Source organism: Rosa chinensis, chromosome 3 (genome assembly GCF_002994745.2).
Source record: "Rosa chinensis cultivar Old Blush chromosome 3, RchiOBHm-V2, whole genome shotgun sequence".
Classification (NCBI taxonomy): domain Eukaryota; kingdom Viridiplantae; phylum Streptophyta; class Magnoliopsida; order Rosales; family Rosaceae; genus Rosa; species Rosa chinensis.
In genome coordinates this window covers 535,799-670,407 of record NC_037090.1, presented here as the reverse complement: position 1 = coordinate 670,407, position 134,609 = coordinate 535,799, and the positions used below count along the sequence as shown (strand labels likewise).

Below are 134,609 nucleotides of genomic sequence, written 5' to 3'. Positions count from 1 at the left end.
TAAAACGAGTGGCAACAGTTACGGATAACGGGACTGTGCAATTCGACGTTCCGGGAGATGTTAAACCGCATTTACTGGATTTTGGAACCGGAGTTGTTTATGATGAAGAGAGTTCCGGTGCATCGGAAAATGTGCCTGATATACCTCCACTGCAAATTGTAATGCTGATTGTTGGTACGCGAGGAGATGTTCAGCCATTTGTTGCTATTGGAAAAAAATTGCAGGTTATTTAGGCTTTCTCAGTTAAATTTTATATGATTTTGTGTCTACTTTCTTTAGGAATTGTTGACTTCCGTGGTAATATGTTGGTGGTCTCGTGCTGGCTACTCTTGATTAGGTTGAGTAATGACATGCAGATTCAATTGGAATTAGCTACTGTTTGTGTTTTTGAAGTTCAGTAGCTTTTCTGAATTATTGCTAGGATTGTGTCTGTACATTATTGTAATAACTGTTGGATGACATTGAACATCCTGAAAGCAAAATCTAACTTCAATATCCTGGAGGATCCTCTTTAAAGAACACTGCATGCGCCCATCCAACCGATATGGCAACATGTGTTTTTTAATTTTATCTCTTTGTAGAAAAAAGTGAATTTATATAACTGGATAATTAATTACAAAAATTGTATAGGATACCTCGCAAAAGATTCCGGAGGACGACTGTTTTCTGAATGATTGATGCTTGATTACCATGAGTGCTCTGTCTTTCATCTCTCTAATTTGCTCTAAATCTCTCTCTTTCTTTCTCTCTCTCTACCTTATCTCCTTATCTTTGTTCATTCTCTTCCTGTGCATTGCAGTTTTTAAACCATCTGATGGTTTTGGTACTTAGCTGTTGCTTAGGTGATATAATTACGCCCCTGAATCGTTAAACTTGGGTGTTCACTATTAAAAAAGGCTGTTTTGGAAATTGATTACATGATTTATTAGTTATTTTCAATTCATCTTTATGTCAACTGTATAAATGTGAGTACTTGAGAAATTTTATTTATATGGAATTGAATTTCACAGGCCAGGAATGAGAATATATAAAGAGAGCTGTCTTGGTCGTGATATCTGAGAATCTTATCTGTGAAATGATGGTATGTTGCTCAACTTTGCAGGAATATGGCCATAGGGTTAGGCTAGCAACTCATGCAAATTTCAAAGATTTTGTCCTTACTGCTGGGTTGGAGTTCTTTCCTTTAGGTGGAGATCCGAAAGTTCTTGCTGAATGTAAGTGAATATTTTTTGAACTTTTTTCTTTTTGGATATCCTGCTTACATGATGAGTCTTTTTTTTTTTTTTTCCGGTAATTTTGGTGATTGATAGATTCTTATTTTCTTTTTAATGAGGGACAAGGTATTTACCAACTACCTCGTTTGATCTATCAGACTTATTCATAGCATATCAAGTATTAACTTTTGCATTTCTTGTTCTGCTTTATTGAGTAATTCTGGATGTATTTTGGTGCCGGAAAATACACTTGGATATGTTAGAATTGAAGATTCATGCTTATTTGCCTGTATGTTCCTTCAAGAACACACAAATGTGCACCTAACTGTCTCAAAAGGTTTCAATCAATAGAGTCAGCGATGGGGGTGTTCATGCTAGAATTGGTTGTGAGATTGAACCACATATGTATAGAAGAATCTCAGTTTGCACCTTTTGTAAGTTTCTCGTTGAAGTATTTTTTTACTAATCACCTTCCTTCCTGCTCACCTCTGAAATGGATATGCTCACCTCTGAAATGGATATCTACTTCACTATCCAAATTCCAAGAGCTGTCTTGGTAGTCTCTAACATAATTCTGAAAATTGCTGAGGATGACAAGCTTCACACATATGAATCTGTTAATGAAATATCCAATGATGGCATTCCTGGGATTTTGAATTCTCCAGTGAGCCACATGATACGAATTCTTGATAAATAAAACTCAATGTTACAAATCTACTGGGATTTTGGGAATATGTCATTCTTTATTGGATGCTTAAAGTTTTTGTACTTAAAAAATTGCATTGGCTTGATGCTTGTCCTTCTGTATCAATATTGAAAGGTTCTTTGTTCAGCTCCTTACACTTGTTTTTGGTAAATATAAGCTTTAACAATAGCTTTATATTATATATTTACAGATATGGTCAAGAACAAAGGTTTCTTGCCATCGGGACCTTCGGAAGTATCTATTCAGCGACAGCAAATGAAAGAAATAATATTTTCTTTACTTCCTGCGTGCAAGGAACCTGATCCTGATACCAAAGTCCCGTTTAAAGCAGATGCAATAATTGCCAACCCACCAGCATATGGTTAGATTTCGTCATCTTATTTATTTATTTAATTACTTCTTGTTTTTTCAAGAAAAGTAAGAGCTAATGCTATTTGTGGTTACTATAACCACTGAAATAATTGACCTTTTCTTCACATATTGGTATTTTGCAAGTCAATTTGACATATTGGTTCCCTGGAAATGAACTAAAACCTTCTTAGTGTGAGATCTGAGTAATATACAGTGGATCAAGGGAAAAAGATGGTAACAAACTGGAATTTAAATCAAAATTTGTACGTATATCTATGAACTATACTCTGCCAGAAATTATAGTGCTTTTGTTCTCTTCAAGTTACGACCTTTCCTTTGGAACCAAACTCCCTTGCTTGGCTAATTAGCTGATGTCTTGAGCTTCTTTAAAAGGCTTCATGCTTATGTTCTATTGGAAAATAATAATAACCAAAAGATCTGTTATTTTTATTTTATGTGGTTTGAAATTATTTTGTGGACTCTTAACCTTTGCAACTGGTGGTCCAGGGCACTCTCATGTTGCTGAGGCACTAAAAGTACCGATTCATATCTTTTTTACAATGCCATGGACGTAAGTATTTCTAATTAATTTTTATCTTGTTATTGCTTTAGACTTTCTGTGTCCATTGTTTGTTTTGGTGCTATGTGTTTCTCAAAAACACATAATGGATACCAGTATAGGGAATGTTCATCACATATATAGCTTTTCTAAAGTTTGGTAAATTTTTTAAATTTTATTCTTTATCCCTTCTCATTTTCAACGGGACGTTTTAGGATTAAATACTCAAATAAGTGCCTCATCCTAAAAAAGGATCATTTTCCTGATTCTTTCATGACTCCATGTTCGTTTGTAGCTTCCTATCTTCCATATCAAAGTTGTATATTATATTTCTTGATAGTATGCTTACTCTTTCTTAGGCCTACCAGTGAATTCCCTCATCCTCTATCCCGTGTCAAGCAACATATTGGATATAGAGTGAGTCTCATATCAAACTTAAATATCTTACTGATTTTGATTTGCATTGGTGCCTTTGTTGGCCAGTTCTTTATTTTGCTGTTGAACAATTTTTTCTTTTCTTTCCAGCTATCATATCAAATAGTCGATGCATTAATTTGGCTAGGAATTCGAGACATGATAAATGAGTTTAGGAAGAAAATGCTGAAGCTGAGACGTACCACATATTTAAGTGGATACTATAGTACTCCTCCTGACGTTCCCTATGGGTATATATGGAGTCCTCATCTTGTTCCCAAACCTAAAGGTCATATTTAAATCTCTTTCATTCAGATGAAAACTTTATATGAATTGACATGATATAAGGTCATGGGGTTACTGGTACAATAAGTTGACTGATAAATGGCATACAGAGATTAAGTTTGAGGTTTTGTTTTCATATAGCGTCACAGTTTTCTTCAATGCATTGCCCAGTAGATACTGAGGGACTAACAATTGCTAATATCTATTGAATTGTCAATGTTTTGTTCCTCATCATTCCATGAGTTAAAGATCAGCCCGACTGTTCATATGTTCTGTTTTCCTTTTGGTAACCTAATTTGGCCATTATGAGTAGACTCCATAATCAGTGTCTACTAGATCTCTCCTCTAGCTTCTGAATGTACAAGCTAACGTCATTATATTGAAAATATCAAAGAGAGTCATAATTTGATGTAATATTGAGAAAGAGTGCAATAATATATCTTCTGCCATTGCTCAGATTCTTGGTTAGACTTTAAATCTGAAGATACATGACTTTCTAGGGTAGATATATGCCACCTTGACCAACTAAGAAGACCCTCGGTTAGAGGGAGCAGGGAGGATAGAAGTATGACTGGACTTAAACATACAAATACAACGCAAGAAACAGGATAGAAAACGACTGTAGTTTCTGGTGAAATGAACACTATCACTATCCTAATATCTTGAGCGGTTGTTATCTTTCTTGCTTATGAAAGAAATACTAAATAGAGTGCATTATCTTTCTTGCTGATGATTTTCTAACGTTTTCTAGTTTTTACTTGATTGGCAGATTGGGGTCCTAAGATTGATGTCGTTGGGTTTTGTTTTCTTGACCTTGCTTCAAATTATGAACCTCCTGATTCACTTGTGAAGTGGCTTGGAGCTGGTGAACAGCCTGTCTATGTTGGATTCGGTAGCCTTGTATGTTTCCTCGCAGCTTTTTCACACACACACGCACGCGCACACACACGCACACCAATTCCAGTTATATTCCAAGCAGCTACCTTTTGTCCTCCTTATCCTCAAATAAGTACTTGTTCCTTCTCAACCAAACAATTAACATAAAAGCCTCACCTCTTCAGAGTGACTGCCTTCATGTTTGTACTACTTACAGGTTTTGGGGGTCTATTCATAATAACTGACAAACACACACCAATTCCAGTTATATTCCAAGTGGCTACCTTTTGTCCTCCTTATCCCCAAATAAGTACTTGTTCCTTCTCAACCAAACAATTAACATAAAAGCCTCACTTCTTCAGAGTGACTGCCTTCATGTTTGTACTACTGACAGGTTTTGGGGGTCTATTCATAATAACTGACAAATTGACCCTCTGTTTAATTTTTAAATATCTATTTTATTTAACTGAGGTGTGTCTGATGAGTATGCTTGTGTATTGCATACTAAAGGTTACTAAGCTGAACATTTCATTGGAGTGGTAAATTGGCTCGCTACATGCTAATGTTTTTTCTTTTATTGTGCATTGTATCAGCCTCTTCAAGAACCAGAGAAGATGACCAATATTATTCTTCAAGCTCTGGAAATTACTGGACAGAGAGGCATTATCAACAAAGGCTGGGGTGGCCTTGGTAATTGTAAGTCTTGATTCTTAAGATTACTTTCGAGCATAGTGTATATGCATGCTTATCTGGACATGAAACAATTTATTTTTCTCTTCTCAGCGGTAGAACCAAATGATTCTGTGTACTTAGTGGACAATTGCCCCCATGATTGGCTCTTCCTACGATGCTCTGCCGTGGTAAATTCTTTATGTTATTAGTTCATTTTGGTTTAGTTCAGATTTTGCTGCCCTCGTGCTTACTAAATTCATGACAGCTCCGTGGTATATTTGTTTCAGTGACATGATCTTTAATTCAAATCTGACAATAGAAAAAGTCTTGAACATTTCATTTGAAGCATGTAGCAGCAGGTGCATGTTGTAATGATAAATTGATGTAGTAATAATAAATTCATGTGGGCCATAGCAGTCTACTTGTTTTATAGCAATATACTTGTTCCTAAAGTGTTATAGTTTTGTCGCTTTGGATATATTAGTGCCAATAATAAAAAAACGTGAACCATATCAGCTACTGGTGAAAAACAATAAGTGGAATTGTAATAAGAAATATCTGAAGGAATCTTATTGTGGTAGACACCAAATCAAAAAATGCTAAATTGTAGTTGAATAAAAAGTGGTTTGTGTTGGAGGTACTGTTATGAGCACCAAAGAGTCAAAAGTCAAGAGGATCCGAGTTCTTGCTTCAACATCTCTTGAGCAAATATCAGGTTTCTCACTGGATATATGGAATTCTTTCCAGGTACATCATGGAGGTGCTGGGACAACTGCTGCCGGTTTGAAAGCTGCGGTAACGTAACTGCTTATGCCATTCTTTGCAATCTGACATTTTTTGAATGATTCAGCGGCTTACTTTGGTCATCTTCTGTCTTCTTTTAGTGTCCAACTACGATTGTGCCATTCTTTGGAGACCAGCCATTTTGGGGTGAGAGGGTGCATGCGAGAGGAGTAGGTCCTGCACCAATCCCAGCTGATGAGTTCTCACTTGAAAAATTGGTTGATGCCATACGGTTCATGTTAGATCCAAAGGTATTTGCCATTTTCTTTACAATCCATCCTATAGACTTTATCATTTCCGACGGGTGTGAGTTTCACATACGCAGCACATTGATTAAACTGAAATTTGATGTTTATTTGCATTATTGCATATCATTTTAACATGCAAATTCTTACATCTGTGGTGGCAAAAACTCAAAACTTGCAATCTTTTGGAAACACTACTGACCATTGTGAACATTTAATGCCCGGTGTTATAGCAAACGTGAATTACTTTTTCTAATGCAAGTACTGTTCCCATACATTAGATAATCATTTATTGTTAGTAAATTATCAAAAGAAAGTAATAGTCTCAAATACTCTAGTTTTTTTTTCTGTCTTTAGACGCCTACTCTGAATACATTTGAATTTCATGCAGGTTAAAGAGCGTGCTGTTGAAATTGCCAAAGCAATGGAGAATGAGGATGGGGTCGCCGGAGCAGTGAAGGCTTTTCATAAGCACTTTCCTCGCAATAAAGCTCAATATGAGTCATTGCCGGCTCGAAAAGGGCATTTTTCTATCAGGCGGTGTTTTGGCTACTCCTATTCATGATCTTATGCATCAATAATTTGGCTGGTCTTGATTCCATTCGCCGATTCCTTGGCCGCGCAAAATTCCTCATTGTGTTCTTCCCGTCATGGCGTGGTATGCAGTGAAATCATCAAAATCAACACTTAAGTGTAGTCTCTTAAGTCAAATCATTATTATTTTTTTGGGTCAAATTGTGAGTTTCCTTATCCGAATTGAGGGTTCCATGCACAGTACTCTCGTGTCCCGAATATGTAATCTATGAAAAGCATTGGTTGTTGAATGTAATCCAACTTCGAATTGGCATGAAGAGGAACCATTTAAATGGATTAGCTGATTAGAAATTAAACTCTTGTCTATACGATATTAGTTTATACCCAACCCAACAATAGGAAACCTATTTACATTCCCATTCTGAATCAAATATTATTCACAACTCAATAATTAGTGTACGACCGTTATCAATATGAACTTGTACTGCAGTACCCTGCTCTTCGGCCTCTGCAGAAGCCCCCAAAAGAATCAAAACCAACACTACAGCCAATATAACCAAGTGGAACTCCAGTAAACAAAGAAAAACAAAATGGAAGTATAGCTCAACATCAAAGTGATCTTCATAGCACATGGCAGATCGAGCTCCTCTGTTATTCTTGTAACCACTGATCAAGGGAACTACCAAGTAACATGTCATCTTGGACTTATCTTCCCAACTCGGCCGAATCAACCTAGCCATAGCTGACGCAGTGGCTTGGTACTTGTTTTGACGATAGAGCTCATCAACAATATCGTAATCAGCTCCATCGTCGCGATGCTTAAGCTTGCAAAGATCCTCAATCCCATCAAAAATCATCACTTGTTGTCCTTTCAACGGCAGTGTCATTTCAGTTATGTTCCTCTTCCCTTGGTAAAAAGAGCTCAAATTCGCCATGCCAAACCTCTGCTTCTTATAATAAGCCAGCATTTGAACTTTGTCGTGGTAGATGCCGTAGTTTTCGTTTGGGTTTCCGACTGCGATGTTGAGATTAAGCTTGTAGTGAAGAATATTGGCACTGAAATTGTTGGTGGCGGTCGGGGTACTGAAGTTGAACTCGGCAAGCGAAGCATGAGTAATGTCAGAATTAGCAATGTAGGGTCGTGTGAAGAGGATAATCATGAGAGCAGCAAAAACACAGAGAACGATGAGCGTGAGGAGGCTGAGGATGCCCTCGAGTTCAAGAAGGAAGCCATTCGCATTGTTACAGTCGGCGTCCTTAGCCATGGCTGAGATAATGACAATGCTTGAGAAAAGAGAAAATGGAGATTAATCGAAGAATAATTCAAAACTACTTGGCCAACAGAATGGGCCTAGCTATATATAAACAGAACAACCCGCTCACACTAGGAAGAACAGTCCTAGCTTAGCTATAGGTAGTCTTTATAGAAACAAATGCTTACCTAGAGCCAGTGGGAAAGAAGGTGATCACTGAGCTTAATTCCCTTCAGAAAAAAGGAAAAGACTTTCCTATTTCAATCGGGAAACCTACTAATTCCCATCAGAAATGGGAATAATCGAGAAGTATCATAAGTGCATACAAACCCACCAATCTCCTCAATCCATTTCATCGATATGGCGTCTACCAAGACCGTCACTCTGAAAACTACTTCAAAATCGAGAACCCAAAACAACCAACGGCGGCAACTCTCCAAAACCGCCTGAAGCATCGACACCAAGTGCATCTGCAACCCCAAAACGACGCCGGAACACCGGCCACTTTCGCGGTGGTGGCCGAGATTGAAGTCACAAAGATACAGGGACTGGCGGGTGGGTTAATCGCAAAAGGTGATGTTTGTGATCGTAGAAGGACGTGTAGTTTGGTGGCTGCTTTGGACAGAAAAAAGAGTGTGTGATGAGCTGAAGAATAGTAGGAATTCTTCTTTTGTAATTAAGCTTCATGAACCGTGAATGAAAAAAGTATATATTGCTGCTACATTTTTTCCTCATTTTCAAGTTTAGTTTCAATGAACCCTTAATGGATCAATCTTTCGGTCTAGGAAGTTTTTGGAATATCGTAAACAATTTGAAAGAATGTGAGTGTAAGACAAAAGTCAAACATATATTTGAAAAGATAGATAGCTAGTGATACATATATTCAATAATATCCGGTGAAACATATTATAAAAATAAACGGAACTCTCTAATCCAGAATTTAAAAACCTCCAAGGATGTTCATGGAGCTTATATGTACCATGGTTTGAAGTTTGAACCAAGCTATTTCTTGTGGTATTGATATGCTGGAAATTGAATTTGACTCGGCTCTTTTGGTCAAACTTGTTCTTGACAGTGATATTAAGTAGCACCTTTGGGGCTCTCTGCTTTCGTCTTGCAGAACCTTGCTTGGAAGATTTAATTATTATATACGTTTCTTTTAAGCATATACGTACAGAGAGTGCCATATGGCGGTTGACTGCTTAGCCAAAAACAGTATCAACCACGCTATGGAGTGATTGAATTTGCTGACCTTCATTCCCATGCTTTGCAGCCTTACTTGGAAGATTTGAATTCTGTTGGTAGATTTCGGAAGATTTTTTAATGGTTCTGGTTTTCTCTCTCTTTTTGTTGGCCTTTTAGGTCTTTTTTTTAAATTTTTTAATTTTTTATTTTTAAAATAAAGGTTCATTGCATTAGATGACCAGCTAAAATGCCAGAGTCTGCATACACTTAAAGATAGAAAAAAATGGCAGGATAACAACCAATCTCCTATCTAAGGACTAGTTTGGGATTGCTGTGACTTAAAAAAAAAACAGTTACTGCTATATTGTGAGAATAATCAGCTATGAATTAAAACAGTTTTGTGTTTGGTAAATAATATTTTTAAAAGTGCTGTCAGTACATAAAACAAATGCAGAGCGTGTTTTGATCCACAACAGCTTCTAAAAGCAACCTCTTGGCTGCTTCTAAAATCTACTGCCAGTGAAGTATAACTTTCAATTAAAGCTGTTTTTTATTTATTTACCAAACACAATAAAATCTAAAATTTTGAATAGAAGCTGCTTTTCTTTTTTTTTAAAGCAAAGCAATCCCAAACATGGCCTAAGTACTGTAAACTCATTACAAGTCAATTTAAGCCCCCTTGTTCACCCAAAAAAAAAAAAAACTCCAAAAGTGTAAGAATAATGCATCATACATTCTCCAAACCGTAGTATTCTTTTTTATTGATACAGTTCCATAAAATGGGGTTGTTCCGGGGTACTATCTAACAGGCACCAGAACCATTAAAAAATCTTCCAAAATCTACTAACAGAATTCAAATCTTCCAAGTAAGGCTGCAAACAACAAATTCAATCACTCCATAGAGTGATTGATACTGTTTTTGGTTAAGAAGTCAACCACCATATGGCAATCTCTGTATGTGTGTGTGTGTGTGCGAGCACGCGCTTAAAAGAAACATATATAATAATTAAATCTTCCAAGTAAGGTTCTCCAACAAGAAAGTAGAGAGCCCCAAAAGGTGCAAATTAGTATCACCGCCAAGAACAAGTTTGACCAAAAGAGTCCAGTTAGATTCAATTTCCAACATATCAATACCACAAAAAATAGCTTGGTTCAAACTGTTTGAACCCAAAATAAATATTTTTCCCGACAAGGGAGACTCGAAGAAAACCGGGCCAATTTCCGTGGCCCAACCTATTTATTTCCTATAAGTTCGGAATATATTATTTAAAGTATACAAAAAGCCTACTTGGAGGCTAAGCAATCTTGAGGCGAATCATGATATTTCTTGATTTACTATTAATTATCATATATTTGGTAATTAATGGTGGCTTATGTAGCCCATGCAATTAATGTGCAATGGCACATATAGGAACATGCAATCAAGGAAGGTATATATATAATCTTATTATATGTATGTATAGTTGCCCTTGCATGTTAGGTCCAACGGTGGGCCAATTGAGGAAGAAGCCAAGATTCCCATGCAATTAAGGGAGACGTGCAAGAGTGGACTCCTATTGATTTGGGGATGTATATATCATGCATGGTGAGACAATTAAGGACTATATATATAGTGGGCCACCATCATTTGCTACCAATCATATGCAAGCGAGCAGGTCTGCTATGCGATTAAGGTTTCATGAAGGTGGAGCAGATGGAAGGATATAATTATCTTTAATTATGTCATTCCTTATTCCTTCAGTACCATATAACGTGCATATCCAAGAGTCAATCTTTGAGGCAATTACGTTGTCTGGAAGAAGATCGCATCCAAGATGTTGGTTCAAGAGGCAATTAATCCTTGCCTACATTCTAGCGGCGATAGAGGCAGATAATTATTAAGAGCAACTCCAACAGCTTCCCTATAATTTCTGTATAATAAGGAAGCAAAAGTCAAAGCTTTAGCATCTTTTTCTTCTCCAACTCCAACAGATTCTCTATTTTACAGCAATCTCTAAAATCTCTATATTCTTCCTTAAATTTTAGAGTTTGCTGTAAATATAGGGAATTTGGTTTTCTCTTTCCTCACTTTCTCTAAAATAGAGATAATTATAGGGAATCTGTTGGAGCAAAATAGGCTAATTTTTCCCTAAAGTAGAGAAAAATCAAAATATGGAGAAGCTGTTGGAGTTGCTCTAATTATCGCCTACGATAATATCAAAACTATTAAGAGTTTTGATTTGATTCAAGGCCAATAACTGTGGCCTAAAATATAGTATTTCATTCATATTTGGAAAGAGAATCTGCAGCAGCCTATATATAGAGGCTAAAGACGATACAGAAAAGGACCTCTCTCGAATCAATCAATCCCAGCGATTACAAAGCCTCCCCGGAGCAAACTCTCAACCTTGTTGAAACCCGGTGACCGCCAGCCAGTCCTAGTCTCCTCGCGAGCCGACTGTCAGCCTCACCAGATCAACCCGGCGACCGTACTTCCAGTCCCAGTCTCCCCAGGAGCCGACTGCTAGCACAACCGCCACTGTTACTTCCAGCGAAGCAAGGGTAACGCCCTCGCAACCCAGCGAAGCTAAAGTCACGCTTTAGCAAACCCGTGCTTCTCTCAACTTCCCAGTGATTGCTCTGCTCAACCTACAACGTTGAGTATCGATTCGGTGAACGCAAGAGACCACAACCAAAGCCCTTACCCAGTAAGGCAAAAAAGTCCTTTCCCGAAAGGCAAGAAAAGAACCCTGTGACGAGGTTGGTGCTCTCCTCGTCCACAACGCTTGAAGAAGAAGTCAGGTCACGGGACTACCCCAACGACTGCACCCCGCGGTGCTGGCACGCCTGCGCAACCACTCGCTCAAAAGAGACTGTTTGCACACCAGTTGGTTTTGGAGCCAAACACAAACTTCAAACCATAGTATGTATAAGCTCCACGAACATCTTTGGAGGTTTTTAACTTATATAATTTGTTCTAGAGGTTTTTCATTCCAAGTTCATTTTGTTATAAAAAAATTACATACAGTCCGCACATATTTTCTTATTAATTACTGTCAAATTGCTTTAGTAATCCATTCTACCCCTAAAATCAAATAACATAAATAATTCAGATAAGCACTGACTAGAGTTATCATATATAATGATATAAACAGTTCGGCCATAAACTTGGAAGATGCCTATATAGTTGACGAAGATTGATAAAAAAAAAAACAAATAAAGCAATTTTAGCTACCTAGCTGGGTTCATATAAAGATCCAGCATGACTATTATCTCTGCAATACATAATCCGGACTTTTCTTTCTTCCAAACAAAATTAACTAAAGCTTCATCTGCGATGTCTATCGATGAAAAAAAAAAAAAAAACAAAAAAGGATTGAGCACTTCTTGCCACCCTGAATATGAATTTAATGCTCGATCCATTATATCACCAGGTCATTTAAGCACCTACACTAACTTACGCCAGCTATAGCGAAAACCAAAATCAACGGTTCTTGGCGCGCACTCGGTAGTATTGAAAGCATCAACAGATTTTGATCCATTGTTCAAAGGAACCTTCAATTCACATGTGTACATATGTATACTGCTTTGCCAATTGTCCCTCTTCTTGGAGATGGACTTGTACCACTTTGGAAGATAGAGCTTGACGACAATGTCGTAGTAATTCCCTTTTCCCGACCCAGTTGCATCGTCAGTACTATCACCCCGATGCATTTTCAACGACGGCGTCAGAAGAGTCGTATTATTTTCGAGTTGGTGAAAGTCGGCGACACTCGCTATAGCAGAGGTTTTGTTGCTGTAACCAGCGATGACTATAGAGTCGTCGTAATAGATGTGGAAATACTTGTTGGGGTTTTCAAGGGTGATATTGAGGGCCAGATCAAGGGTGGTGTAGTTGAGGGAGGCATCAGTTACGTGTATCTTTAAGGGACCTGGTGGGGTGCGGAGTTGTTCAGCCCTTACAATCGAGTATGTAGTGCAAGCGATGATCAGCGCGGTTACGGTTATTACAAAGCATGAGATCGAACTGCAGATGCACATGCCTGATGGACCCATTTATCAATGAACTTAGAACTCTTAGCTAGCTTCTTCTCTGATCAATCTAGAGGATGCAGTCACTCTATGAGACAGTGAATCTGACTTATTGCTTGTGGTAATTGATGGAGCAGAGAGCTTAAGTCCCTTGTATATATACACAAACACGAACTATGAACCTCCCATAAAGTATTCCTAACCTTAATCCTAATCCTAATCCAACAATTTCAAAAGCTTCCCGATTCATGTTTCAATAGGAAAGGTTTATTCCTTAATGCAATAGGCCTGCAATTGTGAACATGTGTGATTCCTATATGTTGTAGGCATTTAAACAGAACTTACCATACTCTCTCGATTCCACAAACGTATGACAAGTTGTTGAACCAAAGAATTAACACTGACAAGTCCCAATATTTCTTATAAGAACTAGAGCTAAATCTTTCTATTCTCGATCTGATTACTTATTCTACAAGTAATATGACTAATTAGTGTTAGAGACGAAAAATCGCACATTAATTGGAAAAGTGACAAATAAAATATAACTTATAAGTGGGTGGCTTTTACCCAATTGTACTGAGGCATTTTGTGATTAAAACCCAACACCTAACAGGTGGTTAAGTTGGGACAGTATCGGTATAATGGTGGGCCACGGGCCACGCTTGTCCTGTTTAATATGGTATCAGAGCGGGTCTCTCTCCAATTGCGTCTCCAATGGAATACCAATCCCATGACTCACGCTAACAATTAGTGGTTGTAATGGATACAAGAATTAACCCACGCTCTTCGACCTCATCAAGAGCAAATTTTCTGCAAGGGTGTTCATGATGGGTCTTCGAATCAGTTGACGTTAAGAAGTTAGTCCTCCAGGACTCTGGTAAGAGCGAGCTCTGGTAAGAGCGAGGTTCTCATGGAGAAAAGAATGGCGTTTCTTTTGGATCATCTTTCTACCGAATTGCTATGCACGAATTTAGTATTATAGTTGCAAAACGTATACTGCTATTCATAACGAACTATGCACACCTCAAGCCTATGGCGACAAAGAATGGCAGGGAGGGCTGCAACCTCTATATCTCTCTATAGTTGGCTGTGCCGAACCGGCTTTCTCTTTCTATTATTATGACTTGTGAGGAAGCGGCCGGATTACCTTTCTCACGAGTCACGGCTACAACTTTAGGTGTCCGTTACTATATCAAGTTATCAACCACAATCTTGCCTGCGAATTGTGGCCTGTTTGGTGTTCTAAATTAAATAACTAACATTGTGTTGACTGTTGAGGTCATGGTCAAGAATAAGAAAAAAGTCAAAAACAATCATATGTCTAAAACTTAATTTCTTAAAGCATGCGACACATTTCAAATCTAATGGAATATTCGAAGCTGGAGAACATGTTTACAAACTTAAAAACTATATAAAATGTTTAAAGCGACCGGCCATAAACTCAGAGATACTTGTGAATTGCATGAAGATTGGAAATTGGAAAAAAAGAAAGAAGCAATTCCAGGTACGATAGAGAGACCGGGGGTGTAGCCGAGATTGAAGTTACAAAGATATAGAGACCGGAGGGTGATACGGATCCATCTCTGGTTCTCTCATCCAGAATTCAAAAACCTCCAAAGATGTAAGAATTGTTGGAGAGGAAAGATCCCACATTGGAAAAGTGACAAATAAAATATAACTTATAAGTGGGTGGATCTCACCCAATTGTACCGAGACCTTTTGTGATTAAAACCCAACACTTATCGGGTGGTTAAGTTGGGACAGTATATGTACAATGGTGGACCACAGGCCACGCTTGTCGCTGTTTAACAAGAATAATGCATCATAAATTCTCCAAACAATAGTATTCTCTTTTATTGATACAGTTACATAATGGTTTTTTGGGGTTTACTTATATATATATATATATATATATATATAATTTGTTACAATCTGAAAGCACTGATCTAGAGTTATCACATATAATGATATACACGTATAGTTTGGCCAAAAACTTGGGAGGTACAGATTGAAAAAAAAAAAATATATATATATATATATATAAAATAATGCATTTCTAGCTAGGTTTAAATAAAGATCGAGAATGACTATTATGTCTGCAATACAAAATCCGAAATTTTTTTCTTTTTCTTCCAAACTGTTGTAGAGAATTGGATAAAAATGTATTGTATTCATCTCACCATGAGGTTTATATAGGGTTACATCATGTATACAAAAGGTAATACATAATAACTATACCAATCAATCGCACATTACAAGTATGTCAATCGCATACATTACGAGTCTGTCAATCGCATACATTAAGCAATACATATTGCATGAATAGTCATTATCATTCACAACACTCCCCCTTGGATATTTCATGTCAATAGTGTTGCCTTTGCTATGCGCTTCTAAGTTGCCTTGTCAAAAACCTTGACAAGTAATAAAAACCTTGTGGGAAAAAACAACCTTGGTCGAAAGAGAAAAAAGAGCACAACACGTGTGAATGTGGAGTAGCGACATCCTTCCACACTCCCCTTGTGCCGCTCAAACTTGGTGATGACGTTTTGATCGTTACCTCACTAAAAACTTTGCCAGGTAACAAAAACCCTGTGGGACAAAAATAACCCTAGTCGAAGGGCAAAAAAAGCACAACACGTCCTTCACTCTTTGAGATCGAACATGTAGACATCATAGCCCCCCTGATGTCAAGGTCTCCCCCAGATTTCTACAATTATGGGAGTTCAGATAACTTTCTTAATCTGATGCTCTTCATATGTTTCTCGAAGGTGGATTTAGGTAACGACTTGGTAAACAAGTCCGCTACATTATCCTCTGAACGGATTTGATTCACTTCAATATTTAGAAGTGTTTGTTGTTACTGATTGTAAAAGAACTTAGGCGATATATGCTTGGTGTTGTCGCCCTTGATGAAACCTAATTTCATTTGCTCAATACAAGCTGCATTTTCTTCATAAATGCATGTACGTTCATCTGTGGTAGACTTCAAACCACAAGTTCCTCGAATGTGTCTAACTACAGACCTTAGCCATATGCATTCTTGCACGGCTTCATGTAGAGCAATAATCTCTGTATGATTTGAGGAAGTAGCAACAAGGGTCTTCTTTGTAGACCTCCAAGATATTGCAGTGCTTCCCATGGTAAATATATAACCCGTTTGGGAGCGACCTTTGTGAGGGTCAGAGAGATACCTGCATCAGCAAAATCCATCAAGACATCGTTGTCATTTTGATGGAAGGGAGGAGGAGCACGGAAGGTGGCATTTTTCCTTGTGGAGTCTGATCCCACACTTCCGTTATTTCTTTTCTCTTTGTAGGGATAGAACAGGCCCATATCAATCGTACCTCTCAAGTATCGAAAAATTGTCTTTATGCCAATCCAATGGCGACGTGTTGGAGCAGAACTGTGTCAAGCTAACAAGTTCACTGCAAATGAGATGTCCGGTCTTGTGCATTGAGTTAAGTACAATAATGAGCCTATTGCACTTAGATAGGGCACTTCAGCTTCTAATAAGTCTTCGTCCTTATCCCTTGGATGAAACTGATCTTTTTCAGGCTGAAGACTACGACCGATCATGGGAGTACTCACAGGTTTTGCTTTATCTTCATTAAAGCGCCTTAATAATTTTTTAGTACATGCTGACTGCCAAACTGACAAGGTAATGGAACATTATAACGTCTATTACAGGAGAATATGTCTCATCGTAGTCGATTCCAGAGTGTTGTGAGAAACCTTGCGCCACAAGGCCGACTTTGTATCCAACAACCTCATTTTTCTCATTACGCTTTCTAACAAAGACCCATTTATGGTCAACAAGCTTTATACTTGGGGTTGTCAGCGTTATAGGCCCAAATACATGTCTCTTTGTTAGTGAATCCAATTCAACCTGGATCGCATCTTTCCATTTAGGCCAGTCTGCTCTTCGTTGACATTCTTCTACGGAGCGAGGTTCAATATCATCCTGTTCTATAATTCCTTGAGCAATACAATATGCAAACACACCATCAAGAATAATAGAATCTCGATTCAACGTCTCATGTACACTAGTGTAAATAGGGCTGGGTTCGGTACGGTATCGGGCCTTCAAGTCTAAAACCACCTATCGTACCAGAGCTTATTGGTACACAAAATGAAGTACCATTACCGGTACCAAGACTTCGGTTACCAACTTCTCGGTATCGGTTGGTTGGGCCTCCAACTGAGTTTAAGATTGGGCCACGATCTGGCCAGCGCCCAAGAATTGAGCCTGCTAGGCAAGGCAAGCCCAGATCTTGTAGAGTCAACCTCAACCCGACACCACCACCACCACTGCCATCCCTCCACCACCACCCAGATTGCGCCGACTCCACTGCCATCCCTCCACCACCGCCCAGATCGCCCCGACTCCCCCAAACTGAAGGTCGAGATCCGTTTCAATCTCCTCTGACCCCAAACCAGCAACCAAGTTCCAAATCCCAACCCCTCTAGGTCTGCAAGATCCGAAACCCCACCCCTCAGCGCCCCTAAACTCTCCTTCCTCCTCCCATCTACCATTGTCGCCACGGCCAGAGCCAGTCAGACGACAGCGGGAGTGACATCAACAAAGTTTGAGGGCTGATGAGCTTGGATTCGAGAGAGAGACTGAGGTGAAAGAAGCACTTTACAAGTTGCTATTTGTCAAGAAGAAAAAGATAAGAATCAGAAGGGATGGCAAAGAAGAAGAAGAAGAGACAAAAGAGACGGGAAAAGAAAGAAAAAGAAGAAAGAAGAAAGAAGAAAGAAGAAAGAAGAAAGAAGAAAGAAGAAAGAAGAAAGAAGAAAGAGAAGAGAGAAGAGAGAAGAGAGAAGAGAGAAGAGTCGTCCAAAAAGAAGAGAGAAGAATAAAAAACTAAAAAGAAGAAGATAAGAAGAGAGACAGAAGAGACGGGGAAAGAAAGAAAAAGAAGAAAGAAGAAAGAAGAAAGAGAAGAGAGAAGAAGAGTCCAAAAGAAGAAGACCGAAGAATAAAAAATTAAAAAAATATGAGTATGATACATGTATTCGGTACGGTACGGTATACCATGTATATGTGAAAATTGAAACCATTACCGTACCGTGTATGTGGAGTCGGTACGGTTGTACCGTATCAAGACTTTGGTTACCAAGTTTTCGGCTACCAATTCACTTGGCTCGGCTCGGATGACGTTGGTACGGTTTGGTTCGGGAGATTTGCCAGCCCTAAGTGTAATTCATGGAGATCTCCCTATTATCTGGAATTGGTTCTAACATTGGAGAGTCCCCCAATGATGTCTCTTGGACATAAGCATAATCCGGAATATCTTCATGAGACGGGTTATTTATGTCGATGATTAATGAATCTTTCTGTGCCAAACTCGCTTTCTTTCTCGGGCGAGAATCCATCGAACCTTTGGGCCTCCCACGTTTCCTTGCTGGGAGCCCGGCCTGAGCTACATTGCCATCACCATTAGTGGTGGAGGCACCATGCCCAATACCCCTAGGGGTGGCGCCATGTCTATGATTTTTAGGGACATCAATCCTTGCAGGCACGTTTGCAGCAGGTATATGTGATCTTGCCACTTTAACGATATCAGAAAACGCATCAAGCATAGGGTCTGCTACGTTATGAAGATCGAGAATTCTCCGCACTTCAATTTCGGACTGTGCGGTTCGGGAATCAAGATAAGACAAAGTGGGGACAGACCACGACAATTCCTGTCATTCCTGTTGAACATTATTGTACCTATCTCCCCCTAACGACGGGAAGACTGTCTCATCAAAGTGACAATCCGCAAATCTAGCGGTAAATAGATCGTCTGTCAAGGGTTCTAAGTAGCAGATAATGGTTGGAGAGTCATATCCAACATAAATGCCTAATCGTCTTTGATGACTCATTTTGGTACGCTGTGGCGGCGCAATTGGCACATAAACTGTACACCAAAATATGCGTAAGTGTGAGACATTAGGATCATATCCAGTAACCATTTGGGACGCAGAAAATGGTTGAGTGGCATTAGGCCTCAGACGAATGAACATAGCCCCAAGCAGAAACTGGGAGATTGGTGCGCATAATCAATGCTCTAGCGACCATTTGAAGTCTTTTAATGGCAGCTTCTGCGAGACCATTTTGGGGTGAACATGAGGAACATGGTGTTCAACCTCAATCCCAATGGACATACAATAGTCATCAAACGTTTTTGATGTAAACTCTCTAGCATTGTCAGGACGAATTGACTTAATGAGATGATCAGGGTGGTGAGCCCTTAATTTAATGATTTGTGCTAGGAGTTTAGCAAATGCAGCGTTTCATGTGGACAATAGCATGACATATAACCATCGTGTCGATGCATCAACCAACACCATAAAATATCTAAATGGTCCGCAAGTTGGTTGAATAGGTCCACAAATATCACCTTGGATTCTTTGTAAGAATGGAACATTTTCTTTAGTGTCCTTTGCATAGGATGGTCTCGATCCTAATTTTGCTAAAGAGCAAGCTTTGCAAAACAAAAGATGGCCTTTAAAAGCAACCAGGGAAGTATCCGGTTGAGCCACGAAGTCACAATTGACTTTAGAAGTAGAAAAAGGAACCAAGGAGGTATTGGTGGCGTCAATACCACTTTTGAGCCGCAGGGGTAGGGGCGCCAGCCCTACCTTGGATTGAATTTTAGTTATGACTTCTTTTCGTTTTGAAAAATGGATGTCCGTGTGAAGTTTTTAATATATGGATCATCATATCACGACCTGGGTGTCCCAAACGGTTATGCCAAAACCTATATATGTCAGAATCCCATAAGTCATCTCTCATGACATGGTTGGATTCAATAATTCGAATAGTGGTTGCATACAACCCACTAGAGCGACACATAAGTTTCTCTAATACTCGTTTATGTCCGTAGTTATTAGAGGTGATGCAAAGGAACTATTGTCCATTCTCACAATGTGTTTCCACATGAAAACCATTGACTCTTATATCTTTAAAACTCAATAGGGTCCTTCCAGCCCTAGGAGCATATAGATCTTCGGTGACATTAATACTTGTGCCATTTGGCAACATAAATTCAGCTGGTCCTCGACCATGAATCAATTTTGATGGTCTAGCCATCGTAGTCACAGAAGATCGACTAGGTGACATCCATAGAAATAGTTGCCTATGTCGTAATATAGTATGTGTTGTGCCACTATCAATAAGGCATTCCAACTCTCCAGGAAACATATTGAAAAATAATAAAGTTCGGAATTAAAACATGTCAATGACATCGAATAATAATACGATACTTTATTAATAAAGATAGCCAATGATTACATCAAAGGTCCCAAAAAGTCTAATCTAAAATAAAATCAAAATAAGACACATTGCAGTCCAATCGAATATGACCAGGAAAGTAGAGAGAGATGTTGGTGGAGTGAGGCTCTCTTAAGTACCATTAATCTCAATGACTTTCCGAGACATCATATATCATTGGGTGCACCACATAAGAAAGAGTTTAATACAATTGTCATTTATTGACTAAGGCATATTGCCATTAAAAAAATTCTTGGAAAATAAAAGGACTATTCTAATCAAAGTCTGCAGTATCCTTATGCACTTCATCTTCAGCTTTGAAGTCCTCTATGGTGAGATGGATGTCTCCACCATTTTCTTCTTCTTCTTTTGCAAGGTACACTTCTTGCTCCCTCAGGTCCCTGTATGCCCTGTATCCTGAGCTAGTTGCTCACTTACCTTGCATTGCTTGAACCAATACTCACTTGATCCACATCGATGACACATGTCATTGTGGTTGCCTCTCTTTAATTGAGGTGCACGTTGTGGGCGTTTCCTAGGAGGGTTGGCGCCACCACCACGACCCATGGCGCTTCCACCATGAGCCATGACGCCACCACCACCACCACATCTCCCACGTGTGGCATTGCCACCATGTGTATTCGCACCAAACCTGCGGTTTCCTTCCTTGTTAAGGTGGTTATATGGACCCATACGTCCCTCATATCCCTTATTATTAGGGTTCCGCTCCTTGTGCCCTCTTTTGGGTGCATTATAATTCGCCTCATGAACGCTCTTAGTTCTAATGGGCCTTGAATTATAATTCCTCACGAGTATGTTATCATGTTTCTCAACTACAGATATGAGATTGATAAGCTGATGAAACCTCGTGATCCATCTAGCATTGACTTCAGTGCCGTATTGCTTTGATACCACAATGGCTGAAACGGGGAAGGTGGAGAGAGTTTTCTCAATTAGCTCTTGCTCTGTGACAGGTTGTCCACAAAACCTCAACATGGACTGTAGGCGAAGAGCTTCTGAATTATGTTCAGCAACAGACTTGAAATCAGCAAAGCGCAGATTGTTCCATTGAAGCTTCAAGTCAGGGAAGAGGGAATCGTGGACATTGCCAAAGCGCTCTTCTAGCGCTACCCATAGCTCTCTTACATCCTTGATCGACATATACTCCAATCTGAGTGCCTTGTCCATATGGCGTCGCATTAAGATAACTGCTTGAGCATGTTTTGTAGATGTTCGCACGAACACACGATCCGGGTTAGGTGCCTGGATTATGGGTAATATTCCCCTTGAAGTGAGGTGGTTCTCAACATCAGTTACCCAACTGTGGTAATCCGAGCATGTTGAGTCAAGCATGGGAAAGTCGAGTCTAGGTTCATTCGACATCCTGAAAATAAGTGTTTGGCTCCAATTTTGTTGCAGCTGGTCAACAGTCTATTTTCTGCGCGGGCGTGCCAACACCGTTCGGGTGCGGTCGTCGGGGGTGTCCCTTGACCTGACTTCTTTCAAGTTGTGGACGAGGAGAGCACCAACCTCGTCGTGGGATTCTTTGTGCCTCGTGGCGAGGACTTTTGCTGATCTTCTTGCGTCACCAAATCGATACTCGATGTTGTAGATCGAGCAGAGCGAGAACCACTGGGAAATGAGGAGAACTTGCTAAAGCGTGACTTTAGCTTGGCTGGGTTGCTAGGGCGTTACCCTTGCTTGGCTGGTTCTGTAACCGTTGTGGTCGCGGTACTACCGTCGGCTCCCGAGGAGACTAGGACCGAAGTACGTTGACAGAGCATTTGGTGGCACTGAAAGTCGGCTTCTGGGAAGACTAGGACTAAAAGTGTGATCACCGGTAAGAGAAAGAGAAGGAGAGGAGTTGCTCTTAGAGAGGTTTGCTCTAGAGAGAACTTAGATCATCTTAGAGATGTTTTGATGTTGTGAATGTGTTGGTGTTTTTTTGTCGTGGTACTACAATCGACTCCCGAGGAGACTAGGATCGAAGCACGTTGACAGAGGGTTTGGTGGCACTGAAAGTCGGCTTCTAAGAAGACTAGGACTTAGAGTGTGATCACCGATAAGAGAAAGAGAATGAGAGGAGTTTCTCTTAAAGAGGTTGCTCTAGAGAGAACTTAGATCATCTTAGAGATGTTTGTTGTTGAATGAATTGGTTGATTTTCTTTGTTCTCTTAGCCTCTATATATAGGCTAACAAGCAACACTATTTGGCCTTTAAACAAATCATGATGGGTTAGGTTTGAGCACTTAAAACACTAATGGAATGTTAGGTTTAAGCACTTAAACACTAATGGAATGTTAGGTTTAAGCACTTAAACACTAATGGATTTGTTAGGTGAGAGCGCTTTCTGCTCCTTTTTTGCTGCAACTATATCTCTACCAAGAAATCAAAATGGGCTTTTGACTTCTTCATATCAAATGATCCAAAATGAGTGTAGATCATTGTGACAAATTTTCAGAGCTTTCTTCCATGTGGTTGGGCCGGAAATGCTGCTGGACCTCTTACAGGTCCAGTTTTCCAGTTTTGCTTATGCAGAAAATTGGACTGATTGTTTGAAGGCTTTCCACTAAAATCTAGCTCTGGCACTCTTCATAAGAAATGATCCTTAGGATGTCTAGAATGAATCTGGAAATTTCAGCTCATTTCGATTTCATTTGGTTAGTCTGCCACCCCTCCTTCCTTGTCTAGCTCGGTTTCTCCTAGCCGAAGTAGGAAAATGTGCTAAAGTCCAATTTTCATACTTCCATAGTAGGCTTTATTTAGCCTCTAAATATATATTTCAAGCTTGTCGACAATATATAGCTTGAGCCACTGATATTGGCTCAATTTCTCCAACACGTGCCTTGTCAGGCCAAAATGTTTATTTTGGGTCCAAACAATAAGAAAAGAAGATATATTAGTTTCAGAGCTAAACTTAAACGAAAACTAAAATAATAAGATTTCCGAGCTATGCTACCAAGAAAACAATTTCTAAGAATCTCTTTTGGATTATACCAAATAATAATGTTTTAATATGGTCACAATTTAATGTTTACGGATGCTTTTAGTCCGAGCATTATGAACATTCTTAGTTCATACGAACACTCTTAGTTCTTTAAGCGTGAATCCCCATAATTTCGCTTTATTAAATAATCGAATCCATGTTTATGTATTGAAAATCCTGCAGAAAATAAAGGAATTTAAAAGACAAGAAAGCATGAATTTTAATCTTTAAAACTTACTTGTTGAAATTCGGAGCAGATTCGCTTCTGAACAACTCTGATCCCAATTTGAATGGTGTACAGATCTCAAAACGACTCAAATAGGGCTGAAATTTGGAGGATTTTGATCTGAGGTCTCGATCAAGATGTTTCGGGGCGTGCAAACAGGCTGATGAATGAAGAACAACTTTGATGAATGAAGGATTTTGATCTGAGGTCTCGATCAAGATGTTTCGGGGCGTGCAAACAGGCTGATCTGCACAGGAACGAGCGTGCTGCTGTGCTGCAGGGGCAGTAGGCGTGTGACGATGCTGCAGGGGCATTAGGAGGCACACGGGTGCTCAAGGGCTGCAGGAGCAACACACGGTATGGCTAGCAAGGGTTAGGAGCTTGTGGCAGTTTTTGGTGAAAGAAATTTCGGGCTATGGCTTGATTTAGAGTATCGTGCTGATAACGTGTTATAGAGAATTGGATAAAAATGTATTGTATTCATCTCACCATGAGGTTTATATAGAGTTACATCATGTATACAAAAGGCAATACATAATAGCTATACTAATCAATCGCACATTACAAGTATGTCAATCGCATACATTACGAGTCTGTCAATCGCATACATTAAGCAATACCTATTGCATGAATAGTCATTATCATTTACAACACAAACAAAATTAACTAAAGAGGAGACTAAACTTCATACCGATGGGAAAAAACAAACACAAAAAAATAAGAGTGCTCAAAAAATAATTAACCTTCAATTAGGATTGAACTTGATTAAACCAAAAACCAACGGTGGTAATCATTATTTGGCGCGCAGTGGGTAGTATTGAAAGCATCGACTGATTTTGATCCATTGTTCAAAGGAACCTTCAAGTCACATGCGTAGAGTTGTATACTGCTTAGCCAATCGTTCTTCCACCAGGTGACGGACTTGTACGTACTTCTTTGGAAGATAGAGGGTAACGACAATGTCGTAGTAATTCCCTTTCCCTGACGCAGCTGCATCGCCAGTAATATTATCCCGCTGCAGTTTAAACGACGGCGTCAGAAGAGTCGTATTCTTTGCTGGTTGGTGAAAGTTAGCAATGCTGGCCATAGCAGACGTCTTGCGGTAGTCTGCGACGACTAGAGCCTTGTACCGGTAGTAGATTCCAAAATCCTTGTTGGGATTTCGAAGGGTGATGTTGAGGTCGAGATTGTAGTTGTTGGAGCTGGTTATGTTGAACTCGGTGAGGGAGGCATCAGTTACAGTGATCTTTATGTCATCTGGTGGCCCGCTTCTGATTATGCTCTCGACGAAATAAAACACCAGTAAAAGGAAAAGGAACACCACGAGTAAGATAATCCAACAGCGGCAGTGCTCGGTTTCCCGATCGGAATCTGTACATATATAGAAACTCATAATTAGTCATAACAAAGAACACGCTAGAGATACACACTAATTTACATATGCATGCATAATGAAGAACATGAGATGAACATTTATTTACTAACCTTGAGCAGCCGTGGTAGATCTTCTCTGGCATCCACTCGTGCGTGCCATTCTTATGAAGCTAACATAGTGATTGGTAGAGCAGGGACCTAGGGGTATATCTTTATGGACAGTCAAGGACCAATAGCACCTCGATTAGCCATGGTAAATCCTAATCATAATGTACCTTGGAAAACATTAATCCATATAATGTACGATTGTATATTATGGCAATAGATCACGCTCCCTAAGTCACAATTATTGAATGTGATTTGGGCTTAAACTAGAAGTAATCGATCTATTCCAATTCCCTGTTCGACAAGAAGTATGAATAAGTTGTTGTAATGAAGATGAACAGTTCTGATATATTCTCCCACTTGAACCGACAGTGTTTATACAACAAGAATGCCAGTAAAATCATCTTCTCTAGTCAATGAATGAGAGAAATTGACCATGCCCAATTTGACGAAAGTTGAATGAAGACCGAGAATTTGAACTAGGATTGTAGTCGTTGACCCTAGAAATGTTAGCACAGGTAACACACACTTCTCTTGAAATGCTTTAGTAGGGCGCCAAGAATTTAACAAATTTCAAAGATTGCTGTATTATGCTCTCATTATTCACGGGATTTTACCAACTATGAAATCAAACTATATTGATAACTTGAGATGGCCTCAAGTACAGTCACTGTTGCTCTATAGAAGTTACAAACATAATTTCTTTTGTAGTTTTGCAACCACATTCTTTTTGGCGAGATTCCATCTACGCACTTTCATCTGGCCATAGCTCTTCAATTTACAGATTACTTTATATACCTGGCATCATCAAACAGCTTATCTCTCTAGTAACATAAATCTCAGCTCATGTACAAAATATATGTAGCTTTTGATACATTAATCAAGCATAAGAAGAAACTCACCTTTTTGACCAACTAAAGAATCCCCTTTCGAAACACCAACAGATGTATCCACTTCAAATGAAGGCATCTCCAATGTGGGAACAATGGGAGGTTTTATTCTTCTTGTGACTGTCATCTTCAATCCTTCTGTGGTGTGAATTGTTGCTCCTGTAGTCATCTTCACCTGCACGGAGAACCACTCTCGTCAATTCTTATCTTCTGTAATTACTAGAAAGGTTATCGAATGAAAATTTAAGTTTCTGCAGCCATCCTCCTGGCAACCCATAGGATCTCTGCTGCATCCTCTGTTTTAACAGAGTTCATCTTCGGCTAGGTTAAAATTAGCTTCTAGGACTAACATTATCAAGGATAGCAAGGTAGAATCCTTTTTCTAAAAGTTCTAGCTAGGCTGCAAATAATACATGCCAGATATGACACACGGCTACTTACCTCAGGAGCACCAAGTGCCATTTGAAAGTTAAATCTCCGAACAAGCATTGTAAGTGCTACCACATTCTGTAAATCATCAGACTAAATGTTACAAATACTCTTCTTTGGTAAAGGAGAAGCTGTCAATATGTAAAAAGTCATATCGAGAAGCATGCACACATTTCACTGATCTGTTTTGTGACTTATAAATTACAGAAGTTAACCTCTCACAAGTTCATACCTCGTACGTGGCAAACATGTCGCCTACACATTTCCGTGGTCCTCCACCAAAGGGTAAGTAACTGAAACAATAAAGTGACGTACCACTTGTGATTAATTGTGTAATATAAAAGAAGGATTAAGAAGGTCATACTAACTACTACAAAAATGCATTATAATTCTCGAAATTGATAGCATAGACAGTGTTATGTGTGACCCTAATAAGTGCTTACTGACTTACACTCACATCCCATGTGTATATTAGAACGGGGATATATCCAAAAGTGAAAAACAAGTGAATTCCACGAAATGTGCTGTAATTACCCAAGTAATGGATAGGTTTTGTTAGAACTGTAGTTTTAAAAGATCGGTACATCCATCTAGAGACATGTACATGATATGGGAATGCTGCAAAGGCATACAGAAAAGTCCCACTTCTCAAACTACAACAGATATTAAGAATTTAGATGTTAACTTCTACACTTATTTACAATTCTGCAGCATGCTGTTTTCGTTTTCTTTTTCTTTTTGTTACAAAATCCTTTCAGTGACATCCTCCAAAGTCCAAACACCATCAGATATTCCATAGTTTTACTTTTCAATTTTCACATTGTTGTGTGGAAAAGTCTGCAATGAGAAGCTTAATAGCTTATATGCCTACCACATAGTATCTGCCACCTTCCTATATTACAACACTTTTCATAATAAACATTTTCCACCAAGGATGATAACATTCAGAACTTCATTAACTAAACAGATTAGTTGTAAAGTCGCATAAGAAAAACTTAGTGGTTTAAAGGAAACACCCATACAAGATTTCGTAACATGAATCTGAGTAGCCAAATAATAAGAGAGATAAAATACCTAAAGTTTTGGTTCGTCTCATTTGGATTGGGTCCATCTAATGGCCATCTTTCAGGATTAAACTTATCTGCGTCATCCCACAGTGTTGGACTGCGATGCAGATTCCAGACACAAATAAAAATATCCTCATTCCTGTAGAATTTAATGGTAACAGTAGGCATTAGTATCTTGCATAACATACTCTTTTTCTTTTTTTCACATTGCACGCTTTAATCAAATCATCTATACATGGACAAAACTGTTCACATCATAAGTTAAAAGGCACTTGGGAAACACAGACTAAACTATGAGCACCCATTACTTGAACATATGATCGAGGAAGAACCTATGAAGTAAAAATTTGCTAGAAGATAATCATGCAGTAGGATCTAGAGAACTGAAGTGGTGACAGGACCTCATATACCACTATGCAGAAGCAAAATAAACATTGAAAGGGTCAAATACTGAAAAGTTGGTCTTAACTCGTGTGTGGGGGAGGAGCAGAGCATGCTGATATTGAAAGTAACTATCTAACTCATTGCCAGAGTCTCATAAGAGAGGTCAGTGAGTAATCCTATTTAGATGCAAACACTCTAGAATTCAGGGGACAGGACTTAACTAAAGCCAGCATTTAGACTTCAAAGTCATCAGTTCAAATATTTTCACTTTGGATTGTCCAAATTTTTTTTTTTTTTCACTTCGGAAGAAAATTGTGCTACTATTTCCAATTGAGAATTATTTACTTCCAATTTTGTTACTTCACTATATTAAAAAAAGTTAGTCACTTTATAGACAGAACTTCACTTCATGCACGTAAAGAACCATATCTGACGGATTCCATTGCTAAGGACTCCCGGTGTGAAAAGCACCAGAGCCACAGACAGTAGAAAAAAACAGAATATAAAAGAGAAAAGTAGGAATTTATTAACTTATTTTTTTCCTTTGAAAAGATCATAGGATTGGAAAGAAACAGATTAGAAGAGATAATATAAATTACGTCTATAGATAGCATTGCTGAGAGATTTTCTATGCATAACCTTTTTATCGGGTATTCTCCAAGCATGTCATCCTCAAGAGAACGACGGATTAACACAGGTGGTTGTGGGTAAAGCCTCAAGGACTGCCAGAGGAGGAAAAGAGCGACAGATAAACCAAAATATCAAAACTAATACAAGATTCAATTTTTATTCATTCTGATAAATCTGATCTGCTTACTTCGTTGATCACTCGAGTTGCATACTTGAGTTTTTTCATGTCTTCAATGGTTGGAATTCTATCCCCTAGAATTAAATCAACCTAACAAATAAAGTAATATAATTTGAATAAAACACCATATCATATAGATCGATGAATTCATGATTCCAACTGATTGTGTTGGTATAACGACAGATACATAGCTATTGAAAGTAATGATGTACCTCCTCTTGGAGCTTTGACATGACCCTAGGCTCCTGCAAGTCAAAAGGTTAACTCGTGATGACTTCTAGTTTCAAGGCATGTATTGTTGTCCTCAAATTTCTAATCTACTTTACAAAATGAATTACTTATTTGGGTTTGCAAGATAATCATGTGCTGTAACTTAATCACACCCTGCTCAGGATTTACAAGTTGTAGTTCACCTTAAGTAAAATCTATTTCTATGTTCTAATGATGAAAAAAGTGAGAAATGATTCCCTTTACTACGAGTCTAAGTCTCAAATGTGTTTACCTTGGAAAGAAGAAAAAAGGTCCATGTTAAAACTGCAGCTGATGTTTCATGCCCAGCTATAAGCATTGTCATCAAGTCATCACGGAGTTGCTTGCTAGAAACCTACAAAAAGTTGTGTAAAACGTCTAATATTTGAGCTTGTAATAATCATGTATGGTAAACTGCAGTTACTTACATCATCCCCTGATGCCAAAAGGAAATGGAGAATACTAGGATCTTGTTCATTGATGTACTCCTCATGAAACTGTAGTTCTTCTTCATCTACCATCCTCTGCAGATGTACAAAGAAAGAGAAAAATAAAGCAAAATCTCATCAGCTTAGCAGCCATCTAGTTGTCAATACAGTTATTTCAATTTGACTTCATAATTCTACAAAAGAAATTGAGTTTCCATATTCTTATCTGTTTTAAGGGATTTGCACTCCTTGAAAAACTAGTATTAGTTGCAACAAATGACTTTATTATCCAAAATAGTAAGTTGGGAATTGGGAGTTAGTTATGTTATTGGAATGTAGAAGCCATGTAATACTGTATAAGCATATACATATTGGAAAATATATCCACAGAAGAAAAGGCAAAAAACATTGTGGAATACAGCTCTGTGTTGCCCAACACTTGATGGCTTACCTTGCAAATTGCAATTAGATCATCCAACGTAACATTGATTAATTTGAGGGCTTTTGCCACCTTTCTCTGTCGTGGTGAAATGTCTTTCCATATTGGAATCTCCCAGACTGGAATTGGTGCAACACTGCGATCTTCTGCTTCTCTCAAGACAGTGTAAACAGCCTATTCCAGCCAAATTAGAAAGACATGAATATGTGAAGTATTTCTGTGAAATTAAATCCCAAAGAAAATCAATGAGGATATTTGGAAGGTAAAAAAGAAGTGTCTCAACTACTGAAGCTATGAACAAATGAATTATAGAAATACCTCAACTATCCCAGTGTCATTGGTTAATGAATCAAAGTCATAATTAAAAAGTGCCTTGCCAATGATGTCCAGTGTCAAACGAGAGAAAAGTGACTCCATCTCTACATCTTCCCCATCAGTTGCAGCAGTGTCGAGCTTTTGACAAAGCCTCTCTGTAGCTTGTCCGAAGAGGTTAATCATAGCTGTTACATACTACATATCAAAGCAAGTACAGAAATCAACACAAAAAAGGGTCCATAATAAATGGTCAACAAAAGATATTAACAAATAGTTTCAACGAGTGGGTAATTACCTTCAGATGCAATGCAGGGACTATAGCACGTCGTCGAACACGCCATATTTCACCATCTGCTGGGATGAGTCCTTTACCCATGACAAATTCTAGAATTTCAGCCAAGATTCCCTGTTAAAAAAGTAAAAGAGTAGCTATCAATTGAGAGAGATTGGTTTTTTTTTTTTTAATTTTTTTTTGAAAGAGAGAGATTAGTTAATTGGCTTACCTTTGAATAAGCCTTTGAATTATCTCTTAATATATGTTTGGCAATGGCAGGATCAGATACTATCAAAAAGGACTGCAAAAAGAATTAACTAAAACTTCAGGCCAAAAAGAGAATGACTAAGTAATTCAACAAAGCCAGTGGCCTTTTTGTCATGACAATCCAGTAAGTTGAGAGAACATTAATATGCCAAAACATTCATACTACAAAATACCAACCTTTGGTCCAAAGGTCAGCCGGAAAATTCCACCATATGTGAGGTAGAGCTCATATAGGGGAATGAAAAAGGCCTCACTCTGAACAGCACTAATTGATCCTTTTGCCTCTGGAATTTTCGGACAGGGTTGTTGCGTATCTCCCCAATTGAAAAAAAAGTCTAGAACCTCCCTAGGAACACCCAACTTCAACAAACCGTTCCTCAATTCAGATGGAAAACTAGTTACCACATTCAGAGAAACTCAGAGTTATGAACAGATCAACTAGAACAGTGCAACTATATTAACACAAACTAACAATGTTGGCCCTAATATAGCATCTATCACACAACTTTAAGCACACCCACAATCATTTTCACCACCAGAAAAAAATAAAAATAAATACAATTAAAACAAATTTGTGCTTATACAATTAAAGTTGCTATGATCAAGCATGTCCGAAATCCAGTGATTGATTTTCCTCAAACAAATTGAATCAATTATAGCTGAAACTAAATTATCAGTTCATACCCAGATTTATTCACAGTGAACTCTCCTGACGAAATCCGAGCAGACAACTCAGCTCGCCTTTTCTCTTCAGCCAACTGTTCCACTTCATTCTTCACTGAATCAGGCCCTCTTCCATTAGAAGAGCACGTAATCACTGAGAAACCAATGTTTCCTGCAAAACCCAACAAAATGATCAATCAAACCAATCAATCCAAACCAAATGTAGCTCAAAGATTGAAACTTTTTTTTTTTTTTTTTACTGGTAGAACCCAAAGATTGAAACTTCAGTGAAATCAGACCTCTCTGCTTTGTGGGTCTGAGTAGCCTATTGGTTTGGAGCTTGGTTTGGAAGGTTTTGGTGGGGACGAACTGAAGCAGAGGAATGGTGGCAGCCATTGGTTACAGGAATGCCACAGAGGAATTAGGAGATTGATGGGTTCAGTTGGGCACACTGAGAATAAGTGACCAACTGAAATAGCGAGGAAGATGATAATGCAGCAAATTAAAGGCCAAATGTGGCGGTTTTCTAGCGCTCACAGCAAGTGTGTTGGAAGTTTGGTATCTTTTTCAAGCCGCCTAGTGTTAGATACCCGCCAGTAAAGTCCAATTATAAATTTTGGTCACTACATTTTCACGACAGGTTATCACTACAGTTCGGTTTCTGCAGTCAACGTGTACTTATAAGGCACATATATGATGCTAGGTAGTAAGATAGGAACGGGTTCATTTATCTTATTCTATGGTTGGAGTTGTTATACGCAGGTCAGTTGATTCCCTCTGATTACAGTAGGATGAGGTTGAAGATGGGAATCTTGGATCAAGGAAAGTGCTTATTGGTCCAAATGATTAAACAGGTGTAACTGGCCCAATTAAATTGCAACGAACGCGACGGCAACATTGTTCTTTTCTATCTTCTTTTTTTTTTTTTTTTTTGGCAATTGGCGACATGAAACGAAAGATTCTTGTTATTGAGCGTTTTCACGGGTTTTGTGGAATTCCGTGGAGATTAAAGGCGGTCATTCGAGATAAATAAAGAACTAAAGACTACGGAATTTCAAAGAAATTGTCAGAGTTAAAAGAACAAGGGTACTAAACCCTACTTATTGTTCTAACCGCCACACACAAATTTTAAGACCAAATTTGCGATAGTACTATTCTTTGGTCTTTTTGCATAAATTCATAATCCCTTGCTCTCATCCAGATGGTATTCCCTGCTTGTCTATTTTCCTCACTGGTTCATATAAAATCTCCAAGATAATAGAGAGCATAATGATCCACGACACGTTGCTCCATAGTCCATACTTGTCTGTACCTCCCATTAGAGACTTAACTTTCTCGATGAATCTTAAGAGGGAAGGAGGGACCATTTGGGAGTTGGGACCAAATGAAGTTGATGAACGGCTCTTAGATCCTCACCACGTGAAGGTTGTAATATGCATTTGCCTCTAGCTCTCTCTATTATTCAGGCACCCGCAAAAGGAAAATGGGACCTGCAAACAGAGATACAGATGCAATGGATCAACTTATGGCGAACGTGACTATTACATATGATAATTGAGGCGAATCACCAAAAGAGTTTGCTCAACCTTGCAATGAGAATCAAGGTTCCTCGATTAAAGATTGCAGCTGTTGTTGGAATGTAGAGACCTTGTCTGCTTTTACAGCCATGACTAACCCCGTTTGCTGATAGTTTCTTAGCTGCAGAATAAATAATGAAAACACCACGAATTGTTATAGTCACAAAGGCAATGATATGACTAGCGCAAAAGAGGACGCCATTCAAGTGAAATTTTTTGTCCAACTTGGTATTGCCATGATCTTGAGTAACTGTCCCGGTAAAAGCTTTACCTATTTGACTAATGCTGGTGATGTGTGTGTATTACAAATATTCCGTGTAACCTCCCAATCAATGTTTGTGGGTCCACTAGATGAATCAAATCAAACAGTAAATTCAAGAAGAGATTAAAATTTTTCCCTCCTGTATTTCTTTGAAGATGAACTATTCATAGCATAATGGATTAGAGATCTATACTGAGAAATCAGGACAGGCGGCCATATGACTACTTGCCTCATGAGGTGCAATCTGCGGAGAGTTCAAAGAAAATTCAAAGGACCAGGAGCTGAGCTGAAATACATTTGAAAATATGATTAGTAAATGATGTGAAAAACAAAAAATGATATTTCATATCAAATAAACAGTACCTTGTGAAATATTTCATCTTCTGGCTTTACGTATATTATTGCCTCTTCATTAACATTCTGCTTCCTTTTCTGGTCAGCAGTTTTGTGCTGTATTTTTGCATCAAGAAACAAAATAAATGGAAGGCATAGAGAGAGAGAGAATGAGAGGGAGAGTTCAAAGAGCAGAGAAATGCTTGAATGGCTTACCCTGTAAAATTTAGTGATTATTATATAAAACTTAAATCGAAAAGAATTCTTGAGCTCCTCTGTTGGCTGCCGCGAGTGAAACAACAAATATAAATCAAGTAGAGGAATTCATTTCCAGAAGTATCTTCACAAGCTCATAATCCTATATTATCAGTCTAGTGATTCTAACCTCATCTTCTGTAGCCCAAGAGACTTCGTTAAAGAGGCCGTCATAAAGAGGTGGCAAGAGCTGTGGAGGTAAATTTGTCACACGTTGAGAAACCAACAGACCAACACTATGTGCTTCCTTTCCCAAAAGTGATCTCAGGTCATCTATTACATCCTTCTGAGAAACTTTCAGGAGAAACTCATTAATCTCTGTCATACATTTCTGGTCCTGTTCAGAATGAAAGAAGTTCCGTCAAAAGTCCAATAACTTGCAAACCTACAGGTATATAGCAGAAAGATGTGACTGTGATTTATTGGAATGCAGAAGTATAGGTTACTTGCCTTGTATCTCCCCAAGTTAAGGGTGGTAACAAGAGAAAAAATTCCATTATCTTCGTCATCCTCTATTTTAACAACAGACCCTACAGTGGTCTGTTCCAATATTAAGCCTACAAAACCACTCAAATCCCACTCTTTATCATCAAGGTAGGTCTGCAGCAAGGTCTTCACTCCATGAAAGTCATCGGCTTTTGGATCAAAGAATGCAAAATCTACTTGAACATTTCCCTTTACAGATTAGAACCAAAATCTCATAAAAATCCAAGTATGAATGAAGAATTACTAAATACTGTCGAAATTTCAGCAATTCTAACAAAGAACTGTAATTTTAGGGAGAATGAATAGTTACACCAGAAGTATTTGCTTACATCGAACTCTTCTTCTTCAGAAGATTCCAACTGTTCATTCTTGGCTTTCAACTTATTCTTTACTGTTTTATTACCTGAAAAGCATGGAGAGGCCCAAAAAGAGTTAACAGACAGAGAGAATAAAATTACAAGGCAAGATTCATATTAAACCAAAAGGAGTCATTAGGATGACAATCATGCCTGCGGAGTTTGGTGGTGATTTTTGAAGGACTTCTGCGATGTGCATTTGACGCTTGGCGGTATAAACCGAGGCAACCCTAGCGGCTGATTGACGAGCAAATTGGGAAAAGGTCAGAGGACGCGATATCACCAGTCCACGATGCCTCATCGGCCTACGGGGCATCTTCACTATCTAATGCTACTAAATCACTGTGCAATTTCATTGAGTTTGAAGGTGGGGTCAGCATACAGTTAAGAATAAACTCAAGTCTAAAGAGTGTTTATTCTCACTTCTATTAACTAAGATGGCATACCCCCCCCCCCCCCCCCAATTTTTTAATTTTTTTGGTCTTCTCACTTCTATTAACTAAGATGGCATAATGACATGAAATAAGCTTAACTGAAGCAATTGAACCCTCCCATATTCATATGATTTGTTTGATTATGCCACCAACGACTAAAAATTCTTTTGATAGAAAGTAGTAATGTGAATTATAGTAATAAACAAAGGATTTTGTATTAGGATTTGAAGAAAACAGTATGGGAAGTTTTGAATTTTTTTAAACTTTACTTCTAAATTTTAATAGTGTGATTAAGTATGATAATTTTTCATATCTTGAACCCCCAAGGTTTAGAATTAAATCACAATTCTATGAAACTTAGGAGAAATTAACTCACAGAGTCAGCTGCACAATTAGGCAACTTGATTTGAGTGCTGCAGGATCAAAATAAACAAAGCAGTTCTCAACTTTTAGTCACAACAGTAAACCAAGTTTCTTGCTCAAAACAATCACCTGCAAATAAAAATAATTACACATTAATAACTGACACCAATGATAAATGAGATGAAGCTTAAAAGTCAATCTTTCAACAGCAATTACCCGATTCTTCTTCCTTCCAACACGGTGACTAAACTTGCAATTCCCCGGAGCATTTCAAAACAACAACCTAGTATCAGACAAAAAAAAAAAAAAAGAACAGATACGTGAGCAATCCAAAATTACCTGCTATCAACCGATGTCCTCTCTTCAATGTTCGAAGCCTCTTCTCCAACAATATTAAGAGTCTCTCTGTCTCTGCAATCAAACATACCAAAATAAAGATTTCACTTTTTTTCTTTTTGTTCCCAATCACTAAAAAAAAAAAAAAAATTAGATCCAATCTAACATAGAAACTCATAAACACAAAATATGAAACACTCATTAGTCTCTGAATTACCCAGGCCTAGGGAATCATCAACCACACACACAGATATATATAAAGGAATCACAAAATTGTTGACATTGGATACGTTTCCCATATTGAAATTGTCATTATAGCATGCTGCAGTCTGCTATAGGCTTACTTGTTGACATTCTTGGACTGAAATTTCTTTTCTCAGTAAATAAGAGCTTTTACACTAAACAAAACAGCAAGGAAGACTAAGAATAAAATCACAGACCCAAATTGAAATCAAAACATAAAAAAGCAAGACAGCAAGAAAGAAGAAGAATAAAATCTCAGACCCAAATTGAAATCAAAATGTAAAAAAACAATGTTTACAAATTGAGGTACTAAGCCCTTCTCTGACTCTAGCTCTAGCTCAATCAAGGCAATTGGAGAATACCCAAAGTGGCTACTATAATAACAATTTGAAAATCACAAATTGACAATCATAAAGCTAATCTACATCTACAAATCAACCAAATTGAATAAATCAATACCAACTAATCTGATTGAACATGACAAAGTAATTCTACGAAATCAAGGGAGCCACCATCCAATGAAAATATTGAAATTACCAAACATCAGAAACAAAGCTTGAAACTTTTCCAATCAATCACCCAAATCCCAAATCCGAAGACAAACAAAAGCCCTAAAACATAAAAAACCATAACAATTCGAAACCAACAACAAGTAAAAACGCAACTAACAAAAACAAAAGTAGAAGAAAATGGCCAAACCTGCGATCCTCACTCTAGCCAAACCCACCAAAGCCACAAATCAGAACACCACGGTCCCTTCTATTGCATATAACACAAAGGTTAATCTAACCAGGAACCAAAAGAAAATTTCCACATGCCTTAATCAAGCCAAAGAAAAACTCAGCAAGAAAAATTTCCAAACCTTCGATCTCTGAATAATATCCGAACCAAACGCAGACCAATTGCTCTTCTTCTCCCTTTTTTTTCTAAAGCCAAACCAAATCCAAGTTCACAAATCAAAACCAAAAAATCGACATCAAACACAGGGAAAACAAAAAAACAAAAACTCGCTCTCTCAATCCTCCTTACACGATTGCAGACAAAAGAAGCACTCCATTGATTATAGAAATCCAGATCACACTCTCACAATTTAGATTAGACGGCTCTAGATTTGTCTGCATTCACTTTTGTCAAGTACCCATTTTGACCCACTCCCAGAATGATTACTACTCGTAGAAGATCCACTATACTATAACAAAATTTCAGATTGAATATCCTTGTGATACCTTAGAGATAATTTGTTCCTATTCTGGTTCTTGTATTTGAGAATAACGCTGCCAAATAAACAACAGCTAGCAATAGCACCGAAAACTTCCCAGATAATACTCCCTTTAAAGATTTTCTTAAGGTCAATAACAAAACCATAATTAGTTTAGTTTATGGGCATGATATTTTGGAGAAAAGCACTGTATTTGGGGATGAATGGACCTCTATGTGCAATGAATCAAATACAAATTCCTCAGAAGAACCAAACTTTCGAATCAAATTCATTAAGAAACTTTGCTGCTGGTTGCGTTTCAAACACTAATTGGTTTGGAGCTCCCCATATGCCTAGAATTTCATCAAAAATCAACCACCATCTAACAAAAAGCATACCCTTCCACTCGAATTCCAAAGCTAAACCTCTAAAACGTAAAAAAACTGATATCAGTTCAAGACCAAAAACCCAATCAAACAATAGCAATACCAACCAAAAAGCCATACCTTAAAAACCTTTCGAATCAATCACCAAGGTCCTAAAGCCAAACCCACCAAAACCACAAATCTGGGTGTTCGAGCAGCACGGGATTCTCCAAACCAAACCCAGTCCCTTCTTACAGCGTCAAACAAAAACAGAGAGAGAGGGAACGACCAGTGTCTTATGGCAAACTCACAGTGGCATCCGGTAATTTCCCAAAAAATAGAAGGGCAAAATGGTCATTTAGCATCCTTACGGGCAGTCATCTTCTCCTGATGCCAAAAGGAAATGGAGAATATATGTATACTAGGATCTTGTTCATTCGTGTACTCCTCATGAAACTGTAGTTCTTCTTCGTCTACCATCCTCTGCAGAAGTACGTACTACAGACCAAGAGCAAAAATAAAAGCAAAACGTACGTCATCAGCTTAATTAGTAGCCATATCTATCAGCTTGATTAATTTGAGGGCTTTTGTCACCTTCCTCTGTCGTGGTGAAGTGTCTTTAATTCCATATTGGAATCTCGAGCTCCCAGACTGGTACGGCATTGGTGCAACACTGCGCGCGCGCTCGATCTTCTGCTTCTCTCAAGACTCGATCTGTAAACAGCCTGCAGGTCGAGCCATGCAAAATAAAAATGACCTGATGATGAATATCTTAAGTGTATCTGTGGAATTGACTTCCAGATAGATAGAATCTACTATTATACGATGAGAAGTGGAGGGTATAAAAGAAAGAGCCTCACTACTGAAATAACGAAAATAATTCAAAATTAAAAATACCTCAACGTACTATCCCAGTGTCATTGCTTAATGATGTCCAGTGTTAAATGAGAGAAAAGTGACTCCATCTCTACATCTTCCCCATTTGATGCAGCAGTATCAAGCTTTTCGCAAAGCCTCACTGTAGCTTGTCTGAAGAGTTTAATCATAGCTGCTACATACTACAGATTAATGGTCAGCAAAAGATAGTTACAAATAGTTTAGATGACCTCTCATTACTTTCCATAAGAAAAGGAAGCATGTAAAACAAGTGGCCAGGTAAAATACCTTCAGATGCAATGCAGGGACTATAGCAGGTTCTCGAACACACCATGTTTCATAATCTGCTGGAATGAGTCCTTTACCCATGACAAAGTCTAGAACTTCAGCCAAAATTCCCTGTTAATAAAGTAGCAATCAATTGAGAGCGAGAGAGCAATCTGGTGGGAGATTAGTTAACTAGTTTACCTTTGAATAAGCCTTTGAATTATCCCTTAATATATGTTTGGCAATGGCAGGATCAGATACTATCAAAAAGGACTACAGCAAAGATTATCTAAAGTTGAGTCCAAAAAGAGAATGACCAAGCAATTCAACAAAACCAGTAGCATATTTGTCATGAAAATCAAGTAAGTTAATAGGCTAAAAGAAACATATTAGAAACTACCAACCTTTGGTGCAAGGGTCAGCCTGAAAACTCCCCCATATGTGTGGTAAAGCTTATATAGGGGAACAAAAAAGGCCTCATTCTGAACTACACTAGTAATGATCCTTTTGCCTGTGGAATTCTTGGACCTTGTTGATATGTATCTACCCAATTGAATAAAAAGTCTAGAATCTCCTTCCGAACACCCAACTTCGACAAACCATTCTTCAGTGGACATGGATAACTAGTTACCACATTCAAATGAACCCAGAGTTATGAATAAAGACAAAAATTAAACAGTGCAAGTATATTAGCACAAATTCACAATGCCGGCCGTAATATTAGCATTTCCATCACAAAACAAATAACATTAAAACAGATTTGAGGCTTATCCCATCAGCTTAAATATGCTCAAAATCCAGTGGACTAGTTTAATTTACTCGGCAAATGAAATCAATCATAGCTGAAACCAAACACATAGCTCATACCCAGATTTGTTCACATCAGTGTCCACTGAATGAGGTCCTCTTCCATTTGAAGAGGAAGAGCATGTAATGACCGAGAAACCAATATTTTCTGCAAAACCCACCAAAATGATAAAAAAGAAGTAGAGAATCCAAAACAAAAGAAACTCAAGATTGAAAACACAAAAGGTTGAAACTTTACTACTTTAGTGGAATTGGACCTCTCTGCTTTGTGGGTCTGAGTAGTCTATTCGTTTGGAGGTTGGTTTGGATGGTTTTGGCGCGGACGAACTGAAGCAGAGGAATAGTGGCAGCCATTGGTTACAGGACTGCCACAAAATTGAATGATGCAGTTGAGAGTAAGTGACCAACTGAAAAGAGAGGAAGATGATCATGCAGCAAAGGCCAAACCCAAATGTGGCGGTTTTCTAGTGCACAAGGTAAGTGTTGGAAATTTGAAAAATTTAGGAAGTGGTAGTCCAATTGCATCAACAATGTTAATTCGGTTTGCGTAACAGAAAATCATATTATTAAAATTTCATGAAATGTTATCACTACAGTTTGGTTTAATGAACATTTTATAACACACATATGTGGTTGGTAGTAAGATAAAATGGGGTTCATTTATCTCTATGGTTTAGGGTTTTACAGTTGATTCCCTCCAATTATAGTTGGCCAAGTTTGGGTATTGAACTCCAACCATTCAGGAGATGTGCTTGAATCACCGTGCTTTTTGGATACTTTAGTTTCATTTGATAATTTTTTATATATCGATTACCTAAAACTAATCAGAAGAAAATTAGTATATTAAAGTGTTGACATAATTCGGTCTTATGCTATGAATCTATTAACTAAATTCAATCTGAATGGTCAGTTGTTTCTTGGAGAGAGTAAAGATATTGAAGAAACAAGAACTTTCATGTAGAAATGAAAGAAAAACTCACATATGCTTTATACAAAGTACATGGGGATCAAAAGATTTGAGAAAAACAAAAAACAAAAAACAAAAAATAATAAATAATAAAACTAAAATAAATAAATAAACAACAACGTACAACAACTACACTTGTTTTTTTTTTTTTGAAAGAAACAACTCTATTTTTCTTCCAACAGAAACGAAGCCGAATCTCGCCCAAAGTGTAGGACCATTTGTAATGCTATATGCTGATATTGCTGAGAGAGCTGATCACAACTTCTTCACTAAGAGATTGACTCCCTGCTCAGGCTCAATGACCAACCTTATTGCTGGTTTGTGGCAGTACTTGGAAGATAGGGAGAAAGAAAATTTAGAGAGAATAAGAGCTACTAGTATTTTGAGCTCAATCATGGCCAAGTTTTGCCCAAGACACACTCTTGGTCCAACCCCAAATGGCATGTACAAGTGAGGAAGCTTACAAGCCCCAGTAATTCCATTTGCAAATCTTTCTGGGTTGAACTTGTAGGCATCTGGTCCCCATACTTCAGGGTCCGTGTGCAATGTCAGTACCATAACCCATAGGTTCACACCCTTGGGAACAAATATGCCCCCAAATTTCATATCCTTGAAGGCCTCCCTTGATACCACAGACACCGGTGGATAGAGACGCAACGATTCGTGAATTACCATTGTTAGCTGCAAAAACAAACCAAATATTTTTCATTGTGTGAAAGAAAAGTGGAAGTACATATTTTATGCCAGTACGTACCACTATATATTAGTACCTGTTTCATCTTACGGAGCATGTCAGCATCTGGAATCTGGCCACCACAAACTTGAAGAACCTCGGCGCGGACGCGTTCTTGCCATTCTTGATTTGAAGCCAACAACATGAGCAACCATGTGGCAGAGACTGCAGTGGTCTCATAACCAGCCAAGTAGATGTTCTTGCAGTTATCAACAATGAACCGATCAGTTTCCGCTTGGCTTAGGTCACTGTTTTTGGCACCCTCAAGAACCATTTGCAACAGATCATTCTCATATGCACCTTCCGCTCTCTGCTTCACAACTTGGAGTATCAAATTGTGAACCTCTTTTTCTAGTCTCCATGCTTCTCTTCTGTTCTTTGTAGGAAGATGCCTATAGCGCACATTTTTTAGAAATTAAGGTACGACCTCCCCTAAATAAGGCTCTGCTACAATGTTAAGACAATTATTGTGCCCTAAAAGCTAAATAAATAAGCAAATAATATATCAATCTATCATATTTAGTAATTAACATAACATCGTTACCTCATTCCAGGAATCCCTGTGGCCAAGCATTTCCTAGACATGGCTTCTTGGAGATCTCTTAGTTTGTGAAAGATCACTTGCCCACTGGCAAAGTTGCTTCCAAAACAAGCTCTTGAGATAACATCTCCCGAGAAGCTTCTCATGTCCTCATCAATATTGATATCTGCCACCCCACCCTCTTCATCAATCCTACTTTTCCATGACTCTTGCAATGTAATCGCAGATTCTGTGATAAGATTTATCATCCCCTACAAGTTTAAGAACATATGAATTTTCAGAAAAACATAAACTAACCGGTTTTTAATTTTCACTGGTATTAGTCACTACTATTATACCTTAACCTTGTCCATGTATAATTGTGGAGCAAGGACTTTTCTCTGATGTGCCCAAACAGCACCATTTGAAGTTAGAATGCCTTGGCCAAGCAAAGGGCCACGCTCTTTGAACTGATAGGTAGGCTTCCCCAAGTCCAAAGATGTGCATGTGGTTATTTCTCTCACAGCTTCAGATTCATTCACATACAATATTTGTGTGTTGCCAAGGGAGAAGTTGAACACTTGACCTGCATATGATATTATGATCAGCTAGCCCCACATCAATCAGAATGTACAAGATGTAAATTATCTGACAACAGAAGTCCAAAAGTGTTAACTGAAGTTACTTAATTTCGACTAAGTATCCTAGATAGATATCTTCCATGCTGATTAAAATGGAATTACGTACCATATTTGTTTCTCCATTCTTCAAAGAAGGGAAAGAGAGTAGCGGCAAGGTTGTGGGAGGCTAGGAGTTGAGTTATGGTAGCGTCTTGGGTTGGGGACTTTTGAGCCTTCTTGATCTCCTTGATATTTCCGAGCAAGAAGGTAGGAGGCGGTCCAACAATGCCTTGCTTCCTCAGGATTGATCTTAGCTTCTCCGGCTTCATCACCAAGGCATTGTATAGACAAGCAAACAAACCCAGGAAAGCAAGCAACGCAAAGGACATGAACATCTTTTCAGGCTCCATGACTATGCTATATTTGGACGGCCCTCTCTGTACTCGCAGCTTAATTATTTGAGGTAGTAGTGTGACCCCGTACTGAACTAGTATATATATATAGTATAGGCCGGATCAAAGAATTGGTCGGCCAGAATTGGAGTCTCGGACCATTAATAATTTATTTGTGAATTGTGAACATGATGTGATTAGATGGTGACAAATTAAGAAACTCAGCCGGCAATTTCATAAAAATGTAGACTTCTTATTATTATTATTATTATTATTTTTTAAACAAAATTTGATACCCAGTCTAACTGGAAGGCTCATCCCATGTCCAGACATTTTATTGAAAGTAGAATAATGGAACATAGTGCCTAATTCTATGCATGAAGTAGTACAACGATCCTCTGAGGGTTGCTGTGTTATATAATGTATTGTAGAATATAGAGTTCCCAACACACATCATTGATAATTAATTTGGAATCAATACTATACGTATGTATTTTGCTAATGAAAGTCACATTCTTCTCCATGGAGCAAAACTATTAAGAGTTTAAGCGTATTCTTGCATAGTACCTACATGGTAGTATGCATATATACTTTTTATTTTGATTTTTGGGGATACTTACGAATCTTTTGACTTCGGCCATAATTACTTTGTATGATCAATCATATAAGATTTAAAACTTTTTCCAGCATTAACTACTAACAAAATTAACGAGAGATAATTGCCTTATCATATATATATATATATAGATACACACACACACTAAAGAAAAATACTACCCTTCAAAAAAAAAATACTATGATGCTTATATATATATATATATATATATATATATATATATATATATAGATCCTATCCAGAGCGAGGCATCGCTTTGAAATTTCAGAGCGAGGTCAGGGTTTAGGGTCACTTTTCGGTCGCATATCCACATCTCAACCGTTCAGTTTATAGGTACTAATGTATAGATCATCTCTGCAAAATTTCAACGAAATTGATGGTCTTTAAGGTATCTAACTCGCTTAAACCAATGGACGAACTGAATCTGTCCAACCTGAACCGTACTAGCTTTAAGGCAGTTATCAATGCCTTAACGACCATCAATTTGGCTGAAATTTTGTAGAGATGATCTATACATTAGTACCTAGAAACTGAACGGTTGAGATGTGGATATGCGACCGAAAAGTGACCCTAAACCCTGACCTCGCTCTGAAATTTCAAAGCGATGCCTCGCTCTGGATAGGATCTGATATATAGATCCTATCCAGAGCGAGGCATCGCTTTGAAATTTCAGAGCGAGGTCAGGGTTTAGGGTCACTTTTCGGTCGCATATCCACATCTCGACTAAACTCTAATCTCGCTCTGAAATTTCAAAGCGAGGCATCGCTCTGGATAGGATATATATATATATATATATATATATATGTTTAAGGTACGTGACTTACGTATGTTTAAGGTAGGTTGATCCTAGGTTCCGATCCATACGTTTAAGGTAAGTCACGTACGTATCCATGGACCATGGTTCAATTAGTGGTCCTCAATCAACGACGACGCCAAGTCAAGACCAGTGGCCGGCGTAGAATAGAAGGGAGACGGGGAGTTTTTTCTAATACAGTATCTCATTGCGTGACTGAACCAAACTCTTCTTAGACTTTGAGTACCGGCCTCATCAAGGCAGAACACCGGTTTTGACTAACTGACTAAGATTACCGGCCTCATCAAGGCCTTCAATACTCAGCGCAACGATAAAACTTTCTTTACAAATGCGAGATAGTTAGAGATAGAACTCCTCCACATATACTTCTATGAATGTTTGTTACTTTGCTAGCTCAGTACGTTGTTTATAGTTTAGTTTCACCAAAGTTGAAGGTAATTCGTCGAAAAAGTTGTTACTTTGAATTCTCTCACTCTAATCTTGAGAGAATTTTAACAAATATCTTACTCTTACGATACATGAACCCACTATATGTATTAGAGTTGACAATATTGGTGCCTACAGTTGGACCCGGATATCGTTGTCTTCGTGTTCTTTTTATTTTATTGGTTTGCTTGATGTTGAATTTATGCTTATGTCCACAACAAGCTCAATCAGTCTTCATGTGAAAAATGGTTGCTGACTCTTTTGGAACATATATTTCTTCCGCTGTTCGTACTCAAATTGACCGCTAGCTATAACCAAAACTCAGCTACCACATACGTACGCATTGGCCAACTTGTAAAGTCTCTCTATGATTTTATTTTCATTCGACTTAGGCATACTTATAATTCCCCACTTTTTAATAGAGGAAGTGCATATTTGACTTGATGCATATTCTCTCGCAAGCGTACGAATCGTGTCAAGAGAAGTACATAGATCTTAGTTTATCGTACTTTGGGGATTAGATGTTTGACCTAATTGAGGTAATTGGCTCTAGGACAACCCAAATGCATATAATAAAAATATAAAATAAAATAAAAACTAGAAACAATCAAGGCACCAAGTCTTGACAATGCTCGGCTTAGTTCACACCAAGCCTATTCAAAGCCACCAACTTGTAGCTAGCCTCAAGATAGATATACACAAATGAGTCGATGAATTTAATGGATGAGAGTTGATTTGAACTTAACAAAAAGTAATAAAATGTAAAGCAATTACTAAAAATGCAAAGAAAGTGTAAGCAATATAAATGAGAATGTTGGGTGTTAAGGAGGTTCCTTCACCCAAATCTCATGTGTCGGAAGCTAATATAATGTAGATGCATGCAAATTTCCTAATTAGGCGGTAGTCGTATCCAAGGAGGTTCAAGACTCAAGGACCGAAATTCATTTTCATACTATTCACACTCCGATTCAAGGGTCGTAGGAACTCACTTGACATGAATTAGAGCAGGTTGAAGGTCACTAAGTCACATCAAGAGGCCTAGAGCCTTGATTTATGACTCCCCCACTTTTACCCAAATTTAATTGTGATAAATCTATTGATGCTTGGGCTTCCCCTTTGAATTCTTGAGAAATTGATGAAGTTGGTGGTGGAGTAAGTGAAAAGAAAAGAAAACTTTCATCAACTGGTACTGGGCAATGCATGAACTTAAATATGTAATCAGATAAACTTTACCTATAAACAGGACATATATATATATATATATATATATATATATATATATATGCGTGTGTGTGTGTGTGTATTTCTTGCTATGTTCATACTCATGCAATTAGCCGCTAACTATAACCAAAACCAGGGGCGGACCGATGTTACGGTTTGAAGGGGTCCGGACCCTTGATTGTTGTAGATGTCATGTTTTGCAGCTAAAGAGTGTATAATTAACATATGAAAGTGTTTAATTCAACTGCTGGACCCCCCCCCCCCCAATTCTCAACCCAATCATATTAAACAACTTTAACTTGGCTATAATAAATAAATAACATAATAGAACAGCAAACAATTTTGTTTTTTGAGAAATAATGAAGTTAAGGAGTTAATTACTTTCTTCATTATCTGGTGAGTGATATATATTGATTTTTTTCCTTTCTTTTGGTTACATATATTTGATCTCTTTCTTTTTGTAAGCTAGGTTAATAAAAAAAATTAATGATTTGTGCATGGAGATATTGTTTTTGATACATATTTTCTCTATTTTCTAAATAATAATACTATCCTATCAAAAATAAAAAGTTAAAATTGTCATGTCAAAAACTTATATTCAAGTCTGGACCCTCCCAAGTTTCAAATCCTGGTTTCGTCACTGACCAAAACCCAGCTATGACGTACGTACCGGGCAACATGTATAAGTCTCTCTATATGACTTTATTTCCTAATGTACTCATAATTAGGCATAGAAATAATTTTCCACTTTTCTAACAGAGGAAGTGCATATTCTATGACCAAAATGAAAGTTGACAAGCCAATTTTTTCAATACAGTGCATCACGAAATTAACCCAACATAGAGATTCAAAGATGAAAACAGCAAACTCTGCGATACCAAAGTCTGAAGCAACAACCCTGACACAGGGTTTTTATTATTATTGATACTTTAAATTCTAGCTAGAATGAAAATCAAACAAACTGAGATTTATTTAATGTATATATTAGTCTGCCGGTAGCTCCAACGTACAGACGGTAATTTCTCTGACGACTAGTGCCAAGTACAGACTCATTTTCCACCACCATTGTCCGATGCTACACCTAAAGTATGAAATCAATTCGAGTAGAATATGTATGTGGTTGATCAGGAACTTAGGTGAATACAAGTTCAGCTGCATATGCAGCGAATCTGTTAATTAATGAGATAATAAATTACTTATAACAACCACATACCGTTGGGTTTTGCGAGGAAGACTCGCAGATGAGGGTCCAAAGGTAATCCCATGACTTCAAACATGGGATCATAGCATCCGTTTACAATAAGGGGCCTGCAGGCAATTAGGGGTTCATTAGTTTCAAGGCAGCTGTTAGACTTACTAAGCCTTAAACCCTTGAGTTGAAGTAATTAGTGGTCAATCAGCTAATTACTTGGGGTTTGGAGCAGGATTGTTAATGCTAGAGTTCTGCACTAGTTGGCTGGAACCTTGAGCTTGATTTGGAGAGAACCAACTAGATTGTTGAGGATTGGGTGGTGGTGGTAGGTAATCCCCATGCCAACTCGAGTCTGTTATCTATATAAATGTATTGAATGTTTCATAAATCAAAACAAAAGGCAAACAATATGAGTCAGCAACAAAAAGCAAAATAGAGAATAATTTAGATCATCTCTAACAATAATATATAGTCATTCTTTAAACTAAAAATTAGCCTTAAAAGATGAAACATACATATTTACGGCATCAAGTCACATGGTTACCGGGTTACCTTTTATTCTCGATACGATTGTGAATCTAATTATGCTTTATTGTTTTTTCTTCATTACAGATGCGTTTGTGCATCTTGTTATGTTTTATTGCTTTCTTTTGATGTTTTATGCATCACTCCATGTAATCCTCAATTTTCACTTAATATAGTTTGTCGTCTTCCTTTCAAAAAAAAAAACAATTCTATTCTAGAAGTGCTTGTAAAAAAATTAAAATATTTTATTTAACTTTGTAGAGGTTTACATGGTGTATGTTTCAAAAATATCAGACAGAGAAAGACACAAAAGATATTTAGCTACCATTATTCTTTAGCTAAATATAGCTTCCTATTTAACAAAAAAAATAAAATTTCAATTTATTTTGGACACATTCTCTCTATCTTGGCTCATTAGTTATTTTGGAGAGCATATCCTTTAGCAACTACATCAATCTCATAAGTGGCTATTTGTTTTAACTTTTAGCTATCTGTCTCCTAAATATAGAGAGCGAGATGATGGTCTCTATTTATTTTTGTTAATTCAAAAGATTTAATTTAAGTTGTTAAACATATTCATTTAAAACCATTTTATTTTTTCATTCAATAGATTATTTAAATTCAAAACTAGATAAACAGAGAGAAATTGATGCACACGTCTTTAAAAAGTGGCTAGCCAAAATAGCATTTTAGCGAACATTTATAGCATCTTTAGCAGACTCTCTATTTTTGCTTCTTAGCTATTTTAGAGACCATGTTTAGTTTTTTATATATTTTAACTGCTGCACCAGACTCCTAAGTGACTCTCTATTATAACTTTTAGCTATCTCGCTCCTAAATATAGAGAGCGAGATGAGGCTCTCTATAATTTAAAACATTCATATTGAGTTATTTTATATAACATATAAATATATTTAAACTATTTAATCTTCATTTAAAAAATAATATAAATTCAAAACTAGTTAAAATAGAGAGCACTGATGCAGACGTATTTCTAAAATAGCTAACTAAAATGACTTTTTAACTACTTTAGCTGAAATTTAACTCAAAAATAGCTAGCATTGTTAAAGATGATCTAAATTACTTTGCTAAAGTTAATTTTGGGTAATAATTGACTAATAAATACCTAGCATTGCTAAATATGTTCTAAAATACTATGTTAAAGTTAATTTTTGATGCAAACTTAGCTACAATATATTAATTTAGTAACTTTTTCGGAGATGCTCTTAGAATATATGAAAGACTAGTAGTAATACTAGTACATACCCTTGGAGGCCTCAATGGCGTGTGATCTTGATCAGTTGGTTCTCCATATGGATTTCTATTCATTGGGAAGCCAAACATTCCCTGCTGAAAATGGCTTTTTAGATATCTACTTAATTGAGTTTTATAAAAATTATGAAAAATAAAGAGCAGATATTTGTTTTAGCTAGATCAATGAGACACATCAAAGGTGCTACTTCTACCGTCACATACTCAATTCAAATCATCAGTATTAGTTAAGTTTAGGGCAAACTATTGTTTAGTCCCTGAAGTACGCCTTCGTTCTCGTTTCAGTCCCTACCTTTCTAATTTAATCCCAAAAGTCCCTGAACTCACAATTTTCAGTCCAACCGGTCCATTCCATCCATTTCCTCCAGTTGCTCGCTGACGTGTCAATTATGTACTTGTCAACTCAGTGCCACGTAAGACAAAGAGTGTGTTAAATGACGAGAATGCCCCTGCTTCAGTTTTGGCAATTTTTTCCTTCAAAATGGTCAGTTTTTGGTAGTCATCACGAACATGAAATCGAAATACCAAGCTTCAATTGAAACATCAAAATCAAAGCATGCCCATTTGCCTCATTAGCCCAGATTTTCCACACCTTTACTCTTTCCCTACGCCATTGCCACAAACCCACACAGCAAAACCCATAAACCCTTATTCTTATCCACACCTTTACTCTTGCTCGACGCCAAATTCGGAAACTTCTCCTAGTCTTCGGCACTCCAGCAACTCGCCAAAAACATCGACATAAGCGATATCCCATCTCCTAATGCATGTTGGATTCAGAAAATCCCAACATTGTGAGCAATCAGAATATGAAACTCCCAAAAGGGTTTGTCGGTAGAGAGCCCCGAGTTGGTGGAGAGGTCGGCCAAGTAGTCGTTGACGGCGGTCTCGTCGTCAACGCCGGAGGAGACGGGGTGGTGATCAAGGACGATGACATGGCGGTCAGGGTCGATTTGGGTGGTTTTGTGCCAACGTTCTCGGTCGTGGGAGTCATGCATCATGCGGCTAGAGAATCTTGGGTGGGTGAGCATGACGGAGGACTTGACCTGGGATTTGATGGAGTCAATGTCTATTGGGTTTTTTGAAGCCGATGACGCAGTGGATTATTTGGTTCATTTGGGGCTGCAGGAAGAGACGGCAGGCCGGGGTCATCACAGGCTCATCAGAGTTGGTTGTTGCAGCTATCGCCGATGAACCCATACTGGATTCTCTACTGGCAGCAATGAGCACGGGGTGTGCTCGTTAGAGGCAGAGGACTTGGGTGGCTAGTTTGACTCGTCGGAGGTCGCGTGGGCTACTTACGGGCATCGCTAGATGATGAAAAAGTTGCCGGTGGATCATCGGAGGCCGCTCAGCACAATGGTGGTGGAGGTGAGGCAACATGGTGCCTAGATATCCACTGGTGGAGGAGAGAGAGAAACCCATATCTATTTTCTCTCTCCTGGAGCTCTCACACACTATGTCTAAAACTACTGAAACTGAAGCAAAGGCATTCTCATCACTTTACACAATCCATGTCTTACGTGGCGCTGAGTTGGCAAATACATAACCGACACGTCAGCAAGCAACCGGAGGAAATGGAGGGAATGGACCGGTTGGACTGAAAATTGTGAGTTCAGGGACTTTTGGGATTAAATTAGAAAGGTATGGACTGAAACGAGAACAAATGCATACTTCAGGGACTAAACAGTAGTTTGCCCTTAAGTTTATAAGGTTTATGATTAAATTTCAATAACCCTCAAATGTCCAATTGCTACGTTAAATTAAAAAATTAGAAAGTATAATATATGGAGGATAAAACAGTAACTTAAGTACATAGAAAATAAAAAGAAAATGCAACGATAAAAGAAAAATAATGTGGGTTTAGTTTCAAATTAAAGTAACTCCACTTAAGTTTTTAGATGCCTTGTAGTTTGAGAAAAAAATAAAACTTAATAAAAGTAGTTACCAATTGTACAGAGCTGCCCATCTAAATGACATATTTTAGAGACAGAGTAAGGGACAAGTGCATCTGATGGTGAGGATAAGCACACATATTTAAATTGTTATAATTTCAGCATTTAAATTTAATACATGTGGTTGAGATCCACTTGTCCCTCACAGTCCATAAATTGTCCATCATGTGAACAAGACTAACCAATTGTATATATGAAAAATAAATTAAGAAAAAAGCCAATGAACACGTGCGCACGAGCACATGTGAAGAGGCTAGTATTCAATTAAATCCAAAATATGTCAATATAGATTGATTAGAGTCGAATGAGCTAGACATACGTGTTGGTTTGATGTATAACCATAAATGGGGTTGTTTAATTAGTCACAAAAAAGAAAAGAAAGAACAAAAAGAAGCATTACAATGTCGAGATTGAATCATCAATCTTCCAATTACTTTTTTTAATATTATCACTTCATTCCTTTTATCTTTTGGCCGGTTTAAACTGACACATTTGTTGCTCTACATGGTGATCAATTGGCATGTTTTGGGAATTGCTTGATGTACGGATACGCAAGACATGAAGCTACAGATAACACTAATTAAAAAGAGTTACAATGTTTTTCAAAAGATAAAAATAGATATCTTTCTCGAATTTTCACTAAAAAGTTTCAGTGTCTTTCAACGAATTAGAATCTTCCAAATAAACACCACTGGATATGTAATTGATGATCAAACTTGTAATGATCATATGGAGAAACTATTAACGTCCAATAGCATTTTCTAAACACGAAACTAAGTTTAAAACCCTAGCTATCATCCACTCAAAAAACATAATATATATATATATATATATAATGGCAGACAAGCAATGTTAACACAACAAGATATGATTTCAAAAGTTATAGACAGATCGAGAGAAAAAACTTATATGTTGGGAAGAACAATACATACTTGTTGATCACTAGACATATTTGCGACTGGAGTTTGATTTAGATCCACATCCAATGCCTGATTTTTCTGCAATCCTTGAGACTGGATTGCTTGCGGCGACCTATATGTGATTAATCAAATATGGAGTTGGTGAATTGTACTAATTTCCATATTAAGTTTCTTCCTTTTAAAATTAGGGGGAAACAACAAGTAGAATGCATTTAAATTTTAACTTGGAAATTACAAGGTACAATGTATCGTTTGAAATCCATATAGGTGTTATCCTTGATTCCGTATGAATACAAATATCTATATATGAAAAGGATATATTCAAGCAAATTTACTATAGACATACCAACAGGGTGGAACTACCCTGGAGTTGCCAAACACTCATATGAGTTTTAAATGTGAAATAAAGGTACAATGTAACATTTGATAAAGTCCATATATAAATAGTATGCGCATGTTTTTTTCCCCTTTCATTCCATGTAAATACTACATAGTGAAACATTCTATTCAAAAAAGTTTACTAGAAATCTGCAAATATCCACCAACCTCCACCACAAAAAAAAAGAAAAAAAAAAGACATACATTCATCCAATCTATTAAATGCTGCACCAATTTTTTTTTAATCGAAAGAGGTACCCTGGAGTTGCCAAACACTCATATGAGTTTTAAATGTGAAATAAAGGTACAATGTAACATTTGATAAAGTCCATATATAAATAGTATGCGCATGTTTTTTCCCCTTTCATTCCATGTAAATACTACATAGTGAAACATTCTATTCAAAAAAAGTTTACTAGAAATCTGCAAATATCCACCAACCTCCACCACAAAAAAAGAAAAAAAGAAAAAAAAAAAAGACCTACATTCATCCAATCTATTAAATGCTGCATCAATTTTTTTTTGAATCGAAAGAGGTCAATCAAATATTATAATTCAGCAAGCAGTATCAGAAACGACACACCCCAGAAGGGCCGAGAGAAAGAGTCGTCCTTTAGGACATACAAAGAACCTATTCCAACCAACCAGAACCTCACACTCTTGGGCACATCCACCTTTTAGAAAGTTCACGTACCATTATTCTAACAAAAACCAAGATAGTCAGAAGCAGATTAAATAAAATTAACAACCGAGCAACTAATCTTTGCACTCTTCCAACTCTCAAAAAAAGAAAAAATTGGTCATAACTTCCTTCAAAAAAGAAGGAAGAGTGACTAAAACAAAAATACAAAATAAAACAACCGGAGAAGCCTTAAGCGCCTTTTGGACCCGAATTCTAGTTCCACAACCCATAAACCAGGAACAGGCCTAAGAAGCCCAAATCATGGAAATTGCTATAGGCACCCCACAGCTACTTCCCATAACTTTCAGGCCACCGGCACCGTGAGTCTGCGCTGCCACTGCATGACATCCTCCACCGAGAGCTCGTACAACCGCCAAAAATCTTCCACCACCGTACCTCGCGCCGCCGCTGAAAAGCTTCGGCGTCTCAAGGCTTTAGATTCTATTAAGATAGACTATCCACTTACAAAGTTGAGGTTTACTTCTTGGAACCCTCATTGTTTGCTTGTGAATATTTTTTTATTTTATTTTAGAGGACGACAATAAATAAAGAGCTATCATAATACACACACAGAGATATATATCCAACACATACCAGGCCTAAATATTATGTGTCAAAAAGTCAAATACCATTACTTCAGAAGGGTAGCATGTAATGCATGAATTTAAATACATAGTCAGATAAACTTTATCTATAAACGGCACATATCATGTTTTATATTTTACGCGTGTTTTATATTTTTTCCGTTGATGTAATTTGGATTATTATCAACTAGCCTTTTAACATGTGCTCCGCACATGTCAATTGACTTTTATTTTTATTTTTTTAATTTTAAAAAGTTATCTCTCCTAATATTGGGGAAGTTTAATATTGTAAATTTTTGAAATATGATATAGTCAATTGACTATCTTATCCTCATATAGAAATAATTTATTTATTAATATCTATATTATGTGAGGACAAATATGGTAGTTCAAAAATTTAACCATTCATTTGAGAATTGGCTTAATTATATAAGATTTATTAATATCTATATTATGTGAGGACAAATATGGTAGTTCAAAAATTTAACCATTCATTTGAGAATTGGCTTAATTATATAAGATAAAGGTTTTTTATTTTCAAAAAAAAAAAAAAAATCTTTACACTATTGTCTGAGAAGGTTAACATGCAATGGATGAATGTTCCAAGTGTCATAAAGATCCTAATGACTTTGTGCCTTCTATTTCAATTACTAATTTCAATTTATATCATTATTATTAACAATGTTAATTAGACAAATCGCTCAACCGATATATTGCATTTTCTTTTTATAAGCGTATTATGGACTAACTTTTTTTTAAAGATTTAGTTTGGCGGGGTTTTGTGCTGCTTCTATCATCGATTACTATAATATAGATCAATTAGTAGTAACCAATTTTCATTCTCATAAGTTATAAGGTTCCTAGAGAGAATTTGGTCTGCTGACCTTCATATTTCCGGTATCAAAATATCTTCATACCACTTTGACTAAAAAAAGAACTAAAAAAATACTCTACATAATGAGGGAACAATTCTCATTGAACCTACTTCTTCACTCGCTCACGTGAATAACATATTTCAACATTTTTGATCTTCATTATCCAAACCCTCTACTTAGAACATAGAGGTAGTAGGTGGCTATAAAATATTCAGACAATAACATAATTATAAAAATTGAAATTATTTTGTTTCTCTTTTGGTTGCTTTGGACGATGAAGCCCAAATGAAAGCCGAAACGAAAAAGAAGGCCCACAGACATATCATCGTGGGCCAGTGGAGAAGTCCAATAAACCCAGTCCAAATCATGGAGGGAAAAAATCACGTCGGTTCATGATTCTGCGAAAGGCAGTTAGCGCAGACCGAGAGCTCTACAAATAGAGGTAGCGAGTCACTGGGAGTAAGAGTTTCGCTCGTGAGAAGTTCAACCCGGACGACGACGTTTCGAGGAGGTACATTCTGGTTTCATATACCTGTTAAGTCTTTTTTGGAATCAAAAACCTGAGTTCTTGCTGAAACCCTAGGCTCCGTTCTTTGTTTTCGTTTTTTAGGGTTTTTTGAGTAATGTCGCAGCCCAACTTGGGGGGCGGTACGGAGGCGCACGCCCGGGGCAAGCAGTATGAGTATCGGGCCAACTCGAGCCTGGTACTGACCACGGACTCTAGATCACGTGACATGCACGAGCCAACCGGCGAGCCGGAGTCTCTGTGAGAGCTTCGGCGACAGAGCATACAGGGGAAGACCAGCGGAGATGGACGACGAGATTAGCAAGTCGTCGAAGAGGAAGAAGAAGCGTGATGCTGAAGCTGAAGCCGAGCCTGGTTCACTTCGCCGGAAACGACGTCGGATTAAGGAGCAGAGCGTACTGAATGATGAAGAGGAAGGTGTGCATCAGCCTAAGACGAGGGAGACGCAGGCGGCGTATGAGGCTTTGCTTGGTGTGATTCAGGAACAGTTGGGTGGTCAGCCGCCGAGTACAGTCGGTGGCGCGGCGGATGAGGTTTTGGCTGTGTTGAAGAATGAGAATTTGAAGAATTCGGAGAAGAAATCGGAGATTGAGAAGTTGTTGAATGCTATACCGGATTCGGTGTTTGATCTTTTTGTGAGGATTGGGGCTAGGATTACTGATTACCAAGATGGGAGTAATGCTAGTGGGGCTAATGGGGATGAAGGGCTTGATGATGTGGGCGTTTTGGTTTGAGTTTGAAGAGAATGAAGACAATGAGGAGGGAAGTGATGTTGATTTGGTGCAGGAGGATGAGGAAGAGGAGGATTCTGATGTGGAGGAGAGAGCCGGGTTTGGGGCTATGCAAGTGGGTAAGGAGGGGATTGATGATGTCGAAATGCAGGAAGCCAATGAGGGTGTGAGGCTTAATGTGCAGGACATTGATGCTTATTGGCTTCAGAGGAAGGTTTCGGAAGCTTTCGACAAACAGATGGATGCAGAGCAGTGCCAGAAGCTTGCTGAAGAGGTTCTGGGGATACTACCTCAAGGTAACGATATTAATGTCGAAAATAAGCTGATGCAGTACCTTGGTATTCAATAACGTTATTAGGAAGTTGTTCTGCACCATTTTATTAGATAACATTAGTCTATATGGGTTTGCCGCTTTGATGATTTTCGCTTCTTAATACATTTTTGCTACTTAGATGTTTTAGTACTCCTGATATTCTCAATTTGATATCAGTAGAAGTTTATTGATTTATGTGATACTGGTCACTGTTAATTATCCTAAATGTATGACATTTGCAGTATTTGTTTTTTGTGTTCTGTATCTCTTGTGGATTCTCATGTAGTTGACCTTTACTTTTCACAGATCCATTCTGCTGCAACCATCTTGGAGAAGAACAATTTGATCAAGTATGACAGAAAAAGTGGATATTTCCAGGTCACAGACTTGGGTCGCATTGCTAGCCATTACTACATAACTCATGGGACAATATCGACATATAATGAGCATCTGAAGCCAACAATGGGGGATATTGAGCTTTATCGATTGTTCTCGCTCAGTGAAGAATTTAAGTATGTCACTGTGCGGCAGGATGAAAAGATGGAACTAGTAAAACTACTGGAACGTGTTCCCATTCCGGTCAAGGAGAGCCTGGAAGATCCCGGTTGCAAGATCAATGTTTTGCTGCAAGCATTTATTGCACAGCTGAAGTTTGAAGGGTTTTCGTTGACACAAGATATGGTTTACATTACACAGGTTTGTATTCTTTGTCTTTGCCCTTTTTCCTTTCTGTCTTCTTTTTGAGCTACCGTTAGTTGTTAGCATATGTTTTACTTCAATTGGATATGTTTGTTTTTCTTAGCTTTTATTCATTTGTCTCTTTGATTTCTCTTGGGCAGAGTGCTGGGCGTCTTGTACGAGCTCTTTTCGAGATCGTTTTGAGTCGAGGATGGGCTCAACTTGCAGACAAGGCTTTGAACTTGTGTAAAATGGTTAGCAAGAGGATGTGGAGTGTCCAAATGCCGCTTCGCCAATTCCATGGAATAACAAATTAAAGATATCTTGGTCAAGTTGGAGAAGAATAATTTGGCCTGGGAAAGGTATTATGACCTATCTTCACAGGAGCTAGGGGAGCTTATCAAGATGCCAAAGATGGGAAGAACACTTCATAAGGTCATCCACCAGTTCCCCAAATTAAACCTTGCAGCGCATGTGCAGCCAATTACTCGAACTGTACTGAGGGTTGAGCTTACTATAACGCCTGACTTTCAATGGGAGGAAAAAGTTCATGGCTATATGGAGCCGTTTTGGGTACTTGTGGAGGATAATGATGGGGAAAATATTCTTCATCATGAATATTTTTTGCTGAAGAAGCAGTATATTGATGAGGATCATACTTTGAACTTCACTGTTCAAATTTACGAACCCCTTCCGCCTTACTACTTTATTCGTGTTGTATGACTTGTATCTGATAGGTGGCTTGGGTCACAGACTGTTTTACCTGTTTCTTTCAGATACCTCATCTTACCTGTAAAGTATCCTCCACCAACAGAGTTATTGGACCTGCAACCACTTCCCGTGACAGCATTAAGGAATCCGTTATATGAAGCTCTGTATCAAGATTTCAAACAGTTTAATCCTGTCCAGACTCAGGTCTTCACTGTTTTGTATAATTCTGATGACAATGTCTTGGTTGCTGCACCAACAGGGAGTGGGAAGACCATATGCGCAGAGTTTGCTGTATTGAGGAATCATCAAAAGGCCTCTGAAAGTGGCATGCGCGTTGTGTATATTGCCCCTGTTGAAGGTCTTGCCAAGGAACGGCACACTGATTGGCAAAAGAAGTTTGGAATGGGACCAAACGGTCTTAATCTTTGTGTTGTTGAATTAACAGGGGAAAGAGCCACAGATTTAAAGCTACTCGAAAAAGGTCAGATTATCATCAGCACTCCAGAGAAATGGGATGCTTTATCTTGCGGGTGGAAACAGAGGAAGCATGTTCAGCAAGTTAGTCTTTTTATTATAGATGAACTACACTTGATTGGTGGTCAGGGTGGTTCCACATTGGAGGTAATAGTCTCTAGGATGAGACGCATGGCAAGTGAACTTGAGAACAAGATTCGTATTGTAGCGCTGTCAAGTTCTCTTGCAAATGCCAAGGATCTTGGAGGATGGATAGGGGCTACCTCTCACGGCCTTTTCAATTTTCCTCCTGGTGTGCGCCCAGTGCCAGAAATACGCATTCAGGGGGTTGATATAGCTAACTATGAAGCAAGGATGCAAGCGATGACAAAACCAGCTCAGGATCTAATGGATTACTCAAAAGCAGAGAGTTCAAATGCAGAGAGTGCTGGGAACCCCTCATTTCTGTTGCGGTCTCTAAAAGAGATAGAGCCTTTCATTAAGAAAATTAGCAATGAACAGTTGCGAGACGCTTTGCAGCATGGAGTGGGATTCTTGCACAAGGGACTAACCAGTGATGATCAAGACATTGTGTCAGCACTTTTTGAAGCTGAGTATATTCAATCGTGTGTCGTGAGCAGTTCATTGTGTTGGGGAGTGCCGCTGTCAGCCCATTTGGTGGTTGTGATGGGAACTCAATATTATGATGGCCGGGAAAATCTTCACACTGATTACCCAGTTGCTGATCTCTTGCAGATGATTGGTCATGCCTGTCGCCCTAAGAAAGATAATTCTGGGAAATGTGTCATCCTCTGCCATGCTCCTCGTAAAGAAAACTACAAGAAGTTCTTATATGAAGCATTGCCTGTTGAAAGCCATTTGCACCATTACCTACATGACAATATAAATGCAGAAGTTGTGGCACAAGTAATTGGGAACCATGAAGGGGCTCTCCATTACCTGACGTGGACTTTTTTCTACAGGAGGCTGACACAAAATCCCAACTATTATAATCTTCAGGGAGTTACGCATGCGCATATTTCTGAGTACCTTTCAGAGCTTGTTGAAAACACAGTGAGTGACCTGGAAACAAGCAAGTGTGTTGCTGTCGAGGATGGCGACGTTTCTGCCTTAAATCTTGGCATAATAGCTTCATATTATTATATCAGTTATTCTACAATTGAGCGTTTCAGTTTGTCCTTAACTTCCAAAACAAAGATGAAGGGTCTTCTTGAGATTCTAGCTCATGCTTCAGAGTATTCACAACTTTCCATGCGACCTGGAGAGGAAGAGGTGATTCGAAGGTTGATTACCCACCAGAGATTTTCCTTCGAGAATCCCGACTGCACAGATCCTCACGTCAAAGCATATGCTCTTCTCCAGGCTCATTTTGCAAGGCATCATGTGGCTGGGAACCTATCACTGGACCAGCGTGAGGTTCTCCTTTCTGCAAGTAGGTTGCTTCACGCAATGGTTGATGTTGCTTCCACCAATGGATGGCTAAACCTCTCTCTCCTAGCAATGGAAGTCAGCCAGGTGGTCACGCAGAGGATGTGGGATCGTGACTCGATGCTTCTACAGCTTCCTCACTTCACAAGGGAGCTGGCGAAGAGAAGCGAAGAATTTCCTGGAAAGAATATAGAGAGGGTATCTGATTTGGTTGACATGGAGTATGATGAGAGGCGTGAACTACTTCGGGAACTACTTAAGATGTCAGATGTACAGTTGGAGGATATTGAACAATTTTGCAAACGATTTCCCAGCATTGAAATGACGTTTAAGGTGCTGGAGAGTGAGAATGTAAGAGCTGGGGAGGAAATCAGTTTGCAAGTTGATGCGGACCGTGAACATGTTGGCCCTGTTGATGCGCTGAGATATCCCAGGACCAAAGAAGAGGGGTGGTGGCTAGTAGTCGGGGATACCAAGACTCACTCACTGCTTGCAATCAAGAAAGTTCCCCTACTAAACAAGTCGAAGATCCAGCTTAGATTTTCGGCTCCTGCAGAAGCTGGAAAGAAGGCATATACACTGTATTTCATGTGTGATTCATATTTGGGGTGTGATGAGGAACATAACTTCACTGTCGATGCTAAAGAACCAGCAAGCCCTGATGAAGACGGTGAAGACACTGAAATGAGAGGATGAAAACTTTTTTGACTTTTGTGAATATTGGCTATGATCAAATGGTTGTGAGGAACATTTCGATTCTTAGGTTCATATCAATGATGAAATGCTCATGATTTTTTCATGGAATGTAGTGGTTCTTGAATATTTGCAATTTGTGGTGATGCAATTCCGTTATATATAAATGTCTTACATGCGGTGCTTATGTGATTTATGATCATGAGTTGTGAAATCAGTCTTCGTCTGATCTGTATATGATGATGCTGTGTTATATGATCGATTATACACCAGTCTAGTTGCTTGAAATTGCTAGATCAGGGTTCACTGTGATGCTTTCTCTCGTTTAATGCTACTGATGATTACCTGCTTGTTTCTCTTTGATTGCTCTTTTAGTTAAACCCTATATCCTTCTGTGCAGAGTCTCGAATTCTTTTTTGGCTTCTCGTGAAATTAACCCATGGATTAAGGCATGTGATCACAAAGTAAACAACTCAAATTTACTTTTCAGCAGCTAAATTATAACTTTTATAACAGATCTTAAGCAAGGATTTATTCACACTTTGTTTCCTAGCCTTTTACATCTGATACATCATAAACATGAAAAGGAACTAATCACTTTCTTGTCGAGAAAGGAACCATATTTTAATATCCCAACAAAGGATATATATATATATATATAGATAATAGTTATAGATATACAGGGGTAGATCAATGGATCGACTAGAGGAGAAATGATGGTGATGGTCGTTAATTGATAGGACCCTTGGTGTTCATGCTTTTCTTGACCTGCTCTGCATTTTCTTTGACGAACTCCTTTGATTCTTGTGCCTTTCCCATGACGTTGTCGGCCGCCTTCTGTGCAGTGTCCTTAGCTGAGCCCCATGCATCCTGCACTGTCTGCTTTGTTTTCTCAGCCACATCTTGTGCTGTTGCAGACACCTTCCCAGCCATATCACTGCTCTGATTTGCCACCTGCATCCATTCACATCACTCACTTATTAAACACAAAAATATACAAGCGATGATAACATCGATATGAAACCCTTGGCTTAGGGAATTGAGTTAGGAGTAGGCGCGTAACCTAAAAAGAAAATATCGATATTGTATTTGATTCGAGGATTACCTGTTCACCAGTATTCCTAGCTTCATTTGCTCCTTGTTGTAGTGCGTCTCTTCCTTGCTGCGAACCCACCTGTGATTTACACATTTTACCAACCAAACATTGTATCCTCTTTAGTATAATAGGATTCAGATCAAATCGAACAAATGCAACCATGAACGTAAATTTTACTTGAATCCATCTCGAAAAAATCCTAGAAGTTGGAGTCCTCGCAATTGCTCCAAGTTTGGTGGTGAGGCTTGCCATTGTTCTAGAGCTACTTTCTCTTCGGGTCTTTTTAACTTGTATGGTTTTGTAGTGAAAGAGGTTGTTGCAAGAAGCTGAATATATAACGAAACCAGAGAGACCCAAATAGCCTTTTTGTGCATGGAGAGTATTTTCCGCAGATGATTGGTCAGAGAACTGTGCTTAACTATGGCCAATATGACCCAGTATTCTAGGACACTAATCTTATATTATTAGCAATTTAGCAGTGGGATCCATCTCGATCACTTATTCAGACCGACTAAGACTTTGTTCGAGAAGTAGGGGAGTGAAAGTGTGAAACCACATCCTCTTATCCATGCCAATATATGCGTACAATGGAGGGGGGAGAAGAGAGCGAGATAGAGGGGGAAAAAAAATCAGGTTGCTGCTGTCGGTGGGCGAATAGCATGGTTGCAATTTATTAATTGGGCAATCGATGAAATTTATTAGAAACATTGTGATCATCATCGATCAAAGCTATATTGTTCATGTACATACATATATTGAATTTTTTACCCAAAAAATTTCCAATTCATCTTTCAAGTATACTCCATCCTCTTTGGCTGTCCATATGCAATGATCTTGGTTGCCACAATCTTGATAAAAATCATAAGAAACTTTAAATGCAACAAATTCTGCATGCTTGTCCGAATACCATAAACGGCAAAAGAAAAGTGTGGTTCGCCAGATGTTGATCCGAAAGCTAAATTCGTATTGCTCATTGACAGCAAGACTGCGAACACCAATATCATTGTCTTTAGATTGACAATGAAAATTAAGTCTTTCTCCTTTGCTTAGATTGTTGACAATGCGTACAAATTTCTTTGTCCCAGGAAAGTTTATCGATGCATTGCTTGAACCAAAGGCTAGAGCAATGAGCAAGACAACACAGTAAATTTGTCCCAGCTTCATTTTCAATTTTCTAATTGAAATGACTAATGAGTTTGAGGTGGATTAAAGCTCTTTTTATGTATTTATACAACAAGATATGATTGTTTTGTAGTAATTCATTTATTGCCACTTTAATACTCTTTCTATTTGGATAATATTTGGTTAGGTGTATATAGAATCATATTCAACTTTTATGGCGTCTATATATGCTATGACCAAAAAAATATATGCTATGTATATAAGTATATTAGAGGAAAACGTACAATATGCCCATTAAATAAGATTCACTTTGAGATAAATGGTATGAGAGTTGGTGTATACAAAATCTTGAAGATTCATTTGTACATGCATGTATTATATTTTTTTTACCAATTTGGACGCATTGGTTTACGTGATAAAGATATAGAAGAAGATTTTCTCCTTCATTATGTAAATGCTTGAAGTATTGGAAGTGTCCAACCAATGAAGATCCAATTTAATACTCGGGCAATAACTCCAAACAGTACTTTTAAACTATTGAGAAATGTATTGTTTGGTACTTACAAATTTTCTTTTACATCAAATGGCCGGTACCTCAAGCATTGCATGTTACCAAATATGGAATTTCCATTAGTTTTCCCGTTAAAGTCACAAAAACCTACTACAAGGCCATTGTGGAAGCTATGCGGAAAAGTATTTTTTGCTACGTACCCTACAAATAATTTTTTTTTTCCCCAAACGGTACCTCAAGTATTTCACTGTTACCAAATATAGCAATTCTGTTAGTTTTCACTTAGATCACTTTAACTAACAGAAATACTATAAGGTACCATTTTGAGGTAAAATTAAAAAATTCGTAGGTACCAAAAAATACATTTTGTAATAGTTTGAGTATCATTTGAAGTTTTTACCCTTAATACTTAAGGTTGTAATATTGGAGATTTCATGCAATTCATGTGACTCATTTAAGATCTTTTATAATTAAGGAGTGACTTTTCCATTTAAAGCCTCTATGATATTATTAGGGGAGTGAACTCCACATTTTTTTTTTTTTTTTGAAGGGAAAGACGACCAAATTGTATTACTCAATCAAAGAGTACAATGAGAAGCCACAAAGCTTCTAATAACAGGAGGAACAAGCCCACTCCATGAAAGATTAAAAGAAGAATGTAAAGCTAGTTTAGATAAATTATGGGCGGCTGTTAGCTTCACGATACACATTCTCAAGGAAGTACCCATCAACATCCCAAGAGAAAAGTTGATATCCTCAATAATACGACCCAAGGATGAAGTCTCCTCCCCCTCAGCCTCAATAGCATAAACTAAACTCTGACAATCTGTCTCAACCATAATAGGAGAAAGATGACATTAATTGTATTGCCAAATGGAACTCCACATTCCTTATTTTATAATCTACAAACAGAAAAAAATTATTTAGAAAAATTTGAATACTCACTTTTACTCATGAATAGTATGTTGGCAAAGGTTGTTCTTGAAAAAAAAAAACTCAATACTCACTTCAGCACATAAAATTTTGTTGGCATAAGTAGTTTTTTGAAAAGAGAGAAAAAAAAAAAAAGAGGTTGTTCTTGGAAAAAATTCAATACTCACCCGAGCACGCAAGATTTTGTTGGCATTGGTTTTCAAAAACCCTGATAGAATTTCAAGGGTAAAATTAATTTTTTTTAAATCAAATAAACTGACGAAGTTTTTGTTGGCAAAAATTATTTAAAGATTGCATCAAGAAAAGTTAATTTAAAAAAAAAATTGAATATATAGTTACGTACGGGCAAGTTATAACATTTCGCATTTAAACTCTCTATCCTCAAAAATGAAAATACCTAGCGCTCTGCTAGGGTTGAGAGAGCGCCTCTCTGCACCTTCCTCCATCACTGATGGAATACCTGTCCGGCACCAGTTTCGGAGTCGCTCCCTCTGCGCAAGGCATATACCGTGCTTCCTAACAGACCAGGGCTAGCTTTTTTGCCGGCTTCGACTTCCTTTTCTCAAATCCTGTCTGATGGTGGTGCTTCTCTTCAGTGGGGCGACGAGGCTGCGCTCCCCTCCTGATTTGAGACGGCACTGACATTTCAACCAAGCCGGGCACAGCTAAAATTGCGTTTTGGATGGGCGGCGAGGTGATTGGGCGAGGAACTCGGGTTGGGTCACCGTGGTGACGAGGAGTTGTTGGCACGAGGTTTGCCTATCCATTTTCCCGGTGCGTTGGAGTGACGATTGGAGCGGAGCAATCACCGCCCCAAGACTGGTGGGGCAGGTGGCGACGTCTTGATTCGTGTGAAAAGGTCCGAGACTGGGTTCCTCCGGCGAGGACTGGCGGTGCAGCGGCTGGGGTTGAGGACAAGGCAAGTCTGGGTGCCCAGAGAGATTTTTGGGTGCCCAACTGTGGACCTAGGCTCCTTTTTGTTTGGGCTACTCAAGATGGGCCTTTGATTGGGCTCTGTCTTCTATTTGGATTCGCATCTGGGATCCATAAGACTTTTTACGGATTCTTTTTTTTTGCTATACTCTGGAATTGGAATTTTGGCTACGTAGATAGAAGATTGCTCTCTACTCGATGTATTAATTTGTATGGAGTAGGTAAGGTCGGTCACACTATCACCGGTTACCTTGATAGAATGTTAGTCTCTATTCGACGCATTTTTTGTGTGTGGAAGTATGGTTGATCATACTATTGCTACCGTTTTACATTGTCTGGGGTCTGCCCGGTGCCTCATCAAATGCTTTTGAGCATTCATTACTATCCTCGCTAGGTTTTATTTCCGATGCCTTGTTGCATCTAATATTTTTTTCTGCTATTTTTCATTTTCATGTAGTCTACGTCTATAATTTGTAATCCTTATTATTATTATTATTAATAAAATGGTTGACTATTATTCTCAAAAAAAAAAAAAAAAAACATTTCGCATTTCTGGAGATTTTGGTTTGTTTTGCATTTCGCTTCTTTGTTGGTACCTTTGGAAAGCGAAAATGTTTCATAGAGATCCTTTGGTTAAATTTTCATTTTTCCTTTAATGTTTTAAAAAGTCTCATCAAAATTCATAAAGAGCAGAATCTGCAGAATGCCTCAGTAAGAGAAACGAGCTCCCAGTGGATTTTTCCACAGGCACAAAAAATCATTTTGGAAACTATCAACACATTTAAGTTGCAGTGCTTCCTGATAACGTATCCAGAAATATCAAATTAACCATACTCTGAAAACAACAAACCTTTTTATTTCCAACCCCATACTAGATATCAAATTCATCATTATAGTTAGTCGTAAGGGATAGATCAACATCAGGAAATTCTATAGTTGTAAATTACTGTTATAGAAAAGCTAAAACATAAAATTGCAGAGCTCAACCACTAAGCTTCAGATGAGCTGGATCCAACTGACTTCCAGAGCTTCACCCACTCCGCCATGGCATCCGATGCACGAGCAAACATAGGATCCACCTTTCCCAGCTCCTCCTTCACTGTCTTTGCCATACTGACAACACAATCTTCTGCTGTAACTGCTGATCGTGGCAACCTAACCGACTGAAAGAAAGGGACCACTTCCTCCATCAGCTTCACCCCCTCCCACTCTTTCTTCAAGCTTTGAACGGCATCACCTCGGTCTTTTCTCCATACATAAGGCATCCCAGTTTTGACACCAAGCCCCAGGTGATCACATACAACCTTTACACACATTCCACACCATATATCTTCCATCGTCTCCCACCTAAACTTTCCTTCACCTGCCAACCTCAAAGCCGGGAACAAAGCTGGCCCAACCACCTCACGATCAAAAGCAATGTTGACTCCACTTACAGGCAGCAAGGCTCTCACTGGGACAGTCATTACAGCATCCACGTATCGAGAATTCCTCTGCTCTGGCTTGAGGGCCTGAGTTGGTGCATCAAGGTCAGCCAAATTGAGCCACAGTCCACAGGATAGGCCGCATGTAACCCCACTCCGCAGGCTGAATGGGTAACCACGAACAAAATCTGCTCCCTTACGGAAAGGATCATAGAGTGTGTTAAAAAAGAAAGGGGTTGCTGGAGTTTTAAGGTTGGCAATATGCTGAGCAACAACATCTACTAAATCACCATTGCTGTCCCTAGCCGGGGTGCAGTCATCATCAATTGAGATGATATATTTTTTCCGTGATACTAGATAACCGAAGTACCTGCACGAGTAACCTGAGAAGACAATGGAGGTGGAAGACCCCACCTTGCGGGTTATGTCAGCTTTGGTAAAGACATCTGCATTAAATCCTTCTGGAATTTGGAGTTCCTGTTTCATATCAGGGTCTTTGACAATAATCAGATGAAACTGGGAGATAATTGGTCTCCATTCATTCAAGAATGATTTCAGGTCCGGGTTGATTGCTGCAATCACAATGTCAACCTCACTATCGTCTATGGTTGCGTTAGACATCTTGAAACAGACTTTGAGAGATCAGTACTGCTTAGCGTTTTGTAGTTATTTGACCTTTCGCTTCAAAATGTATACAGTGCGTACACAATTACACACGATCTCAGAACTTTTCAGAACATCCTGCACAAGACACTAGGAGGTCAGAAGAAGAGTGCACCTAAATAGATGGCTGAGGACAATGGAATTTACAAATTTAACTTACTGGTAGGAAGGACAGGACTATGGATCTGCCGAATATTAAGTGCCTCAATTAGTGAAAGGACTTCATCCTTGCCAGTTGCTATGAATAGCTTCAAGACTTTCTCATTCAGCTTTCCAGCACTCAAAGTTTTCTGTCAAGAAAAAAAAGTGTTACTACAACAAACAAGGTATGGCAAAATTCAACAGATGTTCCAAAACGCAAAATAGCACAGAAGCCACAAGTAGAATCAAACTACAGCACCAAATTATGAAAGGATTGCATTTCAGTTTCTTGAGAAATTTCACTGTTATTTGAATGTTCATCACACAAACCATTAGGTCTATAAGAAAAAGAAACAAACACAGAATAACATCATGATGATTTTTTAAAGGTGTGTGTGCATGCCTAATTCCACTGTGCTAAACAAACAATCTCCATCTCTAGTAAATAGGGTTTCAATGACACATCTTTGGAACACATTCAGGAACTTCATTAGCTCATCAAGAAACGAAATTAGGTCCCATAATTGAGCCATGTGGCCCCAGAAGATCAGCTCAATCCAACATAGCCATGGCAAAATCATCAACAATGCAGGGCTAGCCTTCAAAGATTCAGAAAGCATAATTGTACTCAAGATTATAAACCATTACAAATAATCTTCACCATTTTTTCACCACACAAAGGAAATCATCCAAAAGGCTGAAATCTTCAAACAAAATTAATCAATAGAATCAGCATGTCAAACAACTACCACTAGGATACACTTAACCAGCATCCATTAAAGTTTTCAACAAAATCAGGTTTTAAAAAACAAAAGGGCCCTAATCAGCGTGTCAAACAACTGCCACTAGCAGACACTTAACCAGCACCCATATCATGAAAGTTTTAAACTTTAAGCAAACCCAGTTCATATGTCACCAGATTAACCTCGCCCAAATTCCCCAAATACAGAAACAAATCCATTACTTCACACCTCAAACCAAAAGCACTTGATGAATGAAGCAAGCAATCTAATGAGCAGCGCATACTTAACCAGCATTGATTAAGATGAAAGATTCAAACTTTAAGCAAACCCAGTTCATATCTCACCAGATTAAACTTGCAAACTACCTAAAAACAGACAGGAAATCCATTGTTTCACATCTCAAAGTCTCAAACCAAATGCACTTAATGAAGCAAACTATGATTAGCACCACACACTTAACCATACCATGAAAGATTCTAACTTTACACAAACCCAGTTCATATCTCACCGGATCAAGCCTGCCCATTGACCCAAAACCATAAAGCAATCCATATTTCACACCTCAAACCAAAAACACTGAATGAAAAAGTGACTAGATCAGTGAAGCAAAAAGAGAGAACAGTACCAAGAAGAGATCGCAGATTATGTGGTCAGGGAGAGGAGAGAGATCGGAGATACTGGAGATGTTGAGGAGAGCTGAGTCAATAGATAGAGATAGCAGAGAAGGCGGAGTTCTCATACACTCATTCATATAAAGACTTCTCCAAAAGCATAAATAAAAATCATTCTCTCTCTCTCTCTCTCCTCTCTCTAACAAAACCAACTAACAAGGTAAGGAGAAGAATTCGTCCAACGTGTGAGAAACAGAAGCAGATCCGCTGTCACTTGGTTTTCGAGATTTCTGACTGTGTTTTCTCCGTCTCTGAGGTCAAGAACTCATTGGCCACCTGTTTTTGGGTATGCACGCCACTTTGCCGCTCCCACGTGTCACGTGTGCGGCCCGACCTGACCCGACCCTTTTAGGCCTGAACCGTTATTTTAGTCTTAGTGATGGTTTGGTTTGGTAAATGATTCGGTTCAAAAATTCGATCTATACTTTGGTGGAGTTTTGGGAAGCGTTTCTCGAGTCTTGACACTTGATTGAAGCACGAAAGCATATTTTGCAAGCATTGGAAAATTCACAAAGGGGAGCAAAGACTAATATTCGAGGGTTTGTAATCACAATCTACTCACGTTTCACAACTACTCATACTATCATACCTTACCACTATAAACTTATAGCGGTAACATAGATGCAATCACATAACCAAATAGTAAATACATAAGGGGAAGAGTACATTTACAACTGATACAAAGTCCCAACCACTATTGCACGAAACATAACACTCTGAAACCCTATTAGAATAGGCTAACCCAAATACACAAGAAGATGCTCATATGTCTTGGTATGATATGTAAACAGGAAATCGGACAACGGATAGTCTACGAACTAGCACTAATACGGGCTACTTCAGTCCAATTATGGACATGAGAAAACGGAGTTTGTTGTCGACTTGTTCAAGATCAGGAGGGTCATTGAACAATGTAGGTGGCTCTACTCCGGTGAACATGTAAAGAGCCTTTAGTTCCTCCATATAACTTGCATGGGGTGTGACTTTATATCCGACGATACTTCGGATAGCATCAATCTGTTTCCATATCTTGTCCTCTTTGTTAAGTACCTGAAGAAGCAAGAAGTCACTTCAGTTACACTAGTCACATTAATTTACAGAGATTATGCAGACAGAAATACAATTTGATTGAAAGAAAACAAGCACATTAATGTTTCACCTATAAGCCTGCTAAGATAAGATAAAATGACTAAGAAAACAGTGTACACGTACAACATGCTGAATACTTGCACAGTGCACTGTTATATTCTTACTGAAACATTCAGACAATTCTCCCATTATGACTAGTAATAGTATTAGGACACCAACATAAGTTCTGTCTTCAGCTTAATTGTGATTAGGTGGAAAGGCATAATTGTTCTGAAAGAGAACTTGCAAGGAAGGACTTTAACTATTAATCCTTCCCAAGGCATGTTCTGACAGTGCAATAGCAATACATTAAATCACTTTTCACCATGATATTTAAGGAAGTATCAAACCATATATGTGAAATTTATATCCGAAGAACATAAAGCAAATCTCTAACCCCATTGGAATGGATGTCGCTCTTCCGAGAAGATATCTTAGCATCAGTAGATTCATCGACCCTGCTTAAAATTGGAAGCTCTGCAAAGTCTGCACCTTCTCCACCCAGATGACCTGTCACATGCTTCTTTTCTTCAATTTTTTCACCTTCTTTTGGCAACCCAGCTTCCATGGTATGAGTAGGTTTCTCCAAGCCAACATCAGCATCAGTGACTCTGTTGTCAACTGTACTCTCTGTCTCTTCAGAATGACTTCTAGTTATCTCATCTGTCTCCTCCTCACCTCGTTCAATTTCTCCTGCATACAGCTCTGCCATTGCCACTGCATTATCAGCACTGCCAGCTGCATCCCTGATGTTTTCTAGCAATCCCTTTGTTTCTTTCATCACTTCTTCATCCTCCATGAAGTCATTTACTATTTCCTTTTCCTCAATTTCTTCAATTAATATCTCCTCCTCCCCCTCAAATATTACATTCGATACGAATACGTCCACCTCATCACTGACTATATTGTTACCTAGCAATACATACATGGAATCCCTCCTTGATCCTGCAGTTCCATCTACATCTTGATTGTCCATTTCCATTCCATCATCAGCATTGCCTTCATCCCTAATTTTCTCTAGCAATCCCCTCGTCTCTTTCACCATTTCCCCCTCTTCCAGAAAGGCACTTACTTTTTTTTGACCTTCGCTTCCTTCCGGTACTACACTTGTCATGATCACTTCAATTGGCGTCACTCCAAACTCCTCTCCCTCATTTACATTGAACACCAAGACATCCACCCCATCACTGATTGCATTCTCATCTAGCAGGACATCCTCATTGTACTCATATCTCGACCCTTCCATTATCACCCCATTAATCCCATCCAACATCGGCTTCTCCTCCACATCCAAATTCTCACCAACATCCACCCTTACACCTTCTTCCGCATCCTCAAACTCTTCTTCATCCTCATTATCTGACATTAATACTCCTCCTGTGGTACTACTACTACTACTATTATAAGGGAGCAACTTGCTCATAATCTTCTCAGAACAAGCATAACTTGCCAACACGACCCCGGAAGGAACCCAACAGGCAAACGCTATCGCCGATGTAACCACAAGTGGTGGGAGAACAAAGGGTGCAGAAGAAATGACGGCACCAGTCACCAAAAGTTTCTTCCCAATCCCCCATCCCTTGTTCAATAACCAACTCGCCTTACCAGTATTATTATCTACTTGGGGAGAGGACTCATCAAAGCAGTAAGTATCTTCTTCAATCTCACACTTCCCACTTGGATCTCCCATTCTATACACAAATAGAAAACAAATTCATTGCTAAGTGTTTTCAAAACTTTATTATCAACCTTAGAAAAAAGAAAACAAAAAAATGTTCAGGGTTATTATCATCTAGCAAGCTGCCAAATAAAACTATCCGAGAACAACAAAATTGAAACAGAATAAATGAAAATAAAGGATCTAATATCAGAGCTCTAAAAATAAAGGTAAATTTCTACGAAACAAACCAAGAAATTGATTAATCCTTCAACCGATGATCAAATCACCAGTGCTTCAGCAAATTTTACCTGAATTTGGACAGCTAGCTACTTAGCTTGAGTCGATCTCATGGTAAAATCTTGGGAGCTATCAGCAAAAACCAGTTCATCACCTCCTTCTATGGTTTTATGGTTCAAGCTTGACGGGACATGTTCTTCTAGCTAGGGTTGGGTTTAATTCATCATTACCTGAAGAAATAAAACCAATCGCAGTATATAAAAACAAATAAAACCCATAATGGATAGATTATTATCAAAGGACCATTTGAATATATGACACGCGTTGTGAGGATAGCACTGACACAGTTGCAGCAGGCTCTTGCAATTTGCATGCAAACCGCATTTTTACATGCAGTTTTCATCGGATAGATGATGGATAACGTGGCTGTCCCTAACTTCAACACCTGACCTACCATCTGGGCCGGGTCTGGTTTGGGCTGGCCTGGGCTTTCTTGCTTGTCTTCGGGCCTTCACTTTCATAGAGACCGAATGACCTCACCGTCATACAGACCGAATGACCAGTCTTCCATTAATGTTGAAAGACTAAGATCGCGAGAACCTTTTAAGTGTTCTTAGAAGTTTCAAGATCGATTCATTTCTTTTCCGTTAATCAATAAAATAAAACAAAAGTTTCGATCAAATTAAGCTATTATTTTCTTTCTAATCTTGGGATAAGAATCAATAATGGGGTGTAATGTTTACAACCACGAGTATTAATTTGGTTAAGATCGAATGACACTAATTTACTATTATCTGTTTATCACGTAAACCACATATTCAAATAATTATCTGATCTATATAAAATTGGTAATAAAAAAATGGTATTTCTAAATGTACTCAGCAAATATCTAAATAGACCCAACAAAATTTTTACACCCAGTAAAATTACAAAATTTCTATCTACACTCGGCAGGCTTTCCAATTATGCGCTTTTCTTAATTAAACCCAGCATAATGCTCACAGCAGTTCCATACTTCAATTGCATTGCTCACAGAAGTAGTCACTCCTATAACCCCCTTCTATGCAGTTTTTCTTCCTTAATACCAATAAAATTATAATGTTAAAGCAACATTAGTAATAATCATGTACGGCTTTTCACTTACCTCACATTCCACCTTATAACCCTTTTCAATCAAATTGAGATTTCTAGTTTCACCAAAGCCTGTTCAGATCCACTCTTCTTCAATTCCTCCTGCTTAAGCTCGATCATCTTCATTCACGGAATCACCACCACAACCCGTATTTGGTTCGCTATCAATAGCCATATATGGATTACTGCGCCATTCTTCATTTTGTCTTTGCTGATCTTCTCTGTCAACTTAGACTCAGCTACTTGGCTCTTAGGCCTCAATGCCGACTGGGTGTACTTCATCAACGGCTTTTCAATCACAGTCACTTCTCCTTCCACCTCATAACCATTTTCATTCAAATCAGACTTTCTTCTTCAAGAGTTTGTGGGGAAGGGATGAAGATTGCTAGGTACAAATATAGGTGTAAAAGTGGAAATTATATAACTATTATTGTCATTTCATACGAGGATATAAATATATTTTCATGTAAAATTGATTTGCTGGGTCTACATAGAAATTTACTGGATATATTTAGAAAAACCCTAAAAAAATATATAATACATGTACAAATGATCTTCAAAATTTCGTATATACCAGCTCTCTTACCATTTATATCAAAATGAATCTTATCTACTGTGCGTATTGTATGTTTTCCTTTAATCTATAATATTACTAGGAGAACCCACTTTGACAAGCAAAGTGGGTGTGAAATAACATAACTATCCTTAGTTCATATGTCAATTTAAAATATTTTTTAATATATGAAGGATATTATGGTAAATAGTAAAATAATAATAAAATTTTAAAAATAAAAGCATGTTTGATACTCCCAAAGATTGAGGTCATGAGTTCGAGTCACCATGGAGGTAGAAGTGAAATCCTTTGTTTCTCTTTAGAAAAGAAAAAACTTCGCATCCCACATTCTATGAATATAACTTCCCTCATCTCACCCATTTCAAAAAGAAATACTTCCCTCATCTCAAGATAAAATTTCTTTTTCATTTTTTCTCCAAAAATATAAATATAAATACAAACAAAAACTGTTACACTCAGGCATCTCATGTGTCAAATTGTCGATAAAACTAAAATACTTATATACAAACCGTGTAGAGTCAACGACATAACGCCATAAAATTTGAATATGATTCTACATAAACCTAACTAAATATTATCCAAATAGAAAGAGTACTAAAGTGGTAATAAATGAATTACTTTGTAATGAATGGTAACAAATGAATTTTGTCTTGCTCATTGCTCTGGCCTTCAATTCAAGTAATGCATGGTGGATAAACCAGCTTGGAAGAAAGAAATTTGTACGCATCGTCAATAATCTGAACAACGGAGAGAGACTAAATTTTCGTTGCCAATCTAAAAACGTTGATCTTGGTGTTCACAGCCTTGCAGTCAATGAGCAATTCCAATTTCACTTTAAAGTCAACTTTTGGGGTCGCACACTTTTTTTTTGCCGTTTGTGGTATTTAGACAAGCATGTTGAAATTGTTGCATTTAAATCTAATCTAGATTTTCAAGAAAATTGTGGCGGAGATCACTGCATATGGATAGGCAAAGAGGATGGAGTATATATGTTTCGCAACAGTAAGAACGAAAATATATTGACATATCTTTGGGAAAAAAATTGATTATATGTATATCCATGAACAATAAGGAGCTCAATCGATGATGCTTATTGTAATAAGAGGTTTAGGCTCTATGTTCCCCCTTGTATTCGATAATTTCATTAATCAAGACTTGAGGGTAGCGACACCAGCTCTTTATTCAAAGGAAAAAAAAAACGCAATCGATGATGATGATGATCACAATGTTTTTAATAAATTTCATCGATTGTCAAGTTAATAAAATCATTTTTTCTACTGATGCTTAGTTTTGTTACTTTCTCTTTTTACATTTTAACCAAAGCAATCTGTAATTTATTCAAAAAAAAAAAAACAATTTATCGTTTAGGTAATTCAAATAAAAGCAACCCAATTAGAGACAATCAAGTACTTTAAGGTAGATATTTTGTATCTAAAGTACTTTAAACTAGTTTAATATGCTTTCGTTCTAGATATTTTGTATGTTAATCTTATACCCTATATAAGGGAAGAGATGGTTGATGTAAAAGAGTCAACAAGTTCATAAACTCAAGTACACAAGTTTGCTGGGTTAAGTTGATATGTTCATGCTTCATTTGCTACTGCAAATTAATCAAATGAACAAGTTGTGGTTTCGATTATATTTTGTTCAAATACAAAGTATAAGCAATCAAAAAATATACCAATTATAAGCAAAAACTGTAGCTTAGCACCTCCGATGTTGTAGTGTGCTTCAACCTTAGAGTTTGCTCCTTTTGGCTGTGGAAGCCGACTACAATTATCTGAGTGTCCTACACAACAGCCCACGATGCTAACAAGCATCCCATCAACTTTTAAGCAGACATTTTCTTCCAATAAATATTCGATCCCAAGGCTACTCAAGATTACATCCACTCCTGCCATTGGGAATATATATCAACATGTTTTGTCTTTGACAGCAGTAACTAAAACTAGCATTATACTGTATAATAATCATTCTTGTGGTTATTAATGGGGTGTGATACAAGATAACAAATCTTTGCCATATGTTTTACTTTTAACCGTTTCAATTAATTTCTCTGCCTTGTTCTTGTCCGCATCCTTGTGATTGAAAGCGATGCACTCATCAACTCCAAGTTTCTCACAAGCACGTAATTGGTCGTCGCTAACTAGCAATCATGATTTTATAAACATTAATACTTTTAAAAAAAAAAAAAAAGTTCGACAGCTTAGCTAGAAATGAAAAATTACCTGTTGTGGCAATTACTTTAACTCTCCGCTGTTTAGCTAACTGAATTGTAAATGTTCCAATACCACCTGAGCCCCCATTTACCTAAAATTGACGCTTGTTCAGTGATATGATCAGGATGCATCGGAGACCAAAAAGAAAATAAAACACTATGATGCATGAAAGCCAAAAAAAAAAAAACATGTACACAAAACAAAACACCATCAAATAATTTTATGAGCACAATAGTATCAACAAAAAATCTAATTATACGAGCCCAAACATATGTTAACTTCTGCCAATCATCATGAATATATATAAGATGATTTGAGAATTGTACAACCCAGCATTAGCATTCAAACATAAAAAAGCACACTGAAAGTAAGTTTGGAAGTTACCATGAGAGTTTCACCAGCATTCAACCGCCTCCTACTACCAGGAAACCAAGAACATAGCTTAACTTTTAGTAAAAGTACCGCCCAAACAGTGCATGCCTCCACCTGAGGGAAACTATCAGCATCAAAATAGATTCTTGAAATTCAAACAAACCATTTGCATTAAAATGATTAAAAAACAGTATCAATAAGTAGGTCTGGAAATTACCAATAGCAGAACTCATCGAACTCGAACTCATTAGTCATTTCAATTAGAAAATTGAAAATGAAGCTGGGACAAACTTCCCTTGTTGTCTTGCTCATTGCTCTGGCCTTCGGTTCAAGTAATACATGGTGGATAAACCAGCCTGGAACAAAGAAATTTGTACGCATCGTCAATAATCTGAACAACGGATATAGACTAAATTTTCGTTGCCAATCTAAAAACGATGATCTTGGTGTTCACAATCTTGCAGTCAATGAGCAATTCGAATTTCACTTTAAAGTCAACTTTTGGGGTCGCACACTTTTTTTTTTTTTTCTGCCGTTTGTGGTATTTAGACGAGCATGTTGAATTTGTTTCACTTAAATCTAATCTAGATTTTCAAGAAGATTGTGGCGGAGATCACTGCATATGGATAGGCAAAGAGGATGGAGTATCTCTGTTTCACAATAGTAAGAACGGAAATATATTGACATATCTTTGGAAAAAAAATTGATTGTATGTATATCCGTGAACAATAAGAAGCTCAATTGATGATGCTTATTGTAATAAGGGGTTTAGGCTCTATGTCCCCCCTTGTATTCGATAGTTTCATTAATCAAGACTTGAGGGTAGCGACACCAGCTCTTTATTCAAAGAAGAAAAAAAAAAACGTAATCGATGATGATGATCACAATGTTTTTAATAAATTTCATCGATTGTCAAGTTAATAAAATCATTTTTTCTACTTATGCTTAGTTTTGTTACTTTCTCTTTTTACATTTTAACCAAAGCAATCTGTAATTTATTAAAAAAAAACAATCTGTCGTTTAGGTAATTCAAATAAAAGCAACCCAATCAGAGACAATCAAGTACTTTAAGGTAGATATTTTGTATCTAAAGTACTTTAAACTAGTTTAATATGCTTTCGTTATAGATATTTTGTAGGTTAATCTTGTACCCTATATAAGGGAAAAGATGGTTGATGTAAAAGAGTCAACAAGTTTCATAAACAAGCAGTGCTGGGCTTTGATTTTATTGGGCCTTGTCTTGGCTAATGTTATATTTTAGGGTAGTGCTATCCTATTTTTCTCTAGAGGTCTGGTTTGGCTTGACTTGGGTTTTCTTGCTTGTCTTCAAGCCTTCACTATCATACATACCAAATGACCAATCTTCCATAATTAAAATATTAAGATTGCATCTTAAGAGTACATTGACAAAGTGTTAGTAGAAGTTTCAAGATTGAAATCATTTCCGTCTAATCTTAGAGTGAGAATCAATAAAGAGGTGTAACATCTATAAAACCAAAAATAAATGATCTAAATGGAACAAACCAACAAATTGATTAATCCTACAACCAATGATCAAATAACCAGTGCATCTCTATTATATGAGAAAAAACCCTAGTGAGACTTTCTCTCAATCCTAGCTAGTCTACGGCCTCCTTGCCTCCACCGTCAACGTTTCTACCCTTCTCTCCCACTTTTCTCACTCCATGGCTTCCATTGATGCAGTCACAACAAGCTTTTCTGCCTCTCTTGCTCTTGCTGAGGGCACTAGCGCCCCTGATCTGGAGAAAATTGGTGGTGGTCCTGTGCTCAAGTCATCCCAATCTTTTCTTCTTGCAAACCATTGGCTCGAAAGCAGGTTGATCCGAAGGCTTTCAAATCTCACTTCCACCGAACTTGGATGGTGGACAAGGAATTCAGGATCCATGAGAGGGCGGGGGATCTGTTCCTCTTCTCTTTTGAATCTGTTCGAGATCGTAACAAAGTATTACGGGGAAGAGTCTGGTGTTATGATCGCGCCCCCGTGTGTTTTGCAGAGTATGATGGAGTCAAACCATTGCATGAAGTCCAATTCAAGCATCTCCGAGTTTGGGCTAGGGTTTCTGGAATACCACCTCTTTATGAAGAGTCTGAGAATCTCACACTGATTGGGAACCTCCTTGGGGGTTTTTTGGATTATGATAAGGAGTTTAAGAAAGGATTGAATAGGATTTTCTTCTCCCATGATGTGTCCAAGCCAATCTTGCTTGAACGCAAAGTCTATTTGGATGTTGGTGTCGAACCGATTCTTCAGTTTCACTTTGAACATCTGCAAGGGAGATGCTCGCAGTGTGGACTTGTCACTCATACCGGAATTGCATGTGCGTAACCGTGTATGGCAAACCCTACTCCTAGGGTTTTGCATTTTCCTGGACCATCGGCATCTAGAGGTTCGTTCTCTTTCTCGGCAAAGGACAAGACTGATCTTTTCACTGCCTCTTCTTCCATCCCTTTGAAGCGGAAACCCGTTATTCGTCGATTGGAGCGGCCAATTTCCCCTACTTCTCCTTCGGTCCCTGTAGGGGATGTTACTGAGACTGATGCTCCTTTGGAGCACGAGTTGGAGAAGGATCAGAGTCCCACGGTCGAACCTCCTATAGAGACTGTTGATTTGGATGGTTCTGCAGGTATGCAGATGGTTCAAGATGCTGGTTTGTCTTCTAATAAACGAAATCGAACTAGTGTGGGTAACCCTTCCCCCAAGAAATTCAAAACTATATTGGGTGGAAAAGTTCCAACCCTACAGGCTGATGCATTGGGATTGATTGATGATGACAGTGATGTTGTTTTGCTATCTTTGAAGAAGAAGACTGGTAGGCCCCTTGGCAGCAAGAATAAGATTCAGCGCACTAGTAAGAAGACTAAGGGTAGTCTTCTAAAGCTCACCTATCCTCCACCTATTGGACCTGCTTCTAGCCCTAGAGATAAGAGCAAAGGAAAACTTTGATTTCATGGTTTTCCTTTTTGCCTAATGTTAGAAGTGGGGTCTTCTACTACTTTCATCTTTGTTTTTTAGTTGTACATCAATTGAGGTCTCTAGGCGACTAGATTACTGCTTCTTGGGAGGTTGGTAGAGAGGGTTTTGTCTCTTGTTTTTAGGCTCAATAAGTGAGCGAATGTGTTTCTAATGAGGATACCTGTCTTTTGTTAGTTTGCTCATATCATTTATGATTTTGGTATGAGACAACATCTGATGTACATGCCTTCTGGCCAAAGATATATTAATGAAAGTATCTATTTCCTCAAAAAAAAAAAAAAAAAAAACCAGTGCATCTCAAATTTGCCTAAATTTGGCTAGCTAAGCTAGCTTGAGTCGATCTCATGGTAAAATCTTGGGAGCTATCAACAAACCAGTTCATCGATCACCTCCTTCTAGCTAGGGTTTGGATATGAAGAAATAAAACCATTCGCAAAATATAAAGACAAATAAAACCCATAATGGATAGATATGTAATCAAAGGACCGTTTGCATGTATGCATCTTTCATCACACCTGGCAGCTGGTGCCATATTTTTCTCTGGGCCGGGTCTAGTTTGGGCTGACCTGGATGGAGAGGCTTGTGGGCCTTTTTTGGTCTGCAATGAGATCTGTGGGCTATTTTGTGCACACAGGGATATTAGCCTCACTCTGAAATAAACCGACCCGGAAAACCCAAACAACAAAGCTGCACATCAGCCTCACTCTGAAACCCTAAAACCGCAGCACGCTATCTCTCTCTCTCTCTCTGCAACTGCAAAAATTGGAGGCGCCTCTCTCTCTCTCTTGAAGAAAGAGAACCATGGCGGACGTGATGGTGATGAACGATATTGAGGCGACGGCGGCTAGTCTCGGAATTGACCTCGCGCGGCTAGACCTTGACTCAATCCGTCTCCCTCACGGCGAAACATTCGGCATTCCAAGGTATAAAACCCTAACCCTAACGCCGGCGACATCCAAATCTCTTTTTATTTGTCTCTGCCGGAAATAATTTACAGTTCTAACTGTTTCGAATTGCATTCATTGAATCGTTTTGGATGAACTGGTGCAGTGACGATGAAGATATCGGTCACGATGTGAATTCGGAGATGGAGTCCGGGTTCGGGAACATCATCGTCGTCGATAACCTGCCGGTGGTGCCAATCGAGAAGTTCGAGAAGCTGGAAAACGTGATTCGGAAAATTTACAGTCAGCTTGGTGTGATCAAGGAAGATGGATTCTGGATGCCTCTCGAGCCCGAAACACAGAAGACTATGGGCTATTGCTTCATCGAGTTCAATACTCCTCAGGTATTACAACTGTTTGCAGTAGTAGAAGTGATGTACATTATCGATTTTAAATAGCACATTAGGTTGATATAGAAGCTTGGCTCGTTCAAATTGTAGGAAGCTGAGCTTGCCAGGGAGAAGACTCATGGATACAAGCTGGACAGATCACACATTTTCGCTGTCAGCATGTTTGATGACTTCGATCGTTTCATGAAAGTTCCTGATCAGTGGGCTCCGCCCGAAACTAAGCCATATACTCCAGGGGTAATTATAATTATACTCTAATCTCATGTGTTTTTGTGTTATTGTTACTGTTTTGGTTCCAGACAATGTATGGTTATCAGATTATAAAAGTACTTAGTGCGCTTTTATGTTAATTTGGTTCAATATTTCCTTACATGTCACTCCAACTTGATCGAGGTTTGAATAATTTCTTGTGTGGAACTCGACTAGCATATCTTTTTCTTGTCACCTGCGTAATTAGTTCTGATGATGCATGAAAGTGATGAAACCTTGTTGCTGGTTTATTCACTTATTGCTTGTGTATAGTCAAGATGCCTTTTTGTTTTTGTTTCTTGACATACATGAAATGTCAAATAGACTCGCTCCTTTTAGTCCTCTGTAATTATTTGGATAAAGAAGTGCGGCATTGTATATTTTGTAGATGCTTCTTGTATACTTCCTGTTTACCCACAATTGCTCCATTCATTTTTTGGCTATGAGGGAGAAAGAAGAGACAATGTTTTAAATTTTACTCATTTATAACATATGTTTAAGTTATAGTATTTATTCTGCCTACTTGGAAATCTTTACAGGAAAATCTTCAAAATTGGCTCACTGATTTAAAAGGCCGGGATCAATTTGTCATCCGTGCTGGTAATGATACTGAAGTTTATTGGAATGATGCACGGCAATTGAAGCCTGATTTTGTTTACAAGCGTCAAGTGAGTGGATGCTATATCTCAAAGACCCATTATTCTCTTTCTTTGCATCCCTGTAATATGTGACCCATCTATCTTATATCAACATTTTGACACTGAATGATTGTATTTGCTTACAGTACTGGACTGAAAGCTTTGTGCAATGGTCGCCCCTGGGGACTTATTTGGCCACTGTACACAGACAGGGTGCTGCAGTTTGGGGAGGTGCCACCAGCGAGTTCAAACGATTGATGCGTTATGCTCATCCACAGGTTGTTTTTGGTTTCTGGTTTCAACAATTTCTAGTACTTCATAATTTTTTAGTTCTAAGTGTTTAGCTGCAATTGCCAAGTGCAGGTTAGACTGATTGATTTTTCCCCTGGTGAGAAATATTTGGTGACCTACAGCAGCCATGAAGCAAGCAATCCCCGCGACACAAATGTGAGTTTTTTGGATGTGTGATTCATCACTTTGTTGTGATTAGTTTTTGCCCTGTTTCTGTTTCTAACATGTATTTATCATACAGAGGGTTGTCATAGACATTTTTGATGTGAGAACTGGAAAAGTTATGAGAGATTTTAAGGGAACTCCTGATGATTTTGCAATTGGAGGAACTGGAGGTGTTTCGGGCGTGTCTTGGCCTGTGTTCAAGTAATGTTTCTGTGCTTAGTAGCATACAGTGTGATGTGGATTGACGTCAATATTCTAATGGATTTTCTTTTTTGTTATCATTGCAGATGGGGTGGCGGAAAAGATGACAAGTACTTTGCCAGAATGGGAAAGAGTGCTATATCTGTTTATGAGACAGAAACGTTTTCACTTGTGGACAAAAAATCTATCAAAGTTGAGAATGTTATGGACTTCAGTTGGTCACCAACTGATTCAATTCTTGCTCTTTTTGTTCCTGAATTGGGCGGTGGGAACCAACCTGCTAGGGTGAGTAGTTAACTGGTTATGTTTCAGTTTTTTTCTTTTCAATCTTCCCTGTTTTACTTATAGCTTAGTTGACCTAATGCTTTACATGGTACAAATAGGTGAGTCTTATTCAAATCCCCAGTAAAGAGGAGTTAAGGCAGAAGAATCTTTTCAGTGTTAGTGATTGCAAGATGTACTGGCAAAGCAATGGGGAGTATCTTGCTGTTAAAGTTGATCGTTATACAAAAACGAAAAAAAGTACATATACTGGATTTGAACTTTTCCGAATCAAGGAGCGAGATATCCCTATTGAAGTTTTAGAGCTTGAGAATAAGAATGACAAGATCATTGCATTTGCTTGGGAGCCTAAGGGACATAGATTTGCAATTATTCATGGTGACACTCCAAGGCCTGATATAAGCTTCTACTCAATGCGTACTGCTCACAATACAGGCCGTGTGTCAAAGCTTATTACTCTTAAAGGCAAGCAGGCGAATGCTCTTTCTTGGTCACCTTCAGGGCGCTTTATAATTCTTGCAGGATTGAAGGGTTTGAACGGGCAGTTGGAATTTTACAATGTGGATGAGCAAGAAACGATGGCGACAACTGAGCATTTTATGGCGACTGATATTGAATGGGATCCTACTGGAAGGTAATATTAAGACAGTCTTCTGCAACAGGGGGTTTATTTCTTTTGTTTTGAGTGCTCCTACAGAAGTGCTCTTATATATCTTGGTTCTGATGTGTTACTTTCTGCATCCTCAGATATGTTGCTACTGCAGTTACTTCAGTTCATGAGATGGAGAATGGTTATATTATATGGACCTTCAATGGCAAGCTACTTTATCGGGTATTAAAGGATCATTTCTTCCAGGTAATGCCATTTAGAAGATTTGGAGCAATCTGTGTTCGACTCTTATCATCTGTCAAAATCTGAACCATGTCCATTTAAATCAACATATATTTATAACATGATGAAAGAAAATGTTAATATAATTGATGTTTTGGATGAACTTTAATTTTTTTTTTTTCATGCGTTATTTCTGATTGTGATTTGTGGTATATAATCAAGAAATGTTAATTGCATTGATTGTGACTGCCCTTCTGTGAAGATATATAAAAGCTAGTTGAAGCTTGAAAATGTATAAATTTTGATTGAATTCCTATCTTCTTTTGGTGACTAAATAGTAGTAGCTTTTCATCTTCAGATGGATATCTGTACGTTTTTACACTATGTTTTACTTCTGGACACTATCAAGTATATGTTCTTACTTTTTTAACCAAGAAAGAAAATGACAACAAAGAAGTCCTATTCTAATTGTTTCCTTGTTGCCTTTGACAGTTTTTGTGGCGTCCAAGGCCAGCATCTTTCCTGACTCCTGAGCAAGAGGAGGAGATTGCAAAGAACTTGAAAAAGTATAGCAAAAGATATGAGCTCGAGGATAATGATGTGGAAAAGCAATTGAGCGAGCAGGAGCGTGCAAAGAGGAGAGAGTTGAAGGAAGAATGGGAGAAGTGGGTCGCTGAGTGGAAGCGGTTGTACGAAGAAGAAAAAATGGATAGGCAGAGGCTCAGGGATGGAGAAGCCAGTGATGAAGAGGAGGAGTACGAAGCTAGAGAGGTTGAGGTAGAGGAAGTGGTGAGTACTCAAGAGGAGGTTCTTTCAGAGTGAGTCTTCATTTGAAGATATAATTTGGAGATATCTCGTCCACAATATGATTAGTTTACATCCTTAGACATTTGAACCGACTTTGTACTATCTTTCTTTGGCAGCAGAGTTTTTTGGGAATTGTACCCCTAATTTTGATGTTCAGTTGTGATTGTCCTGTTTTGTTCTTCTGCGTTAATTGCATGATTTTTTGTATTTTTTTGTGGGATAGTGGAATGTTTAATGACGTGGTAACTGCTAAGTACGAGTACAAAGGCCTAAATCAAAATGTGACTCTAGTTGTTACTGAACTTTATGCTCCATATAATCGGATAGTCTAGCGATTGTAGGCGTGGTTGGTGCTTATGTCTGTATGAAACTTTTTCTCTGTATGAAACTTTTTGTTCACTGGATTGCTTTTCATTTGGGTTCTCAAGACTTCCGCAATGTTTATAAACCTTAATTTGAGGTTTTCATTGGGTTACAAATTATTGTCTCAATTGCGAAATTCAGTTATCAGTGTAGGTCGGGATGATAACCTCTCGATACCAAGAAAACGTTCATCCTAATATTTTCACTTCTACTTGTAAAACCAAGGCATAACCAACTTAAACTTGTAAAACCAAGGCATAACCAATTGAAATACAACTTGGCAACTTGCAATAACCGGAATAGTTAAGCTTGTTGTAAATTTAGTTGCTCTAGAGATGTTCGTAGACCTTAGGAATTAGTAATTACTAATTAACTTAACCACATAATGACCAGATGAAACGACCCCGATTAGCTATCACTATCTGAAAGGCTCTTTTACCCGCCACCCAACCCAACCGAAAGCTTGCTAAGTTCTTCTTCTTCCACCTCCGTTGTCTTCAGACCCATAAAGACTCTACCTTTTCCCTCTTTCGATTTCAATTGAAGAACCAGAGGCACCATGAAAATTGTTCACCAGGATTTCGTTCCAGGCGGACCCGGCAAAGTCAAGGTGCTCTTTTCTCTCTTGGTTTTCGATGAATTCTCCGTCGAAGCAAAAATAGGGTTGCTCTGTGTTTTTTATTTTCCGGCCGGCTAACTTTGAAATTTTCCGGTGTGGCAGATGGTGCCGGCTGATTCCGATGATCTGTGGTATGTGTACAATTTGATAGCTCCTGGAGATAGTGTTATTGCTGTCACTGTGAGGTAAATTCATGGTCTTTGGTTTTAATTGTATCGAAATTTCGGTGTTTATTGTTACCTCACTAGCTGAGTTCTTTTGATTTTATTTGGAATGTTGGAGTTTTAATGTCTGCGATACATTTGAGTTTGGTTGTTTCTGCTGGAAGTTTTTTTTTGAATGCTTGATGTTTACTCGGGAGTTTTTTTTTTTTTTTTTTACTTTGCAATTTGCAATTAGTGTGTTTCTGTAAGTCTCGGTGCATTTGGTTGCACGCGGCAAGTGTTATTGTGATAAAGCTGCGTTGTATTCTTATGGTGATCATATCATCATGCACATTTTCTAGTAGGAAAGATGAGTAGCAGTTTTAATGCTGTCGTGTGTGTCTTGGGATAGGAAAGTTCTAAGAGAAGGGGCTAGCGGTGGAAGAGATGCAGAGCGTGTGAAGCTGAAGTTAGAAATAAAAGTTGAGGAGGTATGGAGAAAAGTTGGATTAATGTCATTTTGGTTTTTTTTTTTCTTTTTTCTTTCTGTGTTTCTTTTCTCATGATGCTTTTTGGTTTGATGTTATGTTCTTATTTCTCATATTTTTTTAGGTTGCTGATTATGATAAAGTAGGCAATGTCTTGCGTATACGTGGAAAGAATATTCTTGAGAATGAACATGTAAAGGTAATTGTGGCATTAAATTACATTTCAAATTAGATTAAAGAGCAGCGTTAAGTTTCTCATTTTCGTATTGCAGATAGGAGCATATCATACTCTGGAACTTGAGCCTCACCGACCTTTTGTTTTAAAAAAGGTATGTCTTTCTTTTCATTAACTTCTACATGCATTTTTTTACTACATGCAGAATAAAACCTTTCATTCAATCTCGTTTTGCATATTTAATTTCCATTTACGAAAGTCTCTGACATAAGTTAATCAAGGTCTATCTTTCTGTGCTCAAGTTTATTGTGTTACGTGATAGGGGTTGGGAGATGGAGCTGAGTTACATATGAAGCTCATGTTATCAAATCATTCATGCTAGAAGTCTATAAATTATTACTTGTTAGAGTAATGCTGTCATGTCAAACTTTGATATAAACCGTGATGGAGATAATCTTGCCTTCCAGATGATAGAACTGTCTTGGAGAAGCAAAGATGATATGAGAATGTGTGCCTGCGTTGAATAGGTTCTAGGAGTTTTCAATATTTTGTTTATCTCTATGTCATACACTAGCTTTTGGACCATTAATTTGAATCTACCGAAGAGTGGCTGGAAACCAAATAAGAACTTGTAAGACTTTCGGAAACTACCAGAAATATCTTCACCCATTTTCATTATTAAATACCTCTTAAACACTAATCAACTGTTAAGAAGATTCGTCAGGGATTATAATCTTGCACCATGTACAATAATTAGCCTTTCACTTTAGCACCATTAACTCAAATTACTAATTGTCTGCCTTTGATCATGGCATCGGTCTCACACACAAACTGCTGGGATTGAGAAACTTCTCATGTGTGTTCATACTTTATATAAATGCACATATGTGTGTGTGTGTGTGTGTGTGTGTTAGTGCTCTTTTTGGCAATGTGCACTTGCATTTATATGGAAGTAAGATATCATGTAAAATAATGTTTTGATCAGATATCGTTTCAAAAGATGAACCACTTTTTCCTACTGACTCTTGGCATGCTGTGTGTTATATGTTTTAGGATGTGTGGGACTCACTGGCCTTGCACGAACTCAATCAAGCCCGTGGTATGTCCTCTTTTTTCCACATTTTATCTCCTTTAAGTAATGGTTGAGATTTTATCTTTCTTGCCTTTTTCTTTATTTTTTTATTTGGATACTACAGAATAATATGTTATGTTGACCAATTATCCTTAAGATTTATTTCTAATGCGTGCTCTACACAAATGAGTTTAGCCTATGGTATGTTATTAGATCTTCCCGGGCTGAGGCCATCCAGTGAGACAGATATTCTACCATCTTTAAAGTATTAAACTTCTTGAGACCCATGTGATTTACATTGACACAATAAATAGCCAAGATATTATGCCTAGTGGCACCTCCTGCTCCAAAGATTAAGTATTGTATAACATTGTATAACTTATAAGACAAACTAACTGGGTTCTTAAAATTTGAATTTATTGCCATTTGAGATGTGCTTAACAGCTTAAGCTTACTAATATCATCTAGAGCACCAAGTATGAAGGTTGAAGAACTTAACACCAACCATTTATCTGATGGTCTTCTCTCTATAATTTTCAGATCCTGCGGCGAGTGCTGACCTAGCTGTGGTAATAATGCAAGAAGGATTAGCACATATTCTCCTTGTTGGAAGAAGGTGCGTCTGATTTCATTGGGGGCACGACTCCTTTTTGAACTTTGTGTATGATATCAGTTGATATTTCACGAAAATGTTGAACTTTGAAGCTATAAAAAACTATTTCAAGGCCACATTTCTCACTCACTCTAGTTACTAGTTCCCCCTCTTCTTTTGGAGGCTATTTTCATTAGGAACTTGATTATGTTACTAAAATGCGTGCTAAAGCTACTACTGATTTATGTGAATTTTTTTGAACTTTTTTATTTTATGAAAGTCTGCTCTTTGAAAGTCTCCATCATGAGTTAGAAAACAAAAAAGACTTGCAAAATATTGATTATGCGGTAGGGCCGTGAGACTGATATTCTTGAAACTAATTATGTCAGTATGACAATAACTCGGTCACGAATAGAAACTTCAATTCCTCGCAAGCATGGACCTTCAGTTGCAGGTTATGAGAAAGTATGTATCCTTCTCCTTTCAGAATTTAATTTTCTTGATTTTAAGTTATCTGGCAAGCCATAAGACTAATATTGCATTACTAATATCTTTTTTACTTTTAACAGGCTTTGAGCAAGTTCTTTGAAAATGTGTTACAGGTGACTTTAGTCTGAGTCTGTTACTGAAGCTCTCCGAGATTTCAAAGATAGTTTATAGTTTGTATCTAATCTAACACGTGTCTATATGTTATAGGCTTTCTTGAAGAATGTTGATTTCAGTGTTGTTCGCTGTGCTGTGATTGCAAGTCCAGGTTTCACAAAGGTATGAAATGAGTCTCCATAAGCTCACTCATTCTTAGTGCAAATTGTGATTACTCATTAAAGCCTCATTTTTACAAGTGGACTAATGTTAGTGCTATGTTTAAAGCTTTCTTGGAAAGCTACTTGTAGAAGAATTTAAATGGTTTTAAGTAATCTTATGTCATGTTAATGTTGTGTTTATGTGCTTCAGGATCAGTTTCATCGTCACTTATTGTTGGAAGCAGAGAGAAAACAGCTGAGGCCTATCATTGAGAACAAGTCACGGATTCTTCTTGTGCATACAACCTCGGGTTACAAGTAGGGTCATCTCTTATATCCTTTGGATGGTGACAGTTTTTAAAACAGTAACCAGATAATATAGTATTAAACTATAGATAACAAGTAGATGTTTCTGATTGTACAACTATTCCCTTTGTACAACTAACACCAACAATACGGGATCCTAACTTTGTAGCTTTTGACAATCTGACTAGCTAGTTACTGGTTTCATCTTTCATTTTTAAATTTGCGATTGTTTTTAATTTCTAATGGTCTAATAAACATTGGCCCTCAGTGATGAGCTGGGCCACATCATGTATTTTACTTTTTCTTTTGATCTGTAAATGGTGCTTTGTCAATTCATTCTCCCAGTGCAGATGATACTTATTTGCTCAGTAAAAGAAAAAGAATGCTCTGTTGCTTTCCAAAGTTCTTCTATTATTTTCAATCTTTTTTATGTGTCTGCATTATCTTCTTGCAACCACAGGCATAGTTTGAGGGAGGTTCTGGATGCTCCAAATGTTATGAATATGATAAAAGATACTAAAGCAGCACAAGAGGTACAACACTGCCCTACTTGGTCAATGTATGCAACTTGTTTCCAGTTCATTAGTAACACAAAGAAAGTAAAAGTAAATTCTTCTCCTTTTTATATTTTTTATTTTATTTTGAAAAAGATAAAAACTTAACTACAGCAGTGCATCTTGTGTTATCCTACATTAAGTAATAATAGAACAAGACCTTGCAATAACATCATTTATTGGTCCTTTTCTTCTTCAGGTCCGGGCTCTCCAAGATTTCTTCAGTATGCTTTCAAATGTCAGGTTCTAAATCTGAAATACTATTTTGTTGGTTTATTTGAGGTTATAATTGGATGCCAACTGACAAGACATATTATGGAACAATTAATAATTATGATAAGCATGTTGAGGTAGTCATATTCAGTGAATAGTGACTAGTTGTTACCTGTGGGTATTTCCTTCTAAAAAGGACTGATATTTGATTCAACCCAGTGTCATGCTATCTTTTGACTGACAGACATTGTTTGATACGTGGTCTTTGCAAAGGGATTTTATGTATGTATGTAGGTAGGTATACAGGAAAACCTATGAACATGTTTATAATTACGAAGATGGCTTGAGGATGAAGAATAATAGCCATTAAGGGGCAAGAAGCTGCAGTTCAGTAGTTACTCCCTCCATGTCAAAAGTCCAACATTATGTCTTTGTTAGTTTGTGTAGTGTATTTTTTAAATTGTAGGCTTTTAGGGCTTGGAAGTATTCTTCATGTTACGTTCATTTAGCTTGTCTGTTTTAACATTCTCAAACACTTTACTGGAGAGAGTTAGGACTTAAATGATATATGATCTTTAATCAAGATACAATATTGAAAGAGACATATATTGTGAGATTTTTGCGTACTTAGTATAGTCTATCATTTTTATGTATTCTACATGCAGCTAAATCATCGTTGTTTCTGCGCAGGAGCCACATCGTGCATGCTATGGACCAAAGCATGTTGAGGTTGCTCATGAACAAATGGCCGTGCAAACCCTTTTGATAACAGATGAGCTGTTCAGGTTAGGGTCCAGCCTTTTCTGCTGGCTCATTGCGAAGCTGTGCTTTATGATTTTAGTGTTTTAAGTTCTTTATAACATGGCTGACTAGACCCTGTTTGTTGATATGAATATAGCTATAACATGTTGCATTTTCTTAACTTCTTTTGAAATTTATCTCTTGATCTGCAAGATCCTTGTGCATTGTAATTTCAAGAATGCCAACAGCCTTTAGATTCAAAGATATACTACGTTCTTGATGGCTGTTGTTTTGGTGGGGAAGAGGGTAATTTGTCTCTCTGTGAGGAGGCTCCTGAAACTGAACATACCTAGTGGCTTTGAACTGTAAATCCCATAGAACCACATTGTGGTTGAACAAGCCACTACGAATTAGGAGCCAACAGATTAAAACCTTTTGAAGAACTTATACCTACATATACATATACATATATTTTTTTCTTTGCTTTTTTTTGATGAAATGCTATTCTACTTTTTCGGTTGTCTTTCAAGTCTTCAGTAATAGGTTTAGGATTGTGAAACATGGGCCCACTGAGTAGAAGGTGTTTTAGAAATGTTCATGCATACTTGCAGTTTAATTGATTAGTTAACTCATACATGGACACACCTGCACATTCATATTGGTAAATGCTATGCATAAGTTAATGGCCTGCCCTCTTTACCTCCTTTACCATATTTCATCATCGACCAACTGGGGACTGGTCCAGAAAGCTCTTGTCATTGCCAGATTCATGTATGTGATTTTAACGTTAAGAATTTCTTGATGGACAGGAATGCTGATGTAGTAACGCGGCAAAAATATGTCAATTTGGTGAACTCAGTGAAGAATTCAGGCGGCAATGTTCATATATTTTCTTCTATGCACGTTTCAGGAGAACGTGAGTATTTGCATTTTTCATATGAACGTTGCTTTAGGTATCTGACACCAGTTTAAATGTTTTTTTTTTTTTCTGAAACAACTTTCTAATTGTCTTCTCAAATCAACAGAATTGGCACAAATAACTGGCATTGCTGCAATTCTTCGTTTCCCTCTACCAGACCTGGATGATATAGAGATGTAATAGAGCATGTGGTCCTGTTGGAAAACACACATGAATTTTAGGTTATAGACTTATAGTTGGCCGCCAATGTTGTGCACTATCTATTTTGGCCAATGCTTTGTACACACAACAGCTGATATTCATGAAATGACACCATGTAACCCATGTGCTTGTTTGTTTTGATGAAGTTACTATAGTTCTTCATAGAAAACCTGTACCTTTATTCAAGTAAATCGAAAGAGTCGAGGAAAAGTTAAACCTTTTGTGGATGGACACGAAACTATTTTTTTTTACTGCGATTATTTGGTCAACTAACTGTTCTATTGTTCTTGATGACTATCCTCTATTTCCGCCTATGTGAGATTGAAGCCAACTTTCTAGCATTCTATTATAGTCTTATCCGAGTTTAGGGAATCCCATTATTCACAAGTGTGAGAAGATTTTGTCTCCTAAATGTTGACTGATACCCCAGGTTCTTGATCGTTGTCCTTAAATTATGAGATTCAACCTCATAAATTTTGGCGACAAATGTGGTTAATATCAAAAGTAGTTCAGATGACCATTCTTGTGTAACTTGGGTGCTATTTTAAGAGAGACTGTTTGTGTGATCAGTATTACACAAGATGAGCGACCAAATTGAATTCACAGGCCTCTTTCTTTTCTTTGGTTTGTTTAGGGTTAAACAAAGATTCGAAGAAGATTCACTTTGGCGGATCATAGTGGAAAATTTCTTTTGAAAGATCCATGCCAAGGAAACTGCTATTTTACTCGCTTAAATTGTTATGGGCGATTGACTAAAAAATAATTGTTGTGGGGGTAGTTGGGAGCATTTGCCCCCATTGCTTGATTCTTTAGCTTTCGTGAATCCTTCTGGGGCCGTAAGCTCCAGTACTATGAGCATTTACCCCTACATCCATGGCAAGAATTCGGTTTTGATTCGTAGCCTTCTTTGATCAGAAGAAAGTGTAAGGAGATGGCAAGATCCAAAAGAACAGTTGTTATTATAGATGGGGTGAGGCAAGATGAGGGTATCATCACCAACTATATGTTGGTGGCATGTATGGTTGCTGCCATGGGTGGTCTCATTTTCGGTTATGACTCAGGTTGGACTCTAATTTCTTGGCAATTGATGTATCCATGCACATAATATGGCTTCATTTGGTTTGCGAAATGTGTTTCCAAGGTGGCTTCCCATGGGGATACTTTGAAAAGAAATTCTATTCCGCGAACCAAACGAGGGCTATATAGTAATTCCGTTGATGACACTAATGGGATTGTTGTAACTTGCAGGAGGGGTGGCTTCAAGGGAATTCTTCCTGAAGAATTTTTTTCCAGCCTTATTCCCGATAGACAGTGATGCAAAGAATCACGCCAACCTATACTGCAAAGAACACAGAAAACAGTACATAAATTTGTTCACTTCTTCTATCTACATAGCGGCATTGGTAGCGTCCTTGATTGCTTCATCTGTAACCAGGTACTGTGGCCGAAACGTCTCCATGTGCCTTGCTGGCCTTATCTACTTGGTCGGCGTTAGCATAAGCGCAGGTGCCATCAACTTCACAATGCTTGTCATAGGTCGAATGTTTATCGGTGTAGGAGTAGGTTTTGGCATTCAATCAATTCTAATCTATCTTTCAGAAATGGCTCCACCAAATATTAGAGGAGCTATTAACCAAATTTTCCAACTGAACGTAACAGTTGGGATAGTAGTGGCGAATTATGCGAACTATTTGACTGCTGATATAAAGGGTGGATCGGGATGGAGAGTTGCTTTGAGTATGGCAATTATCCCAGCACTAATGCTTGGTGTTGGGTCTCTCTTCCTACCTAACTCTCCCAATTCTATGCTTGAAAGAGGCCAATCTGACAAGGCCAAAGAGTTGTTACAAAAACTACGCGGCGATAGTGATGTGGATCAGGAATTTCAGGACCTAGTTTTTGCATCCGAGGTTGCGAAAAAGGTAGACAATCCGTGGAAGGACATAATGAAGCCAAGATATAGGCCTTACCTTGTCATGTGCATTCTTATTCCATTTTTCCAGCAGTTCTCTGGCATTAATGCCATCATGTTCTATGCACCTCTTCTCTTCAGGGCTCTAGGCTTCGGCGAGAAGGCTTTGATGCTGTCGTCGGCCATCACTGGAGTTGTTAATGCCGTTTCCACTTGTGTTTCTATGGCCTTGGTTGACAGTAGTGGGAGGAGGCCTTTGTTCATTGTAGGTGGTATTCAAATGTCTATTTGTCAGGTATACGTACAACAGTTTTTGACCATTACATTTTCCATCTTGTGTTATGGTTTAGATTGCAACTCTGGCAATTTTGTTTACCATAATTTACATTTCTTCATCTTGATGTTAAAACGATAACATGCTTCTCACTCGCCAAGTTCAAAGTTCATCCCATCTTATGATTCAAAGTGGACTAGCATGCAATCGTGAGACGTGATCGAGATTGATGGATATACATAATTGGAAAAATAATATTGTAAACCCTAGACCAACATTGCAAAAATCACAACGTAGTTGGATTAGGATCTTAAAGTAACCCAAACACAAAGACCAACATGCATTGTAGATTGTACCAACAATTTTTGTTACTCTGAACACATCTTGCATACGGTGTTAGACAGATTGTCAGTCTGAAACGTTAACTAATTAAGTGCATTTCGGCATGTTGCAGGCAGCAATAGCAACCTTTATCGGCACCAAGTTTGGACTCTCTGGTCTGGGGGCTTTAACAAAAAGCGAAACGGATTTGATGGTAGCGCTCATTTGCTTCTATGTAGCAGCATTTGCATGGTCTTGGGGTCCTTTGGGTTGGTTAGTACCAAGTGAGATCTGCCCATTAGAGATCAGATCAGCAGCTAATGCTCTCAATGTCTCTGTGAACATGCTTTTCACCTTTGTGATTGCTCAATCTTCCTTTCTTATGTTTTGTCATCTCAAGTTTGGCCTCTTCTATCTCTTTGCCGGCTTCTGCGTGATCATGACCGTCTTTATATACTTCTTCCTGCCGGAGACCAAGCACGTCCCGATTGAAGATATGAACTCAGTGTGGAAGGAGCATTGGTTCTGGGGGAAGTATATCCCCGACGATGCTCTTCCAGACCGTAACGCATTTCGGAATCTCCATGTAGACTACTCTAATTATTAGGCTGTACATTTTCTCTTGCTAGGAATTAATCAGAGTTCTATAGTTCATATATTGATTTTCACTGTTTATTTGTTTGACTTATGTTTTCCTGCATCTTAATTTCAAATCAAACAGAACAACTGAGAGTGAGATTCTTTGGTTTGAAAATGAGATTTTCTTGAGATGACTAAGAGTTCATAGCGTGATAGACAAGATCTCTAAATTTTCAACTAGTGGAAATGAATCCATAATTTAATCCTAGCTAACATGAACAACATCTCCGGAGATGATCTTTTAATGATGTTTTTAAACAAGAATTGTTTTACTAATCTTCATTGTTTTTTCCATAAACATTCAGTTCAGAGCCTAAAATATACGGTATGACAGCTTGCAACGAGAATAACAAAGAGGAGAAACAAACTCATATGCTATCTCAAATTTTCAACCATGTGGGACTCCTTAAGAAGAAAAACTGGAGTAATTCTTGCGTGGGGCAGCCGCACACGTGGCGGTGCGGCTGACCAATCAGTATCCAAATAGGGGGGTATTTTAGATATTTCACATTTAAAAATCATGGGCAGCTTTGAAATAGGGATAAAAAATTTTGAGATTTGATTGGACGTGGTGTGGCTGTCCGTACCTAAGAAATTTTTGAAAAACTAAACATAAAGGGACTTGTCCCCTCAAATCACAAAAATAGTGAAATGTAAAATTATGAAAACATAACATATATCTCGTATTGCAAACTCATTCGGGAGAGTATTGCAAACTCATTCGGGAGAGTCTAATTGCAAGTCCATGATGCAGCTCTTTGATTCTTGTACTCTCCGATCCAAGACATACACAGGGAGAGGAATACAGTTGCAAACTGATATCCTAGCCAAGCAAAGTTTAAACTGCTAACTCACTCGTGTGCGTCTTAACTTTTTATTGGAAGTTACACTCCATACCTTATTGTTCATTCTTTACTTACCTTACTTTGCGCCTTATTAATTTTGTGCATATGTTGCGGTAAAGTCCGGGGCTATGTAGGTTGGCTCCCCTAGTTGTACACCAATTGAGGTCTCTAGGCGACTAGAGTGGTCATGGCAAGAACTTAGATAGTTTGGAGTTTGTTTCTTTTGGCTACGCACTTTTATAATTGTGCGCATTTGTTTACAATGAGGGTCACCTGTCATATGTTTGGCGGCTTGTGCCATTCGAATTCTGTTGGTATGAGACAACCTATGATATACGTGCCTTCTGGCCATGGATAACTAATGAAATTATCAATTTCTCAAAAAAATTTGTGCATATGTTGTGATAAAGTAAGTTAACTTAAGATTATGGTTCGTTCCTTAAATTAAATGAAAACTGTTGAGAGAAATAAATGAATGATTGAAGTTTGTTTCTTTACTCCATCATCTTCTATATAAATGCATGTAGATTGTAAATCGTTTTCATTGTGAAGCAATATACCAGAAATCTTTCATAATTTTTTTTCTACATTTTTGGCCAATTTGTAACCAAGAGAGAAAAAGAAAAGGAAAAAAAGGTAATCGACGCGCTTACATCGCGAGTTAACGGTAAAAGCCTATTTTTAGTGTGAATTTAACGGCAAAAAAGCCTAAAACCCTAAACTTGTTTCCGCACCCGCCACAAATGGCAACCTCCTCCAAGCTCTTCCGTCGTCTCCGCCCCTCCTTCAACTTCCTTCCCGCTCTTTCTCACTCCCGCCAATTCCACCTCCTCTCAAACCCTATCCCTATTCCTATCCCTAAATCTAACTCCAACACTCACCTTCGGAACGCCTTCGCGTTTAATCAAACTCTCGCTTCCTCCCACTCTCGATTTTTCTCCTCCGCCTCTCCAGATGAATCGGATTTCGGTCGATTCGGCGGCGATTCCGACTCTGCTACTCAGTTTGAGGTTTTGGATTTTGGTGCTACCGCTAGTGGTGAAGAGTCGCTGCTTCCGGTTCAGGGCCTCATTTCAGTGCTCGATCACTTCCACGAGCTCACTGGTTTGCCATGGTGAGTCTTTCGTGAAGAAACAACGTTTTGTTTCAGAGTGTTGGAATTTGTATGCGGATATGTGATTTTCGAATGGTTTAAGATTTCAAATTGAATGCAGGTGGATAGTGATTGCGTCCTCTACTGTGGCTATGAGAGTCGCATTGCTTCCGTTGCTTATTGTGCAGCTTAAGAAGCTGAAGAGGATCGGAGAGTTGTCTCCAAAATGTGAGTTTTCGACTTTCATTTCAAGCCAAAAGTGGCCCTACTTTGTTAATTTTCTGCAGTTGTTGATCAATTATATGCATTGTTACTATGGGACTCTAGTGTATTTTTTTTCGAAGTAGCTATCTGTTTGTTAAATTTTGTTTAACTCATATGCATTTCTCATAGTGCCTCCTCCACTGCCACCAATGTTCTCAGGAAAGAGTTATACAGATCACATTTCTGTATTTCGAAAGGAAAGAAGGGAAATTGGATGTCCCTCGTTCTTGTGGTTCCTTGCGTACTTCTCTGTCCAGGTAATCCACTGTGATTATTCAGGGTAGTGTTATCTTTTGGAGTGATGCATTTGTTTTCTGTTCCCATGTGTAAGCTGTGAGTTTAATAAAGCAGGTGTGTAGGCAAGTTAATTACTGTACGAGCCAATATAAAGGCATGGACATAGATTTGTAACGATTGTGTTGAAGATTTAGGGATTGATAGATTGGGTTAGAGATTTTTGGTCGTTGAATGATTGATGTGAACCTGGAAAATATTTATTCGACGGCCATGAGTAGCCTCAGTGATTAAAACTTGTTAATAATTGATTACAGATCTTTCTGTACATCTTATGTCTTGTCTAGATATCTTCAATTTATTTAATTTAATATTTTTATTGAGCGGTAAGACCGTAAGAAAATAAACAACAAAGTTCAATGAATGAATTTGCAAGTTCGTTAAGAGTCGGCCACTTTGATGGCTAATGTAGATTGGTTGTAAGGCTCAGTTAAACTGTCAATTTCAAGTTACTTAAGAAGACTGGGTAATGGTTGTGAGAAAAAGATGTCTTTGTCTTTCTACCAACAGAATATGTGTCTGCTTAAACAATATGTGACTAGATGAAAACAAAAAGTTTTTGGAATTATGATGTTGCCCTGTCTTCTAATTCATCTGCAGATTCCATGCTTTTTCCTGTGGTTGACTACCATTCGCAGAATGTCACTGGATAATCATCCTGGATTTGATTGTGTAAGAATACATACAGTTTATTTTTCGGCTATTGAAATAGTTTAGTTTATTTCAGTTTTCTCCAATGCTTGTCTATTATATACTGCTTTCAAGGCTTTTAGTCATATTGTGAAGTTCTGAATCATTGCTATCATTTATGCAATTTATGATTTAGTATCAAAAGCAAGTGAACATGGATTTCGGTGATTTCATTTCAGGGTGGCACTTTGTGGTTCCAGAATTTGTCTGAATTACCTCATGGTGTTTCAGGCCCCATTTTTCCTCTCCTGATTGCTGGTTTGCACTATGCCAATGTTCAGGTATCTTAATCATGTACCTGGTCTCTGTTGACTTCTGATTTAAGCTGTTTACATTTTCTCTGTTTTTAGCCGGTTCAACCTTCTGGATGATTATACCGTCAAATATGTGCAAAGAATGTACAAAACTGTAGAGATAATGATCCATTTCCCCACATCTGGGTGCTAAATATGTAGCTGGTGTTTGTCTCTTTGACTGGCAGATTTCTTTCAAGGCATCTTCTCTCAAGACAATGAAGGGGGTGTTTGGCACATTAGCTAAAGTGAGTTTCCAGATAGATTTATCGATTCTTTGGGGTGTTCTATTTCGTTAATTGAAATGACAGGATTTGATTGATTCAAGTATTATCTTTTCTCATAATTGACAAGTCTTTCTATCTTATTGCAGTACTACAAGTATTATTTGAATTTCATAACATTGCCTTTATTTTTTATTGGCTACAATATTCCTCAGGTAATCTGTCAGCTTTTTCATCAAGTTTTGTGAAATTAGACTTTGTTATAATGAATTCTGTGAGTTCTCACTATGCTGGTGTTAGAAATTTCTATTTACTGTTCTACATTGTTTTGTAGGGAAGTCTAGTCTATTGGGTTACAAATAGCTCAATAAGTGTCATTCAGGTGAGTCACTGCACTAACAACAATGTAGATAAGTATGATAAACCCTTTTTTTTGTTATAATATCTCACTATCTTTTCAGCAATTAGCTCTGAAGGATCCTGCTGTACGTGCAAAGTTGGGGTTGCCAGACAATGACAGGCCTACAGAAACTGAGAATTCTGAGAAGTTGGGTATTCCTGAACTATCACCCTTAGCTTCTCCTACTAAAATGAAGAAAATATCTTTACAGAACCTGTCACCTAAAGAACTTGTTAATGTGAGTATTATGAACTAGACCCTTCTGATTTGTGTCTATGTCAGATGTCAGTTCAGGCGTTAAGTTTTATTTTGTATTTTTCGTTATTTGATGGCCATCATTATTGACAGCTTTCAATTCAAGTCTTATCAGAAGGAGATAAAGAAAGAGCACTTCCTTTGCTAGGGTAATTGCTCTCTTCTCATCAACTTACTTATATTGCTTGATTATAAATTGTTATATTTAGCAACATCCATGATAGATGCACTGATAAACAATTCTTTAAAACAGACTTGCTCTTGAGAAAGATCCCGAGTATGTACGAGCATTGATTGTAATGGGTCAGACTCTATTGCAGAAAGAATTGCATGCAGAGGCTACTAAATACTTGGAACGTGCTATAACCAAGGTCCACATTCTGCCTTTTCTGCTTTCATACCAGCATTCATGATCATGTTATTCTTTGGTGTTATAATTACCTTGCACCGCCATTTGTGATTATTAGATTTTTAGAGTTCACTGTAAACACGTCTTCCTGCATCACAAAAAGTTAATGAATATGATACTTCAGAGGCATGTTACTTATCAGTCGCTCATGCTTGTCAATTGCTGTGCTATGTTCTATCTCAGTATTCTTTGCTTATTCAGTCATTAATCAGAAGCTGATGTAAGCAAATTTACCAACCTGACCCTTCTTTAAATTCTCATCAGCTCTTTAGTACCGGGGTTCCCACAAGAGTGGAGGATATTGATAATCTAATTCTTGCGTCTCAGTGGACTGGTGTTGCCTACATACGGCAGGTGAGCACAGCATTGCTTTACTGAACTTTCATCTTCTATTTTATTCAAAAGTAATACATAATTTTCAAATTAGTGCTGAACAGATGACTAGCATCATGTCATCATTATCTATCTTCAATTCCTTGGTATTTAGGTTCTCAGCACTTGACTGAGCCATGTGACTGTGCTTGGTTCAGCAGATTCAAAACACAAGCCTTAATTTTAAACTTTGGTTTCCCATGTGTTTGAATAGGGAAAATTCACAGAAGGGATTGTACACCTGGATAGAATTGCTCAATTGAAAGAGCCAGATGATCCAAAGAGCAAGGCTCATTATTTTGACGGGTTGTTAATGCTGGCAAGGTATGTTTATTAGAGTAGTAAAATTGTGACTGAAACTTGCACATATCTATATATACTACTTGTGTATTAATCATAGCTTGGTGTTTCAGTGCTCTATCCAATGTGGGTCGCAAGGATGAAGCTTTAAAGCACCTGCGCTTAGCTGCTGCTTATAATCCTGCTTACAATGAATACGTGGAACAGTGTGAAAATGAGGACGATGGTTTAGTCAGTGATCTTGCCAGCAGTAGACGATCCGATTATTGATTCTGCATAAATCAAATGCAAATTTTGCTAGGGCAGTGCCATTTGCACTCATCTGATACAGGATTTTAGAAATACAACCGGGAGTGCCAATAGCATTCCCCTTTATTTATACTGGTTTGTATCTGATTTGATACTTGATAGTACAGTAATTTTTCAGTTTTATAGTTACTGATCATTGATTTGTATCTTTACAATAAAATTCTACAATGTCCTGTCCTGGATTAAATAACTTACCAGGCAAATCATTAATGAAAATCAGTCTGAAATGTTTTGTTCTTCCCCTGTGTAATCTTTTGTACTTGATATTATGATTTATGGCAGTCTGCCAGGTTTTGTACCTATTATTTTCCAAGCAACTCTGGGGGGCTAAAAGAACAGCAGGAAATGATCTTTCGTTTCAACTCTCTCTCAACCTCTGGTGTTTTGGCAAAGTAGACAGTGTTATGGAAGTTAAACCTGTGATGCTTATTGCCTATTGCAAATTTTAAGTAAATCTTGGTACCTGTTGACCTACTCAAACAACATTCGTCTTTGTAGTTTTTACAATCACCAAAAGTAAAGAATTGGCCAGCAGAGGTAAATAAATCTCTCCTAGGTTACTAGAGCTGCACGAAGTCCACCACAGGCAATGTTCTGGACAGCAGAACCACTGCAGATTCTATCGGTTTGGGCAACAAAGAATCCATTTTGGCAGATAAACTACTTCCAACTGTATGAGAACCACTAGCACCAACACCATCTCCTGTGCGTTCTCCCCAAATGAAAACATCTCCCAAGGCATCACAATTATCATGGCCAGAACCTTGGCTTGATGAGCAAACAGCACTGAATAGATCAACTCTAAAAGCGTCCATTGCCAGTGCCTTCAGCTGACAACGTATACTCTCCGAACCTCCTAATAACAAACAATGTACTTAACCACTAAATGAACTATGAAGGCAACGATAATCTGATAGTGCCTTACCCAAACCATTTCTAGGAAGACTTTTATATGGACTATGAAGGCGACGATGATCTGCACTATCCTTCTGTAATCTATGATTACTCCCAAATAGAGAACTCAAAGGAGAACTTCTCTGTGCGTAAGTTCTAGGACTTTTTTGTATATGCCTAATTCCACTGTAATAAACAAAGATTCAGGAAGGCATAGTCGTACTAAAGATTCTAAACCATTACAAAATAATCTCACAAACCATGGCAAAAGTGCAAAACCTATCCGTTTAAGACATTTCTTCTTCTCCTCACAAAACAAAATGCATCTCACTGCTACACCCCAATTCGTATTCGTTCTCATAACCAAACACTGTCATGTACCAATTCTTAATCTTCTAATCCTACCTTGAGCTCAAATTCAAGTAAATGCTTCTATGTAGTATGAAATATTGCTGATCCCCAGTGTGGAAATAACTCATCTCCCTCCATGTGACTCTTGAGAAGTTTGAGACACTGATATACCATTTCGGATTCTGGGTGGGACTCGTCTTGAACAAAGAAAGGCTGAATCCTCTCGTTAATCTCAATCCAGCTACACCCAGGATTTTTCCTTAATCCCAATTCTTTCATCTTTAGTCTCACCTTCCGCACCTCATTCCATTTGTTTCCAGAAGCAAGACTATGTGATAACATAATATATGTTGAAGGATCATCAGGATTCTTCTCAATTAGCAATCTTGCAATTTTTACACCCAAGTCTTGATCTCCGTGCAAACGACATGCAAAAAATAGTGTACTTAACAAGTCAACATCCTCCCTAATTTGTGGAGTTCTTTGGATGATTTGGTAAGCTTCATCCAACCTACCAGCACGGCCAAGAAGATCTATTAAGCAAGAGTAATGTTCTATTCTCGGTTCAATCCCATATTCACCGATCATTTTATTGAAATAGCAACAACCTTCGTCAACTAATCCAACATGGCTACAAGCGGATAGCACTGCAAGAAGAGTAACTCCATCTGGTTTTGCATTGGATTGTTGCATTTCATCAAAAAGCTTTAAAGCTTCTTTAGTCTGACCATGAGACCCATAAGCCGTGATCATGGATGTCCATGACACAAGATCTCTACCTGGTAATCTATTGAAAATATTACGTGCTTCATCCACCACACCACATTTAGCGTACATGTCAAGAAGAGCCCCCATGACTATTTCATTGGTTTCCAACTCACTATCAACAACAGTTCTGTGAATCTCCTTACCCTTTTCCAGTGCTGTTAGTTGTGAACAAACTGATAGGATACTAGTTACCGTGATGGCATTTGGCCTTACACCAGCTTCTTTCATCTCATCATATAACCCTAGAGCCCTGAAATAATTTCCCACCTTCACGTATCCAGAAATCATAACATTCCAAGAAACTACATTTGTCTTGGACATCTTTTCAAAGACATTTTTAGCAGACGAGATACTTCCACACACAAAGTAGAGATCAATAAGCGAACTGTAAACATAGATATCAGCCTCTACATAGTTTCTTATCATATATCCGTGCACGAATTTTCCATGTTGAAGTTGGACCGATCTTGAAATAGCCAACAAAATGCTGCTAAAAGTAATCAAAGAGGGACTAGTTCCTTCATCAGTCATCCTTCTAAAAAGATCGATACAAGATTCACTGTCACCTGTTACACTATAGGCTGCAATCATGGAGTTCCAAGCGATGACATTCTTTCTTGGGACTTGTTCAAAAATCTCTTTTGCTATATCTAAACATCCACATTTCCCATACATGTCTACCAAAGCAGAACTAACAAAGGAATCCAAAACGAATCGATTTTGTATCAACTCCTTGTGAATCTCCCTACCTCTCTCCAAATCCAAAAGTCTTGCACATGATGAAATAACAGTAGTGATCGTTACTACATTAGGCTCAAAGCCAGAACTCCTCATCTTCTCATACAAGTCCATTGCCTTCTGAGCTTGCCCATTTTGATAATAACAAGAAATTGCAGTATTCCAACATGCCACATCTCTTTCAGGCATTTCATCAAACAGCTGAATTCCAGGATCAAACACATTGCATTTCGCATACATTCCCACAAGGGAACTTGCCACGACGATATCTGATATGAAACCAGTCTTTATCAAATGGTTATGGATCATTTTTCCAAGACCTACCCTACCCAATGCACCGCAGGCCTTGAGAACACTCGGGTAGGTGTAACTATCAGGACCCAGATAGGGGTAGCAGAGTAACCTTTCATAGAGCTCAAGTGCATCAATGAACATGAGGTTCTTGGTGTAACCTGTCATGAGAGAATTCCACAAGGAAATGCTGGATGGGTTTTCAATGGATTGGAAAACAAGCTTTGCAGAAGGGCATAAATGGCAAGAGATGTAGAAGTCTATGAGGTTTTTGGACAAGAGGGTGTTGTATTGGAAGCCTTGAGTGAGTATCTTTTGGTGGATGAGCTTGCCCGGTCTCAGCGACTTCCAAGTGGTGCATGTTCTTAAGAGGGATAATAGTTTGGTGGAGTCCATATGTAATTCAGAAGGCGCCCAAGCATAGGGTCCGTCTGTCTGAGGTAGGCGAAGAGACAAACTAGTCGTCTTTGTAGTTTTCCTGGTCAAACAACATCTTAAAATTGATCATCACAATCCCCATTATTTTTTGCTTTAAAATTGATCATCATTCAAAAATTACAAGTAGAGCACTGAGCTCAGTAGTTTGAGTTTGTTACTAAACAGAACATTTACATATTGTCTGAAAACACAAAGGCCCTAATCAATAGAATCAGCATGCCAAACAACTGCCACTAGCACACACTTAACCATCATCGATTACTATGAAAGATTCAAACTTTAAGCAAACCCAGTTCATATCTCACCAGATTAAACTTGCACATTACCCAAAAACAGAAAGAAAACCATTGTTTCACACCTCAAAGTCAAACCAAAGAACTTAATGAATTAATGAAGCAAGCAACCTATGAATAGCACACACTTAACCAGCATCAATTGCCATGAAAGAGTCAAACTTTACACAAGCCCAGTTCATAACTCACCAGATTAAGCCTGCCCATTTCCCCCAAAACCATAAAGCAATCCATATTTCACACCTCAAACCAAAAGCGCTCAATGAAAAAGTTACTGAAATCAATGAAGCAAATGGGAGAGAATAGTACCAAGAAGAGATTGCAGAGTTGAGTCAATAGAGAGAGATAGCAGAGAAGGTCGAGTTCTCATGCACTCATTCATATAACTACTGGAGCACAAATATACATAATTCTCTCTCTCTCTCTCTCCCTCCCTCTCTAAGAAAACCAACAAACAAGGTAGGAGAAGAAGTCCAACGTGTGAGAAAGACTTCTTTGTTTACTTGGTTTTTCGAGATTTCTGACTCTGTTTTCTCCGACCCGACCCTTTTATTTCTTGGATTCGGGCCTGAACCGTTATTTCAGTGATGGTTTGAGAAGCAAGCAAGCTAGTGCGCTCAAGTGAACTACTCAATTAGCATACTGAATTTCGAAATCGGGTTATACATGGTTCAGAAATTCGATCTATACTTTGGTGTAGTTTAGTGGTTTTGATCATACTACTATATAAACTACAACAAATAATGATTCTTCACATTTGATTGGAGCATGAAAACATATCTTGCAAGCATTTGCAAAGTCACAAAGGGGAGCAAGGACTAATATTTGAGGGTTTGAAATCACCGTTTAGTCACGAAGACACAAAAAATTATTTGTCTAAAATATTAATTTTCACTCAAAACTGTTAATTAAAGCACATGATTTTTTTTCTTTCAAAAATCACATATTCTAGTTTTTCAATCAAAACTTTCGCACATCTAAATTATAATTTTTAAATAATTTAAAAAATGATATATCCAAAGTATCTTAATACTAAAAATAGAAAAAATCTGGAAAATTTATTAAAAGTTTTGAGCTCCATGTGTTAGCAATAGTAAAATTATAATAGTAAAATTATGAGACAGAGATAATTTATAAAAGAAACTTATGAAAGAAACTAAGTTTCCACATGTTAGTATGCAGCATGTACCCGTACTACCTGTCCACCTGTATAATGTCAGCCAAAAATTCTGAATTTCAATGATAAGAGATTAAGGACTTTCTTTTTCCTTGGTATAAAGAAACAGATGTCAAAAGATTGATAGAATTTTATTAAAATAATAATAATAATAATAAAAGCTGGCTGATTGATACAGATAGCCAACTGGCCAAGCAACTATGGCCGTCTCCTTTATTTGCTTCCTTGCAAACCCCATGTGGACTCCATTGAACTGTTTATGGACGTTGAGGATCCCATACGCCACAAAGTCTTTTTTTTTTCTTTTTTTTGTTACAAGGAGACCAGAAGAACACAACGTGGGAAAAAAAGAGAAAAGAAAAAGAATCAGAATATACAAGTTTTTTAATTAGAATGCTAGTCTTTTCTAATCTACTGGCCACGACAAGAAGCTGCTTTCACATTCTTTGCTTCCCCTACAGCTCTTCCCAAACACACAAGAAACCTCCGGAAGTCTAAAAGGAACGTATCTACTACTATTGCGTGATCCCTCCCTAGAACTCACAACTTGTAACCCAGCTTGGTTCAGCTTTGACCCCCCAAAAAGCGCCAAAATCAAAGATTGGTTGCTTTTTCGTTTCTTCTTACAAACACCCTCCGGTTTTCTCAGCAGCAATTTCAGCAAAAAAACAACACTAGCACACTTTATGATTTGCAATACCCACAATATTTTGTCCAAAAACCACAATCCAAAGCAAACAAAAAAAAAACAAAACCCACAAACCGTTTTGTCCCAAAACCCACAAATCCAAGCAAAGATTTCATCTTTCTTTGTTTCTAACAAAACCCACAAGCCATTTTGTCCAAACCCCCACAATTCAAATCTTTCTTCGTTTCTGACAAAACCCACAAAACCATTTCGTGAAGAAGAATGAGCTGCCCAGCAAACAGCTTCAGCTACAATGGAAGCCACTGTGCTTGTGCAGTTGGGTATCTTCAGAACCGGACCAGCCACGCCTGCGTCCTCTTCACGGCTAACTCCACCATCTCCACCGACGGCGGCGTCTCCGACGACTCTTTCGCCTTTGGCATACCGCAGAGCATCTTCTCCTTTGACTCCATCAAGAAGTTCACGCAATCCCAAGCCGTGTTCTTGGAGGCCACGCTTGTGTTGCTGCTTTCTTGGTTTGTGTTCTGCTTGTTTCTGAGGTGTACCAAGGTTGGGAATGATGGGAGGAGCATCTGGTTCAGGCTTAGATGGTGGGTTAGCAGATTGGATGTTTGCTTTGCCACTAGGCATTGGCTGGTTAGTTAGTTTCATGGCTCATTTTTATGCTAGATTAATTAATCTCTCGTCTCAATTAATAGCTTTGATGAACAATTTGTGAGCTTTTTTGTGGTTAGTGTAATTGTCGGATTGGGGCAAGTTTGTGGAACCTAATCATTATGATGTAAATTGTGATTGATTCACTAGCTAGTTAGTATATATGCGCAAAATGTTGCAGATTGGGAACTTAAGAGTGTTAGATTTGAGATGTTTTGCTGTTTGCACCACTTCTGGGTTTTGCTTTCACTGTGCAGTAACGCTGATGTACTTTGTATAACTCCAACTTCTTTCATTGCTTTGCTCTTGGCTTGCTTGAATGTATCCATTTGAAGGAAGAAAAATATTAGGCAAAGAAAAGATTGGTGCAGCATAAAATGAGCTTTGTAACTGAATAGTAAGGTTATCATGGGAGTGGATTCATGTTTGTTGAAAAAGAGATGTAATTCTGTGGTGTAAAATACACACAAATTTGTATTCGGAGACCTTTTGTTATACCTTTAATCTTTTTGACGAACTATTCGTACAGTTTAGCTTTTCTGTCAGGTTGCTCTCTCATTTGCTTTTTTATTTTATTTTCTTTTGTAGATAACTCATCTGTAGTGAGCTTTGTCTATGCTACTTATTGAAGATACTTTCCAACATTCAATTAGATGTTCCTTTTAAGAGGCAGTTTTATCAGTAGCTTTCTTGTTCATCCTGATATCAGATTATGACAATGGATTTAACTAGCTTCATTTGTGGTATAGGATGATCAAAAGATGGTTAAGAAACGGAAAACAGAACTTGGTGGAATGTTTTCAACAGCAAGCTGGATACTCTTTATTGGTTTGTTTGCTGCGTGAGTATTTTGTGAAAACTTTCTCTGTTCATGCTGTTTCTTAGCTGCATGGATTTCTTTTTGTGAGTACTATTCATCATATTAGTTTATATTTACTCGGCTTTTCAGTTTTTTTACAGGTTGCTCTACCAAATCATAACTAAGAGAAGTATCGAGGTACATAATGTCAGAGCATCAAATGCACCTGATTTGGCCTTGTTCAACAATGACCTGGAATTTAACATAACCACTATTTCTAGTATGAGCTGTTCAAACTTACGTGATCTTGGTACTTTGGTCACTGGAAATCCTGGCTTCATCGACTACAGAGTGGTTCCTCTGTCAAAATTTGGGAACTACTCATGTCAAAATACAAGTGGAGGACCAAGGATAACTCTTAGGTGCAATAATTGTCAACCAATTCAAGACAATATGTACATTTCCTGGCAGTTCACTGATCTTCCTGATAATCCTGCTGCTGCTGTTGGATTTCAGTTCAATCTTACTACAAGGAGCCATGCTAATAAAAGACATCTGAGTTTTGTTAGTGGAACCCTGAAGAATGCAAGTACTTTGGATGATAGACCAGTTACATTCAGAGGGAGTAATACAAATATATTGAAATTCAGTTTATTTCCGCGGATATACCGTAATCTACATGATCTAAGGCTCATCCAACCTTTGTTTCATGCGTTTGTACCGGGTTCATTCTTTAATGACACAAGTCAGCTCCAAGCATCCCTTCAAAGTCCGAAGGATGGAAAACTTAACACTACATTGTACATCAACTTCCTCTCTGACTACATTGTGGAGATAGATAAGCGAAATATTATGGGTCCTGGTAAGTAATATGTGCTTCCCTTAAGTAAACAAGATCCATCCTTTCAGTATGTTCTATGTTAATTCTACCCATAGTAACCTGCAACTTTTGTGGTTTTGTTTGTTTTAATTTGATCTTGATCCTTTTCTGTTGTTGCAATCTTTCCTTAATCCCAATTTACCAACAAATGATTTTCTTGTTGCCACATGTCTCAGTTGAAGTATTCAGTTTTTAATTCATGTAACGTTATTGATTCTCTTTATTTGTATGTTATGATGTAATTTTTTCTTCTACCTTAAAATGCAGTGAGCTTCCTTGCGGATCTTGGCGGCTTGTATTGCATCTCCATTGGCATATTTTTCTACCTTCTGGTGCAAGTATGATACTTGACCCTCAAAGTTTTGCTTCATTCTTCATCACCATTTTCATGCTTATGAAAAGTTTCAAAGGACACATAATGGAAAAATCTTAGGTTGCAACCAAAATCAAGATAATGTCAATAGGGCAGACCACAACTAGTGAGTGTTTGCACTAGGCTTAGGAAAGTTCTCCATATTAAATTGCAATGACAGTCCCTTTAGGGGTCTCCTATTTCTGTTTGCTAGAAATCACAGCATATGCAATGCTGTTTTCAACAGCTGAAAACAGCCAAACTTTCTTTGGGCAACATGGTAAGCCCTGTCAAGCTTCGTCATCTTCGAAGTCTATTTTCATGATTAGTTATGAAAATGAAATGATAATAGACAAGTACACAGATCTGTCACTTTAAGTAGTGCTTGGTTTGTATCTCCATCAGAAACCTGTGTGGTTTCCCTTTACTGGCATGCATGCTTGTTCTTACTGGCCTACCATCTTCCAGCTATGCCCTAGGCATGAAATTGGCTTGTTATGGTCTAAAGCAGGCACAAATGTACTTCTCCAGTTCCTGAGTCTCAAATTTATGTGTAAAACTAGCAGCCTCTCAGCATCTTTTTGTATATTTTCCAGTGATAATTTAGTTTGACTGAAAGTTGAAGTTTTTTCTACTGGTCATTCGTATGCTATATGTTTCTAATGAATTTGTCCTTTTTAACTTTGGAAGTGTGAGTTTAGGATTAAAAAACTCCGGAATGAAGATAGTGTGCTGCGCACGATCAGAAATCGGCGGAAAGCTCAAGACCATTGGGATAAAGTAATTTCTTTTCTGTTTTCCTTTTATTTTTGTTCATATTTGTCTGAGTCTCATAGTTGTTTTTGCTGCTTTTGGATAAGATATTGGTCTGATTTGATATGTTAAACTCACTGACTCATGTGCTTTTCACTAGTTGAGGAAATATGTGATGTACACATGGAACTGCAAAGCATTGGATGAATGTTATGAGAGCACAAACAACAGATCATTTTGCACTGTTTTCAGTACACAACCAGTACTCCGAAGTGGGACATCACAGAAGCGAATGCACCATGAAGCAGATACCATTAGTTTTAACAGGAAACTCAGCTTAAATAACAAGAAGGTAATGTTTTATAATTATATACCTGTTTAGTCGCTTGAAAGACCCATTTTCAAAATTTTATTTCATAATGTTACGGTACTTCTCTGAAAAAAATGACTTATTTTCCTAAATTTTATGTTGTGCAGACTGTCGTTCAAGAGTGCTTGGACACTGATGGGGATGTGGAATTTTATACATCGAGAACTAGAGTGAACCCTCCGGAAAGTTCATCAAATTCTGGAGCTGGAGTTGGACCTGTGAGTCATCATTAATTTTGTTTCTTTCTCAAAAGCATGGGTATCAAGTCATCATGTATGAGAAGTCCAATTCCTCATATTATAACTTTTACAATTGCTTAGGCCAAATTTACATGTTTATTTTTACATGGCTTTACATTATAACCACAAGAACATTGTGCAAGGGCTTTTAAAATGATGTAATGTGTGTTGATTAGGGTTTGAATGTTGTCATTTCAAGGATAAACTTAAGGTGTAGCTAACTTATCTGTTAATATGGAAGTGTCATTTTGTACTTTACTTTATTGATTGAGAAAAATGTGGACATGACATGTTAAATCGGTATACCTCACTTATACTCGTCTCGCAGCATCTGCAAAGTGAATTACTTGCCTCTACAAGGAATGGAAAACAGCAAGGTGTTGCTTCGTGCGAGCAAGATTCGTACCTGCCTAAAGCATCATCTCTCACAAATGATGATATCATTCCTCCACCCCCTTCACTTGGTAAGAATCAACTCATTCAGAACAGTGACACCATTTTTTTTCCGCCTCAAGTTCATTTTGGCTTTTCTTTCGTCCTTATGCTACTTTTATATTTGTTCACTGCAGAACTGAAGGACCCTGCTGAAATGGATATGTCTGATGTTCAGAAGAATCTTAAAAGTTTGTACGAGTACAATGTGATGCTTAGGGAAAAACTAGTAGAGGCTCAGTCTTTCTTCCATTCTTTAGCTACAAACTCTTCAACAGAAGTCCAAACATAGCCTTTCAGACAAGGATATATACGTTTATAGTGTGGTCGTTCCTTTTCATGGATATAGTTTTTGTTAATGAGTAGCCTACTGTTTTATTTCTTTTTGAAACATGTTTGCGGAGTTTTACAATTTTTAATTAATTAATTTTATTATTATTATTTATCTCACTCCACTCGGACCTCTTTTTTATGGCAGTGAGATTTGAACATGTGTTTTTCACAATTCACAATATTAGTTAGTTGTTGGCTAGTTAACCAATATAGGTCTCGGTGGAGATGAATTTGAACAAATGAATACAATCGGTGAATGGAGTCGGTAGAGAATTGATCGATGGATGCTAAAATGGATAAGGGAGTGTAAAACTCTACTCATTGTGTGATTAGCATTTTTAGAGCAAAAGAGTGTGCCTATCACCTCTCATAGATAAAAGCATTTCGGGTTACCATATAGTCACAATATCATAACTAAATGTATTTAGATAAATTTAAGGATATTCTTAACTTTAGAAAAATTATTACAGGATAATTTTGACTATTTATTCGATTGCAGGGTAAGTTTTACAATTTCTTCAACTCAGAAACGGGTAACTATCACCACGGCCCAAAATCGGCAACAAATATTTTTTGTTATTTATCAAAACAAACATTTCTGTTGTCTTTCCTTTTATTATTAGGTGACGAATAATAATAAAATTCTGAAAGAAAAAAAAAATTTCTAAAACACGTGTCTCTCCATCTCCTAATGGGAATAGGCTTTCTCTTTAATTATAAACCCTGCTGGCCTTTCCTTGTGTGGTTGAAATCCAAGTAAAAATCTGCTCGTAAATCTCGCTTTCCTTTCCTATTAGGGTTTTTCGCTTCAGGTCGGTCGTCTGAATTCGTGCCAGTACTTCTAGGGTTCTAGTCTGCCGCAGGTTTCCAGATCGCAATTCCTGAATGGACTCAACGAGATGGATGTGATCAAGAGATTCAGTAGTTCATCGGAGATTTTCGGCGGTCGGATTCAGGGCTACCCGCAACTGTCTTCGATTTCGAGCCTTTTTGATGATTTCATAGGAGGGATTGCTTTCGATACCAAGCAACAAGATGTTAACGGCCGGTTCATGATGACGACTTCGGATATTAATAATGTCGACGTTATGCAAGACCCACAAGTCTCAAATCTTGATGGGCAGAATGTGCAGCCGCCACCAGCGACAAAGATGTGCAAACGAAACTGGAACCGAAAGAGAGGCCTTACTGTTGCTTCTGAAGAGTCACAACAGCCTGCTGATTCAGATGTACTTGGTTCGGGAAGCAGTGAAGATACGGCTCCTTGTTCCAAAAGGTTGAAGGTTGAGAGTAAAGAAGGACTTGCACACTCGCAGTGTGAGTCTCCTGTGTCTTTGGATTCTGAAGTGATGCAAGTGAAGATGGGAGAGGCTGAAAACTCCATACAAGAGGTGCCGAAACCAGAAGTACTTGTCGACGAAGTAACAAAGGATGGAGTGTTAACAGAAGAGCACATCAATGCTCATTTGCTGAGTCTATTGTCTACCGCAGCGCCAATGCATTGTTCAAACTATGATCGAGTGTGTCAGTTTTGTGCATCCGGTGGGCTATTGTTTGCGGCGACTCCATTGTACTGTTCAAACTGTGGTGGCCGGATCAAGGAGAGAGCAAACTACTACAGCACACCAACTGAGCATGGTGCAAAGTATTGTTTCTGTTCGCGGTGCTATAATAATACAAGAAGTGGAGATATCTCATTAGGGGATATCAAAGTTTCAAAGGCGACACTTGCAAAGAAGAAAAATGATGAGGAAATAGAAGAGCCCTGGGTGCGGTGTGGTAGGTGTGAGGGGTGGCAACATCAGATATGTGCTCTCTATAATGGTAAGCGTGATTCGGACGAGTATGTATGTTTCAAATGTCTGTTGAAAGAGATGGAATTCGGAGAGCACAAGCCGAAAAATGTTGGTTTTTGTGCTAAAGATCTGCCAACTAGTACTCTTAGTGACCACATAGAGAAAAGACTCATTAGGTGCCTTGAGCAAGAGAGACGAAAGAGAAGGTCAAAGGATAAAGGAAATGAATCTTCTGAGGTTCTAGGTGTGGAAGGTCTTGTTGTAAGAGAGGTATTATCGGTTGGGAAAACAGTAAAAGTGAAGCAGCAGTATTTGGATCTGTTTCCTGAACAGAGTTACCCTGCTGAATTCCCATACAAATCCAAGGTCATTCTTATGTTTCAGAAGATTGATGGTGTAGATGTGTGTATTTTCGGAATGTATGTGCAGGAGTTCGGCTCAGAATGTAGCTATCCAAATAAGGGTTGTGTTTATATATCATATCTTGATTCAGTCAAGTACTTCAGACCTGCAGAAGCAAGAGCTGTGACAGGAGAAGCTCTTCGGACATTTGTTTACCATGAAGTATTGATAGGATACCTTGAGTTTTGCAAGAAACAAGGCTTCGTGACCGCCTACATATGGGCCTGCCCCCCTTCAAAGGAAGAAGATTATATTCTGTACTGCCATCCACCAATGCAGAAGACACCCTTGCCCGTTAAGCTGCGTAAATGGTACCAGTCGATGATAAAGAAAGCAAGTAATGAAGGGATTGTGGTCGGCACTACCAACTTATATGATCGGTATTTTATTCCTAGTAGTACTGGGGAATGCCACTCCAAGGTCACAGCAGCTCGTTTGCCACATTTTGATGGTGACTATTGGTCTAATGCTGCTGAAGATTTGATCAAGGAGATTGGCAAGGAGGAGGAGACAAAAATTAGAAAGAGAACTTTAGAAGCGATGGGACATACAAATGCTTCTGATGGTTCCACCAAAGATATTCTTCTGATGCAGAAACTGGGGGATGCTATCTTAACCAACAGGGAGAATTTCATGGTTGTCGATTTGCAGTATGTTTGCATACGCTGCAACGAAGCGATATTATCTGGGGAACACTGGTCTTGTAGTCAATGCAAAAACTTTCACCTTTGTGAAAAATGCCATAGCCTTTGTGGTGGGAAGAACATGCACATGACAGTCGACATGGAACAACATGTGCTCTCTCGGGTGATAGTACTACTGGAGGATTATGAGCTTCCTGATACAAAGGATAGAGAGGTTATTTTGAACAATGGTTTATTTGAGGAAAGGACTTCTTTCTTGAACTTCTGTGTGAAGAATCATTATCAATTTGACACCCTACGCCAGGCCAAGTATTCCTCACTGATGATTCTCCATCATCTCAGTGATCTTACTGCACTGACTAGTGCTGAGAAGAACAAGACATGCAGCAGCATTGGCCATAAAGTTGCTGATCAGAGCTGGATATGTGAGATTGATCAAGACAAAGGCAGTTCACCCACGGTTGGTCGTGTGACAAAGATCAGTAGAGAGACACAACTGACTGAAGGATTGAGTCCAGCATTGATAAAGGAACTGCTCCATGTGTTGGAACATGCTGCTGTGTGTTACCCTATCAAGAACCGGCCTTGCTCTTACCCTAACACAAACTGCCTCAAAATTAAAAAGCTATTTGTCCATGTAAAGAAGTGCAGTGTTCGAGCTGCTGGAGGTTGTGAACTATGTAAAAAGGCATGGCTTGGATTGATTTTGCATTCGAAAGACTGTAGAAAATCAAATTGCATTGTACCGCGTTGCATGGACCTGAGGAAGTACACAGATCAGCAAGGGAAAACCAGAGATGGGACTAAAAGCTATAAAGCTAACATTGAGGTGTCCAGTTGTTCAAGCCAGACCTTGTTGCCAACAGAATCACAGTGGTTGCCTGAGGCTGGGATATGGGTATTCCCATACATGATTCCATTTTAGTATTTCTCCCCTGTTCTATTTGTTGTATGTACTGCAATTTGTACAGTGTAATTACTCAATGAATTCAATGATTATTTTTGTATAAAGAAATGTGCAATTGAATAAAGCTATGTTTTTCCTTCTATTACTAGTTGTTTTGATTTTGCTATATTGAGTACATTGAAAAAAAAAAAAAAAACAAAACAAAATCCAGCATTTAATATACTTCCATGGACCAAGTGTACCTTACTTTTAACAGAAGTTCATGCAAAAGTTTCAGAGCCAAACTCTTGAGCAAGAGGAAGCTCATACAGTCACCTTACAATATTAATCAATTGCACTCGATCATCAAGCAACAACCCTTCTACGACTATACAGGCACGATGTTACTAACACGCTAGCAATTCTTCTTTTTCTTGTCTTTCTTCTTGTTGCCCAATTTTCTTCTGTCTTGCTGGACTTTCCTATTACCACTGACAACACTGTCATCCATATTTTTACATTGTTCCAAGTATTCCTTGTAAGCAGGATTAGAAGCAGCAGCCAAGCGCAGATGCTTTAAAGCTTCATCCTTGCGACCCACATTTGATAGAGCACTGTAATGCCAAGCTAGGATCAATACTCAAGTAGTTTATATAGATAGGTGCAAGTTTTCTTCACCATTTACTACAATAAGAATACCTTGCCAGCATTAACAACCCATCAAAATAATGAGCTTTGCTCTTTGGTTCATTTGGCTCTTCCAACTGTGCAATTCTTTCAAGGTGTACAATCCCTTCCTCCATTTTTCCCTATTCAAACATGTGGGAAAAGATTGAAAATATAAAAGATTTTGAGCTATGGACCGACTTCAGTATAGTTGGTAGTTCCATGGCTATGACTAATGAAAACCCCAACAGCAACATTTTCTTGGATATATATTCAACTATAAATGGAATTTCAAAGCCGCAAAATTTTCGAAGGAAAGCTTGACAGTCAGTAGAACATTACTGAGCCTCACCTGTCGTATGTAGGCGCTACCAGCCCACTGAGATGCAACAATTAGATTATCAATGTCCTCTACTTTTGTCGGATGACCAGCAATAAAGATCTGATAAGAAATTAGAAAGTAGCTTCCCATTGACTATATATTATAATCACAGCTCATAAAATTGCAATGGAAACTATCCATGATGGTACCAGAGAAAAAAAGGTAGAGAGTGTTGTAGTATATATGAAACATGTTGTATTGTTCATAGTATAAAATGTCTATGTCATGTATAAGATAGGTATTTTAGGTATAGTGACTTGTGAGTCAAGCTTTATACCAATGGGGAACAAGTGTGGCAATCATCATCATCACAACCACAATGTGGAGCTGAAAATGGAGATGCCACAAAATGAGGCTACAAATGGAGATGCCACAAAATGAGGCTACAAATGAAGATGCCATCAAGTTGTATCATTATTTACTCCAAATGTATCCCTATAAATACCTCCTTTGAATGAAATGAAATACACACATTACTCTTCATTCTCATAATCAAATCTCTCTCCCTCTCAAGTTAATTTATGTTCATTCCAAAGTTATTTTATGTTTGTCCTTAACAGAGAGGATATAAAGTAGACATGAATGTAGACCTTTGTTATAGCACGCTCAAAGTACTCGGTTGCTTCTGCATTCAATTTCTTTTGCAATAGAGTCTGACCCATAAGAATTAATGCTCTTATATATTCAGGATCCTTTTCAAGAGCAATTCTGTTCAAACAGAATATTAATACAACCATAAAAAAGAGCTGGCTAAGCCTACATAGAAGTAGGACAATAGGTAATGATGGGATAAAATAAAGATATACGTATTTGAAGAGCAGAGATCAATTACTTTAGCAAATGTAGTGCTCTTTCTTTATGTCCTTCTGATAAGAGTTTGATTGAAAGCTGTCAACAGTCCCAACTATGAAGTTACGACTGTGCAAATACCTACAGAAACATTTGAAAAACACAGATTGCACAACGTTTTACTTCATAAATACTCACATTACTCAGATCTCTAGGGGATGGGATCTGCGGAGATATCTTTTTTGATTTCATAGGAGAGACCAAGGGTGATAGTCTAGAATTATCCAACTCCTCACAACTCGAAGTCTCTTTACTATGATTCTTGTCTGGCAACCCCAACTTTGCACATACACGAGGATCAGCCAGAGCTAATGCCTGAAAAGGTGAGTGCAGCCAGATGTAATTGGGAAAACCTAGTTTCTTACCAACAAAAGGGAACAACAAGAGAAATAGTACAAGAAGAAACAAAGGATGAAATACAAGATAAGGTGGCCAAGAAGTGTTTTCATACTGTTTAGAGTAGCCTTTTGCAGCCTGACATATTGAACTTGAGGTTAAAGTTGCCAAGGTTTTAAACAAAGTTCTTCAACAGTATGTAGAGGGCTATCTAAGGGAAAAAAAGTACAGTGACCTACCTGAATAATATTGAGTGAATTACTTGTGACCCAATAGACTAGACATCCCTGCAATACAATGTGAGCAAGTAGAACCTTTCTAAGGGCCAGCATAGAGAAAACTCATGTGATCCAATATAATAAAGCCTAATTTCACACAAATAAATTAACAAATTACCTGAGGAACAAAATAGCAAAACAAGTAGATAGGCAGCGTCAAAACTTTCAATTGGAACTTAAATTCCTGCAATAAAAATTATAAGAAACAGAACTCCAATCAATTGTGTGAAAATGAATACACTTTTTTCCACCAAAGAATATAAAATGCAATTTCAACTGGCAAGCAAAAAAGAGTGCATCTTATAAAAACCGATGCATGGAAAAAGGGAGGTAGAAAGCATCAAGAGATGTCATTTCTGTTGGTATATGTTCTGCGTGTGTGAATCTACTCACTTCTTCAGATAATAAGCCAAACATGAACTTCCTTCCTGAAGATGGCTTAAAGTAATTCTGGTAAGTCAAAGGAGATCAAACGTCAGATGTACTCTTATAATTGACAAATATTACTCATGTCCACTATTAGAATCAAACAGAAGGCATTGGTTTAGGACTGATATGAGAGAAATTTTGATGAAGGAATGAAATCAACTTGGAGAAGACAAGAGCATTATATCTACAGTTTAAGAACTGTGATACTATATAATCACCCTGAGGGTTGAAATCAGTCAAGATAGATGAGATGGTAAAAAAAAAATGAAAACCATTAACAGAGACCAGAGCATAGTTAATTACCTGAATATAGCTATAATGCAAACCAGCAATCATTAAAGGGAAGATGCAGCTTAAAACATCACGAGGCAATTCGGTCAAATTTTGGAACCATAAAGTGCCACCCTGAAATGAATCCAATACATTCAATCATTCAATGTTCATCTTCCTTCAACAGTAAAGTAAAGCTGGATCAAGTAAAGCCAATGAATAAGCAGCACCATATTGTCAGCAGTTTTGTTGAGCTATATAGAGAAGCATCGCATAAAACTTGAGAAAGTTACATTACAAGACACAAGTAAAGATAAAAAATAAAATATACTCGATGTCATTGGTCCTGGATTTTTAAACTTCATGTAAAAAGTATCTAAACTTTAGATACTGTGCCATAAGCATGAACTATGAAGTTATCAACATTCTTCTCTTTCACAGATGACCAAGTTAGATGAAAGTGTCAGAGTAGCTTCCAGAAAGCAAACAAGTCTGCAAGACAATCTCATACTAGCTAGCTCCTCAACTATGAATACGTGACACAGATAGCAATAAGTTCACCAATAAGTTTCTTAAATTTGAGTGCACGCATGTGTGTATCGTCATAAGCATTCAGTGCCTCACACAATCAAACCCTGGATGGTTACTGAGTGACATCTCTCGAATACTTCTGAACCAGAGGGAAAAGCACAGAGCCTGCATATGAAGTGGAAGGGAGGGAAACATCAATATCTAAAAGAGCACAATATTCCAAGTGGTAGAAAGACCAATACATGTTTCTCTTACAACCATAATCTAAACTTTCTTGAGAAGCTTGGCATTCCTAGAATCACAGAAACAGAAGACCCTTCAAATCAACTAAGATTAATGATTAATCACTGAAGTCAAACTTGCAAAATCATCCACATCTAACTTTATCCTTTCTTGTCTTATCAGTTATCATTGATTCAAAATCCAATTCACATTTAAAAGTAATCAAAACCTGATTAAATAAACCACGCACTTGTATAACACATAGTAGATCAAATGAGAATTAATGGATGACATATATGTTAATTTCGAGACCTCATATGATAGAAGTACTAAATCAGAAAAGAGAATTACCCGAACAATGGGGATTGCAATTAGCCATAAAAATGAGGGACATCCTATTTCCCTCCTCCTCTTTTCAAACAGAGAAATTCGACGAAAGTAACTCTTTGCTAAGTAGCAAGATGACCCGGGAGGAGGCACTGTTACGAAGTGCATATGAAACTAGGATTATTCAAAGCAAAACAGCACTCAAATGAACTGAAGTGAAAATCCAAAACTCACATCTGGGAAGAAATGGTTCAATCCTTTTCAACCTTTTGAGTTGCACAATGAGTATGGGGAGCAATGCAATTCTCATTGCCAAACTGGAGGAAACTATAACTAGCCACCTGTGAATAATTCAAATGCCAAAAAAAACAAAAAAAATCATATTCAAATTTTCATACTGTAACACTTGTATATAGTTTAATTTGTAAAATTGAAAAACAGATTCATAATTAATTAATAAAGCAAAAGAAATAAAAGGAAACAGATCGATTTTATATTTCCATGATCTGGTGTTCAAGTTCTTAACCAAGAATGAAGCTTTACTTTTACTTTCCAACCAAAACAGAAGCCAGCCATAAAATTAAGTAAAATTTAGTGAACAAAACACAGTGAGAGCAGTAAAACTAGGTAATTTACCATGGTAAACCAGTGAGCTGATGGAACCAATCGAGCACTGAAATCAAGTCCTGAATGGGACGCAGGTGCAGCAGCGACCCTTCAGCAGCGCCGGAATTCAAAACCGCCGACGGAGTCGCCGCCGAGTCAACTCCGGCGAGTTGATCCAAATCCAAACACAGAGAGGGAGTGAGAGTGAGAGTGCGAGTCGGAGCAAACGAGTAGGCACTGCTGCTCCTGCTCCGAGTGAGATCAGGGACGTGAGGAGAGAGAAGGTTAGGGTTCTCGAGGAGGTGGAATTGACGCGCCGGAGGATGAGAGTGAGACTGAGACTGAGAGAGAGCGCGGAGGAGGAGGGAGGCGGCGGAGCGGCGACGGAGGTAGTAGGATGACGATGCCATGATAGAAAATGCGAATCTCGATCAGTCTCCGCCGTGGCTCCGTCGCCGTGACCGGCTCTGTGAAAATGAGTGGTGTGTGGCGTCGTAGTGGTGCTGTATTTATGTATAGGCTTAATCGGTCCATGCATGCAGAAATGGCTAACACGTGCTTGGGGAGCTAACTGCTATTTTGTTTGTTTCTGTTTTTGGGTAAACCTGAGTTTAATTATATATTTACCGCCAAGTTTTTTCTTCGATCGCTTTGTAATTACAGAGATAGAGCTTCTCTATCAAGCTTTTCCCGCCGGTTTAACGCTCTTAACAACTTTTCCGCCTTCGGAGGAAGTTTGCTTTAACCCGTTGAAATAAATAAAAAACAGTACCATTTTCCCCCCTAATCCCATTTTACCCTGATTAGAACTGTGAAACTTTAACCGATATCAGTTAGTCTAGTGACACAAGTTTTTGTCCAATATTATTTGATCTAATGGCGTGAGACTCTTGTTCATAAGTAAGTGAAAGATCGTGAGTTCAAACTCTAGTGATATTAATTTTTATCCGGTATTATTTGATCTAATGACATAAGTCTCTCATTCGTAAGTATAATTTCAAACTCAAGCAACAACTAGCCTTTGCTTGGCATTTTGACGCAAATCCAAGTAAAAACTCAAGCCAAAACCTATACTTGTTGTACATTAAGGTTCATAATACTTGAAAAACGCCACAGCTACTGGACCTTCATATATTTCTTGTCACGAAATACCACAGATACAACATGCACACGGTTTGATCAACATGACCATCATCCTTGACAATGCCTAAACTAAGGCATGAAGAATTGCAATCATAGTATTATAGCCCATGAAGCAGAACACTCTTAAAATATCTTATACAGAATTATAAAGACACAAAAACAAAACCCATAATAGTGAGCGGTAACACCACCAATTACAACCACAAACTTTGACAGTTGACACAAAAGAATGTACTTGATCACACCAAAATGACACTCGATAAGCTGTATGCATGCCTCTATTTTCCTCAAAACAATATCAAGTACAGCCCACAACCCCATCATCCAAAATATTTCAGCTACATGAATCGACTTCGTTTTTACACGAAGAGCTGCTCAAGTATCTGCAGATATCAGTTGGCTATGAGGATTATCATTGTGCATGTGCGTCCATATAAGTGAGAGCAGCCAACATGTACCAAACAGATCACTTCTTTTGCCATGCATCTCCATTGATATCATCCGAGCCATCATTACCTGCCCATAAACAATCCTTTGGCTGTGACCGAAGACTCCCCCAACACTCCAGTTGACACGTGCTGAGTACCAAGAGAAACGAATCCAATAACCAACATGCTTTTCATAACTTCACTCCATGTTAACATGCTTTATCTCGCTGCCTTTTGATGAAACACCATTCTTCCCTGAGCGCATTCCTAGGGCATGAGCAAACATCCTCTTTGCTGCACCCAAATGTTCCCTTTTGATGTCTTCCTCATCTGCACCATGTCCTTTTCTTCCGTTTTGAGATATGCTGCTGACAGCACCAGAAATCTTGTCATCTTGTTTTTGGGATGTCTTCCTTTCACTTAGACTTGGGGGTGATGCATTCAAACTACGGTTGTTCTTTTTCACTTCACCACAGGAGTTCACATTTTGGTCCAAAGGGGTGAGGGTCTGATGACAAGCTTCCACAATCAAATTGGTTTCAACTTCAACCTTGCCTTGACAATTCAACTTATCACTCAGCCCTCTAGATGCGTTGCAATCCTCATTAGTGGCATCCTGACTGGATGGGTTGATTCTTTTGCCTAGGGCATGTGCTATCATCCGACGGGCAACCACAGGAACATTGCGTTGCCTCTGAGTGACAGATTCCTTTACTTCTCCCAAATCCCTCGAAAATATTCGCTCACGAGCTGCCAAATATGCTGCTTCTCTCTCCTCTAGTGAATGTTGAAGCGGAGGAGATTTTTTCCTTAACACTAAAATGTAACAGAAGGGTTATCTCAACATATCATCATTTGACAATAATACAGCTTTCATATTGAAACAATCATAAAGTTTCTTTGTTCAACATGATCCTGTTGAGAAGGCTGCTACTATCAAGTGCAATTATACAAGATACAGAACGACAGCAAGGAGGGCTTAAGACCTCATATTCCAGTAAAACTATAAGAACAAAATGGGCAGGGCCAAAATCTTTACCTGGAGGGGCTTCTGACCTCTTTAATAATAAGTGTGAAGTCATTGGAGATTCAGGCTCATCATACTGCCACAAAATATCACTGACAAGGATAGACGGTCTGCAACCGAAATGCACAGATTATCAAAAGCAAAAAGAACAGGAGACATTGGACAATGTCTGAGGTTAACTATAACAATCCAGCTAAACCACCATCAACTTCAACCACTCATGTTTATTAGTTCGTGTGGATATCTAATACCTATTGTATATGCATCAAGTTGTTGTAAGTCGTAAGACAAGTTTTTTCTATATGCCAAATATGAAAGACCATGATTAATTATTCACCACTTCATGTCAAGCTCTTCTACCCTACCTAGTCACTCCAGCAACTAATACTTAACCAGATTGATAGTATTGCTACGATGCAGTCTTTAAAATTACTTTCAACCCAGGCACCCAGCCAACTAATGCCACTCTAACTTCTAAATATAACATTGATTTACTAGTTCTACTTTTCTTGCCACACTCTCACCAACTCATGAATCTTCTCATATCTACACTAATTCATGGACATGTATATGACAAGATATTTTCTTACTCAAGAGGTCCCAAAATGTGAATGCATGGCATGATACAAGATCTGTTTTAAAGCCTCAGTAATTATACTTGGGGCAGAAGATTTCATCATATGTAAAGAACAAATGTAGCAAGTAAAAGCTAATTCAAGAATAAGTGGGCTATGGTAGTCTTAACATACATTGATGTCTCCGGGCATCGCTCCAAAACTAAATGCCGCTCCTCTCCTTCACCAACAGATTCATGGGAAAATCTAGTAGATGCACAATATCATCAATAAAAGTCAGGAATATGTGAGCTAACACATTCTTCACCAAACCAAAAAATTATTTATCCAACAACCAAAGGGGAAATTGATCCAAAACATTCGGCAAATCAACAATGAGATGATGGGAAAAGAAAAATACCCAAATATATCTGCAAGACGATGCAAGAGAAGACGGTTGTATGAGTTCATTGGTTCCAACTGCAAGACTCCACTGGAACTGCAGCAGTGCAGCACAATTTTTCTTATTAATACTCTCAGCACAAACAATGATTAAAAAAAAAAAGTTTCAAGAGATTCTCTATAACAAAGTTTAGACTCCCGCCGCATCAGATAACAAAATCACTGCAAGCAGCAGAAGCAAATATGATAACATTAACACCCACAAGCTGAAGTAGTGCTGCAGAGCAAGAAAGCAAGGATTTCTAAAGTTTACCCTTCACATAACATTGAGGAACTGAGGGAGAGATACAAGATCTTTCAATAGACCTTAACTCAGATTTCGAGAAATTTAGTTATCAATAAACATTAGCCAAAAGTAATCTTAATCTTAATGTTTTGTTAGTCAATAATGTTGTGTGGCTGAAATTGGACATTAGACATGGAAAAGACAGAAGCAAGATAACTATTCACCTATTGAACATGCTCAATTAAAACAAGTCAGATGAAATAGGTTTCGAAGACAACATATAAAGAATCACTGCAAGAGTATTTCTATAAGAGATACACTGTAAGACTTTCCAATCTGAAATAAAACTCCCATATAGTAGAGAGCTCCACAGTTAATGACACATCAAACCAATCTCAGATGTCGACACTTGACTGTCGCGGCGCACTCCTAACTTCCTAAGTGATATAGTGTTAAGAATTGTATAGCTTGCTGTCCAAACTAACGGCTAACTAGAAAAGACAGTGGCAATAACATTCAGCAGTTGTCTTACATGCCTGGTATCACTCTGAAGGAAATCCACCAAAGCCTCTTCCACTGAGAGAATAAGATGCTTGCACGAAAGATTGTCCTTGACAAGAGAAGCCAATTCCTCAACCTGCATTTAGGTAGTCTTGTTATGAATTGTAGAGCTTCAATAATTGAAAAATATTGATCAAATCTTGTGACGACACATGGTTCTACTAAAGCACTAAAATTTGTGAGAGGTATGCAATGTGGGAGGCTTGATTTCGGTTTCGATCTCTCTCTCTCTCTCTCTCTCTATATATATATATATATATATATATATCTATCTATCTATATCTATCTGCTTTCAACTGACTATTCCCAATGGTAATCTCCTGTTATTAGTTTTTCAATGGCTATGAGGCTCTTAAAACTTCAATGGAACACGAGTTTACAAATAACAGAAACTGCACCTGTTATCTGAACCGAAAGGAGGTTTCTTTACTTGTAAACTACCCAACCCAAGCAAAATTAAGCGTACACATATAAACGAATATGGGCATCATAATTATGAGTAAAGAACAGAAATTTAATAAACTTGCAAAATTTCTAATGATTAATTCCTATATCAACATAATTGAAAGCCTATCTTTGAAAAGTAACAAATTAGCTGAACGGAATTGAGAGAGAATACAATTAAAGAGAAAGGGTACCATAGCGAACTGGGTCATACTCATGTTTGAGAATGAATGAATGAAATTGCAGAGTGAGATATTATGATCTGTCAGATTTGGTGTTCAACTTCAACGGGTTCCTCCCTTTCTCTCTCGTCAATCTATCGTCCTATTCAACTACTTGTGTCTGTCGGACGACAATAGCCATAGTCTTACCCGTTCTAGAGTCGGCCAACATCACAGACCAATAATAATCTCCCACGTATCTATATACATTTTACTGTTTATTAATTAACCAAATTATGTAAATCACTCAGAAATAAGAAGTGTGCAACAACAACAACAAAAAAAGTCGAGGCTCGGTTGTCTCAGGGGTTTCAAGTTGTATTTTCTTTCGCTCCTCAAAAAAAATTCGAGGCCCACTGCACACCATACAGTACCATAGAAACACGTACGTGACCAAATAAAATAAATTCATAACGATATTTAAAAAGATAGTTCACCTGAAAACAAAATCGTTTTAATATGGTCAAAACTAAGTTAAAAAGACATTTAGCCTAGTATTATTGTTTTAATATCTGCGCATGTGTTGGAAACTTTACTTTCTTAAATGTCTGATGCAAGATTGTGAGAAGCACCTTTCGGCTAGATGATACAAATTTATAGTATGACGGGATAGCATTGCTTATTGGCAATGTTTTTCATGGTTCCTATAACTGCGTTTCTCTGTATTTTACTTGATAGTAGCAATCTTGGATATCTGTATAGGCGCACCGTGATATAGCCTTTCACCATGGAAACTTTCATTCAAATTATATCAAGAAAAATCACACATTCTAGCTCATTTTTATACGAACTATTAATCCCCATTGCAGATTCTTTAGTACTGAAACAATACAGTGTACAGTTTTCCTTGTAATCAAAGTGCACAGCCTTGGAGAGAATGAATTACATCAAAGCATTATCATCAGAGTCCACACTGATAAATCACAGCCTCCAAAGCCTCAGGAGCACATTGCCTTCTCCAGTACTTCCTGCAACTCCCCGCTTTTGTATGCATCTGCAAAGAAAATAGCTTCCTCATGAATTGCATATAGATATATATCACATATCTATGTAAACTCAAACTATTGTACACAAACCATTCAATAAGCAAACATAATTGACTACATGCAGTGAGAACATGGTACTTGATAAAACTATGAAGAGTTTGATTGATTGATAGAGCAACCCTAGTCCTATAATACTGTCATAAGCCATAGGCCACAATGTTTCAGCCTTTGACACTCTCTTAGTCTTTGACCCTCCAGTGCCATATGCTCTCTATATTAATCATCAGGTGACTTTACACATGTTAATGTGCTAATGTGTCATTAACAGCAACCAATCGAAAAGTAAAACATTGAGTTTAAGGATCATTGACAGAGGCACACAAAGTTTTGATCAATTGCTGTTTACTAGTATTCAGGGAGACTCCCATACACCCCAATAGAGACAAATATACTTATTGTAACATAATCCAAAAGGATGATGCGAAAAACTCTCAACTCCATATTTGCAAATGTAACATCAATCAGCAAGAACTTTTTCTGTCTTGATGAAATTCTCCGTTGTCAAAACCTATCCAGACTAGCAACTGAGCAAAAACAGCTACCTTAAGAGTAGCATTCACATGCCAACTTTTCTTTCAAGATAGAAGGTAAAAGGTTGACAAATGCAAGAACTGCCATCTAGATAGTATTTTTTGTAATTGAGTTGACACGTGCTTTGCTGCTTAAATTTCATTGGCATATCTGACTAAAACTGTAAATCAACAGAACAGATCTATTGATCATTTTAATTCTCAGATTCTTTTAGTCCAGGTTCTATACTTTGTTGTACTTAATTTAGTTGATTCCACAACTGAAGATTAAGATGTAGAGGTAAACTAGGTCCACAGCTGATATGCTTCATGCATAAAACTTTGCCAATTTTGTTAGTAGCTAATCTTTTACGTGCATGAAAACAATATGCAAAAATTAAACTGATATAAGAACTGAAATTAACTCACCAACAGTGATGTCACAACCACCAAAGAACTCTCCTTCAACATAAAGCTGAGGAAATGTTGGCCAGCTGGAATACTCCTTCAACCCCTGACGCAAGAACTCATTTTCTAGGATGTTTATTGTCTCGAAAGGTACATTCAACGACCTCAATATTTGTACGACAGTGTTTGAAAATCCACACTGTGGGAAGTCCTTTGTTCCCTTCATAAACAGAACCACTTTGTGTGAAGTAACAACTTTGTCCAGCGTACTCTTCAGCTCTGGAGTTAATGCTGCAGACACAAGCACATTAACAGTGAGGAAGATAGAGAGAGTTCAAAAGCTGTTATATTCAGATAAATTATAACAGGAAACTACAGATGTTTCTATGAACTTGCTCTAAATTTGTATACTATAGTTTAGATTTTTGCTATCTGATCATCTAGCACCAACCAAAATCCGAAAGGACATCATTATTATAGTTTCGATTTCTGCTTACTTCCTTTTAACCCCACCCTCTTCATTCAAAAAGAAGTTTTCTTTCAACTTCAATCTTCCCCATCCAATCATTTACGAACAAAAGGCCGGAACTTTACTAGAAAAATGTCATCTTTAACCAGAACTGAACTCATTCTTTGCAATCACCATTGAATTATACCAAATTCAGACAAACCAAACACAACCCACATACGAAAACTTAACAATTTTCAGTAAAATCAGCCGAAATGGAAAGCCAAATATTCATTGAATACGTATCAAACTTAGCAATAAGAGCAAAGCAAACAAAAAATAAGTACTGAGAGAAGAGTGAGTGATGTACCGGCAGAGCATCGGAAAGAGAGAGCTCTCTTGGGTCGGAAAGAGGAGGATTGATTTGAAAGAGTGAAGGTGGGAAGAGCTCGGAGAGGTCTAGAGGGGTAGTGAACGTGGAGTGAACAAGTGGGTGGTTTGGCCAGAGCTCTGAACCGATTCGACGACGGAGATGGGGTTGTTATAGTGATTGAGTCCAAGGCCCCAACACTCCACATCTTCAAACTAGTCTTTGTATCTCTGCTCTGTGTTTCTGAACTCTGTTTCGATGTGTTCTAGGATTTTATGGTTGCCAAAACTTTAATTATTATATTAAAAGCTAAATAGAAAAAGGAAATGGGAGTGTCAAAATAGGTTTTTTTTTTTTTTTGAATAAGAAAATAGGTTATTCCTAAATGACAGAACAAAATAGAAAAAGGAGAGCGCTTACTAATTTTAATGTTTTTATTTTATTTTAAAGGGTTTTGTTGGTTTTTGAGATTCTCATAAGAGGTTGTTGGTGTGACTCATAAAGTTGCTCATTTGGGTATTATATGAAGAGGTTTTTTGTTCTTTGGCTTGAGAAAATATGCCATTTCGTTCTTATTTTTGATTCTTGAGGTCTTGGTAAGAATGATGTTCGTTCTTCAAATAACAGTAGACATAAGAAAGGTTGACATGACCATTTGTCGGGTACCATAGTAATTGAATGCTTATTTTAAATTAGAAGCAGCTGTAGTTTTTAACTTACGAAAGCGAAAAAAACAACAGCTTAATAGTCTAATTTTTCAAATAAGCTGTTTTATTTAATTTTACCAAACACTTTTTGCTACTAAACTCAGAAGTTAAGCAGCTTCTTGTAAAACATAAGCTATGTCAAACTGGGTCATAGATGGTGAAGGAACATTATCTAGAAAACACGAAAGGAGGACAATTTTTTGTTATGAATTTTGTGAACATTTGCCACAACGATACATACAGCTTGGAGGTATAAAGCTGAATTTCTTCATGGAAGTTTTTTCTATAGTTGGTTATGGTGTAATTCTTTTCCCCATTTCCAGTCTAGAGAAGCAATTGATGTAAATCAAAAGAATCATAAGAAAGGAAATGATGTAGACAACTATTCTTGTGCAAGGTTGATTTCATCTGTTGAAATGTCAATCCCCATCGAGGAAAGATCTTGACGAAGCACATCTACGTTTTTGAAATGTAGACCAATTATGCCAACTTCCTTTGCAGCCTCTACATTTCTCTTCCTGGGATACAACATGAAGCAACATTATTACGTGGTTTCTTTTGTAAGCAAGATCAAAGTTTAGTCACTGTAAATTACAAGTTATTCAGTTTCCATATATTCATGCTTGGTGCCTTGTGGTACTAATTTTGTCGAAACAAATGGAATCATGATCTTGGTCTGTATGAGAGGATAGGATATAGATTCTTAGTCCTAAATAAATGGCATGATAAAATGGAAATCCTATGTTCATACACAAAAGGTGCAAACCTATCGTCGACGAATAGACAGCTTGCTGGATCAACTTTGAGATGTCTCACAACTTCCAAAAAGAATTCAGGATCAGGCTTCCTCTTCCCTGAAGAACAAACACGAATAAGAAGAGTGAGCCATTCATCTACATGCTTGTGCAGCCAACAGATGGAGGAGAATCCCAACACAAAAACTGCTTAACATACCATTTATACAAGAACAAAATGTCCAAGATAAATACTTGGAGATGTTTAATTTGTCCTCAATCATCTTGTACCTACAAAGTAAAATTTGCTGAAACTATGATAAGCTGCTCACTAGCGAAGAAAGCATGACATGAAATGTTCATCTAACCAGATGGGATAGTTTGTGAAAGCATGCATCTCATAGTTGTTATGTTTTAATACATGAAGCAATTCTTCAACACCTTCAATATAGGAATATCCTTCTCTCATGCAATTTTTCAGGCCTGCAAAATAAATGAAGTACTTTTCTGTAAGATCAGGAAAGAAGAACTCATAGATTAAAACATAATAGATGAGACCTCAGTTGACCACTCCAATATGATGCCAAAGTAGACACTTCTACCAGTTCAACAAAACATACAAATATAAGAACCAAAAGGTTCACTAAAGTAATGTGAGCAGAATGTCAAAGATAACAACATATACCTAAAAGTCATGGAAAACACAGTTGTATTTTTAGTTAATGGCAACCAATATGTGCCGCTGAAGACTTTCACAGACATACATAATCCCACAGTTCAGTTACCATTGTTTTTTTCACTATCAGTACCGAACTTCAAAAAGCAATAAAAGAACCATCGATACAAACATTATCAGAGGCAAAATGAAGCAGTATAAAAAAATAGTCGTTTTCTAGTTACATGAAGTAGGCTCACTGGATCTAATCTCAAAGTTTTAAGCATCGAGTCAAACACTAATAAAAGAGCAGTATTTGAAGTACATAACAGCTGCAGACACCAGTGGGGAAATGTCCACTAAAGCTAACATCAAAACCAAAAAAGATTAAGAAACTACCTTCCAAATCAAAAGGCCTTCCATCCTTAAAGAATTTTCTTGCTAGTTCCACCTGTGAAAAAGAAAAAGTAATTTTGAAACAGATCCTTGACATGCTATAGCAAAAAATTCATGTTTACAATTGAGTCAACATTTTGTACAAGTTCTTGGAAGCACTCAAAAGCGGCATTACGAAATTGATATGAACATTATACATTCCAATTTCAATACTGACAAAGTTCAATACACGCTGATACACAGAGCAGTTGGTTAACAATGCTCCTCACACATAACTTCATGAATACCTCATCAATCAACCCCTTTTCAAACTCAATCCATGCAGTTGGGTGCTTCGATTCTATTAGTTCTTCGAATGGCATTCTGGACATAAGAATTCGCAATGTTAAAAAAGAACATGACAAATTTCTAGAAAGTTCAAAAAATCTAGCCAGCACAGAACAGATGACGACAATATTAAAGAATTGATTTTTAAGTCTTTACTTACACCCAAATCATCCAATTAACCCACTTTCCTAATCCATGATTGAGAATTCTTATGCAGCTACCCAATGAACAACACAACATGATAAAAGTTTGAACCTTGCAGGCAGTGAAAATCGATCAATCTCTTTTTTTTCTTTCCTTTACTTCTATGAACCAAAGAAACAGACACAACCCAATTCAATTCAGTAAAAAAGAAAAGAGATTTGGGTACCTGAAGAAAGCAGGGATGTCATGGTAAAAAGGGTCACGAACAATGGTGTCCATGATGTCAAAGAGCAGTATGGGCAGCTTTCGAGTAGTAGCAGTAGAGAAAGAGACGGTGGTGTTCTTCTGGGTTTTTAGAGCCATTTTTATTCCTCTTGAGGAATGAAGTGACGAGTTTCTTAGAGGGAAAGGGATCGCGGGTAGTCTCAAAAACACAGCCATATCTATCTGCCTAGCTCACCATCCTTTTGAGTTTTGACTTGTTTCAGTTTTATATTTTTATTTTTATTTTTATTCCTCATTTTTATTTCTCTGAAGTAGTCATTTTATATTGAGAAAATCGTTCAAACAGTATCTGATATTTGATCACTATAAACTTTGGTACTTTAATTTACAAAAGTATCACAATGAAGTATCTGATATTTGATCACTATAAACTTTGGTACTTTAATTTACAAAAGTATCACAATGATATTTAAGGTTTTGACTCGGTTGGGTCAGAGTACGCGCAGCTGTCAACTCCATTACGACGTCTGCCTGCTGACATATTTTGAAACGTACTTTAGTCCAAAATATGTCAACTGACAACTATCGTAACGAAATTAACGGCTCCAGGTACTTATATTGGATCAGAGTCAAAACCTTAGGTATCATTGTGATATTTTTGAAACTTAAGATATCACAAAGATCAATTACTATTTGCACGATTTTCCTTTCTCTATTCGGCACACGAACAGTTGATTAATTCTCATATCAAATAATGGATAGAAGTACTAAAGGGGCTAACAGAAAAATAATACATGTACCAGTAAACTCTTTAAAAATTAGTAAGTACCAAAAAATACATTTCGTGATAATTCAAGTACCATACAAGAGTTTTACCCTATTGTTGTATTACCCAAAGAAAACAGAGGATAACCCCTGGATAAGTATGTATTTGTTCGAACAGATCAACATAACATACACAACCCCACCAAGTACGCACCACTCCTTTGTGCGGGTAATTCCAGGAAATTTGATTTAAACTGGACACTCAAAACAAACGGAAATAAGAGAATAACTGGGCATCGTCTCTCCGAGCACAGCAACATGAATGACTATTATGTTTACTCAGCCGCCAAAACTTACAACTAATTGATTTAAACTGGACACTCAAAAACAAACGGAAATAAGAGAATAACTGGACATCGTCTCTCCGAGCACAGCAACATGAATGACTATTATGTTTACTCAGCCGCCAAAACTTACAGAACTAATTGAATCATACTATAACCTCAAGAATTGCAAGTCAGACTGATTACAAAATGAGGATAAATTAAACTATACTCTCGTTATTCCCAAAATAGAGACCAAATCCAATTCCCAATTCCCAATTCAACCCGGTATCAATTTCCGAGGTTGGCTTCTGAGCACTACCAAAAATGGAATGGAGCTCAAAGACCGCGGATGCCAAAATAATCAAAGACCACTGTATTTTCCAACCCAGTGTGATCCGGATGCAATCAATTTAATGAGGAAACCGCTTCTATGGCACTGCCTAGTGGCCATGCCGCTTCAACCAAGGCGTTATTATATTTAACTTTCTTCACCAATGTAATCTCTTGCCATGGATCTAGACCTGTCCAATATAGGAGAGGAAGCAGTTTGCATGCATTAGCATTAGAACACAAGCAATGTAAACTGGTAAACATAATTGAAACCTATAGTGAATTGGAATGATGAAATGCTATAGGGAATGTTCTAACTGACTAAAACATAATTGAAACCTACCAAATCCATCTACAAGCAATGTAAACTGGTAAACAAGATCCATGCACAGGTAAGGCAGGTTGTCCTCTTCAACATTTGGATACGTGGATTTGGCATCCTCAAGTTTAGTTTGGCAAGCACGCTTAGCTGCCTCGTCAAAGTTTCCAGGGCGAACTTTGGCAACAGGTTCGTTTGGGTTAACAAAACCAGCCTACATATGTGTTATATACTATTATATTCCAGTTGTCTCTCAAATAAATCAAAAGCTTTTTCTCACTTGAAGCAAAAATATGAAGATCAATGTTGATGAAGTACCTCAGCAGCTCTGTCAAAGAAAAACGAGGCAACAAAAAGATTCTTTAGTCCATCCCCTCCTCCACCATTCCATACCCCGCCAAATGTGCATTTCATGTGTGTACATGTCTCTTCGTTTGCTTTTAGTGCCTTCAGAGTAACCATCCTGCACCCTTCTAGGCTTGATCCAGATGAGGAAGCTGATGCTTTAAAAGATTCTCCTCCATATTTGTAAGAACCTAAGCAAAATTTCACACATAACAGCCTATCAAACACTAATCCGCTAACAGAAAGTGAAAACATGCAAGCCATGTGGTTCCTTACTAAACAATATATAGCTGCCTGTATAATATATAATCCATTCAGTTGTACAGTTTTGACATTCCAGAGATGAAAGAACATTGGCAACTTAACATACCATTATATCCATCTAAAATACAGGGGTTGCCAGAGTCTTCAGAAACCTTTAAAATCTCTGCTCGAGCTGCTAGTAACCCGTAACGCAGATAACTGTAATAAACAATACAAAAGCATTAGGCTAGGCAAGCTACACTGTATCACAAAGTCATTGTTCACATCATAGTGAGCATATGGAAAGATAACGTACCTGTGAACATAGAGGTTATAATTAGTTCCTTTAAGAGACATTTTCCTTACATACGAATCCTCGCCGTCCTCAGTCTTAGGTGCCTTTGCAGCATCTGCGTCTGAGATAGCATAAGCCATTTGAACAGATCCACCCCCGAGATCAACTACCCCAACCGTATTCGAATATTGCTTCCCCAAATTGCCTAGAAGATAGTTGATAGTCACCTGAAAAATGCACAGCAACCAAGTCAATAAGGCAGTAAGCAGATAATGATAAGTGAATAAATCGAAATCGAAATCGAAATTGAAATTGAACGCACCCACTGGAATGAACCCTCCTGAGTTCCATCGATGACAGTAACAGAATCAGGGGCGGAGTTGAGGGAGCTTGTTTGCTTCAGCAAATCCCTAACGGCCTGAAGAATGCGATTGGAAGCATCAGTCCCCAACGCTCTCAGGCCGGCGGTTGCGCCGACGCGGACGGGGGTGAAGGGGCGGAGGTCTTGGGGAACGGCGGCCTCCGCCTTCTGGAGGAGATCGGTGAGCGACTTGGCGGCGCTGCGGGGATCGGCGGCGTAGGAGCTGAGGCCGGGCTTTTTCTGAATGAAGAGCTCGAGATCTTTGCCGATGGGGAGGAGGTTGAGGTTGCGGTCGAAAGAGAAGACGTGGACGCGGCTGCCGGAGCTGCCGGCGTCGAAGATGACGGCGTAGGAGGTGGAAGCGGGAGTCTGAAGGAGAATGCGAGAGGAGGGGGTGAGGTAGAGGAGCGTGGTCAGGAGGAGGAGAGGGACGGAGACGAGGAGGAGGAGGCTCCGGTACTTGTAGAGCTTGTCGGAGAGGGAGTCGGAGCTCCCTCTGGGAGGACGTTTCAGCATTTGGGAGTGATCGGAGGGGGGAGAATTGGCCTGAGATTCGAGGAGCTCGGCCGACGAAGGCGATCTGTAACGGATCTGCTTCCCCTCAGGCTCCAGATTTGGGTCTGAACACGAGGGCTGGGATCACAGCAATCCCAATCCAATCACACCTCACCTTCTTCTTTCTTGTTGCAATTTCTGTGTGTTTAGGCAAATGTGCATAAGAAGAAGAAGAAGAAGAAGAAAAAGGTGCGTGGAAATTGGAATTTGGGTTTTTACGGAAAAGTAAGGCTTTTGGTGTAATTAAAATGAATTAAACAAGTAATCTTGACAAGACAGCAAACTATTCATCGGGGTTAAGGAGGGAGCGGAATTCAACTCCAGTTACGAAACTATTAACCGACATTCACCAGTCTAGTAATACAACAGCCTGAATGGTAGTTTTGTTTTACATTTTTTGCGTCTTTTGTTTACGCCTCGAGTTACTTTTGTAGACTAATTTTGTAAGGTAAAGTTATGGTACGTTAATATTTTTCATACATATCGTGTTTTATATGATATGTATTACTTTAAAGACTCGCGTTATAACTACAAAAAAGTCTTTATTAAGGTAAATAAGGTTCTCGTTCTAGTAAAGTAGATTCTCATTTGAGTAATCAAGTTCTAAAAGTGATAATTGTAATATATTCTCATTTCAGTAGTTAAAACCTAAAAATAGTAATTGTATGTGTGTCATATGTTAACATATTATATAATTTCTCAATTTTGCAAAAAAGAAAATGTAGTCCACATTTTGAGCATATGCCAACAAAACATTGAAAATTTCATCGAAAAAAAAAATTGAAAGACCAAAATTTTATCTCCATTAGTATAAACAATTAAAAATCATTTAGCTTCTAAACTTGTTGAATTTCCTCTTTCCAACATTAACGTAAATTTGAATTTCTTTTTTATCAATTAAAGGGGAGTGCTATATACACACTCGCTTGAGTGTGTGTGAGCCACACTCAGACAAGTGTCAGCTTTTCATTGTTTTCTACTATTTAATTACACAATAACAATTAATACTACTTTGAATTTATTGTTTTCATGGAATACCCCTAGCCATATTTCTCCTCCATTTTTTACTTTCCCTCCACTATCTATTTCTAGATAGAACACTGAATAGCTAGAACTCATTTAATCAAAACCCATGTGACTGTGAATATGCTTATAACAAAAAATGGGTACCACTTAATAGCCTATTACGAGCATTATAAAACACGATATAATCAAACAAACTAGTTTCTCCATTCTTGACTTATTTGGCTACAATGGTGCTGCATTTATTAGTAATAGCAGTTAGGTAGTTTTTTTTTTATAATTTTTTATTATTATTTTTTTTTTTATGACAGCTAAGTAGTTTATCAAGAACTAACATTTAGCAAACTTGAATGGTAAGGTGCTATAAGATCCTTTTTTTTTCCTTCAACCATTAAGATCAACAAAAAATAAGAACAGCAAAATAAGATCATTATTTCCATTAACGTTTTGCAAAATTACATCAGAAAAAAAAAACTATTATTCAACCAATTTTCACTATCTAAGAAATGAAACAAGGCTAATTGAACACTATATATAAATCATAGCAGGTCAATTAACTGATTTCCTACAATCACGTCAAATAAAAGAGGAAATCAGGTATATAAGAGTAAGAACTATCTCACAATAGAGTACCGATTTAATTAGGGATCATCATGAGTATATATCAATACCAACTATCAACACAAAAATCGCATAAATTGATTGAGAATCTTACCTCAATGTAAAAGGCAACCCACAAAAGTAACTAATATAGCTGGAAATTGCATCTCAAAAGCTTGTTTTTTTTTTCTTTCTAAATCAGGGATCTCAAAATTTTACTTTGAGGTAATTAAGCCCTCAGGCGGGAAAATTGAAGCTTTAATTGGCTTGTGGCGGGAAAGGAAATTAGAAGGAAAAGGGTCTCTAATCTCTATGTTTTCCAAAACAGGGGTAGAGATGGAAAAAAATAAATTCAAAGTTGCATTAATTATTATTGTGTAAT

At 37.9% G+C, this 134,609-nt stretch overlaps 23 protein-coding genes and 1 pseudogene across 42 annotated transcripts in view; 9 read left to right on the top strand and 15 right to left on the bottom strand.

The window, feature by feature from the left end:
• LOC112191371 (sterol 3-beta-glucosyltransferase UGT80A2) overlaps positions 1–7,018 on the top strand; it is a 7,741-nt gene extending 723 nt beyond the window's left edge. The window contains exons 3-14 of one of the 3 annotated variants that reach the window (XM_024330693.2): positions 1–224; positions 1,103–1,214; positions 2,111–2,281; positions 2,779–2,842; positions 3,190–3,247; positions 3,356–3,533; positions 4,299–4,429; positions 4,999–5,101; positions 5,189–5,265; positions 5,825–5,872; positions 5,962–6,111; positions 6,497–7,016. The exon at positions 1–224 is cut by the window's left edge and continues 10 nt beyond it. In XM_024330693.2, the coding sequence (XP_024186461.1) occupies positions 1–224; positions 1,103–1,214; positions 2,111–2,281; positions 2,779–2,842; positions 3,190–3,247; positions 3,356–3,533; positions 4,299–4,429; positions 4,999–5,101; positions 5,189–5,265; positions 5,825–5,872; positions 5,962–6,111; positions 6,497–6,670 (1,490 nt within the window). In that variant the 3' untranslated portion in view covers positions 6,671–7,016. Of the gene's footprint in view, positions 225–1,102; positions 1,215–2,110; positions 2,282–2,778; positions 2,843–3,189; positions 3,248–3,355; positions 3,534–4,298; positions 4,430–4,998; positions 5,102–5,188; positions 5,266–5,824; positions 5,873–5,961; positions 6,112–6,496 lie in introns of all 3 variants that reach the window. The other 2 variants (XR_002932937.2, XM_040517288.1) reach the window with 2 other exon arrangements.
• A 5,485-nt stretch (positions 7,019–12,503) lies between these two features.
• LOC112192419 (NDR1/HIN1-like protein 3) lies at positions 12,504–13,112 on the bottom strand. The gene has a single exon (XM_024332155.1). It carries the CDS (start codon positions 13,110–13,112, stop codon positions 12,504–12,506), a length of 609 nt encoding a protein of 202 aa, XP_024187923.1.
• An 11,015-nt stretch (positions 13,113–24,127) lies between these two features.
• LOC112195311 (NDR1/HIN1-like protein 3) lies at positions 24,128–25,460 on the bottom strand. Its single transcript, XM_024335723.2, has 2 exons — positions 25,050–25,460; positions 24,128–24,935 (listed from the first exon to the last, which is right to left on the bottom strand). Exons 1-2 carry the CDS (start codon positions 25,096–25,098, stop codon positions 24,430–24,432), a joined length of 555 nt encoding a protein of 184 aa, XP_024191491.1. The 5' UTR covers positions 25,099–25,460; the 3' UTR covers positions 24,128–24,429.
• A 145-nt stretch (positions 25,461–25,605) lies between these two features.
• Positions 25,606–31,879, bottom strand: LOC112195310 (protein LUTEIN DEFICIENT 5, chloroplastic). Its single transcript, XM_024335722.2, has 17 exons — positions 31,556–31,879; positions 31,278–31,428; positions 30,771–30,987; positions 30,556–30,627; positions 30,348–30,458; positions 30,056–30,247; positions 29,750–29,911; positions 29,299–29,394; positions 29,124–29,225; positions 28,834–28,866; positions 28,631–28,711; positions 28,453–28,535; positions 27,437–27,568; positions 26,595–26,655; positions 26,375–26,440; positions 25,946–26,108; positions 25,606–25,841 (listed from the first exon to the last, which is right to left on the bottom strand). The coding sequence occupies exons 1-17, from the start codon at positions 31,650–31,652 to the stop codon at positions 25,834–25,836; spliced, it is 1,827 nt and encodes a 608-aa protein (XP_024191490.1). The 5' UTR covers positions 31,653–31,879; the 3' UTR covers positions 25,606–25,833.
• Positions 31,880–32,282: 403 nt separating this feature from the next.
• On the bottom strand, positions 32,283–37,750 carry LOC112195027 (protein BCCIP homolog). 6 transcript variants are annotated; one of them, XM_024335320.2, is made up of 16 exons: positions 37,606–37,713; positions 37,498–37,526; positions 36,764–36,827; positions 36,601–36,660; positions 35,662–35,733; positions 35,539–35,566; positions 35,336–35,451; positions 34,679–34,867; positions 34,499–34,572; positions 34,134–34,358; positions 33,814–34,020; positions 33,645–33,710; positions 33,459–33,545; positions 33,325–33,381; positions 32,843–32,954; positions 32,283–32,746 (listed from the first exon to the last, which is right to left on the bottom strand). In XM_024335320.2, the coding sequence occupies exons 8-15, from the start codon at positions 34,839–34,841 to the stop codon at positions 32,856–32,858; spliced, it is 978 nt and encodes a 325-aa protein (XP_024191088.1). In that variant the 5' UTR covers positions 34,842–34,867; positions 35,336–35,451; positions 35,539–35,566; positions 35,662–35,733; positions 36,601–36,660; positions 36,764–36,827; positions 37,498–37,526; positions 37,606–37,713; the 3' UTR covers positions 32,283–32,746; positions 32,843–32,855. The 6 variants fall into 6 exon arrangements, with proteins under 6 accessions (XP_024191088.1, XP_024191086.1, XP_024191097.1 ...); XM_024335318.2 differs by lacking the exon at positions 37,498–37,526 and having other exon boundaries at positions 37,606–37,750; XM_024335329.2 differs by lacking the exons at positions 35,539–35,566; positions 37,498–37,526 and having other exon boundaries at positions 35,336–35,372; positions 37,606–37,750.
• Positions 37,751–38,381: 631 nt separating this feature from the next.
• Positions 38,382–39,768, bottom strand: LOC112192418 (protein LUTEIN DEFICIENT 5, chloroplastic-like). The gene is made up of 6 exons (XM_040516407.1): positions 39,672–39,768; positions 39,475–39,562; positions 39,012–39,150; positions 38,809–38,880; positions 38,629–38,739; positions 38,382–38,522 (listed from the first exon to the last, which is right to left on the bottom strand). The coding sequence occupies exons 1-6, from the start codon at positions 39,766–39,768 to the stop codon at positions 38,382–38,384; spliced, it is 648 nt and encodes a 215-aa protein (XP_040372341.1).
• Positions 39,769–40,530: 762 nt separating this feature from the next.
• LOC112192999 (cytochrome P450 714C2) lies at positions 40,531–42,704 on the bottom strand. The gene is made up of 5 exons (XM_024332986.2): positions 42,382–42,704; positions 41,994–42,220; positions 41,659–41,906; positions 41,152–41,506; positions 40,531–41,062 (listed from the first exon to the last, which is right to left on the bottom strand). The coding sequence occupies exons 1-5, from the start codon at positions 42,662–42,664 to the stop codon at positions 40,637–40,639; spliced, it is 1,539 nt and encodes a 512-aa protein (XP_024188754.1). The 5' UTR covers positions 42,665–42,704; the 3' UTR covers positions 40,531–40,636.
• Positions 42,705–54,582: 11,878 nt separating this feature from the next.
• On the top strand, positions 54,583–59,733 carry LOC112192416 (annotated as a pseudogene).
• Positions 59,734–60,143: 410 nt separating this feature from the next.
• LOC112191811 (uncharacterized protein At4g13230) lies at positions 60,144–61,093 on the bottom strand. The gene is made up of 3 exons (XM_024331235.2): positions 60,934–61,093; positions 60,766–60,834; positions 60,144–60,614 (listed from the first exon to the last, which is right to left on the bottom strand). Exons 1-3 carry the CDS (start codon positions 61,006–61,008, stop codon positions 60,390–60,392), a joined length of 369 nt encoding a protein of 122 aa, XP_024187003.1. The 5' UTR covers positions 61,009–61,093; the 3' UTR covers positions 60,144–60,389.
• A 3,996-nt stretch (positions 61,094–65,089) lies between these two features.
• On the bottom strand, positions 65,090–68,161 carry LOC112193043 (probable UDP-arabinopyranose mutase 5). 2 transcript variants are annotated; one of them, XM_024333056.2, is made up of 3 exons: positions 67,852–68,161; positions 66,503–66,632; positions 65,090–66,281 (listed from the first exon to the last, which is right to left on the bottom strand). In XM_024333056.2, exons 1-3 carry the CDS (start codon positions 67,975–67,977, stop codon positions 65,245–65,247), a joined length of 1,293 nt encoding a protein of 430 aa, XP_024188824.1. In that variant the 5' UTR covers positions 67,978–68,161; the 3' UTR covers positions 65,090–65,244. The 2 variants fall into 2 exon arrangements, with proteins under 2 accessions (XP_024188824.1, XP_024188823.1); XM_024333055.1 differs by lacking the exon at positions 67,852–68,161 and having other exon boundaries at positions 65,090–66,420.
• A 354-nt stretch (positions 68,162–68,515) lies between these two features.
• LOC112192414 lies at positions 68,516–71,406 on the bottom strand. Its single transcript, XM_024332141.2, has 4 exons — positions 71,266–71,406; positions 70,994–71,152; positions 69,423–70,716; positions 68,516–68,947 (listed from the first exon to the last, which is right to left on the bottom strand). The coding sequence occupies exons 3-4, from the start codon at positions 70,713–70,715 to the stop codon at positions 68,732–68,734; spliced, it is 1,509 nt and encodes a 502-aa protein (XP_024187909.1). The 5' UTR covers position 70,716; positions 70,994–71,152; positions 71,266–71,406; the 3' UTR covers positions 68,516–68,731.
• A 5,691-nt stretch (positions 71,407–77,097) lies between these two features.
• LOC112192413 lies at positions 77,098–77,565 on the top strand. The gene has a single exon (XM_024332140.1). The coding sequence runs from the start codon at positions 77,098–77,100 to the stop codon at positions 77,563–77,565; it is 468 nt and encodes a 155-aa protein (XP_024187908.1).
• A 1,332-nt stretch (positions 77,566–78,897) lies between these two features.
• LOC112192987 (eukaryotic translation initiation factor 3 subunit B) lies at positions 78,898–83,225 on the top strand. The gene is made up of 11 exons (XM_024332961.2): positions 78,898–79,136; positions 79,264–79,501; positions 79,598–79,744; positions 80,296–80,424; positions 80,541–80,672; positions 80,758–80,841; positions 80,927–81,051; positions 81,138–81,336; positions 81,435–81,967; positions 82,081–82,189; positions 82,658–83,225. The coding sequence occupies exons 1-11, from the start codon at positions 79,015–79,017 to the stop codon at positions 82,985–82,987; spliced, it is 2,148 nt and encodes a 715-aa protein (XP_024188729.1). The 5' UTR covers positions 78,898–79,014; the 3' UTR covers positions 82,988–83,225.
• Positions 83,226–83,751: 526 nt separating this feature from the next.
• On the top strand, positions 83,752–90,358 carry LOC112193701 (protein PELOTA 1). Of its 2 annotated transcripts, none has more exons than XR_002933978.2 (16): positions 83,752–83,945; positions 84,057–84,139; positions 84,510–84,588; positions 84,710–84,784; positions 84,858–84,914; positions 85,814–85,859; positions 86,373–86,448; positions 86,814–86,889; positions 86,994–87,026; positions 87,121–87,189; positions 87,379–87,485; positions 87,934–88,006; positions 88,227–88,270; positions 88,931–89,025; positions 89,791–89,897; positions 90,007–90,038. XR_002933978.2 is itself a non-coding variant. In XM_024333927.2 (16 exons), the coding sequence occupies exons 1-16, from the start codon at positions 83,895–83,897 to the stop codon at positions 90,078–90,080; spliced, it is 1,140 nt and encodes a 379-aa protein (XP_024189695.1). In that variant the 5' UTR covers positions 83,757–83,894; the 3' UTR covers positions 90,081–90,358. The 2 variants fall into 2 exon arrangements, 1 of the variants encoding a protein (XP_024189695.1); XM_024333927.2 differs by having other exon boundaries at positions 83,757–83,945; positions 88,227–88,265; positions 90,007–90,358.
• Positions 90,359–90,654: 296 nt separating this feature from the next.
• Positions 90,655–93,344, top strand: LOC112193702 (sugar transport protein 10). Of its 4 annotated transcripts, XM_040516277.1 has the most exons (5): positions 90,655–91,162; positions 91,350–91,461; positions 91,537–91,607; positions 91,761–92,308; positions 92,742–93,344. In XM_040516277.1, the coding sequence occupies exons 1-5, from the start codon at positions 91,033–91,035 to the stop codon at positions 93,213–93,215; spliced, it is 1,335 nt and encodes a 444-aa protein (XP_040372211.1). In that variant the 5' UTR covers positions 90,655–91,032; the 3' UTR covers positions 93,216–93,344. The 4 variants fall into 4 exon arrangements, with proteins under 4 accessions (XP_040372211.1, XP_040372209.1, XP_040372210.1 ...); XM_040516275.1 differs by having other exon boundaries at positions 90,657–91,162; positions 91,537–92,308; XM_040516276.1 differs by having other exon boundaries at positions 90,659–91,162; positions 91,350–91,607.
• A 1,451-nt stretch (positions 93,345–94,795) lies between these two features.
• On the top strand, positions 94,796–99,233 carry LOC112193124 (ALBINO3-like protein 2, chloroplastic). 2 transcript variants are annotated; one of them, XM_024333160.2, is made up of 14 exons: positions 94,801–95,206; positions 95,307–95,413; positions 95,579–95,706; positions 96,344–96,415; positions 96,613–96,714; positions 96,915–96,974; positions 97,100–97,165; positions 97,285–97,332; positions 97,412–97,588; positions 97,699–97,754; positions 97,859–97,976; positions 98,279–98,368; positions 98,601–98,710; positions 98,800–99,233. In XM_024333160.2, exons 1-14 carry the CDS (start codon positions 94,836–94,838, stop codon positions 98,954–98,956), a joined length of 1,662 nt encoding a protein of 553 aa, XP_024188928.1. In that variant the 5' UTR covers positions 94,801–94,835; the 3' UTR covers positions 98,957–99,233. The 2 variants fall into 2 exon arrangements, 1 of the variants encoding a protein (XP_024188928.1); XR_002933790.2 differs by lacking the exon at positions 98,800–99,233 and having other exon boundaries at positions 94,796–95,206; positions 97,859–98,022; positions 98,601–98,646.
• A 124-nt stretch (positions 99,234–99,357) lies between these two features.
• LOC112193123 (pentatricopeptide repeat-containing protein At5g27110) lies at positions 99,358–103,254 on the bottom strand. 2 transcript variants are annotated; one of them, XM_040517112.1, is made up of 2 exons: positions 102,958–103,254; positions 99,358–102,515 (listed from the first exon to the last, which is right to left on the bottom strand). In XM_040517112.1, the coding sequence occupies exon 2, from the start codon at positions 102,431–102,433 to the stop codon at positions 100,322–100,324; it is 2,112 nt and encodes a 703-aa protein (XP_040373046.1). In that variant the 5' UTR covers positions 102,434–102,515; positions 102,958–103,254; the 3' UTR covers positions 99,358–100,321. The 2 variants fall into 2 exon arrangements, with proteins under 2 accessions (XP_040373046.1, XP_024188926.1); XM_024333158.2 differs by having other exon boundaries at positions 103,078–103,253.
• A 1,067-nt stretch (positions 103,255–104,321) lies between these two features.
• On the top strand, positions 104,322–109,517 carry LOC112193368. Its single transcript, XM_024333490.2, has 9 exons — positions 104,322–105,230; positions 105,998–106,089; positions 106,209–106,909; positions 107,195–107,265; positions 107,970–108,059; positions 108,193–108,384; positions 108,510–108,620; positions 108,970–109,105; positions 109,211–109,517. Exons 1-9 carry the CDS (start codon positions 104,856–104,858, stop codon positions 109,363–109,365), a joined length of 1,923 nt encoding a protein of 640 aa, XP_024189258.1. The 5' UTR covers positions 104,322–104,855; the 3' UTR covers positions 109,366–109,517.
• A 369-nt stretch (positions 109,518–109,886) lies between these two features.
• On the top strand, positions 109,887–113,173 carry LOC112192407 (probable histone acetyltransferase HAC-like 1). The gene has a single exon (XM_024332121.2). It carries the CDS (start codon positions 110,306–110,308, stop codon positions 113,171–113,173), a length of 2,868 nt encoding a protein of 955 aa, XP_024187889.1. The 5' UTR covers positions 109,887–110,305.
• Positions 112,867–118,521, bottom strand: LOC112192406 (ALBINO3-like protein 2, chloroplastic). 5 transcript variants are annotated; one of them, XR_005808833.1, is made up of 16 exons: positions 118,061–118,521; positions 117,659–117,765; positions 117,449–117,576; positions 116,969–117,040; positions 116,378–116,479; positions 116,039–116,095; positions 115,764–115,829; positions 115,607–115,654; positions 115,170–115,346; positions 115,015–115,070; positions 114,773–114,890; positions 114,153–114,242; positions 113,834–113,943; positions 113,398–113,748; positions 113,101–113,204; positions 112,867–113,008 (listed from the first exon to the last, which is right to left on the bottom strand). XR_005808833.1 is itself a non-coding variant. In XM_024332120.2 (14 exons), exons 1-14 carry the CDS (start codon positions 118,438–118,440, stop codon positions 113,550–113,552), a joined length of 1,710 nt encoding a protein of 569 aa, XP_024187888.1. In that variant the 5' UTR covers positions 118,441–118,521; the 3' UTR covers positions 113,347–113,549. The 5 variants fall into 5 exon arrangements, 3 of the variants coding, with proteins under 3 accessions (XP_024187888.1, XP_040373141.1, XP_040373142.1); XR_005808834.1 differs by having other exon boundaries at positions 113,403–113,748; XM_024332120.2 differs by lacking the exons at positions 112,867–113,008; positions 113,101–113,204 and having other exon boundaries at positions 113,347–113,748.
• A 626-nt stretch (positions 118,522–119,147) lies between these two features.
• LOC112193477 (R3H domain-containing protein 1) lies at positions 119,148–123,245 on the bottom strand. 2 transcript variants are annotated; one of them, XM_024333643.2, is made up of 6 exons: positions 123,070–123,245; positions 122,407–122,507; positions 121,604–121,681; positions 121,378–121,449; positions 120,641–120,738; positions 119,148–120,417 (listed from the first exon to the last, which is right to left on the bottom strand). In XM_024333643.2, exons 1-6 carry the CDS (start codon positions 123,091–123,093, stop codon positions 119,801–119,803), a joined length of 990 nt encoding a protein of 329 aa, XP_024189411.1. In that variant the 5' UTR covers positions 123,094–123,245; the 3' UTR covers positions 119,148–119,800. The 2 variants fall into 2 exon arrangements, with proteins under 2 accessions (XP_024189411.1, XP_024189412.1); XM_024333644.2 differs by having other exon boundaries at positions 122,403–122,507; positions 123,070–123,104.
• A 566-nt stretch (positions 123,246–123,811) lies between these two features.
• Positions 123,812–126,157, bottom strand: LOC112194818 (uncharacterized monothiol glutaredoxin ycf64-like). The gene is made up of 3 exons (XM_024335058.2): positions 125,878–126,157; positions 125,081–125,350; positions 123,812–124,090 (listed from the first exon to the last, which is right to left on the bottom strand). The coding sequence occupies exons 1-3, from the start codon at positions 126,083–126,085 to the stop codon at positions 124,035–124,037; spliced, it is 534 nt and encodes a 177-aa protein (XP_024190826.1). The 5' UTR covers positions 126,086–126,157; the 3' UTR covers positions 123,812–124,034.
• A 513-nt stretch (positions 126,158–126,670) lies between these two features.
• On the bottom strand, positions 126,671–129,315 carry LOC112194817 (flavin mononucleotide hydrolase 1, chloroplatic). Its single transcript, XM_024335057.2, has 7 exons — positions 129,067–129,315; positions 128,657–128,732; positions 128,373–128,424; positions 127,687–127,801; positions 127,539–127,609; positions 127,351–127,438; positions 126,671–127,102 (listed from the first exon to the last, which is right to left on the bottom strand). Exons 1-7 carry the CDS (start codon positions 129,279–129,281, stop codon positions 126,967–126,969), a joined length of 753 nt encoding a protein of 250 aa, XP_024190825.1. The 5' UTR covers positions 129,282–129,315; the 3' UTR covers positions 126,671–126,966.
• Positions 129,316–130,020: 705 nt separating this feature from the next.
• LOC112192862 (apyrase 2) lies at positions 130,021–132,842 on the bottom strand. Its single transcript, XM_024332764.2, has 6 exons — positions 132,011–132,842; positions 131,710–131,915; positions 131,521–131,612; positions 131,124–131,341; positions 130,830–131,019; positions 130,021–130,677 (listed from the first exon to the last, which is right to left on the bottom strand). The coding sequence occupies exons 1-6, from the start codon at positions 132,563–132,565 to the stop codon at positions 130,562–130,564; spliced, it is 1,377 nt and encodes a 458-aa protein (XP_024188532.1). The 5' UTR covers positions 132,566–132,842; the 3' UTR covers positions 130,021–130,561.
• Positions 132,843–134,609: the final 1,767 nt, after the last annotated feature.

Excerpts from the sequence above, each read along its gene's own strand:
- LOC112192419 (XM_024332155.1), bottom strand. The coding sequence starts at position 13,112 with ATGGGTCCATCAGGCATGTGCATCTGCAGTTCGATCTCATGCTTTGTA.
- LOC112195311 (XM_024335723.2), bottom strand. The coding sequence starts at position 25,098 with ATGGCACGCACGAGTGGATGCCAGAGAAGATCTACCACGGCTGCTCAA. Across the intron at positions 24,936-25,049 it reads ATCTACCACGGCTGCTCAAG|ATTCCGATCGGGAAACCGAG; the intron begins GTTAGTAAATAA and ends ATATATGTACAG.
- LOC112195310 (XM_024335722.2), bottom strand. The coding sequence starts at position 31,652 with ATGGCTGCCACCATTCCTCTGCTTCAGTTCGTCCCCACCAAAACCTTC. Across the intron at positions 30,459-30,555 it reads ATTCAAAGGCTTATTCAAAG|GGAATCTTGGCTGAAATTCT; the intron begins GTAAGCCAATTA and ends CTTTTTTAACAG. Across the intron at positions 27,569-28,452 it reads GGAGAATACCCGATAAAAAG|GAATGAGGATATTTTTATTT; the intron begins GTTATGCATAGA and ends TAAATTCTACAG.
- LOC112195027 (XM_024335318.2), bottom strand. The coding sequence starts at position 34,841 with ATGCCCCGTAGGCCGATGAGGCATCGTGGACTGGTGATATCGCGTCCT. Across the intron at positions 34,021-34,133 it reads TTAACTTGGGGAGATACAAG|GACCAGAAATGTATGACAGA; the intron begins GCAAGTAACCTA and ends CATTCTGAACAG. Across the intron at positions 32,955-33,324 it reads CGCAGATTGCACCTCATGAG|CTAAGAAACTATCAGCAAAC; the intron begins GCAAGTAGTCAT and ends TTTATTCTGCAG.
- LOC112192418 (XM_040516407.1), bottom strand. The coding sequence starts at position 39,768 with ATGGCTGCCACTATTCCTCTGCTTCAGTTCGTCCGCGCCAAAACCATC. Across the intron at positions 38,881-39,011 it reads GGCTGACCCTTGCACCAAAG|TCCTTTTTGATAGTATCTGA; the intron begins GTTGGTAGTTTC and ends TCTTTGCTGTAG. Across the intron at positions 38,740-38,808 it reads ATTCAAAGGCTTATTCAAAG|GGAATTTTGGCTGAAGTTCT; the intron begins GTAAACTAGTTA and ends CTTTATTAACAG.
- LOC112192999 (XM_024332986.2), bottom strand. The coding sequence starts at position 42,664 with ATGGAGCCTGAAAAGATGTTCATGTCCTTTGCGTTGCTTGCTTTCCTG. Across the intron at positions 42,221-42,381 it reads AGAATGGAGAAACAAATATG|GTCAAGTGTTCAACTTCTCC; the intron begins GTACGTAATTCC and ends TATCATATGCAG. Across the intron at positions 41,907-41,993 it reads TATACATGGACAAGGTTAAG|GGGATGATAAATCTTATCAC; the intron begins GTATAATAGTAG and ends TTAAACTTGTAG.
- LOC112191811 (XM_024331235.2), bottom strand. The coding sequence starts at position 61,008 with ATGGCAAGCCTCACCACCAAACTTGGAGCAATTGCGAGGACTCCAACT. Across the intron at positions 60,835-60,933 it reads TTTTTTCGAGATGGATTCAA|GTGGGTTCGCAGCAAGGAAG; the intron begins GTAAAATTTACG and ends TGTAAATCACAG. Across the intron at positions 60,615-60,765 it reads CTAGGAATACTGGTGAACAG|GTGGCAAATCAGAGCAGTGA; the intron begins GTAATCCTCGAA and ends GAATGGATGCAG.
- LOC112193043 (XM_024333056.2), bottom strand. The coding sequence starts at position 67,977 with ATGAATGAGTGTATGAGAACTCCGCCTTCTCTGCTATCTCTATCTATT. Across the intron at positions 66,633-67,851 it reads TAATCTGCGATCTCTTCTTG|AAAACTTTGAGTGCTGGAAA; the intron begins GTACTGTTCTCT and ends TTTTCTTGACAG. Across the intron at positions 66,282-66,502 it reads TAGTCCTGTCCTTCCTACCA|ACGATAGTGAGGTTGACATT; the intron begins GTAAGTTAAATT and ends ACGCAACCATAG.
- LOC112192414 (XM_024332141.2), bottom strand. The coding sequence starts at position 70,715 with ATGGGAGATCCAAGTGGGAAGTGTGAGATTGAAGAAGATACTTACTGC. Across the intron at positions 68,948-69,422 it reads GCGACATCCATTCCAATGGG|GTACTTAACAAAGAGGACAA; the intron begins GTTAGAGATTTG and ends TTGCTTCTTCAG.
- LOC112192413 (XM_024332140.1), top strand. The coding sequence starts at position 77,098 with ATGGTGGACAAGGAATTCAGGATCCATGAGAGGGCGGGGGATCTGTTC.
- LOC112192987 (XM_024332961.2), top strand. The coding sequence starts at position 79,015 with ATGGCGGACGTGATGGTGATGAACGATATTGAGGCGACGGCGGCTAGT. Across the intron at positions 79,137-79,263 it reads GAAACATTCGGCATTCCAAG|TGACGATGAAGATATCGGTC; the intron begins GTATAAAACCCT and ends GAACTGGTGCAG. Across the intron at positions 82,190-82,657 it reads TAAAGGATCATTTCTTCCAG|TTTTTGTGGCGTCCAAGGCC; the intron begins GTAATGCCATTT and ends TGCCTTTGACAG.
- LOC112193701 (XM_024333927.2), top strand. The coding sequence starts at position 83,895 with ATGAAAATTGTTCACCAGGATTTCGTTCCAGGCGGACCCGGCAAAGTC. Across the intron at positions 88,266-88,930 it reads TCTTCAGTATGCTTTCAAAT|GAGCCACATCGTGCATGCTA; the intron begins GTCAGGTTCTAA and ends GTTTCTGCGCAG. Across the intron at positions 89,026-89,790 it reads ATAACAGATGAGCTGTTCAG|GAATGCTGATGTAGTAACGC; the intron begins GTTAGGGTCCAG and ends CTTGATGGACAG.
- LOC112193702 (XM_024333928.2), top strand. The coding sequence starts at position 91,033 with ATGGCAAGATCCAAAAGAACAGTTGTTATTATAGATGGGGTGAGGCAA. Across the intron at positions 91,163-91,349 it reads CATTTTCGGTTATGACTCAG|GAGGGGTGGCTTCAAGGGAA; the intron begins GTTGGACTCTAA and ends TGTAACTTGCAG. Across the intron at positions 92,309-92,741 it reads TTCAAATGTCTATTTGTCAG|GCAGCAATAGCAACCTTTAT; the intron begins GTATACGTACAA and ends GGCATGTTGCAG.
- LOC112193124 (XM_024333160.2), top strand. The coding sequence starts at position 94,836 with ATGGCAACCTCCTCCAAGCTCTTCCGTCGTCTCCGCCCCTCCTTCAAC. Across the intron at positions 95,707-96,343 it reads TTGCGTACTTCTCTGTCCAG|ATTCCATGCTTTTTCCTGTG; the intron begins GTAATCCACTGT and ends ATTCATCTGCAG. Across the intron at positions 96,975-97,099 it reads TGTTTGGCACATTAGCTAAA|TACTACAAGTATTATTTGAA; the intron begins GTGAGTTTCCAG and ends ATCTTATTGCAG.
- LOC112193123 (XM_040517112.1), bottom strand. The coding sequence starts at position 102,433 with ATGGACTCCACCAAACTATTATCCCTCTTAAGAACATGCACCACTTGG.
- LOC112193368 (XM_024333490.2), top strand. The coding sequence starts at position 104,856 with ATGAGCTGCCCAGCAAACAGCTTCAGCTACAATGGAAGCCACTGTGCT. Across the intron at positions 105,231-105,997 it reads TTGCCACTAGGCATTGGCTG|GATGATCAAAAGATGGTTAA; the intron begins GTTAGTTAGTTT and ends TTTGTGGTATAG. Across the intron at positions 108,621-108,969 it reads CTGGAGCTGGAGTTGGACCT|CATCTGCAAAGTGAATTACT; the intron begins GTGAGTCATCAT and ends CTCGTCTCGCAG.
- LOC112192407 (XM_024332121.2), top strand. The coding sequence starts at position 110,306 with ATGGATGTGATCAAGAGATTCAGTAGTTCATCGGAGATTTTCGGCGGT.
- LOC112192406 (XM_024332120.2), bottom strand. The coding sequence starts at position 118,440 with ATGGCATCGTCATCCTACTACCTCCGTCGCCGCTCCGCCGCCTCCCTC. Across the intron at positions 116,480-116,968 it reads ACCATCCAGGGTTTGATTGT|GGTGGCACTTTATGGTTCCA; the intron begins GTGAGGCACTGA and ends GATTCATTTCAG. Across the intron at positions 116,096-116,377 it reads TGCATTATAGCTATATTCAG|AATTACTTTAAGCCATCTTC; the intron begins GTAATTAACTAT and ends TTGACTTACCAG.
- LOC112193477 (XM_024333643.2), bottom strand. The coding sequence starts at position 123,093 with ATGAGTATGACCCAGTTCGCTATG. Across the intron at positions 121,450-121,603 it reads CGTCTTGCAGATATATTTGG|ATTTTCCCATGAATCTGTTG; the intron begins GTATTTTTCTTT and ends TGCATCTACTAG. Across the intron at positions 120,418-120,640 it reads GAGGTCAGAAGCCCCTCCAG|TGTTAAGGAAAAAATCTCCT; the intron begins GTAAAGATTTTG and ends GTTACATTTTAG.
- LOC112194818 (XM_024335058.2), bottom strand. The coding sequence starts at position 126,085 with ATGTGGAGTGTTGGGGCCTTGGACTCAATCACTATAACAACCCCATCT. Across the intron at positions 125,351-125,877 it reads CTCTTTCCGATGCTCTGCCG|CATTAACTCCAGAGCTGAAG; the intron begins GTACATCACTCA and ends TTGTGTCTGCAG. Across the intron at positions 124,091-125,080 it reads TGGTTGTGACATCACTGTTG|ATGCATACAAAAGCGGGGAG; the intron begins GTGAGTTAATTT and ends TTTTCTTTGCAG.
- LOC112194817 (XM_024335057.2), bottom strand. The coding sequence starts at position 129,281 with ATGGCTGTGTTTTTGAGACTACCCGCGATCCCTTTCCCTCTAAGAAAC. Across the intron at positions 128,733-129,066 it reads GACATCCCTGCTTTCTTCAG|AATGCCATTCGAAGAACTAA; the intron begins GTACCCAAATCT and ends TCTTATGTCCAG. Across the intron at positions 127,103-127,350 it reads TGTCTATTCGTCGACGATAG|GAAGAGAAATGTAGAGGCTG; the intron begins GTTTGCACCTTT and ends GTTGTATCCCAG.
- LOC112192862 (XM_024332764.2), bottom strand. The coding sequence starts at position 132,565 with ATGCTGAAACGTCCTCCCAGAGGGAGCTCCGACTCCCTCTCCGACAAG. Across the intron at positions 131,916-132,010 it reads AGGAGGGTTCATTCCAGTGG|GTGACTATCAACTATCTTCT; the intron begins GTGCGTTCAATT and ends TGCATTTTTCAG. Across the intron at positions 131,613-131,709 it reads TATAACCTCTATGTTCACAG|TTATCTGCGTTACGGGTTAC; the intron begins GTACGTTATCTT and ends TGTTTATTACAG.